At 43.6% G+C, this 144,179-nt stretch overlaps 1 protein-coding gene across 1 annotated transcript; it reads left to right on the top strand.

Annotated features, from left to right (window-relative positions):
• The first annotated feature begins 29,810 nt into the window (after nucleotides 1-29,810).
• PHLPP1 (PH domain and leucine rich repeat protein phosphatase 1) lies at nucleotides 29,811-129,974 on the top strand. Its single transcript, XM_044293365.1, has 17 exons — nucleotides 29,811-30,947; nucleotides 69,299-69,495; nucleotides 70,839-70,964; nucleotides 80,956-81,122; nucleotides 93,629-93,775; nucleotides 93,919-94,149; nucleotides 98,416-98,618; nucleotides 99,665-99,725; nucleotides 102,068-102,163; nucleotides 102,710-102,865; nucleotides 106,245-106,445; nucleotides 107,297-107,459; nucleotides 115,634-115,764; nucleotides 119,322-119,441; nucleotides 120,048-120,242; nucleotides 121,728-121,956; nucleotides 127,685-129,974. The coding sequence occupies exons 1-17, from the start codon at nucleotides 30,002-30,004 to the stop codon at nucleotides 128,825-128,827; spliced, it is 4,512 nt and encodes a 1,503-aa protein (XP_044149300.1). The 5' UTR covers nucleotides 29,811-30,001; the 3' UTR covers nucleotides 128,828-129,974.
• The last annotated feature ends 14,205 nt before the right edge of the window (nucleotides 129,975-144,179 follow it).

Here is a 144,179-nt window from a genome sequence, read left to right as displayed (position 1 = left end):
CCAACTTTGTATAAAAAAATGGGAACAGTTGTCTTTTGCCAAGATATTTCTCTCATCCAGCATGGTTATATGTAAAATGACACCCCAAAACACATTCCCCAACTTCTCCTGAGTACGGCGATACCACATGTGTGACACTTTTTTGCAGCCAAGGTGGGCAAAGGGGCACATATTCCAAAGTGCACCTTTTAGATTTTGCAGGCCATTTTTTACACATTTTGATTGCAAGGTACTTCTCACACATTTGGGCCCCTAAATTGCCAGGGCAGTATAACTACGCCACAAGTGACCCCATTTTGGAAAGAAGACACCCCAAGGTATTCCGTGAGGGGCATGGCGAGTTCCTAGAATTTTTTATTTTTTGTCACAAGTTAGCGGAAAATGATGATTTTTTTTTTTTCTCTTTTTTCCTTACAAAGTCTCATATTCCACTAACTTGCGACAAAAAATAAAAAATTCTAGGAACTCGCCATGCCCCTCACGGAATACCTTGGGGTGTCTTCTTTCCAAAATGGGGTCACTTGTGGCGTAGTTATACTGCCCTGGCAATTTAGGGGCCCATATGTGTGAGAAGTACTTTGCAATCAAAATCTGTAAAAAATGACCGGTGAAATCCGAAAGGTGCACTTTGGAATATGTGCCCCTTTGCCCACCTTGGCATCAAAAAAGTGTCACACATCTGGTATCGCCGTACTCAGGAGAAGTTGGGGAATGTGATTTGGGGTGTCATTTTACATATACCCATGCTGGGTGAGAGAAATATCTTGGCAAAAGACAACTTTTCCCATTTTTTTATACAAAGTTGGCATTTGACCAAGATATTTTTCTCACCCAGCATGGGTATATGTAAAATGACACCCCAAAACACATTGCCCAACTTCTCCTGAGTACGGCGATACCAGATGTGTCACACTTTTTTGCTGCCAAGGTGGGCAAAGGGGCACATATTCCAAAGTGCACCTTTCGGATTTTGCAGGGCATTTTTTACACATTTTGATTGCAAAGTTCTTCTCACACATTTGGGCCCCTAAATTGCCAGGGCAGTATAACTACCCCACAAGTGACCCCATTTTGGAAAGAAGACACCCCAAGGTATTCCGTGAGGGGCATGGCGAGTTCCTAGAATTTTTTATTTTTTGTCGCAAGTTAGTGGAATATGAGACTTTGTAAGGAAAAAAGAAAAAAAATGAAAAATCATCATTTTCCGCTAAATTGTGACAAAAAATAAAATATTCTAGGAACTCGCCGTGCCCCCCACGGAATACCTTGGGGTGTCTTCTTTCCAAAATGGGGTCACTTGTGGCGTAGTTATACTGCCCTGGCAATTTAGGGGCCCAAATGTGTAAGAAGTACCTTGCAATCAAAATGTGTAAAAAATGGCCTGCGAAATCCGAAAGGTGCCCCTTTGCCCACCTTGGCTGCAAAAAAGTGTCACACATGTGGTATCGCCGTACTCAGGAGAAGTTGGGCAATGTGTTTTGGGGGGTCATTTTACATATACCCATGCTGGGTGAGAGAAATATCTTGGCAAAAGACAACTTTTCCCATTTTTTTATACAAAGTTGGCATTTGACCAAGATATTTTTCTCACCCAGCATGGGTATATGTAAAATGACACCCCAAAACACATTCCCCAACTTCTCCTGAGTACGGCGATACCAGATGTGTCACACTTTTTTGCAGCCTAGATGCGCAAAGGGGCCCAAATTCCTTTTAGGAGGGCATTTTTAGACATTTGGATCCCAGACTTCTTCTCACACTTTCGGGCCCCTAAAAAGCCAGGGCAGTATAAATACCCCACATGTGACCCCACTTTGGAAAGAAGACACCCCAAGGTATTCAATGAGGGGCATGGCGAGTTCCTAGAATTTTTTTTTTTTTGCATAAGTTAGCGGATATTGATTTTTTTTTGTTTTTTTCTCACAAAGTCTCACTTTCCGCTAACTTAGGACAAAAATTTCAATCTTTCATGGACTCAATATGCCCCTCACGGAATACCTTGGGGTGTCTTCTTTCCGAAATGGGGTCACATGTGGGGTATTTATACTGCCCTGGCTTTTTAGGGGCCCTAAAGCGTGAGAAGAAGTCTGGAATATAAATGTCTAAAAATGTTTACGCATTTGGATTCCGTGAGGGGTATGGTGCGTCCATGTGAGATTTTATTTTTTGACACAAGTTAGTGGAATATGAGACTTTGTAAGAAAAAACAAAAACAAAAACAAACAAAAAATTTCCGCTAACTTGTGCCAAAAAAAATGTCTGAATGGAGCCTTACCAGGGGGGGGGTGATCAATGACAGGGGGGTGATCACCCATATAGACTCCCTGATCACCCCCCTGTCATTGATCACCCCCCCTGTAAGGCTCCATTCAGACATCCGCATGATTTTTTACGGATCCATGGATACATGGATCGGATCCACAGAACGCATGCGGACGTCTGAATGGAGCCTTACAGGGGGGTTATCAATGACAGGGGGTGATCAGGGTAATCAGGGTGATCACCCCCCTGTCACTGATCACCCCCCCTGTAAGGCTCCATTCAGACATCCGCATGATTTTTTACGGATCCATGGATAGGATCCACAGAACGCATGCGGACGTCTGAATGGAGCCTTACAGGGGGGTTATCAATGACAGGGGGTGATCAGGGTAATCAGGGTGATCACCCCCCTGTCACTGATCACCCCCCCTGTAAGGCTCCATTCAGACGTCCGCATGATTTTTACGGATCCAGGGATACATGGATCGGATCCGTAAAAATCATGCGGACGTCTGAATGGAGCCTTACAGGGGGGTGATCAATGACAGGGGGGTGATCAATGACAGGGGGTGATCAGGGAGTGTATATGGGTGATCACCCGCCTGTCATTGATCACCCCCCTGTAAGGCTCCATTCAGACGTCCGTATGCTTTTTGCGGATCCGATCCATGTATCCGTGGATCCGTAAAAATCATACGGACGTCTGAACGGAGCCTGACAGGGGGGTGATCAATGACAGGGGGGTGATCAGGGAGTTTATATGGGGTGATCATGGGTGATCATGGGTTTATAAGGGGTTAATAAGTGACCGGGGGGGGGGGGGGGTGTAGTGTAGTGTAGTGTGGTGTTTGGTGGGACTGTACTGACCTACCTGAGTCCTCTGGTGGTCGATCCTAACAAAAGGGACCACCAGAGGACCAGGTAGGAGGTATATTAGACGCTGTTATGAAAACAGAGTCTAATATACCTGTTAGGGGTTAAAAAATTCGGATCTCCAGCCTGCCAGCGAGCGATCGCCGCTGGCAGGCTGGAGATCCACTCGCTTACCTTCCGTTCCTGTGAGCGCGCGCGCCTGTGCGCGCGCGTTCACAGGAAATCTCGCGTCTCGCGAGAAGACGCGTATATGCGTCCAGGAGGAATAAAGCAACCACCTCCCGGACGCATATACGCGTACAGCGGTCAGGAGGTGGTTAAAGGGGTTCTGCACTTTCAATTAACTGATGATCTATCCTCTGGATAGATCATCAGCTTCTGATCGGCGGGGGTCCGACACCCGGGACCCCCGCCGATCAGCTGTTTGAGAAGGCAGCGGCGCTCCAGCAGCGCCGCGGCCTTCTCACTGTTTACCGCCGGGCCGCCCGCCCACTGACGTCATGACTTGTATCAACTACAGTGGGCGCGGCTAAGCTCCATTCAAGTGAACAGAGCTTAGCCGCGCCCACTGTAGTTGATACAAGTCGTGACGTCAGTGGGCGGGTGGCCCGGCAGTAAACAGTGAGAAGGCCGCGGCGCTGCTGGAGCGCCGCTGCCTTCTCAAACAGCTGATCGGCAGGGGTCCCGGGTGTCGGACCCCCGCCGATCAGAAGCTGATGATCTATCCAGAGGATAGATCATCAGTTAATTGAAAGTGCAGAACCCCTTTAAGATAAAGCGGTCTCTTTGCAAGTGAGTAACAATGTATAAGTAGTAAGCTCTATCCCTTAAAGTGACATGTGGATAATATATAATGAGAAGAGAGACAAAGGAAGGGGTAGGTGGCGGGGAGGGGGAAGGGGTGTATAATTTAGTCACTTAGGAGGTAGACGTCTTGTATCTAAAGTGATCAAAGCATTAGAGAGCAAACCGGGGAAGGCACCACGGGTTGCAAAACGTTGGCTCTGTTCTTCCACGGTTGCCATACTTCTACAAATTTATCATGTGTTCTGGAAATCCAACTGGATAGTTCTTCGTATTGACAAATCAAATCTACTTTCTTAACCCATTCCTGTATTGCGGGAGGGTTCTTGTCTAGCCAGTGTAGTGGGATCAATGATATAGCAGTTGCGAGTAGCTGCGTGATTAAATCTCTTTTAGAGGGTGTGAATGTTTTGTTGGGTCTTGCTAAAACTATCATCATATATAGGGAAATCTTGATCTCCCGGCCAGTGACTTTGCGTATGAAGCCCTGAATCTCATTCCAAAAGGGACGAATCTCCGGGCAATCCCACTACATATGTGACAATGAGCCCACTCCAACCCCACACCTCCAGCAGCTTGGAGACGGCAGCAGTCCCCTGTTGTGCAGGAACTCAGGAGTTTTGTACCAGCGGGATAATAGTTTAGGCTACTTTCACACTAGCGTTCGGGCGGATCCGTTCTGAACGGATCCGCTCATAATAATGCAGACGGAGGCTCCGTTCAGAACGGATCCGTCTGCATTATTTTTAGCATAGAACAGCTAAGTGTGAAAATAGCCTAGTACGGATCCGTCCAGACTTTCAATGTAAAGTCAATGGGGGACGGATCCGCTTGAAGATTGAGCCACATTGTGGCATCTTCAAACGGATCCGTCCCCATTGACTTACATTGAAAGTCTGGACGGATCCGCACGGATCCGCACGCCTCCGAACGGCCAGGCGGACACCCGAACGCTGCAAGCAGCGTTCAGCTGTCCGCCTGTCCGTGCGGAGGCGAGCGGAGCGGAGGCTGAACGCCGCCAGACTGATGCAGTCTGAGCGGATCCGCCTCCATTCAGACTGCATCAGGGCTGGACGGCTGCGTTCGGGTCCGCTCGTGAGCTCCTTCAAACGGAGCTCACGAGCGGACCAGCGAACGCTAGTGTGAAAGCAGCCTTATAGTGACTTTCCTGTATGCGAATACATGATGAAAAGCCATGGGAGGCGGATAATATCCTCTTCACCTCACCATCTGACAGCGATATAACAGCAGTATTTAACCGTTTTATTGGACCGCAAATGTACTATCTAGCACAAAAAGTTTAGTTTTTTTTCCAAACAATATAACAGCAGTATTTAATGGTTTTAGTGGACTTTCAGAAATGCAGCGCAGGCTGCAAATGTACTATCTAGCACATAAAGTTGTTTTTTTTTCAAACAACAATATAACAGCAGTATTTAGCAGTTTTAGTGCACTGTCAGAAATGCAGCGCAGGCCGGAAATGTACTATCTAGCACAAAAAGGTTGTTTTTTTGCAACCAACAGTATAACAGCAGTATTTAACAGTTTTAGTGGACTGTCAGAAATGCAGTGCAGGCTGCAAATGTACTATCTAGCACAGAAAGTCAGCTTTTTTCAACCAACAATGTAACAGCAGTATTAACTGGTTTTATTGGACTGTCAGAAATGCAGCGCAGGCCGCAAATGTACTATCTAGCACAAAAAGGGTGTTTTTTTAAAACAACAATATAACAGCCGTATTTAACGGTTTTAGAGGACTGTCAGAAATGCAGCGCAGGCCTCAAATGTACTATCTAACACTTAAAGTTTTTTGACCCACAATGTGCCAGTTGTATTCACTGATTAAAGATGATTTTTTTTTTTATCCACAATGTCCCAGTTGTATTCCCTGATTATATTTCACTATCAGATTTGCAGTGCAGGCTGCAAAGGTACTTTATGGGAAAAAAATTATGATTTTTTCACCCACAGTGAAACAGATGGATTTACAGATTATATTTTACTATCAGATTTGCAGTGCAGGCCGAAAAGGTACTTTAGGGCCAAAAAATAAGTGTTTTTTTGACCCACAATGTCCCAGTTGTATTCACTGATTATATTTCACTATCAGATTTGCAGTGCAGGCTGCAAAGGCACTTTATGGGAAAAAAAGATGATTTTAACTGACTTTCTTTCAGTATCTTTTACTAAATGCAGTGCACGGCGCAAATGTACTTTTTAGCAAAAAAAATGTATTTGTCCCCCCAGAATCTAACAGGTGGATTTACTGATTTGATTACACTTACATATGCAGCACAGGGATACTTTACAGAAAAAAATTTGAATATGTTACCCCCTGGGTCCCTGAACTTACAGACGGATTACCTATATTATTTTCCCTTCCCCTGGCACATATGCAGTGCAGGTGCACTTAAATAATGGGTATATGTTACCCACTGAACTAAAAGAACAGGATTAAATTATTGTCCCTGGCACATGAGCGGTGATTTTCACGTATCACTTGTGTGTTGCGTGAAAATCGCAGCATGTTCCTCTTTGTGCGTTTTTCACGTAACGCAGGCCCCATAGAAATGAATGGGGTTGCGAGAAAATCGCAAGCATCCGCAAGCAAGTGCGGATGCAGTGCAATGCTCACGCACGGTTGCTAGGTGACGATCGGGATGGGGACCCGATCATTATTATTTCCCTTATAACATGGTTATAAGGGAAAATAATAGCATTCTGAATACAGAATGCATAGTATAATAGGGCTGGAGGGGTTAAAAAAATTTAAAAAAATTTAACTCACCTTAATCCACTTGTTCGCGCAGCCGGCATGTCTTCTGTCTTCTTTTGTGAAGAATAGGACCGTTGATGACGTCACTACGTTCATCACATGATCCATCACTATAGTGATGGATCATGTGACAGACCATGTGATGAGCGTAGTGACGTCATCAAAGGTCCTATTCCTCACAGAACAAGACAGATTCCTGCGCGAACAAGTGGATTAAGGTGAGTTAAAATATATATATTTTTTTTAACCCCATCAGCCCTATTGTACTAAGCATTCTGTATTCAGAATGCTATTATTTTCCCTTATAACCATGTTATAAGGGGAAATAATACAATCTACACTACAACTAACTCAAACCTGAACTTCTGTGAAGAAGTTCGGGTCTGGGTACCACAGTCATATGTTCCTACTCGCATGGGTTTGCTGCAATGCACCGGGACGCATCCGGACCTAATCCGGACACGCTCGTCTGCAAGGGGCCTTATTCTCTCCCTCACAGCAGCAGCATCCTATCCCTACACTAGTAAGAGCTGAGTGACTTGCGGCGCTATGTGACTCCAGCTTATATAGAGACTGGGTCACATGCTGCACTGGCCAATCACAGCCATGCCATTACTAGGCATGGCTGTGATGGCTTCTAGGGGGACACGAGTTAAACGCTTGTTGATTGGCTGCCCTGCAGCCTTTCCACAAGAGCCAATAAATCACTGAACACCGAACTCGAACCTGCGGCTGCAGTGCAACCTCCTTCACTTGTGGGGCCCGTGTTCTAGCAAAATGCCCCCATTGTCCATGATGAGACAACTCCTTTAAGCGGCCTGTGGATTATGAGGGTGAACGGCTGGGCAGGGAGCCACTGCCTCAGTATCTATATGTGCTATTCAACTGTATCAGCGCCCAGAGGATGCCAATACAGGTGATTGTGATGCTAACCTATACTGGCATATGCCAAACACCACTGTCTTATATATTATTATTATTATTGGCGCAATTCCAATAATGATCCTTCAATTCAGATTAACATTAAAGCACTTCATGAATGGTGCCTGTATAGCTGGCCAGCTAAGACCTGTCCTAGGTTGCTAGTATAGCTTATATGTGTATACAGCTACACCTGCCAATAACCTTATTACAGCTCCTATGTTTGTGTGTTTGTGTGTTAAAAACAAAAAGCAGAATTATTTACTGTGACATCATGTTTTGGATGTCATAGAACTGTTATATTTTGTGTTCACAGAAGCAGAAAAAGATAATATGCCTTTAAGATTCATTTTGTAATGTAAGGTAAGATCAGTGACACAGCAGAAACAACAGAAAGCATAGTGTTAATCTGTTGGTGCTGGGCAGAAGTCTACACCAATCACAGGCAGCCTCACACACAGCCTGTTTGGGAATTCCCCCAGATGCTGCTGCTAGAATAATTATTCACCAGACAGAAGCTGAAGAGACATTCATTCCACTGAGAGCTGAGTTTTATGGAAACAAGAGGCCAAAATTGGTAGTTAAAAGTTATATAATGTTCATATTATTAGTATTGTGTTTAGAACTGTATACTGAACTAGAGATATATGTGTTTACTTACAGTTTCATCAATTGCAACCATGCAAATACAATACAAGTTATTCTACCTTCAGAGATATTTTGGTGGAGAAGCAAAGGAAGTTCTTGAAGGTAACTTCTATAGAAAAGACGAAGAAGCCTACAAACAAGCTTGGGAAAATTCAATGCAAGATATGGTCATCCTTTCTTAGTACAAAGATATTTTAGAGAGAAACTGAATAACTGGCCTAAAATAAGTCCTAAAGAACACTTCAGACTCCAAAAGTACGGTGACTTCCTGCAAGCATACAGCAATGCCATCCCAAATGTTCAAGGACTGGAAGTACTGAAAGATGGCTTCCAGATGGAATCGCTATGTGACTAAACAGTTAGATCTAGGTAAGAACTTCCCAAGTTTTAAAGAGTTTTCTGAGTTCATTAATGAGGAAAGCACGGATAGCATGCAATCCAGTAAGATCATCCTATGTTTTAACCCCTTAAGGACCGGGCTCATTTTCACCTTCAGGACCAGGCCATTTTTTGCAAATCTGACCAGTGTCACTTTATGTGGTGATAACTTATCCAGGCCATTCTGAGATAGTTTTTTCATCACATATTGTACTTCATGACATTGGTAATATGTAGTCAAAAAAAATCATTTTTATTTATTAAAAAATACCAAATTTGCCAAAAACTTTGGAAAAATTTGCAAATTTCCAAGTTTCTATTTCTCTACTTCTATAATACATATTAATAACTACAAAAATAGTTATTACTTTACATTTCCCATATGTCTACTTCATGTTTGGATCATTTTGGGAATAACATTTTATTTTTGTGGGACGTTACAAAGCTTAGAAATTTAGAAGTAAATCTTGAAATTTCTCTGAAATTTTCAAAAACCAACTTTTTTACTCCGTAAGGACCAGGCCATTTATTTTCAAATTTGACCAGTGTCACTTTAAGTGCTGATAACTTTAAAACGCTTTGACTTATCCAGGCCATTCTGAGACAGTTTTTTCGTCACATATTGTACAACATGACACTGGTTAAATGAAGTAAAAAATAATAATTTTTATTTATAAAAAAATACCAAATTTACCAAATATCTGTAAAAAATGGCAAATTTCCAAGTTTCAATTTCTCTACTTCTATAATACATAGTAATACCTCCAAAAATAGTTATAACTTACATTCCCCATATGTCTACTTCATGTTTGGATCATTTTGGGAATTATATTTTATTTTTTGGGGATGTTACAAGGCTTAGAAGTTTAGAAGCAAATCTTGAAATTTTTCAGAAATTTTCAAAAACCCAATTTTTAGGGACCAGTTCAGGTCTGAAGTCACTTTGCGAGGCTTACATAATAGACTCCACCCAAAAATGACCCCATTCTAGAAACTATACCCCTCAAGGTATTCAAAACTGATTTTAAAAACTTTGTTAACCCTTTAGGTGTTCCACAAGACTTAATGGAAAATAGAGATACAATTTCAAAATTGCACTTTTTTGGCAGATTTTCCATTTAAATATTTTTTTTCCAGTTACAAAGCAAGGGTTAACAGCCAAACAAAACTCAATATTTATGGCCCTTATTCTGTAGTTTACAGAAACACCCCATATGTGGTCGTAAACTGCTGTACGGGCACACGGCAGGGCACAGAAGGAAAGGAATGCCATACAGGGTTTTGGCAGGCAGATTTTGTTGGACAGTTTTTTTTTACACCATGTCCCATTTGAAGCCCCCCTGATGCACCCCTAGAGTAGAAACTCCAAAAAAAGTGACCCCATTTTAGAAACTACGGGATAGGGTGGAGGTTTTGTTGGTACTAATTTAGGGTACATATGATTTTTGGTTGCTCTATATTACACTTTTTGTGAGGCTAGGTAACAAGAATAAGCTGTTTTGGCACAGTTATTTGTATTGTTATTTACAACATTCATCTGACAGGTTAGATAATGTGGTATTTTTATAGAGCAGGTTGTCACGTACGCGGCGATAGCTAATATGTATAAAAAAAAATATTTATGTAAGTTTTACACAATGATTTCATTTAGTGTTTCTATAGTCTAAGAGCCATAGTTTTTTCATTTTTTGGCCGATTATCTTGGGTAGGGTATGATTTTTGCGGGATGAGATGACGGTTTGATTGGCACTATTTTGGGGTGCATATGACTTTTTGATCGTTTGCTATTACACTTTTTGTGATGTAAGGTGACATAAAATTGTTTATTTAACACAGTTTTTTTATTTTTTATGGTGTTCACCTACGGGGTTAGGTCATGTGATATTTCTTTAGAGCTGGTCAATGCGGACATGGCGATACCTAATATGTATACTTTTTATTTATTTATGTAAGTTTTACACAATAAGCTTTTTTTTTTTTAAATGATGTTTTAGTGTCTCCATATTCTGAGCCATAGTTTTTTTTTATTTTTTGGGAGATTGTCTCAGGTAGGGGCTCATTTTTTGCAGGATGAGGTGACAGTTAGATTGGTACTATTTTGGTGGGCGTACGCCTTTTTGATCGCTTGCTGTTGTACTTTTTGTGATGTAAGGTGACAAAAAAATTGTTTATTTAGCAGTTTTTATTTTTTACGGTGTTCATCTGATGGGTTAGGTCATATGATATGTTTAAAGAGCTGATCGATACGGACGCGACGATGCCTTATATGTCTTTTCCCTATTTTTTACAATTTTTTTTACTTTATTTTTGGAAAAGGACACTTTTTTTTTTCTTGAAACTGTTAATTTTTTTTGTAAAACTTTTATTTTATTAACTTTTTTTTTTTCACTTTATTATTTGTCCCACTCTGGGACTTCAATATTACAGGGTCTGATCCCTGTTTCAATGCAGCACGATACATCTGTATTGTGCTGTATTGAACTGTTGGTGTCTTACACTGTAAGACGCTAACAGTTGCCTAGGAGACCCAGCCTGGGTCTGGGCCTCTTAGGCCTCCGTACATGCCAGGCCCCAAGCCTTGGAATGACTTAGGGCTGCCATGGCAACCATCGAGTCCCCGCCACAGCAGCGCAGGGACCGCTGGATGAGGTGAGGGAGCGCAAACCTCCCATATGTCGCGGTCAGCGCTGACCGCGGCATATGAGGGGTTAATCCACCAGCATCGGCATCAAGTGCCGTAGATTTAGGACGAGCATTCTCGTCCTGGGTCATTAAGGTGTTAAAATCCTTAGAAGAAAGGCCTGCAAGAAAGATAAGATGTGCAAGATCAACTATCTTTGCAACTAACACAGCAGCTAAAGGTCCAAATACCTGTGAGAGCAAGTTCAAAGTCACTTCTGGGATCAGTAGAGAGACAGAACTGACAAATCTTCAGACTACCTTCAAGTGTATGTTCTATGGAGAGAACCACTCCATACATAAGTGCCAACAATTGAAGGCGAAGTCCTCAGAAGAAAAGAAAAAATTTGTACTGGATAACCAACTGTGTTTCGGATGCCTAAGAAAAGGCCATGTTACTAAGGAGTGTAACAAAAAGGCCACATGCAGCGTTTGCAAAGGACGCCATCCTACACCACTACATGAAGAACGTCCAAATAAAGATAAATCCTCAATACCTAAAGATACTGAGGAAGGAAAGAAAGTATAGGTATTCTCTTGCAGAGTCAGGGAAGGAGAAATGGTTGTACCAGTGTGCATATTAAATCCTAAAAGGAGGAACAAGAAGGTATACACCTATGCACTACTGGATGCCCAGAGTGATGTCACCTTTATTGATCAAGAAATCTGCAAGAAATTACAAATGGCTACAGAACTAGTGACGCTCAAACTCACCACAATGACGGGGAGAGACACATTAGTAAACAGTCAAATGGTCAAAGGACTGAGAGTTAGAGGACTTCATTAAAACTGCACATTAGATCTACCTCCAGCTTATACAAAAGACGATATACCTTTAGATTGAGATCGCATACCTACCTGTGAAACAGCCAATGAATGGGAGCACCTATCTGTTATATATCATAAAATGGCCACGCTGAAGGAGTTTGGTGTTGGATTGTTGATAGGCTACGATTGTCCCGACGCCTTGGTACCACGAAAGGTAATCACAGGAGAAAAGGGTTAACCCTATGCTGCTTAAACTGATCTAGGATGGGGTGTTGGAGGAAAACAGCAGATCGCAAACTCAAGACAGGTGATAGGATTGTTAGATACAAAGTCCAATCGGCACTGCTGGTTAGGTAGTTTGTGGTGCTCGTGTCCTAGGATTGGCATCCTATAAAGCAAGAATAGAAAGGACCGACACTCACTGAAGTCGTCTGCAAAACTCTGGTTTATTGTCACACAATCTTATATCCTGTGACGCATTTCGACACTCGCAGGTGTCTTTGTCAAACAGGTGATAGGATTGTGTCATCGAATATCTGTCCAAGAGTTACCAACTGTAAGTCCAGCAAAAGTAATCAAGATCCTTGAATCCGACTTTGCAGACATAAGTTCTAAAGAAAAGAGTGTATCCCAAGAACACATAAAGTTCGTACACAATCTAGAAGAAAATATTCAGCAGAATCAACAAGGTCATCTTGAAATGCCCTTACCTTTTAGAGAACGACCTCGTCTGACAAATAACAGAAATCTTGCCCTAGCAAGATTAAAATGTTTGAAGAAAAGGTTGGGAAGAGATCCCAAACTCAAGAATGATTATTTGAAATTCATGGAAGGTATCCTTGAAGAAGGACATGCAGAGAAAGTTAATCAGCCTAAAGAAGGAAAAGTATGGTACATCCCACATCAAGGTGTTTGCCACTCAAAGAAACCAGATAAGATTTGAGTAGTATTTCATTGCTCAGCAAAGTACAATGGTGTTGCATTGAATGATCATAGGACCAGATCTTACAAACACTCTGCCTGGAGTACTCTGTAGAATAAGAAAGTATCCCGTAGCAGTCATGTGTGACGTCGAAAAGATGTTCCACCAGTTTCATGTGAAAAATTGAGATAGAGACTTTCTGAGGTTTCTATGGTGGAAGGATGGAGATACAGATACAGAGCCAGCAAAATACAGAATGAAAGTACACTTGTTTGAAGCAGCATCATCTCCAGGTTGCGCCAATCATGGTATGAAGTACCTGCGCAATAAGAATGAAAAGGATTGCCCATCAGCAGCAAATTTTTAGAAGAATTTTTTTAATGTAGATGATGGTATAAGTCTAGAGTCTACAAAATCTGCGATCAAACTAGTGAAAGAAAGCCAAGAGTTATGCGCAAGAGGAAACCTGCTCCTTCACAAATTCATCTTAAACAACAGAGAGGTACTGGAATGTATCAGTGACTCTGAACGTGCAGCAACAATGAAGAATGTAGATCTCAATTATGATCATCTTCCAGTTCAGAACGTACTTGGATTGGGATGGAATGTAGAGAACGACAATTTCTTCTTTGAAGTATCTATGGAAGAGAAGGTTGCAACTAGACGAACCATTATTTCTGCAGTGGCTTCTATATTTGATCCATTGGGATTCTTGGCCCCAGTAATCCTCAGAGCAAAATAAATACTGCAACAATTATGCAGACAAATGTTGGGATGGGATGAGCCCATACCTGAAAATTTTAGGCCAAGGTGGGAGAGTTGAATAAGAGACTTGCAAAACTTGAGAGAAATTCGGATGTTTTGTACCTTATGATTTCGGAAAGTACAAGAAAATAGAACTTCATCACTTTTCAGATGCCAGTAGTTATGGTTATGGTCAGTGCTTCTACATCAGAGTAATAGGAGAAGAAAAGATACACTGTTCCCTGGTTATAGGGATGGCCAGAGTTTCACCTACCAGTATTCAGACAATACCAAGACTTGAACTGACAGCAGCTGTTGTTTTGGCATCAGTAAGCAAGTTTCTGAGAGAAGAATTGGAATTGGAAATAGATGAAGAATATTTTTGGACAGACTCACAAGTTGTCCTAGGATACAAAAACATCGAAGCACGAAGATTCCATATCTTTGTCGCCAACAGAGTTCAGAAAATTTGAGAAGTAACAAATCCAGAACATTGGCATCACTTTGAAACAAAGCATAACCTAGCAGATCATGCCTCAAGAGGCCTGAATGTAACAGAATAGAAAAATTCTAACTGGTTCACCGGTCCAGAGTTCCTTTGGGAAAAGGAAATCACGCCCAGTAAAGGTTACACAGAATTGTCTATAGGTGATCCAGAAGTAAAAGTTGTACAAACATTGAGCACTGCTGCCAAGTGTCAAGATGACATACTTGAAAGGCTAGCCAGATGTTCAAAATTACAGTCATAAACGTAGTAGCTCAAATTAAACGTTTGGCAAAGGGAATCAGAAAGAAGGAATAATTGAATGTAGAAGAAAGACTGAAAGCTGAAGAAACAGTCATAAGACTCATTCAACATAGATTCTACAGTGAAGAGTTAAAAAGACTTAGTCAAGAACCTAAAAGGCTTCCAAACAACCACCCATTGTACAAACTTTATCTTGTTCAGCAGGATGGTATACTGAAGGTGGGAGGGAGACTGGAAAATGCATTGTTACCTAGCAGAATGAAGCATCCAGCAATTCTACCCAAAAACTCTACCATCACAAGATTGATTATTGATCACTACCACAACATATCCTTGCATCAAGGAATAAGCTTTACCTAACGCTGTTTGAGAGAAGGTGGTTACTGGATTGTGAAAGGAAGCAAAGTTATAGCAAAGTATATAAGTAATAAATGTGTAGTCTGCAGAAAGTCACATAGACCTACAGAAGAACAAAGAATGGCAGATTTACCGGAAGATCGTGTAAACCCATCACCACCATTTCTTTATAGCGGAATAGATTGTTTTGGCCCATTCATCACCAAACAGAACCGCAAGGAGTACATGGGATATGGACTAATAACCTTAATACAGCTCCTATGTTTGTGTGTTAAAGACAAAAGCAGAGTTATTTACTGTGACATCATGTTTTGGATGTCATATAACTGTTATATTTTGTGTTCACAGAAGCATAAAAATATAATATGCCTTTAAGATTCATTTTGTAATGTAAGGTAAGCTCAGCCTCAGCGACACAGCAGAAACAACAGAAAGCATAGTGTTAATCTGTTGTTGCTGGGCAGAAGTCTAGACCAATCACAGCCAGCTTCTCACACAGCAAGAGTTTTCACCAATCACAGGCAGCCTCACACACAGCCTGTCTGGGAATTCCCCCAACTCCTGCTGCTAGAATCATTATTTACCAGAGACAGGAGCTGAAGAGACATTCTCTCCATTAAGAGCTGAGATTTATGGGAACAAGAGGCCAAAATAGGTAGTTAAAACAGTTATATAATGTTCATATCGTTAGTATTGTGTTTAGAACTGTATACTGAACTAGATATATATGTGTTTACTTACAGTTCCACCAATTGCAATCATACAAATACAAATTGCAAGCATGCAATTGCAAGCATTCAGATTCCATAGTGCAATCCAAATTGCATACAACCATACCAGATCATACTCAACCAATCTGCAAATAGTCACTGCTAACTGCGTACTGCAAGTAGAACTATTAGTTAGACCTCAGATATACCTCTCAGAGAGATCATAAAGTGCTTAAATAACATAAAATGAGAATATAGATACACAAGAGAGAAATATATCCACCATTTTATGTTGAATGACAAGATTGAACAGTTGAACCACCATCTTAACCCCTTAAGGACACATGACGTACCGGTACGGCATGTTTCCCGAGTCCTTAAGGACACATGACGTACCGGTACGTCATGGCTTTAAATAGCGATGCCGGCGCCGCGGGGGTTAATCTGAACGGGATGCCGGCTGAAATCATTCAGCCGGCATCCTGTAACAATGCAGGGGGGGGTCATTTGACCCCCCCGCATCGACGATCGCAGAAAACCGCAGGTCAATTCAGACCTGCGGTTTTCTGCGTTTCCGGTCCATTCGGGTGTCCTGTGACCCGATGAACCGGAAAAAGACTGCGATCGGTGGCGTAATTTTACACCACCAATCGCAGTCCGAGGATTTGCAGAGGCGGAGCTGGCCCTGGTGCTGAACGCCGCTGTCCAGGGTGCTGATTGGTGCAGGGGAGAGAGGCGCGAGATTCAAACTTCCTGCGCTCCTCTCTCCCCTCCTCTTCCTGTTCTGCACGAGCACCCGGCAGCATCGTCCAGCACCAGCTCCTGAGTCCCCCTAATCGCCATCCATCACCCTCCTGCACCCATCGCCACCCAGGTAGGTTAGGGTCAGTGAGGGAGAGGCACCTTTAGGCAGGGATAGAAGGGAAAAGTTAGAAAAAAAAAAAAAAAAATCACATTTATTCCAAACTTTTTTTTTTCAGCTACCAGACCCCAGACCCCCCTGCCACTTGCCCCCCCCCGCATCCCCCCCACCACCAGCCCCCCCCTCACCACCAGCCCCCCCCTCACCACCACTTTTTTTTTTCTGCGTGCGCTGACTGGCCGGCACTTTTTAGCGTCCGTCCACTGTTAGCGCATCGCCCGCCCCCCCCCCCCCCCACCCCACCGACCGCTGTTCAGCGTTGAACCGCTGATCAGCAAGTTTGAACTTTTTTTTTTTTTTTTTCTAACACTTGCCCATTTTTTTTGCCTGGACTTTTAGTACGTGAACACCCGTGCCCCCACACACACGCACATAGAATAAAGGTTTACACGCACGCACATACACACGCACACACACACACCCATGGCCCGCCGGGTGTTCTCGGCCGAGGAGGCATATGCCCAGATTGCCTCCGACTCTGAGAGCCCCAGTGAGGATGAGGATGACCCCACGTTCCTTTTGTCATCCGCATCCTCCTCATCATCATCGGATGACGATGAGCCACCAAGGCAGCGGAGACGCCGCCAGGCGGAGCCAGGGGCCACACATGCTAGGGATCCTGTGGCCCACCCTAGTACGAGCCGCCCTGGGGTTCGTACTGGTTTCCCGGCCCACCAAATAAGTTCACCGGAGCCCCCTGCCGATGAACTTAGCTGGTGTCCCCCAGTGGACTTTGAGCCTGAGATTCCGGATTTCGCTGGCAATCCTGGAATCCAGATTCCCACAGTGGGGTTTACTGAAATAGACTTTTTTAGTTTTTTTTTCAGTAACCCACTGGTGAATCTGATGGTGGAGCAGACGAATCTGTACGCCCAACAGTTCGTCGCTCAAAACCCGGGCTCATTTTTGGCTAGACCCGGTGGCTGGACGCCGGTCAGTGCAGCCGAGATGAGGACATTTTGGGGCCTCGTGCTGCATATGGGTCTAGTGCAAAAACCCAGTGTCAGGCTGTACTGGAGTGGGGACGTCCTATACCAGACCCCACTGTACCGTACGGCCATGACACGCTCCCGGTTTGAGGCCATCCGGAAATGTCTGCATTATTCCGATAATGCAGCATGTCCCCCCCGAAGTGATCCTGCCTATGACCGGCTGTACAAGATACGGCCGGTCATCGATCACTTTGGGGCCACATTTCAGCAGGCCTACGTACCTGGAAGGGAGGTCGCGGTTGATGAGTCTCTCGTTGCGTTCAAGGGGAGACTCAGTTTCCGCCAATACATTCCCACAAAGCGGGCGAGGTATGGCGTGAAGCTATACAAAATTTGTGAGAGTACCTCAGGGTACACTTACAAATTTCGTGTGTACGAGGGGCGAGATTCCCGGATTCAACCACCAGAATGTCCCCCCACTCTGGGTGTTACCGGGAAACTCGTGTGGGACCTTATGTACCCACTGCTGGATAAGGGTTACCACTTGTACGTGGACAACTTTTATACCAGCATTCCCTTGTTCAGGTCCCTTGCCGCCAGATCCACGTTCGCTTGTGGGACCGTGCGGAAAAATCAACGCGGCCTCCCTGCCCACCCCCTCCAGGTACCTATCCCCAGGGGTGAGACCCGTGCACTTACCAGTGGAAACCTGTTGCTGGTCAGGTATAAGGACAAGAGGGATGTCCTTATGCTGTCCACAATCCACGGTAACAGCACCACCCCAGTCTCTGTGCGAGGTACCACGGCAACGGTCCTCAAGCCCGATTGTATCGTCGCCTACAATCGGTATATGGGAGGAGTTGATCTCTCTGATCAAGTCCTCAAGCCATATAATGCCATGCGCAAAACCCGGGCATGGTACAAAAAAGTTGCGGTCTACATGGTGCAGGTTGCCATGTACAACTCTTTTGTACTATCCCGAAGCGCTGGCAGCACAGGGACATTCCTCCAATTCTATGAGGCAGTCCTCAAAGACCTGATCTTTTCGGACCGGGAAAGAGCAGGCCGGAGTACCTCGGGAACTGGAGGCGCCCGGATCGTCCCTGGCCAACACTTTCCAGGTGTGGTCCCCCATACTGGAAAGAAGGGACGAACCCAAAAAAGATGCAGAGTGTGTCACAAGAGGGGGATACGGAAGGACACCACTACTCAGTGTGACACTTGCCCCGATCATCCGGGCCTCTGCATTATCGATTGCTTCAGGGAGTATCACACTTCCATGGAGTACTAAATTTTTATAATCTCCAACAGTCCCCTAGAGAACATAAAACACTATGGCTCTCAGACTTTGGAGACACAGAAACAATTTTTTTTCCCCAAAAAAATATTAGTTTTAGTGCAGGCATCCTCAAACTGCGGCCCTCCAGATGTTGTAAAACTATAACTCCCAGCATGCCCAGACAACCTACAGCCATCAGCAGGGCATGGTGGGAATTGTAGTTTTACAACATCTGGAGGGCCGCAGTTTTAGGATGCCTGCTTAGTGTCTCCAAAGTCTGAGAGCCATACATATTGGGCATCGTCGCGTGCGTAAAAGTCGTCGCTATAAAAATAACATTTGACCAAACCCCTCGGATGAACGGTGTTAAAAATATAAAATAAAAACGGTGCCAAAACACCCATTTTTGGGCAAAATTTCCATTTGAATCCTTTTTTTCCAGTAATAAAGCAAGGGTTAACAGCCAAAAAAAACTCAATATTTATGGCCCTGATTCTGTAGTTTGCAGAAACACCCCATATGTGGTCGTAAATGGCTATATAGCCGCACGGCAGGGCATAGAACGAAGGGAACTCCATATGGTTTCTGGAAGGCAGATTTTGATGGACAGTTTTTTTTTTTGACACCACGTCCCATTAGAAGCCCCCCCTGATGTAGCCTAGACTAGAAACTCCAAAAAAGTGACCCCATCTAAGAAACTACACCCCTCAAGGTATTCAAAAGTTACTTTATAAACTTTGTTAACCCTTTAGGTGTTCCACAAAACTAAATAGCAAATGTAGAAAAATTTTAGAATTTAATTTTTTTGTTACCTTGCCTCAAAAAAGTGTAATATAGAGCAACCAAAAATCATATTTACCCCTAAAATAGTACCAAATCAACAACCACCTTATCCCGTAGTTTCCTAGATGGGGTCACTTTTATGGAGTTTCTACTCTAGGGGTGCATCAGGGGGCTTGAAAGGGTACATGGTGTAAATAAACCAGTCCAGCAAAATCTGCCTTCCAAAAACCGTATGGCGTTCCCCTTCTTCTATGTCCTGCCGTTTAGCCAAATAGTAGTTTACGACCACATTTGGGGTGTTTCTGCAAACTACAGAATCAGGGCAACCCATTTTGAGTTTTGTTTGGCTGTTAACCCATTTTTTTCAGTAATAAAGTAAGGGTTAAAATGGAAAATTTTCCAAAAAATAGAAATTTCTAAATTGTTTCTCCATCTGCCATTAACTCTTGTGGAACACCTAAAGGGTTAACAAAGTTTGTAAACCCAGTTTTGAATACCTTGAGGGGTGTACTTTCTTAGATGGAGTCACTTTTTTGAAATTTCTATTCTAGGGGTGCAACAGGGGGCTTCAAATGGGACATGGTATAAACAAAACCAGTCCTGCAAAATCTGCCTTCCAAAACCCATATGGCATTCCCCTCTTTCTACGTGCTCCCGTTTGGCCAAACAGTAGTTTACGACCACATATGGGGTGTTTTTGCAAACTACAGAATCAGGGCAACCCATATTGAGTTTTGTTTGGCTGTTAACCCTTACTTTATTGCTGGAAAAAATGGGTTAAAATGGAAAATTTTCCAAAAAATAGAAATTTCTAAATTGTTTCTCCATCTGCCATTAACTCTTGTGGAACACCTAAAGGGTTAACAAAGTTTGTAAACCCAGTTTTGAATACCTTGAGGGGTGTACTTTCTTAGATGGAGTCACTTTTTTTGAAATTTTTATTCTAGGGGTACAACAGGGGGCTTCAAATGGGACATGGTATAAACAAAACCAGTCCTGCAAAATCTGCCTTCCAAAACCCATATGGTGTTCCCCTCCTTCTATGTCCTCCCGTTCGGCCAAACAGTAGTTTACGACCACATATGGGGTGTTTTTGCAAACTACAGAATCAGGGCAACCCATTTTGAGTTTTGTTTGGCAGTTAACCCTTGTTTTACTCCTGGAAAAAATTTATTATATTGGAAAATTTTCCAAAAAATAGAAATTTCTAAATTGTTTCTCCATCTGCCAATAACTCTTGTGGAACACCTAAAGGGTTAACAAAGTTTGTTCAGTTATATAATGTTCATATCGTTAGTATTGTGTTTAGAACTGTATACTGAACTAGATATATATGTGTTTACTTACAGTTCCACCAATTGCAATCATACAAATACAAATTGCAAGCATGCAATTGCAAGCATTCAGATTTCATAGTGCAATCCAAATTGCATACAACCATACCAGATCATACTCAACCAATCTGCAAATAGTCACTGCTAACTGCGTACTGCAAGTAGAACTATTAGTTAGACCTCAGATATACCTCTCAGAGAGATCATAAAGTGCTTAAATAACATAAAATGAGAATATAGATACACAAGAGAGAAATATATCCACCATTTTATGTTGAATGACAAGATTGAACAGTTGAACCACCAGGTGTTTCCCTTCCAGGCCTACGTACCTGGAAGGGAGGTCGCGGTTGATGAGTCTCTCGTTGCGTTCAAGGGGAGACTCAGTTTCCGCCAATACATTCCCACAAAGCGGGCGAGGTATGGCGTGAAGCTATACAAAATTTGTGAGAGTACCTCAGGGTACACTTACAAATTTCGTGTGTACGAGGGGCGAGATTCCCGGATTCAACCACCAGAATGTCCCCCCACTCTGGGTGTTACCGGGAAACTCGTGTGGGACCTTATGTACCCACTGCTGGATAAGGGTTACCACTTGTACGTGGACAACTTTTATACCAGCATTCCCTTGTTCAGGTCCCTTGCCGCCAGATCCACGTTCGCTTGTGGGACCGTGCGGAAAAATCAACGCGGCCTCCCTGCCCACCCCCTCCAGGTACCTATCCCCAGGGGTGAGACCCGTGCACTTACCAGTGGAAACCTGTTGCTGGTCAGGTATAAGGACAAGAGGGATGTCCTTATGCTGTCCACAATCCACGGTAACAGCACCACCCCAGTCTCTGTGCGAGGTACCACGGCAACGGTCCTCAAGCCCGATTGTATCGTCGCCTACAATCGGTATATGGGAGGAGTTGATCTCTCTGATCAAGTCCTCAAGCCATATAATGCCATGCGCAAAACCCGGGCATGGTACAAAAAAGTTGCGGTCTACATGGTGCAGGTTGCCATGTACAACTCTTTTGTACTATCCCGAAGCGCTGGCAGCACAGGGACATTCCTCCAATTCTATGAGGCAGTCCTCAAAGACCTGATCTTTTCGGACCGGGAAAGAGCAGGCCGGAGTACCTCGGGAACTGGAGGCGCCCGGATCGTCCCTGGCCAACACTTTCCAGGTGTGGTCCCCCATACTGGAAAGAAGGGACGAACCCAAAAAAGATGCAGAGTGTGTCACAAGAGGGGGATACGGAAGGACACCACTACTCAGTGTGACACTTGCCCCGATCATCCGGGCCTCTGCATTATCGATTGCTTCAGGGAGTATCACACTTCCATGGAGTACTAAATTTTTATAATCTCCAACAGTCCCCTAGAGAACATAAAACACTATGGCTCTCAGACTTTGGAGACACAGAAACAATTTTTTTTCCCCAAAAAAATATTAGTTTTAGTGCAGGCATCCTCAAACTGCGGCCCTCCAGATGTTGTAAAACTATAACTCCCAGCATGCCCAGACAACCTACAGCCATCAGCAGGGCATGGTGGGAATTGTAGTTTTACAACATCTGGAGGGCCGCAGTTTTAGGATGCCTGCTTAGTGTCTCCAAAGTCTGAGAGCCATACATATTGGGCATCGTCGCGTGCGTAAAAGTCGTCGCTATAAAAATAACATTTGACCAAACCCCTCGGATGAACGGTGTTAAAAATATAAAATAAAAACGGTGCCAAAACACCCATTTTTGGGCAAAATTTCCATTTGAATCCTTTTTTTCCAGTAATAAAGCAAGGGTTAACAGCCAAAAAAAACTCAATATTTATGGCCCTGATTCTGTAGTTTGCAGAAACACCCCATATGTGGTCGTAAATGGCTATATAGCCGCACGGCAGGGCATAGAACGAAGGGAACTCCATATGGTTTCTGGAAGGCAGATTTTGATGGACAGTTTTTTTTTTTGACACCACGTCCCATTAGAAGCCCCCCCTGATGTAGCCTAGACTAGAAACTCCAAAAAAGTGACCCCATCTAAGAAACTACACCCCTCAAGGTATTCAAAAGTTACTTTATAAACTTTGTTAACCCTTTAGGTGTTCCACAAAACTAAATAGCAAATGTAGAAAAATTTTAGAATTTAATTTTTTTGTTACCTTGCCTCAAAAAAGTGTAATATAGAGCAACCAAAAATCATATTTACCCCTAAAATAGTACCAAATCAACAACCACCTTATCCCGTAGTTTCCTAGATGGGGTCACTTTTATGGAGTTTCTACTCTAGGGGTGCATCAGGGGGCTTGAAAGGGTACATGGTGTAAATAAACCAGTCCAGCAAAATCTGCCTTCCAAAAACCGTATGGCGTTCCCCTTCTTCTATGTCCTGCCGTTTAGCCAAATAGTAGTTTACGACCACATTTGGGGTGTTTCTGCAAACTACAGAATCAGGGCAACCCATTTTGAGTTTTGTTTGGCTGTTAACCCATTTTTTTCAGTAATAAAGTAAGGGTTAAAATGGAAAATTTTCCAAAAAATAGAAATTTCTAAATTGTTTCTCCATCTGCCATTAACTCTTGTGGAACACCTAAAGGGTTAACAAAGTTTGTAAACCCAGTTTTGAATACCTTGAGGGGTGTACTTTCTTAGATGGAGTCACTTTTTTGAAATTTCTATTCTAGGGGTGCAACAGGGGGCTTCAAATGGGACATGGTATAAACAAAACCAGTCCTGCAAAATCTGCCTTCCAAAACCCATATGGCATTCCCCTCTTTCTACGTGCTCCCGTTTGGCCAAACAGTAGTTTACGACCACATATGGGGTGTTTTTGCAAACTACAGAATCAGGGCAACCCATATTGAGTTTTGTTTGGCTGTTAACCCTTACTTTATTGCTGGAAAAAATGGGTTAAAATGGAAAATTTTCCAAAAAATAGAAATTTCTAAATTGTTTCTCCATCTGCCATTAACTCTTGTGGAACACCTAAAGGGTTAACAAAGTTTGTAAACCCAGTTTTGAATACCTTGAGGGGTGTACTTTCTTAGATGGAGTCACTTTTTTTGAAATTTTTATTCTAGGGGTACAACAGGGGGCTTCAAATGGGACATGGTATAAACAAAACCAGTCCTGCAAAATCTGCCTTCCAAAACCCATATGGTGTTCCCCTCCTTCTATGTCCTCCCGTTCGGCCAAACAGTAGTTTACGACCACATATGGGGTGTTTTTGCAAACTACAGAATCAGGGCAACCCATTTTGAGTTTTGTTTGGCAGTTAACCCTTGTTTTACTCCTGGAAAAAATTTATTATATTGGAAAATTTTCCAAAAAATAGAAATTTCTAAATTGTTTCTCCATCTGCCAATAACTCTTGTGGAACACCTAAAGGGTTAACAAAGTTTGTAAACCCAGTTTTGAATACCTTGAGGGGTGTACTTTCTTAGATGGAGTCACTTTTTTGAAATTTCTATTCTAGGGGTGCAACAGGGGGCTTCAAATGGGACATGGTATAAACAAAACCAGTCCTGCCAAATCTGCCTTCCAAAACCCATATGGTGTTCCCCTCCTTCTATGTCCTCCCGTTCGGCCAAACAGTAGTTTACGACCACATATGGGGTGTTTTTGCAAACTACAGAATCAGGGCAACCCATTTTGAGTTTTGTTTGGCAGTTAACCCTTGTTTTACTCCTGGAAAAAATTGATTATATTGGAAAATTTTCCAAAAAATAGAAATTTCTAAATTGTTTCTCCATCTGCCAATAACTCTTGTGGAACACCTAAAGGGTTAACAAAGTTTGTAAACCCAGTTTTGAATACCTTGAGGGGTGTACTTTCTTAGATGGAGTCACTTTTTTGAAATTTCTATTCTAGGGGTGCAACAGGGGGCTTCAAATGGGACATGGTATAAACAAAACCAGTCCTGCCAAATCTGCCTTCCAAAACCCATATGGTGTTCCCCTCCTTCTATGTCCTCCCGTTCGGCCAAACAGTAGTTTACGACCACATATGGGGTGTTTCTGCAAACTACAGAATCAGGGCAACCCATTTTGAGTTTTGTTTGGCAGTTAACCCTTGTTTTTTTCCAGGAAAAAATTGATTATATTGGAAAATTTTCCAAAAAATCTAAATTCTAAAAATGTATGTCCATTTGCCATGAAGTGTTGTGGAAGACCTAAAGGGTTAACAAAGTTTGTAAAAACAGTTTTGAATACCTTGAGGGGTGTAGTTTCTAGAATGGGGTCATTTTTGGGTGGTTTCTATTATGTAAGCCTCACAAAGTGACTTCAAACCTGAACTGGTCCATAAAAAGTGGGATTTTGAAGATTTCCGAAAATTTCAAAATTTGCTTCTAAACTTCTAAGCCTTGTAACATCCCCAAAAAATAAAATATCATTCCCAAAATGCTACAAACATGAAGTAGACATATGGGGAATGTAAAGTCATCACAATTTTTGGGGGTATTACTATGTATTGCAGAAGTAGAGAAACTGAAACTTTGAAATTTGCAAATTTTTCAAAATTTTGGGTAAATATGGTATTTTTTTATGCAAAAAAATTAACTTTTTTGACCCAATTTTAGCAGTGTCATGAAGTACAATATGCGACGAAAAAACAATCTCAGAACAGCCTGGGTAAGTCAAAGCGTTTTAAAGTTATCAGCACTTAAAGTGACAGTGGTCAGATTTGCAAAAAATGGCCTGGTCCTTAAGGTGAAATAGGGCTGTGTCCTTAAGGGGTTAATCATACCACCATTTTGTGATATCTTTTCAACACATGTTATGTACATGGAGTATCTGCTGCGGAGCCGGCAGTGTTTTTTTAAAGAAAAGTTGAAGTTAATAAAGAACTTATTTTCAAGCATTTGATGTGCTCTTTAAACCTACTGTTTCCATAGAGCGGCGCTAGAGGAATTACACAGTAATAGACAGTCTGGTTAGACTAAAAGTCAGAGATACCAAAATTCTTCTAATGCCACAGCGCAAAAGGCACTTCATAGTCCTGCACCTGACACAGCCTTCATTCTGCTGCTGGTACCTGCATAGAAACAACTGCAAATCTAACTCTTTAGTCCCCTACATGAGCTGCTTGTATAGAGAGTGACTCTCCTAATCATGTTAGTTTTGCTATTTTTATTTTATTTTATTTAGCTTTAAAAATCTTATATGCTTATGGTGTAAAAAAAAAAAAAAAAAAAATTATTATTTAGCCATCAGAAGTACTGCTGTGCCACATGGAAAAGAATTCAGAAAACTATCACAGAAGTGACCCTTTTATTGGCTAGGGTGGAAAGTCACTATGGTGGACTTGACAAGACCATGGTCAGTCAACAGCCCCAATTCCCTATTTCTATCAATGCAGAAGAAGTTACATTGTCAAATATGGGATTTTGAGCTGTGGATGCACAAGCGCACAAAATGTTATTGACTGCGTCCAGGAAAAACAGCAGTGAACCTGAGATGAGAGACCATCATTTTTCCATACTGTCATGTTGGTTGTTTTTACTACAGAATGTGCCCAATTAATGGCTGACAACTGTCAAGATCACATTTATATACAACACTATAAATGGCAGACTGCAGGGGATACAGATGTAATTATCTAATCATACCTCCCAAAGAGGGACAATATGTGATGGCAATTTTTTTTGTACTAGGCCACGAGTCTAACTCCGCCCAACGCATAACGAAACACACCCAATGCCATTAATGCCCCAACATAGTAATTATTCCTGTTTTATGGCAGCACACAGTAGTAATGCCCATATTGTGCCCCCTTCACAGTAGCCATGCCCATATATGCCCCTTCATAGTAGTTATGCCCATATGCACCCCTTCACAGTAGTAATGCCTACATTGTGCCCATCACTGTAGTTATGCCCATATGTCCCCCTTCACAGTAGTAATGCCCGCATTGTGCCCCCTTCACAGTAGTATTGCTCACATGTGCTCTCTTCACAGTAGGTATGCCCAGATATGTGCCCCCTCACAGTAGTTATACCAAGATATGTGCCAATTTACAGTAGTTATACCCAGGTGTGCCCCATCACAGTAGCTATGCCAAGATATGTGCCCTCTCAAAAGTTATGCCCAGCTATGTGCCCAATCACAGTAGTTATGCCTAGATATGTGCCCCCATCATAGTAGTTATGCCCAGATATTTGCCCCCCACACAATAGTTATGCCCAGATACGTGCCCTCTCACAGTAGTTATGCCCAGATATGTGTCCCCTTCACACGAAGTTAAAAAAAAAAACAAAAAAACTGTAAATACTCACCTTGTTCCTCCGATGATCACAGCTTAGCAGCAGGCAGAATACTGTCACACATTGTGCTGCTGCCCCACTCCTCCTACACAGTGCAATGCAATGTATGGGGAGCACCGGCTGCTGAGATGAATGTTGAAGCTGGGAGCGGATGGCTCTCTACTTCACCATTACAATCAGCTGAGAACGGGACTTACCGCAGCTGTTCCGGACCGCGGGACAGCCATCAAAATCCTGGGACAGTTGGAAGGTATGTCTAATGGTGATGGCCACTGTTCTGAGTGATGGCCACTGTCTGAAAGCAGACCTCACAAGTGTCCCTTATTTGGAGGGACAGTCCTTACTTTTGACCCAAGTCCCTCTTTGCTCCTTAAATGTCCCTCTTTTTGATCTGAGGTATAGATTTGCGTTATTACATTTATAACATTAATCCAGAATGCGTTTGTCTGCTTCCTAATGCAATTTGGATTTTAGACATTTCTACATTCAGCTCATTTTTGCACTACTGTGTAAAAGAAAACTATTGAAGTCTATAACTATGCAGGAAAAATGGATCTTTCACACAATGAACCATATGCAGTGTCGGACTGGGATGCCTAGGGCCCACCAGTAAAATTCATTCTGGGGGCCCACTGTAAAGCGACATGCAATTATTACCTGCCCACACAGAGACAGACAGCAACAAGACGCTAACAGATTATTGATTTGGGGATTCTCTGCAACAACTTCAAAGGTGGATCCCCGGGAAGAGAAGATACTTTCTGGCCTGCCTCTATTCCTAGAGGACATCTTAACCTTCCGATGTGTTTCTAATAATAAACTGGATAGTTTTCCCAGTTTTTTTTATATTGATATAGGTTATTTTAGATGCTGTGCTGGTGGATGAAGGGCCCACCTTTCTCAGGGGCCCACCGGGGAATTCCCCTGTGGGCCAGTCCAAGCCTGACCATATGCATACCTCCCAAATGTTGAAAATCACAAAGAGGGACAATATGTGCAGCATGCATAGCCACCATTTTATTTCATACTAGGCCACGAATCTAACTCCGCTCAAAACATAATTACCGACTCTGTCAGAACTGCAGCAGCTGGGGATCGGTTAGGTGAGAATAAGTTCCCTTACTTTTTCAACATGTGGAGCCCCTGGGAGAATTTTTTTTTCTTGCCCTTGAATATCCATTTAAATATTAGCACATAAATGATCGGATTCTAGATATTTTAAGCTTCAGATTGCACCAAATAATGGAGTTATGGTCTAATATACAGGTAGAAACCATACAGTTTACTAAGGAGCAATTTAGTACATTTATTAATGCACATTTATTAATGATTTTCCCAGGTCAAAAAGAAGGACATTTAAAGGGAACCTGTCACCGGGATTTTGTGTATAGAGCTGAGGACATGGGTTGCTAGATGGCCACTAGCACATCCGCAATATCCAGTCCCCATAGCTCTGTGTGCTTTTATTGTGTAAAAAAACCTGATTTGATACATATGCAAATTAACCTGAGATGAGTCACACAAGATATGACTCTATTATGTTAATTTGCATATGTATCAAATCGTTTTTTTTTTACACAATAAAAGCACACAGAGCTATGGGGACTGGGTATTGCGGATATGCTAACGGCCATCTAGCAACCCATGTCTTCAGCTCTATACCCAAAATCCCGGTGACAGGTTCCCTTTAAAGAGGACCTTTCATGGGATTATTTGTTCCAAACCGGTATGCTTACCAGATAGGATGGCCCCTACAGATGCCAGCATATTTTTATTTTTTTTCTAAAATACCCCCACTATTTTTGTCGCCTCATATGTCAATTTAGAGCATCGGTACAGGGAGGAGGAGACAGCCGGGTTTCTCAATGGGCGTCTCCTTCTCCCTGGCTGTAGCGCAGAGAGCGTCACAGCCAGGGAGAAGGTGAGCTGTTTGAGAAAGCCGGCCGTCTCCTCCTCCCTGTACCGATGCTCTTAATTGACATATGAGGCGACAAAAATAGTGGGGGTATTTTAGGAAAAAAAAAAAAATGTGCTGGCATCTGTAGGGGCCATCCTATCTGGTAAGCATACCAGTTTGGAACAAATAATCCCATGGATGCCCCTCTTTGACTATCCAAAAAGTTGGGAGGTATGGTGGGCTACAGGGACGTAGCTAAAGGTTCAGCTTGAAACAGCATCCCCCCTCAATCCAAATTCTTGACCTAACCCCTTCCTTCCAGCCAGAGGTGTAACTTGACCAGCATACACTTTCTATAATACCAGTGTCCTCTTATATGGCACAAGGGTCTTTGGGCCCCCTCAGGCTCCTGGGCCCGGTAGTGACTGCTACCTCTGCACCCCCTATAGCTTACCACCTTGGTCACTGGCTCAGCATTGTATATCAGAGCATCCTGGGGACAGACCCCCAGTGAAGGAGACGTAAACTCCCCCTGGTCAGACAGTGGTTTCATCTGTTAGGCTATGTAAAAAAAGGGAGCAGCTTCATGACATGGACTTGTCTATTATCTCTTAAGGGGTGGCGCACGTGAAGAAGTTCTTTGCTGCGAGCCACTTTGTGAGGAGACTCGCTGAGGGCCACACCCCGCACATTCCCGATAGGCTAGGAGTAGGACACATGAACTACATGTCCCGAGCTGCCTAGCGCGGTGACGTAGCGGACGTCAGAGTGACAGGCTTGGCGCTCTTGTGGCTGGTCTAGTGACAGACCGCGTCCTCCTGATGGTGCTGCTGCTGCTTAATATGTATGAGACTGGCAGGCAAGTCACACCCCTCAGTGTGTGGAGCGGCGGGGCTGCCTATCTCCAGCAATTAACGACGGAGCGCTAGATGATCCTCATCTACTCCATGATGGCGCACTCAGGAGCCGGGGCTGCTTAGTAGTGGCCCCGTGGAATGCTCGGGATTCATCTGTAGAAGCCAATGCTCGCGCCGGAAGGTTCCGCGTCAAAGTCCATGGAGCAGCAGGCGGCGGCGGCAGATGGGATCGTACCGCTGGGGGAGAAGAAGCGGCCGGGGATGGAGGGAGGCGCGGCACTTGTGCTGCCCCCGGCTGCGAACTGCCAGAGCGCCAACTCCGTGCTGCTGCTGAGGAGGAGACGGCGGCTGAAGAGGAATCTGTCAGCGAACCCGCTGGGCACGGCCGCCGCCCCCGGCTCTGCCTCCACCCTGGGGCCCGGCACCCGCAGTCTGGACAGGAAGACCCTGCTGAAGTACCGGCAGTGGGTGCAGCTGCAGCCGCAGGAGAGGGAATGGGTGCGCGGGGAGCTGCGGAGGGGCTGCCTGCAGATCTACGAGCGCCACTCGTCCCCCGGCCTCAGGCCGCTGCTCTGCACCCTGGACACCACTGCCGGCGAGGTGGCCGCGCGGCTGCTCCGGCCGGGAGGCGGCTCATCCGGGGTGCTCCGGGTGCTGGGCCAGGCCCCTGAGGCGGGCACCAGCGACGAGCGGGCTCAAGTGTTCTCGGGCTCTGGGACCTGGGTGGGCACACCTCACAAGCTGAGCCGCCCGGGCACGGACTGCTGGGACACCGAGGAGGCGAATGGGCTGCACCCGGAGAGCCCTGCTGTGTGCCAGGGACTGGAGCTCTTTCACTGCGGGGCCGCGTCTTCCTCCTCCTCCTCCTCTGTGGAAGAGCTGAGCGCGGAGCCGCCGCCTGCCGTCACCGTCCCTGCCCGGAGCCATGGCCAGCCGCAGGGCGCCCTGTACGTGCAGCTCCACGGGGAGAGCAGCCGCCGGCTGGAGCCGCACGAGAAGCCGCTGCTGGTGCAGAACGATTACCTCTTCCAGCTGGGCTTCCGAGACTTGTGCCGGGTGCAGGAGGAGGGCATGGAGCCCGAGATCGGCTGCCTCATCCGCTTCTACGCAGGTAGGTTGGAGTGGCAGATGCCATAGGTCCTCACACCTAGAGCTGTGGTGGCACAATGGCTCCTGGGGTATTGGAAAGGATGCACGCCTTGGCATGACATGAATATGACTCCTAGAATATGGAGCCTGGTTTTAGGGACCTGGCATGAGATGACGTTGAGGGCAGTTCTACAATGAAGAAAGGGCCTTGCTTCTCTAAGTGACTGGCATCAAGTGACACTAACATTGGAGTTTAGAGAAGGAGACTTAGTGACCAGTTGGCATTGCTTGGAGTCCTACAGTCAGGAAAGCTAGTGGGCACCTTCTGTTGATTATGTTGTGCCATTGACTTCTGGAGGACGGGGTTACTCTAGTGACTGGCATGTTACCACTCTGTGGTCTAGAGAAGGCCTCCTGATGACTATCATGTTGTGCCATTGACTTCTGGAGGACGGGGTTACTCTATTGACTGGCATGATGCCACTCTGTGGTCTAGAGAAGGCCTGACTATCATTTTGTGGCAGATACAGAAATCTCAGTGGCTGGTAATGAATGGGCCTACCCTACGTTTCATGTTTAGCCGCTGCTTTCCTTATACCCAGGTGCCAGTAGTGACTGGGCGCTGGTGGTAAGTACAGCAGCTGTCAGTGGTCGGATCTTGTGTGCTCCTTGGTAGTAATACATGTGCTCAGCAGATGAGTTGTGTTCCTCTCCAGGTGACTCACTGGTATTCGTGGTTGTCACTATGACATTTTAGCCAGTGTAGCAGTATACTAGCGGGAAACCCAAGGAAAATGATGGAAAAGTTGTGGTTACTTGTTAACAGCACATTCCCCAGGTTTGGTAGATTAATTATTAATCATATGCAAATATTTGGATGTGGTTTGGCCTTGTGTAATGTGCCTGGGTGCCCTGAAGATGATGGCATGGGCACTTAGCACATAAAGAGAAGAAAAGCAGCACTTTGGACAAATCCCAGGGGCCAGAGGTCTCCGATCCCTTCTCATGGCTCCGGGAGCCACAATATTCTGCCCATACCAGGACATGCAGGCCAAGGGCATTTATCCTGCTGGAATCCTCTTCTTTCCTCCTCAGATAAGTAGCAGACAATGCTTGTTTTCATGCATGCTGCTTGTCTGAACAGCAGAGGAATGCAGGCACTTGAGGAACGTCCCAGTCCAGCTTTATGTTGGTTGCCTGATTTAGACAATCCGGTTGGTACTAGTAGTGCCCCATTAGCTGAGGAACATGACCCTTGTGATGGCTGCATTTCCTGGACTGAGCACTGCTCCTCTAACCCAGAACTGTGATGCTCTGAGTTCCTGTCCGATTGTGGGTTTATTGTACTGTACTCACATAGCCATGGGTTCAGTACAATGGGCAGGAACTCGGTATCCTAGGTTCTTATGATGCTGAGAGTTGTGGTCAAGAGGTTCAGGGCCTAGGCTGGGTAATGCGCCTAACACACGGATTGTGTTTCCCAGGCCGAACACTCTTGAGTTAATCCAGGGGGATTCAGGACTTTCTTTTTAGAGAGCAGCGACAAAGCGAGTTAGGATCCATCAGGTCGGCACATTGATTTCAATGGGAAGGTTGTAATGCCTCATTTTGCCTGTGGTGGTGCTGCGTGGAAACGGAGAGCCTGCTGCCAGGTCCCTCTAGATTACAGCTGATCATTGAAGAACCCAGGACTCCTATAAGGCTACGTTTGCACGACCATTTTTAACAGCCGTTTTTTACGGCTACCTTTCTGAAGAGTGTTAGACAATGCAAGGGGACAATTTTGTCTGTGAAAATAGACAGAATAGGACATGTCTTACCTTTTGATGAAAAAATAAATAAATCAAAAAGTTGTGTGAATAGCACCATTGACTGCAATTGGTCAGCACATGTACCTATTGACTTTAATGGTTTTCCATGGAAGCATGCCCTGTTTTGGTCTGTGATTACGGGTACCTCATGCACATTAAAATAATCTTTTTATGCAGCGCCAACATATTCCGCAGCGCTTTACAGTCAGGGGGTTCATGTAGAAAGAGTCCTAAATAACATGGCAACAGACAGGTTAGCATAAGGCTCCATTCACACGTCCGTGATTTGTTGCGGACCCGCAAATTGCGGGTCCGCAACACACCAGCCCGGCACCCCCATAGAAATGCCTATTCTTGTCCGCACGCTGCGGACCAGAATAGGACATGTTCTATCTTTTGCGGAGCTGCGGACCCGAAGATCGGGGCCGTGCTCCGCAATTGCGGATGTAGACAGCACACTGTCACACTGTGTGTAAAAATAAATGGGTCCGCACCCGTTCCGCAAAATTGTGGAACGGATGCGGAACTATTTTGCGGACGTGTGAATGGAGCCTTAAGGGCCCTGCTCGCAAGAGCTTACAATCTACGAGATTGTAATTGTAGTCTATGGGTTTGTGAAAACCATGGACACAAACCAATGGTCCATGCTTCATACTTACTGATCATTGGTAGAAGATGCTCTGAAAACCAGTTTTCAGCCCGGCAGTGTCCGTGGAATACGGATGACACATGATGTCATCACGGGCACAGGCGTGTGAACGAGGCCCAACGCAGAGGCTACACCTAGTTGTTTTTGTAGCACTTTTAATTGATTTTAACTGTGGAGTGACAGCTGCAGAACGCAAGGTTTCCTACAATCTGTTTCTGGACTATAGCTTAGTAATTAAAGTCAATTAAAAGTGCAACAAATTGTCTAGAGGGATAATCCAAAGTGTCTCATCGCTTCATGTCATCACATTTTATGCAGTTGATGTAATTCATCGCTGCTGCCATGTATTTTTGCCAGCTGGTTGGACAGTGTATAAAATGCCACATCTTCTACCCTCTGTGAACCTTATTTGCCAGCTAGCAGTGCGTCAGTACTTTGAAACTTTCTGCTTAAAGGGTTTGACCAGTTTCAAGGGAAACCAGACAATGCAGGAGATCCACCTGTAATAATGAAGCGATCATTTCTTACTTGGCTTTGGTGCACCACTGAGGCCACAGACTGGCTGCAGTAGTTACATGTTGTTGATGTGACATCACTGCTGTGGAGAACTGGAATGGCAGTGCGGAATCTGCCAGGTAGGTAATGATCACTTCTTTGTTGCAGGCAGATCTCCTTTGTTGTCAGGTGACTACTGCACTTGCAGCCAATCCTCCGACCTCATTGGTGCAGCGAACCTGGATCTGCCAGGTAAGAAATGATCGTTTCATTAGTTATATAAAAACTCTGGCAACCCTTGTAAACGGCCTAAAATAAATGAATGGCTATTCCCTTGTTTTCGCCTCTGCTTCTTCCTGCGCCGTACTCCAGTCCTTACCACTGCTATTATTATTTTTTTAGCTTAAGTGGTGACGTTCTGTGCACACAGGTCACCGCTGCAGCCAATCACTGGACTCGGCAGAGACATCCTGTGTACGGCTGAGGGCAGCGATTTACTGTAGTGGTGACTTGTGCATAGAACGTTATTGCTGCAGCCAAAGTGATGACAGCAGGAGAGGAAACAGAGGAGAAAAGGTGAGTATCAATTCATTTTTTTTTCTTTTAGGCCATTTACAGGGGTTGCCCTATAAATTATCAGCCTTGTAGGCTAGTCTGCACTGAGAGCGTCATATCCAGGGAGAAGGTGAGCTGTTTTCTCTCCCTGGCTGTGATGCTCTCCGCTGTGATTGGACCGTGCTACAGCCAGGGAGAAGGAGGCGCCTATTGAGAAACAGGGCAGTCTCCTCCTCCCTGTACCAATGCTATTCATTAGCATATCAGGCGGGCAAAGTGAACGGTGCCACAGCGGGGGAACGGAGCACCGGATATTACATCCATGGACTATGCCCTACACAACCCCCTACTTATTTCATAATGTCTGGACTAGGGATGAGCGAATCGACTTCGGATGAAAGCCATCGCATAAAACTTCATTCTAATGCTGTACAGAGCATGAGCTCCGTACAGTATTAGAATGTATTGGCTCTGATGAGCCGAAGTTATTGCTTTGCAAAGTCTTGCGAGACTTTGCGCAATAACTTCATAAATTAATTTGTACTGTAAAAAAAAAAAAAAAACATTTCCCGAACTCGGGATCGGTTCCAAGTAGTGCCTTGTAACCGAACCAGAGTTCGGGAAATGTTTTTTTACAGTACAAATTAATTTATGAAGCGAGACTTCGCGAAGCAAAAACTTCGGCTCATCGGAGCCAATACATTCTAAGGCTGCTTTCACACTAGCGTTCGCTGGTCCGTTCGTGAGCTCCGTTTGAAGGGGCTCACGAGCGGACCCGAACGCAGCCGTCCAGCCCTGATGCAGTCTGAATGGAGCGGATCCGCTCAGACTGCATCAGTCTGGCGGCGTTCAGCCTCCGCTCCGCTCGCCTCCGCACGGACAGGCGGACAGCTGAACGCTGCTTGCAGCGTTCGGGTGTCCGCCTGGCCGTGCGGAGGCGTGCGGATCCGCCCAGACTTACAATGTAAGTCAATGGGGACGGATCCGTTTGAAGATGTCACCCTGTGGCTCAATCTTCAGGCGGATCCGTCCCCCATTGACTTTACATTGAAAGTCTGGACGGATCCGTCCGAGGCTATTTTCACACTTAGCTTTTTTTAGCTAATATAATGCAGACGGATCCGTTCTGAACGGAGCCTCCGTCTGCATTATTATGAGCGGATCCGTTCAGAACGGATCCGCCCGAACGCTAGTGTGAAAGTAGCCTAATACTGTATGGCGCTCCTGCCCCGTACAGTATTAGAACAAAGTTTTATGCGAATTGACTTCAGATGTTTCATCCAAAGTCGATTCGCTCGTCCCTAGTGTGGACCCATGAAAGGTCCTCTTTAAGGTGCCCTGACGTGGCAGGATTTTCCACCCAAAAATCTGCAGGTGTGAATTTTAGAAAGTTGTCATTTTTTTGCAGTTTATGCTGCAGATTTTGTTGTGGACTTTCCCGTGCAGCTTCATGAAATCCACAACAAAAGGTTTTTTGCATTCTGTTCTGCTGTGGAAATTTTCGTCCCCATAGGCTAACATAGGAGATGTATTTATGTGGCGGATTTCATTGTAGAAAATTCCAGTGTGTGAGGGCTTAGGGTTATCACGATACCAAACTTTTGATTCTATTTCGATACCATAAAAAAGTATTGCGATACTCAATACCATGCGAAAAAAATAAAACGCCAAAAAAGCTGCTTGCATTACGCATGTTATGAAATGTCCGGCCCATAATCGAACAGTCCTAGCCTTTTTTTTGGGGGACAAGGTGATAAAAAAAAAAAAAAAAATGGCGAGTCACGCATTTTTTATTTTATTCATTTATTTATCTATTTATTTATTTCTGTTATGGCGTTCACCGCATAGGAGATTTCTTTTTTTTTTTTTATATTTTTAAAAGTTTGGACTTTTCGGACATGGTGATATGTAATATATTTATTGTTTTATATATTTTATATGTAAAATTGGGGAAGGGGGTGATTTATAATTAATATTTTTATTTTTATTTATTTTTTAAACTTTTTTTAATAACTATTTCCCCCTTAGGGGCTAAAACCTGGGATCCTTTCATCCCTTGTCCTATGATAGCTCTATTAGGGTAAATAGGACTTCACACTCTCCCTGCTGCCCTGTGCATAGTACACACAGCAGCAGGGAGCTGACCATGGCAGCCAGGCCTTCAGCAGCGTCTTGGCTGCCATGGTAACCGATCAGAGCCCTGCGATTACACTGCTGGGGCTCCAATCGGAACTGTCACTGCCACCAATGAAGAGGGAGGAGGGGACCCTGTGGCCACTGCCACCAATGATTTAATACTGAGGGGGGCGCACTGCGTCACCAATGTTTTTAATACTGGGGTTGGGGGAAGGGAGGGCGCACTGCACCACCAATGAAGATTACTAACTTTTAATACAAATAGATGTGGCACCTGAGGGGTTAACTGCAGCTGATCGCAGCTCCCTGTCACAGAAGCCGGATGCCGGCTTCTGTGACATTATTGGTGGCCGCAGCAGCACTGGGCGGAGGGACAGACTGCTTCCTTCTCCCTGTGCTGCTAAAGGAACATGGCGCCTGCTGAGAGCAGTGCGTGCCATGTTCTGTGATACTAGGCTGCGCAGTTTCGGTAAAAGGCAAATCCCAGTATCGAATCAATACCATTACAAAAGTATTGATAATTCGATACCCGGTGCAACCCTAGTGAGGGCACCCTTACAATTCTTAACGTTGAAATTGCAATACCAAGAAGAACAAGCTGTAAGGTTATGCAAATCAATTAAGTAGCAGTTGTCTCTAAGATCTGCAGATGATCAAATTTTAAAGCACCTAGCTCCAATCTGTGGCACGTGGGAGCGGCACAAAACCCAACCTGAGTAAAGTGTTTTTTGTTTTGTTTTTTTAGCTCCATGAAACCTCAAAAGTTGGTCATGTGGGATGATTGTGCGATGTCTCCTGTTTGTCACTTGTCACAAACTGAGAGGAACAGAATCCTTGAACTGAGACCTTGGTTTCACTCCAGCAGATTACTAAGTGCCCAGACTGAGATGTCAGCACTGTTCAATGTTGTATGTCTCAGTGGTTGGGAGAACAATGATGAATTGCAATGACAGCAGGAGGTGCACAGGCGAATCATCTGATTAGAAGAATGAAGTGTAGTGAGCCTTTTTGTACTGCAAGTGAAATTGGACATAACATCCCAAGCCTAGGGTGGCAAACAGTGTCTACTCAAACCATCAGAAGGTGTTTGCACGATATTGGGCTATGAGCCAGAGGTCCAGCTACAAGTGTAACATTGACCTCACACTCCTGCTCTCAAAGGCTATCATGGTGCACAGTAACATGACAGTGGAGGTCTTTTGTATCCCAGTTTTGTCTTGAATGCAAGGGCTTCAGACCATGTGGGCAACGGCATTAAGGGGCTTTCACAAGGGAACTTCACACTGGTACTATTCCCAGGATTATGGTGTGGGGTGCTATAATGTATGTTGGATAGCTGGACCCCTCCAGTCTTCTAGCAGTACATTGCTTTGCTGTTGGAACCAATGGTACGGCCATTTTTCCAAAGTGTTCCAGGAGCTGTTTTTCAACAGGTCAGCGCCAGGCCACATTATGCTTGTGATACTGTGAGGAGCCTGCATGGCCTAAACGTGCCACCGTGGCCTGCATCGTCTCCGGACTTATGAACTATTAAGCACATCTGGGACGTCATTGCAAAGGTTGCTGCCTGCAGCGGATCTTGATGATTTGGGTGCCCAAGTTCATTCATTGTGGCAGAACATTCCTCAGACAGCCATTAACCTTACTGATTGCATGAGGCGCGTAAGCGCGGGTTTTTCTGCATGGGGAGCTCATACTTGATATTGAATAAATTGAGATGTTTTGGATATTTTGTTTCCATTTTTTATCAATTGCTTATAATTAACATGTTCCTCCATTCTGTGATTTGCATAATTCCACGACTTTTCCTTTTTGGTGTTGCAATTTCAATGCCGAGTTGTGTATTTTGGCCTAGTTACATGCTGTAGCTCGGTGTCAATGAATGAAGACGCCCTTTGTTCAGCCTGGTTCCTCTTGCCTGTCTCAATACATTCTGGAAGCTTGAGACGGTAATTTGTAGCAGGCTGTATGATGCTCATAACGTAGCGGAGATGAGCTGCGCTCCTTTCATTTCCCTGTGAGCTAGAAATCCTAATAAAGTGTGAGTCATTTCTGTTTATACATGGCGTGCGGGTGATGTAAGTGATCTGTAAACTCTTATATAATCGCCGCTGCGTGTTATACACTAACTGAAGCGAGGCCTTTTCTGTGTTGTATTTGCTTTGCACATATTCATAGAACATTAAGGGTCTATTCAGATAGAGGACTTTGATAAAATCTGCCACTTGTCCCATGGCGAAACCACTGCAATTTCTGCCTTTTGGTTTTCATTTTGTATGACATGGACCCTCTTTCGGTTTAGCTCCATTTCCGTGCTTCCGCTGCGGTGTGGGGTCAGTGCGGTAACCGCACCAAGAATGAACCTGTCTATTCTTGGCGCGATCTGGAGAACTGCGCAGCTAAACTCCTCGGCCATATGAACTGTGGCGCGGCCCATTTTAAACAATCAGAAGCTGTTTCAGAGCAGAGACCTGGTTTATGGTGAATTTGAGCTGAAACCCAGGCCCAGCTCCATTTTAACATACCCTAAAACGTGGGTCGGCAACCTTCAACACTCCCGGCATGCAAACTTACTCGGCTGTTCTTGTAACTCCCACAGAAGCGAAAGGAGAATTCTGGGAGTTGTAATTTTGGAGTGCTGGAGGTTGCTGATCCATGCTCTAAAAGAATGAAATCTAGACTTGGGGCTCATGCACACAAATGTATTCTTTCTGTGTCAGTTTAACGTTTTTTTTGCGGAACCATTCATTTCAGTGGGTCTGCAAAAAACGGAAGTTACTCCTCGTGCATTCCATTTCCGTATGTCCGTTCCACACAAAAAATAGAACATGTCCTATTATTGTCAGCAATTGCGGACAAGAATAAGTATTTCAATGGGGTTGCCGGCCGGGTGTATTGGGGATCCGCAATACACTACGGACGTGTGAATCTGGACTCCCTTTATACACGTGCTCACTCAGGGGAGTGTACATTTGTTTTCAATAGGGTGAGCAAAGAGTGCTGCTGCCAGAAACCCTCTGTCTGTGACTAATATCGTGTGACACCTTTCTAACAAATCTAGAACCAGCCCTGTACCTCGCATTGAACCAAAGATCTCCCCATTCATTGCTCCAGTTGATCTGCTAGTTATTTCAGTCTGGCAGCTAAGGGGTGTGTCCTTCCTGCTGTAGCGCTTTCGCTGTAACTAACAGAAGATATGGCTGGTGGCAGTGGAAGATTTAAACTGAGCATGTGTGACCAACTCAGGTGGACAGAGAAATAAGAAAAAGAACAAACAGCAGGTGGCGCTATACAGATGCATTTTATCAAATAACTCAGTGGCTATACTAAATGTTTCATTACATGTGATTACAAAAGTATTCAGATCCAGGTGCTGGTTTTAAGGAGCGTATACCAGGGTTGCCAACTGTTACCGGTGTGTTTTTTTTTATTTTTTTTTAAGGCAGGTGGTATTGACTAGACTATTTTGGTGGTAATTATCATTTTACAGCAGGCTGCATGTTAAAGAGCAGGAAGAGCTGAGCAGATTGATGCACCGTCTTGTGGGAAAAGATTCAGTAAAGCCTGTAATTTATCCATTTAAGTCTCTGCACATCACATTGTGCCAACAGTGCCCCCCACAATGTGCCATCATAAGTGAGGTGGCTGTGCACCCTCTGGCATTGTCATTAGTGTCCTCCATGCAGAAGATTGGCAGACGGAAGTAAACCTGTTGACATATGTCATGTGCTCATACCGTTGTAAATTGCCCCTGGCTTGTGTTCATTCAGTGGAGATGACGGCCGTACTCGTGTTGTCATGTTCTCTTGCCAGGAACCGTATCTTCCATGCCACAGGTTAGATTTTCCCATTTGTGAAGGTTAATGCAGCTCACGTCCCAGGAATGGAAATGTAGGCCTGGATCATGATGTCTTCTGGGCCACCCTCACCTGCTTCCTTCTAAATCTGGCTCCCTGTCTAATGATGATTCAGTGGCCATGTATAGAACCAGTTGCTGAAAGCATTGAGAATATTTGAGGAATGCTACCCGATCAGCACAAGATTCTTTTAGTGACAGCCTCCCCCCCTCTTCCTCTCTTGGAATGCATGGAATATTTTCAAGTACACTTCCACGCAATAGTACTTTTACACTTGCAGGAACTGCCTGCAGTATCCGTTAATCCAGACGCAAACTGATGGCATTTGTCAGACGGATCCGGATGCGGAACCATTCACTTCAAAACAGAAGTTACTCCGTGTGCATTCCGTTTCGGTTTGCCCGCATGGCCGTTCCGCAAAAAAGTAGCGCATGTCCTATTATTGTCCACAAATCACAGTCCGAGGCCCCATTCAAGTCAATGGGTCCGCAAAACATAGACTGCACACAAAACGCCTCCGTATTTCATCCATTTTTTGCTGATCCATACTATAAAAATGCTATGCCCAGCACATATTGCTCATGTGTTTGGTGATTAATACGTTACTGTTTCTGTATATGATCCACAAAAAAAACTGATCAAATACGGAAACAATACGGATATGTTTTGTGCAATAACGGAACGGAAGAGGACTTAAATCAGAGAAAAAAAACCATCAGATACAGAACGGATCCGTGAAAAACGGACCTCAAAACCACAACGGTCGTGTGTATGGGCCCTTAGTTTGTGTGCACCCTCATGACCCCAAGTGCCGTATCAAGCACCTCGCCAGCGATTATTTTACAGTGTATTTGTGAAAACTTCCCAGCAATCTCTCCCCCTCTTTTATCTTTTATGATTTCTTGTAGGAGGTTTGTTTTCCTGATGATAGGAAGAATGCACTAGGTGACATAAGTTGTCCTTCATCCCAAGGCCGCTTTCACACATCAGTGTTTGGTCAGATTGTAAGCCAAAACTCGTAGTGGAGGCTACCCAGAGGTAAGGTAAGGTATAAGGGAAAGGTCTGCAACTGTTCTGTTATAGACCATCACCCTGTTTTGACTCTTAAGGCCCTATTACACAGGCAGATTATTGTTAAGATGTTCGCTTGTTAGCGATCATCTGGCAGTGTAATACTGCTGCCGATAAACGAGCATGTCCGTGCAGCGCTTTCCTGTAATGTTATATCCATGGGCATATCAAAGAAGCAACAGCGAGAGAACCATGACTAGTAGCCCCACGTTCTCCTATAAAAACCAGACACATCAGCAGGGGCACATCTAGAAAGGTAGGTACCAATGCTGACAGGTTCCCTTTAAGGGTTGTAAAGAATTAGAAAAACAAGGCTCCATAGTCAAACACCGCACTACCCTTGTCCATTGCTTGTGTATGGGATTGCAGCTCATTCCCATTCACTTCTGTGGGGCTCAGACACAACCTATGAACAGAGGTGGCAGGCTGGGAGACTGGACCCTAAACAAGCCTGCATCCAGAGAAAAGAGCAGAGCGCCGCTAGCATGGGTTCTTGTCATTCTGACTTGGTCCAGGCCATGACTCCTCACATATTTAGGGACGCGGAGGGGTTTGGGCAGCATTCCAGTGTTGTCACCTGCACTTCTGCGGCGGTCACACAGCTGCTGTGTCAGTGAAGGCATGTCCCGTGTGCTCAGTAACATGGAGCATGCTGCTTCCAACAGACAGGTGCAATATGTAGCCGTCACGGTTGCATTTTGACATTTCTGAAAAAGTGGCCTATGAATATTAATACTCTTGTTTCACGAGTGGCACGTCACCACGACAGGGCATTTTATGGGGACAAATGGTTTTCGTTTTCTTAACTTGAACACAAATTTTTCTTACAGTAATTGTCATTTCAATTCTATTTATTTATGTTTTTTTTTTTTTTTCAAGTCGGTGAAGAAACTTTGTGCTATATCCTTCTCTCCTTCTGTACCAATTTGTAACTCATCTTGTTTATGATTAGTGCAATTGTCTGTATTATGTATGTGCACCCCTTATTACATGTACAGAGCTATGGAATGAATGGCGCTATAATAATAATAATAATAATAATAATAATAATAATCCTGTTACAGAAAAATGCTCCTTTTTCCACTTATCAGACCCCTCTCCTCCTCTTCCTTCCTTTTTGCACTGATCATTCACCCAAATCACTGCTAAAATTAATCTCCATGAATAGCCATAGAGGTCAATGAGGAGGGGAGGGGGAGGAGAAGTGAGACATGGTCCGAGAGACCCAGACATGCTGCCGGTTGTCTGTAGTAGCACTCCAGTGCTGGATTTAAGACTACACTGCCCACTATTGCTGTATAATGTCCTCCATGCTGCTGCTGCTGCTGCTTCTGAGGGTGTGCTACAGAGACCGGGGAGAAGGATATCCTCTTCTTTTGTGATTGATTCCAGTCCTGCGTTTGCACTGGTTCCTGACTAGTCGGGTTTATAGAATACCAGTTTCATTTTTTTATTAACCTTTATTAAATAAAGTAAAAATAATTAATACAGCAATCTTATGACATTCAGTTTCATTTTGATAAAGGTTTCTCTGCTCTGTTTTGTATGTAACCCACTTGGGAGCATTTATCAAGGCATTTACGTCACTAGAAGAAGTCGCAAATTATGGCGCCCATCATATATGAACCATCATTTGCTACCTTTCCGAAATACCGTGAAAAGGTGGCAGGGTTTAGCGCCGCCCACCGCATTTACCATACCTTTTGCCAAAAAGTGGCGGCAGTTATAGTTGAAGTCTACGCCAACCTGTATCTGGCATAGACTTCAGTATCTAGTACAGGGCAGAGAGGCGCCTGATTTATCATAAGGCATCTCCCGCCAGTGCAGGGAGATCAAGACTGGCATATGAACGTGCCAGTCTTGATAATTGTCCCTCATTGTCCAGCTGCATCTTTGTGCCAGTTTCAGCCATCTCATGTCCTTGCCAGTGTAATTGTGGCAAAATGTTTTTAAAATGTGATCAGGTGGTGAGGGGCACACTGTTTTAAAGATTTGGTCTAGTGAGGGCAGTCCCAACTAAACTGTTCTGACTAGTAATCCTAAGACCTTGCACGTGGTTACTGCTCCATGCAACCTCAGAGCTGTAATGGGGCACTCAGACTTCCCTGGGCACTTTAGATCTCTGTATACCTCCTATTTCATATGGAGGTTTGTCAGATTCTGTATGGCTATGGCAAGAAAAAGTGCACTGTTCCATTAGGCACTGTATTACATATGACATCACATGTGCTGCGTACGACCACCTGCATAATCTTAAAGGGGTTGTCCTCTTTCAGGATGAAACCAGACAAATCCTAGAATCAACCTGCAATAAAGAGGTTAGTGCTTAGCTGCCGGATCTGTGACCGCTGGCCCATTCAGGTGCTTTGCTGAGGCCAGTGACTGGCTGCCAGGTTCATGTGTTGTTGACGTGACGTCACAGCCAGAAGAACCAGAGTGGCAGCGTGCGATCCGGCTGGTAAGTGCTTACCCATTCTTTATTGCAGGTTGTTCTGGAGGGTTGTCCAGTTTCAGGATGAAATGTTTAACAGACCTAAAGGGGTATTCTTATCTTAGAAATTGATGGCATATATATTTACAGGGGATGCCATAAATGTCTGATGTCAGACGGAATATCCCCTAACCCTGACGAGGTGGCCACTGCCTCCAGGCTGTGATTGAATGAGGAGGTGATTGGCATTGCAAAGACAGCTGAGTTTGCAGTGCTATCCGGCTGTAGAAGTGAGTGAGAGCACAGCGAGCAACGGTTTTCCTGTAAGACCAAGTTCACATCTCCGTTAAGGATATCCAGCTGCCTGATCCGACACGTGCTGGCTGTTGACCGGACAATACAACATTGCATGCAACAGTTCTTTTCCAGCTGGAACCCGGCATTTACTGTATGCTGGAAAGTCGCTAGATCACCTCCGGGCCTCATTTCAGTCAATGAGGATCTGGCAGCCTGCTCTGTGCCGGAACAGCCTGCAGGGCCTCCTTGACTAAGATGTGAACAAGGCCTAAGGCTACTTTCACACTTGTGGCAAGCAGCTCTGTCTCCTAAACTGCCGGATCAGGCAGTCTGCATGCAAACAGACAGCATTTGTAGACTGATCCGTCTCACAAATGCATTGCAAGAACGGATCCGTCTCTCCGTTTGTCGTTTTTCACATTTTTGCCGGTCTGCGCATGGACGGATCCGGCATTGAGCTACATTTCAATGTAAATGAATGCCGGATCTGGGATTCCGGAAACTGATCCAGAATTTTGTACTGAGATAATGCCGCAGCATGCTGCAGTATTTCCTCCGTCCACAATGCCGTTCATTGACTGAACTGAAGACATCCTGAACGGAATGCTCTATATTCAGAATGCATGGGGATATGCCTGAACAGTTCTTTTCCGGTATTGAGCCCCTACGACGAACTCGGCGCCGGAAAGTACCTTAAGTTGGAATGCCTTCAAGTGCAGCCTTGATGCTGTAGCCAGTGGCCACATCGGGTGGAATTTCTGTTCTTGTGAGGTGGGATCGGCATGTGACAGATATAGCATATGCTGGTGATGTCTAACCTTTAACCTCTTTACGCTGCTGGTCTGCGTTCACTATGTATTGGTGGATAGGATTTAGGGTTAGGAATTGCAATGTTTTGTTCCGTTGAAGCAAAGGTACTTGGTTGAGGTGGTGTTTCATACGCTTTAGTTGAAATGCAAGCATCCTAGGCAGGAGGGTAGCTGTGCTCTTCTGGGGGTCTTTTAGTGCTTTGATATTTAGCTGGCATTCACAGGCTTGCATGAAATCTGACTCATTGCCAATTCTATTCATCTCCTGTGAACGCGGGAAGCTCTCTGAATTCATTGAGAGGTGCAGGAAACAAGAGTGCAGTGTTTATTTTTTTTTTTGTTTTGTTTTTTTATACTTTTTCGTAGCCTGGGATCTGTGACATTTTAGAAAATGATTTTTGTCCACATAAATTGGAAGGATTTCTATCTCCAGTAAAAGAACTTCTGCGTTTCCAGTATGGATTTTCTTGTCAGAATGAACCAAAGTCCACAATGGTATGGTTCACTCCCTAAAAATCAAATAATCACTTAAAGCAGAAACGATTTCTCAAACAGCAGCCCAATATTCATTGTTGTGAGAGTTGCTGCCGCGTCTCGGCTTGTGCATACAGCAGCCATCAGTCACCGCTGAAAAGGACAGGAAGCATTGTATTTGATAGCTACTAATAGCCAAGCTTCAAAGGTTTTATTCCGTCAGATTACTGTACGGTGGGTTTTCGTTCTACATAAAGGGGTACACCCACCTTAGAGATTATATGGCGTATCCACAGGATTTGCCGGAAGGCTATCTACACACGTAGTCGAATTGTTCCGTAAAATGTCCTCGGCTATTCTACAAGACTCAGCGGGCAAATATCCACAAACTGGCAGATTTCACTACAAAAAACATGCCAAGGGGTAGTCTCATGTAACCGGTGCGTCCTGTGGTTGGCTGCAGCTGTCACATGGGACGAGATGCCACCACAGTAGGGCCGGGTTGTATAGAGACTGGCATGGGACCAGGCACGGAAAATTTCAGATGAGATTTTTAGGTCCGCTTCTTCTTAGCTGGCAGATTCGCACATAATACGAAACATGTAAATGTAGTCTAAATGTCTGATAGCTGTGGATAGCACCTCTGGGACCCTCATCCGTCTCCAGAACTGGGGCTTCTCATCGCCTGTCCTGTTGACGATGACTGTAGAGATATCTGTGGCTTTCCCCATTCTATGGGAGGCCATGCTGACCGAGCTTGCTGTATTCCCTGTAACTCCCATAGAAATGAATGATGGAAGATGTGCACATGCGTCACTACCTGTACCCATACTGTCTGGATGCAGCGGCCGCCTCCCCGAATGGAGCAGATTGGCAGCCCGCATCTGTCAGACATTTATTTCCATTCCAGACCATCCAGCTTTATCGGAAGATAGAGCTGTAATGCATTGAATTGTCATTGTATTGGCTGATGGGAGTTTTCTATAGAATAACTTGCATGAGATTTGTTCTGGATGCATTCACACGACTATTTATTTGTGGTCCGTGTGGGGTCTGTTTTTCCTGCTCCATTGAAGAGAATGCGGCTGAGCTGCAATACCACACGCAACCTGTGGAAAGGTGTGGTGCTGTTTTTGGAAGAAAGCAGCTGTATTTTTCTGGTCTTGGAACACCCCCTTTAAGCTAATTAGGGCTACTTTCACACTGGCGTGTTGGCTTTCCATTTGCGAGATCCGTTCAGGGCTCTCACAAGCGGTCCAAAACGGATCAGTTTGCATTCTGAATGGAAAAGGATCTGCTCAGAATGCATCGGTTCAGTCTCCAAGCAGCGTTTTGGTGTCCGTCTGATGAAACTGAGCCATCCGTCCTGGTACACAATGTAAGTCAACCGGGACGGATCCGTTTTCACTGACACTGACTTTCAATGGTGTTCAAGTCGGATCCGTCTTGGCTATGTTAAAGATAATACAAACTGATCCGTTCTGAACGGATGCAGATGGCTGTATTATCTGAACGGACCCGTCCATGATGGATCCGCCCAAAACGCAAGTGTGAAAGTAGCCTAATCCTCCAAGATGCTCTAGGTATCTGTTGTGTCTGACTGAACAGTTGTGCCGTCTGGTTTAGGCCTCTTGCACACAAACGTTGTGCATCCGTTCCGTGCATTGGGGACCACAATTTGTGGTCCCCAATGCACGGGCAATGTCTGTGCGGCGGCTGGGACAGATCGAGACCCATTCACCACAAAAAAATATAGAACAAGTTCTATTTTTTTTGTGGTGCGGAGGCACGGACAGAAACACCACGGAAGCACTCCGTAGTGCTTCTGTGGGGGTTCCGATCCGTGCGTCCGTTCCGCATCTCCACGATTGCAGACCCATTCAAGCCGGTGCCCATGTATTGCAGATCCACGATATTTGTTGGAAGGAACGGGACCCGGCCCTGTCACTGCTGGCGTGTTTTCCATTAAGAACCTGTCGGACCGCACATCTCTCTGGAATTCAGTGTTTGTTTTTTCTGGTGCAGCTCAGGAAGTGATGGAGATCATCCATTCTATGGGGGGTTGTAGCTGAAGTAATTGTGCATGAAGCTGCTGAACTTCCTGTGATGGTGCAGTTCTTCTAATCTTATTTACTTCCGTGATTATCGGGGAGGTAGAGAGAGGTGTCATCAGAATACCGGGCTCCTCTTCCATGTCCGTGTGCTCACCTGGGGGTCCTGAGGGGTTCTTGGTATGTTGCTCCTGGCTTGTAACCCTGGTAAATTCCAACTTTGCCCTGTTTCAAAAACCTTAGGGCACCATGGTTACAAAATGTTATAAAATACCTCTGCAATCTGTCGCCCTCTCCCTGGTTTACTAGCAGTTGGCACTGCTCCAAAGGAGACAAGGGGACAAGGACTGACCAATAGGCTTAAAAAAAAAAAAAAAAAAAAAATGTATTTAAAGAGATTGCCTGACAAACAAAAAAATTACAGTGAACAAAAGGCTGGGAACTGAAAATAAGTAAAAAAAAAACAAAACGCATCTTTTTGAGTCCTGACCTTTCAGCGCTGCAGCTCCCATTCCAGTTTATCACCCGGGCACTCAGCCATGTACTGTTCTTGCACATTAACCACTGAGGCAAGTGATTGGCTTCAGCAGTCATGTGAATGGGAACGGACGGTTGTTTCTTTTGGTTGGGCGTGGATGGGACACAGAGCTAGAACTGTCAGAAATCAAAAGGTAAATGTTCTTTTATTTTAAATTTTCCATGCAAAACCCCATCTCTGAGCTGCAATGAAGAACAGTTTTGTAGGACCCCAGCTGCATGGTTGGCCCTTTAGTTGTATACCATGTCATACATACATTGAGTACTACATTTGCCATACAGTGACTGAATTGTACAATAGGCTGATTACCAGGGGTGCCCGCAGCAGGACGCAGTGCGATCAGCTGGTTGTCCTTGGCCCTGCTGCTGTTTGATGGAATGACCCATTTAAATGCTTCATTTGTTCAAATCTCTGGTTCAGAGTCAGGTTATTAGATGAGGGAATTCTCCAGTTTCCTGCTGTAATATAGTGGTCATGCTGTATGGTATGTACCGGTATTTGGGTGGCGGGTCTGTGTGTGTGCGCTGTCTGTTACTGGTAGTGCTTCCATTTGTCCTGTATAACGTGTGTGCATTAGCCTGTGCATCATGCGGTCGTTATCCAAACCACTTCCATAAGCTAACTTGGAAAACCCAACAGACAAGACTCTAGGGGGATGAATGTGTGTCTCCGTTTTGTTAAGCGATCTATACAAACAAGCAGAAACGATATATACATTTACCTTCTGCACAGTCCCCATGCCTTCAGCTGGACTCTACGGTTAATTGATTTTACTTTTCATTACACTTCTCAGAACTCAATTAGCATGCGTCTCAAGAGGCTGGTTAGCGTTAATGAGATCTGCTGGGAAGGCCGCCAAGGGTTGATGTCATGACTGTGTACGGCAGTCCTGAAGTATGTGGATGTGTTATGCCCTTCATATTTACATTTACACGGTGGCTCAGTGGCTAGCACTGGTGCCTTGCAGCGCTGGGGTCCTAGGTTTGAATCCGACCAAGGGCAACATCTGCATGGCGTTGTACGTATGTTCTCCCCGTGTTTGTGTGCGGAATACACTAGCGCTATATAAGTGCATAAAATAAAAATAAAGCTGGATTTATTATAGTAAGGCCTCATGCACGCGAACGTATTTTGTTTCCTTGTACGTTCCATTTTTTTTTTTTTTGTTTGCGGATCCATTCATTTCAATGGGTCTGCAAAAAAAATGCGGACAGCACACAGTGTGCTTTCCACATCCGTATGTCCGTTCCGTAGCCCCGCAAAAATTTGAACGTGTCCTAATCTTGTCAGTTTTAGGCATTGTTGCAATCTGCAAAAAAAAAAACGGATGGCATATGGACTTTTTTTTTTTTTTTGCGGACCGCAAAGCGCATACGGTCGTGTGCTTGTAGCCTTAAGGCCTCATGCACATGGACATATCTATTTTTGCAGTCCGCAAAACACAGATGCCAGCCGTGTGAGTTCTGCATTTTGCACCACGGAACGTTCTGCACTTCGGTAAAACTGACAAGAATAGGACATATGAACACACGAGCGCTGTCGGCATCTTTTGCTGTCCCATTTGAAATTACTGGGTCTGCATCCGAGCCACATAAAATGCAGATCGGATGCGGACCCAAACCATGGTCGTGTGCATGAGCCCTAAGGTAGATCTAGTGGGAACATAAAGTTCCTTTCCTGATGGATTGGATGTTACCAAAAACAAATCCTTCCTATGTTCCAGGGAAATCCTGTACATCTCACCAAATTCCCTACATACATAATAGGCTGGGGTTACAGAGCGATCTTGTCCACTACACTCATCGCGTGACCAAGGATTGCTGTGTATCAGTGCAGCCATAGAAATGAATGGGGTCGCATCGTGAACGCTACCCCAGAATTTCAAAATGAAATCGAGCAGGGTTGGATAATTTTATTCATTTATTTATTTGATTCTGGGGTTGTGGAAGCTTGCAAGTTGTATTGAGACCCCATTCATTTCTGTGGCTGCACTAATAGCCATCCTTGGACCTGCACTGGGTGTAGATCACCTAACCTAAAGATCTTTCCTGCTGCTGGGAAAACCCCCCAAAATATTCAGTATTGAATTTGAAACTCCATGTTTGTAGTTTATAGGCTGTAGTTCGATGACCTGTGACATGCAGATGGATAGCAGTAGCCATGTAGGATTTCATATTCATAAACCAGACATGCTGTATTACCAGACTGTTACCTTGGCTAATAGGAGGGATTCCTTTAATTGCATTATAATATTCAATTGCTTTGTGAGACTTTATCTACTTCAAAAGTGAGAGTACTGTACTGCATTCTGGTGATGATTTACGCACAGCGCGTATATGTAATATAGGTTTTCTGGCTATGTGCAAACTTGGCTGCATAAATTGATTGAGGAATCTGCTGCCTTCATTGAGCATAATATAGCTATAATACATATGAATAATAAACGGTAGTATATACCCAAATACAGGCAAATAAGCTGTATATACCTGAAATATAGATAATAAGCAGATAAATACAGATAAATAATAAACAGTATACAGCCACAATACAGATCAATAATCAGTATATACCTGAAATATAAATAAGCTGTATATAGGTAAAATACAGATCAATAGTACAGTATATAGCCACAATGCAGGTAAATAATGAACAGTATATACGGTACCTGAAATACAGATAAATAGGCTGTATATAGCTACAATACAGATCAATAATAAGCTGTATATAGCTACAATACAGATCAATAATAGGCTGTATATAGCTACAATACAGATCAATAATAAGCTGTATATAGCTACAATACAGATCAATAATAGGCTGTATATAGCTAGTACAATACAGATAAATAAGCTGTATATAGCTACAATACAGATCAATATGACTGGTAAAATATAAAAATAAACAATACAGCTAAATTGCAGATAAATAATACAGTATAGGTACCAGTTAAAATCTACATAAAAACTAGAATTCATATGACTAAGTAAAATATACAGAAACTAAAATACAGCTAGCAAACATAAATATGCCTACAATACAGATACAGTATTATAGCAAACATACATATAAATAGCAATATACATAATATAGCTAAAATGCAGATAATGAGCAATATTGATATATAGCCATATACATGACATACAGACGCTTACAGTAGGAAACGTCCTCATGTTACTATCAGTGTAGTACAACACACCACAGTCTTGTATTTTCGGTGTTTGTCCAGAAGGGTAGGTTTACGCCAGATTTTGGCTGATTTGATTAGTTTGCTGGTATGACTGCATGAAAACATCATTTGAAAGAATGGCTGAAGTACACAAGACTTGAGCGCTGTACAAATCATTTTGGAATTCTTTCACATAGACAGCGTGGGAATATATATTTTTCCTAATCCAGAAAGGAACCAACGCTCCTGCACTTCACTTCTGTTTACATGACCTTGTACAAATACGAGGTGATAGTGTCACTCTACGTCCAACACTTCTGCACCGATCTGTTCAAGGCTGCTTTGCATCCACAAAAACAATGGCTCTTCATTAGGTATTACTTTTGGAGACTTTGCTCCCCTGTTGTACCCCACAGTGCTGCTTGTGACTAGATAGATGTGAATGGTGCGGTGTATGATTGCTGACCTACTTCATGCATAGAACTTTATCCCATATACTGACTATCCAGAAGCCGGTTCTTCGGTCTGCTCTGCCGGCTATTAGTGGTTAGTATGTTTGGGGACCACGGTACAGCTGGACAAACACAGTTGGGATTGCTGGACCTTTTTCTGCTCAGCATTTCTTAGTTCTGGAATGTCACTAGGCGGATGCCTGGGATTAGTGCATTCATCTTCAGTGTGACTCTGTACGGCCCTTTATTGTTAACATGGTGGCTAAATGCAAAGAACAATGTTTATAGAGAGCCTAGTTTACTATGAAGAATAGCAGGTTATTATCCCTTTAATTACCTGTGGTATTTGCTGCTGACTACCTCTTTTTAGTTGGGTTCCGAAGGGCCTTTGTGGGCAAGACTATGTTCATAGGCGATGTTGCATTTCCAGAAATGAAAGTTCTCATAGTTTGTTTGTCCACCAGTAAAGTTTATAGATGTAGTTTGGGAGGAAAAACTCAGTAACTGTGTAAATACATTGACAAATGCCAGGTAGCTAATACATCTAGAAATTTACAACTGACACCTAATGTTTTTATTTTTCCTCTTTACTGAAAATGTCAAGTTGGCTTCTGGAATGGTTCAGCTTGCTCCTATAATTTACAATATTTTGTCCACCCCTCTTGAATTTATCCTGAATTACAACCTGTTTGTTCTACAGAAGTGCATTTACTATCCTGCCAGCTTCAGATCTGAATTTTGCCAGCATTTCCCAATGGCTTAAATATCACTATACTTTCATACACACATTGCATAAACCAATAGTAAAGGCGAATATAAAAAACAACTTTGTAATATGTCTTATCAGAGAATAATATGTTGTTTTCAAGTTAGAATCTCTCCCCTTCCTCATCATCCGATGAGGCCTTCACACTTGCTTTGTGGCATGTTGAGATTTGGCAGAGGATCTCAAGACCGGGCCAAAACATAACATAACGTTTTGTCCACATTTATTGTCAGTGGGGAGTGGGGACAAAACTGATAAGGATGCATTCCGTTCCATTTTGATTTTTTTTTTTGACCAGGCCCAAAACCGATGCAAGCTGTGGTTTTGTGTCCGGTCTGCGAAACTGAACATGCCATATCCAGCATTAAAATCAATTCAGTGGTGCTGGATCCTTTTTTTTTCTTTTCTTTTTTGTTAGCAAAGAAAACTGATCCGGCTCACATTGCCTTACAATGATTTTCATACCGGTTCAGTTTTGATTTAATACAACCAGATCCGATGGAAACAGATGCACCCGGATATATTAAATGGCAAAAAAGACACAGGCATAATTCAGCAGCTAATAATGTTACATCTCATGCCGGGTGCTTTATTCACATCTATACTGCTCTGAATGTTTCTATACTGTCTTATATGGTGCTTCTGAGTGCGAGTGAGTATAGAATCTCTTGTCTTTGTGTAGTCTATGGGCAGACATCATTACAGCTAGTTTCCCGTTAACTCGGGGACAACTGAGCATGGTAGATGTAGCCTGTAGAGGAAAAAACAGCTAAAAATGCAGACACAAATCATATCATGGTCACACATGGTGCTATCATTCATATATACACACGGCAGCATCTGAAAAGACAGGTACTTTAATGTATGGTTTAATAGTACACAATGTAGAGTAATCTGATGTATGAAAAGGCTACTGGCAAAGGTGTCTTCTCCATTCGAAAACCCCTATTCATCTGTTCGGAACCCCCTTTATTAGCCAGAGTAAGAGCTGCTGCAAGGAGCATCTTTCCTTCCTCCTCATCAGTGGAGGCTGGAGGTGTCTGATTCCTTAACAACCACCATCACTGTCGGTGTGGTTCCAGACAGGTTGTAGTGACAGATGTATTAAAAGTACCGTAAGTAATTCAATGTACTTACTAAGGCTAGTTTCACACCTGCGGATACCTGTTCCCGCATAGAGTAGCCTGCCAGAGTTCTCCGGATCCGCCCGCCAGAGCTCATTGAATATAATGGGGTCTGGCAGAGATGAGATGGGTACCTGGCAAATATGCCGAGATTCACACTGACAAAAACCAGGGCAGCAGTGGTTTATGCCCAGCTAATTCACATCATTTTTTCCCGGACAGCCGGCTGCAGATGTGAACTTAGCCTAGTTTTTCAGCACTTTCTGTTGCTTAGTGTAACCTAGTGTTCAAAGGTGGTCTTAGACTTTTTAATTTTGCTGATTCAAAGCCAATGTAGTAATTGTCAAATAAAAAATTACCCTCTGTTGACCTGACTGATTATGTAAGCTGCACCTTCTGAACATTTTGTTTCCGTATCTGAAGGGAACTGTCACGAATTGGAGAGGCCGTCGGCACAGTAGGCTCATTTACAATATTTCTGAATATTTTTCTGTTTTTATTCCGTTCACTGTCGATATGCAAACTTTCCACTTGACAGATTTTGTTTAGCATGTTTTCCCTTCACCCTGTTGTGTCAAACTAGGTCATGAGTATTGCAGGGCTAGGAGTAGCATTTCTTGTTTTTTGTTGGCACACAAAGACTTCAGTGCCAGGGTGCTGAAATGATGGCGGCTGTATCGGCAGAGTTCAGCAGCAGGGCAAGACAGCATTATTTATATCTAGCTTGGCTAGTAGCAGCCAGGGTGGTAGAAGTCATCTCTTTCCTTACAATGTGTGACTTCCTTTATTCATGTGGCCCCAATACAGTGTGCTTTACTGTAGGAGAAGCAGCAATGCATTAATGTGATAATGCTGTGAACAAATACCACGTGTCCCTGTCCGAGGCAGGTATGCTCTTGTTAAAAGAATAGATGGATACCTTGGAGAGTTGACTACAGACACATTTGAGTTTTTTTTTTTCTTTATTTGCTTCCTAACTAGTTTTCATTAAAACTGTTCTGCTATTTTGCTGTTGTATAATAGGTGCAACTGCTGTGCGTAACTGGCTGTCCTGTTGCTTCCGGCAAAGCCACACAGCCCACTGCTCCTGCTGTTTATTCTTCCTCTGTTCTTCCTTTCCCTAATGTTAGGCTAGCAGCAAATAGAGGAAAAAATCGAACACAGGTAGTATCAGTGTTAGGCCTCTTTCACACGACCGTATGGCTTTTTCAGTGTTTTGCGGTCTGTTTTTTTTTTTTTTACAGAACCTTTTGTTTAGTTTTTTTTTGTTTCTGTTCCGTTTTTCCCGTATGGCATATTAAGTATACAGTAATTACATAGAGTAAATTGGTCTGGGCATAAAATTTATGATAGATGGTTCCGCAAAAATGGAACTGATACGGAAGACATATGGATGCATTTCCGTTTGTGTCAAGTTTTTTTTGTTTTGTTTTTTTGCGGACCCATTGACTTGAATGGAACCACTGAACGTGATTTGCAGGCAATAATAGGACATGTTCTATCTTCCTACGGAACGGAAATACAGAAACAGAATGCATACGGAGTACATTACGTTTTTTTTTTTCCCCCCCCCGGAACCATTGAAATGAATGGTTCCGTATACGGAACACAAAAAACGGCCCAAAAACGGTTGTGTGAAAGAGGCCTTAGAGATGTCAGCAGGGAGGGGGCAGAGGTTGTACACAGCAGACATGTGGAGGAGGGCAGCTCACACAGGCTGTAGATGTGTAGGAGCAGTGTGTGGTCACTGATAGTAACGGTTGGGAGAAGGGGGCATCAGAACATCTAGAAAGGCGACAAGAGTAAATGTGCCACAGCAGGTTACAAAGTATGTTATTCAATTACACATATGGTTTTGCGAGTTGAAGTAAAGTTTTTAGTTCATTTTAGACCCATACTTGATTCATTTTTTCATTTTTCTCATTCTAAAGATATAAATTGAAAACTTTAATTAATATATATATATATATATATATATATATATATATATATATATAGATAGTACAGACCAAAAGTTTGGACACACCTTCTCATTCAAAGTTTTCTTTATTTTCATGACTATGAAAATTGTAGAATTGTAGATTCACACTGAAGGCATCAAAACTATGAATTAACACTAATATGTCATATTCTAGGTTCTTCAAAGTAGCCACCTTTTGCTTTGAATACTGCTTTGCACACTCTTGGCATTCTCTTGATGAGCTTCAAGAGGTAGTCACCTGAAATGGTCTTACAACAGTCTTGAAGGAGTTCCCAGAGATGCTTAGCACTTGTTGGCCCTTTTGCCTTCACTCTGCGGTCCATCTCACCCCAAACCATCTCGATTGGGTTCAGGTCCGGTGACTGTGGAGGCCAGGTCATCTGGTGCAGCACGCCATCACTCTCCTTCATGGTCAAATAGCCCTTACACAGCCTGGAGGTGTGTTTGGGGTCATTGTCCTGTTGAAAAATAAATGATGGTCCAACTAAACGCAAACCGGATGAAATAACATGCTGCTGCAAGATGCTGTGGTAGCCATGCTGGTTCAGTATGCCTTCAATTTTGAATAAATTCCCCAGCAGTGTCACCAGCAAAGCACCCCCACACCATCACACCTCCTCCTCCATGCTTCACGGTGGGAACCAGGCATGTAGAGTCCATCCATTCACCTTTTCTGCGTTGCACAAAGACACGGTGGTTGGAACCAAAGATCTCAAATTCCACTGGTCTAATGTCCATTCCTTGTGTTCTTTAGCCCAAACAAGTCTCTTCTGCTTGTTGCCGATCCTTAGCAGTGGTTTCCTAGCAGATATTCTACCATGAAGACCTGATTCACACAGTCTCCTCTTAACAGTTGTTCTAGAGATGTGTCTGCTGCTAGAACTCTGTGTGGCATTGACCTGGTCTCTAATCTGAGCAGCTGTTAACCTGGGATTTCTGAGGCTGGTGACTCGGATGAACTTATCCTCCGCAGCAGAGGTGACTCTTGGTCTTCCTTTCCTGGGACTGTCCGTATGTGAACCAGTTTCTTTGTAGCGCTTGATGGTTTTTGTGACTGCACTTGGGGACACTTTTAAAGTTTTCCCAATTTTTCGGACTGACTGACCTTCATTTCTTAAAGTAATGTTGGCCACTTGTTTTTCTTTACTTAGAATTTGTATTATGGCAAGAAAAAAGTAGCTAAGTCTTTTCAGTTGGACTATGAGCTGCGTATTAGGGATCGATCGATTATCGGATTTACCGATATTATCGGCCGATATTCAGGATTTTGAACGCTATCGGTATCGGCATTTATTTTCCCGATATTCCGATAGCGTATGGGGAACACAGATCGCGCTGCTGACAGCGCTCTCCGCGTTCCCCTTAGCAGCACAGGGGAGAAGGAGCAGTGTCTCCTCCCCCTGTGCTGCTGCTGCTGCCGCCAATGAAAGGACAGGGGACAAGAGGAGGGGAGGAGCTTTGGCCACTGCGCCACCAATGAAGCTTAATCTCTAATTTATTCATATACAGGAGGCGGGAGCTGGCAGAATCACATAGCCGGCTCCCGACCTCTATGAGCTGTAGCTGCGATCTGCAGTAGTTAACTCCTCAGATGCCGCGGATCGCAGCTACAGCTCATAGAGGTCGGGAGCCGGCTATGTGATCCTGCAGCCAGCTCCCGCCTCCTGTATATGAATAAATTAGAGATTAAGCTTCATTGGTGGCGCAGTGCGCTCCCCCCCAGTATTAAGCAGTGGTGGCGCATAGGGCCCCCCCACCCCAGTCGCAGTGCGCCCCCCCACAGGATCCCCTCTCCCCTGCTCCTCCGATCGGAGCCCCAGCAGTGTAATGCTGGGGCTCCGATCGGTTACCATGGCAGCCAGGACGCTATTGAAGCCCTGGCTGCCATGATGAGCTCCATGCTGCTGTGTGCACAAAGCACACAGCAGCAGGGACAGTGTGAGCTCCTATTCACCCTGACAGATCTCTATCAGGGTGAATAGGACAAGGGTTCTGGTCCCTAAGGGGGCTAAAAGTTATAAAAATAAAAACACCAAAATATTAAATATAAATGAAAGAAAGATTTACAAAAAAAAAAAAATATACACATTAACAATAAACATTAATTTTCAGCAGATTTGTGGGAATTTTAAATTATTTTTTTTTTTCAAAAATGAAAATTCCCAGAATATCTGTATAAATTATCGGTATCTGCCCTAAAAAATCAATATCGGTCGATCCCTACTGCGTATCCACCTGACTTCTCCACTACGCAACTGATGGTCCCAACCCCATTTATAAGGCAAGAAATCCCACTTATTAAACCTGACAGGGCACACCTGTGAAGTGAAAACCATTTCAGGTGACTACCTCTTGAAGCTCATCAAGAGAATGCCAAGAGTGTGCAAAGCAGTAATCAAAGCAAAAGGTGGCTACTTTGAAGAACCTAGAATATGACATTTTCTGTTTAACACTTTTGTTTTATGTATATAATTCCACATGTGCCAATTCATAGTTTTGATGCCTTCAGTGTGAATCTACAATTTTCATAGTCATGAAAATAAAGAAAACTCTTTGAATGAGAAGGTGTGTCCAAACTTTTGGTCTGTATTGTGTGTGTGTGTGTGTGTATATATATAATCTTTTGGTCTGTACTGTGTGTGTGTGTATATATATAATCTTTTGGTCTGTACTGTGTGTGTGTGTGTGTGTGTGTGTGTGTATATATATATATATATATATATATATATTATAAAATATTAGGCCTCTTTCACATGAACGATATGGATTGGCTCCGGATGCGTTCAGTGAAACTCTCACCATTTTCCAAGTTCAGTCAGTTTTTTGTCTGCGATTGCGTAAAAAAAATTTCCGCGCGGGTACAATGCGTTCTGGGATACCACTAGTGCTCACTATGGACCTAGGAAAGCCACATGGGTGTTTTTGCAGTCCACATTAAAGCTTCTGTTTCCAATACTGGAGCAGAGTGATATGTGCTGGCTCCACCATGTATCTCCTGGTAGCGAACATGGAAAAACCCCAAAAGCTTAAATTAAATGGGTCATCAGAAAATTGCCTATATGTTCAACATATTTTTAAAGAATCTTAAATGAGTTTTTAAATCATTTTTTTTCCATGTCGATATCCATATTTAAATAAAAACCATAAATTCCTGCAGTTTTCACACTGGCCACTAAAGGCTAGTTTCACACTAGTGGCAAGGAACTCCTGCAGGCTGTTCCGGTGGGTGAACATCCTGTCGGATCCGTGCTTCTGCTAATGCACGTGTGCCCCCGGACTACCGCTCCAGCCCTGTTTACTATAATGGGGTCGGGCTGGAGTTCTGGTGACAGCACGGCAAACATGCCGAGAGGCGGCCGGAATAAAAGTATGACATGTCGATGGGCCCGGAGAGGTAGTCCGGGGGCACCCATGCACTAGCGGCAGCAGAGATCCGACAGGCTGTTTACTGTCTGGAACAGCCTGCCGGAGTTCTTTGCCGCTAGTGTGAAACTAGCCTAAGCCTAATAATCGGCGCCACTTCTTGGTCTCTACAGATCACTTTACTGCAGTTATCTGTTTATCTATACATAGATAATCATTACAAGGCAGGATTAGAATGGCAGATAAGACCAGATCCACGTTTCACAATAGGTGATTGTCCAAGCTTATCTATTCTGTACACAGAACATGCCTAGAAAACTCCCGTGGGGAGTCCCCTCCAGACCATTATCTCTATGGGTGCATTTACACCAACAGATTATCTGACAGATTTTCTAACCAATGATTGGTCAGACGGCCGTTCACACACACAGATCTTTTATTATACGCACCAACTGTTGGTCTGATTGGGCAGAAATTAGTCATATAATCTGTTGGGTGTATGCACGCTATGAACCGTAAAGCAATTTTCTTAATGCTTTCTAAATGCTGTTAAGAACAAGATGGCCGCCCCCATAATCATGTCCAGGAAATAGAATTTAAAAAAATCTGTAATCAGAAAAGAAAGAGATTAGAAAAAAGGATGTTTGTCCCTATCAGGTTTTAAATGGCAGAAAAAGGTTTGGCGACACATTTCCTACACTACCTCGAAGACGAGGACATGTTCAGAACGGTTTCCCTAATCGGAACTAAAGCCATTGTAAAACCAACTTCTGTCAGAGGAAACCTATGAAGATTGTCACAAATGCCTGACAGTTGTTAGGTCTGTGTCCAGTATACGGCTTGGTTCAAACGTAACTTAGTTCACATTCGATAATTGGAATTTTATCTAAACTGAACATTGGATATTTTGCTAGGACGCGTCACTAATTTAGTTTTTATTGCACCACTTGTAGAATCAAATAGATAATTGTCATTAGTTCCATGATGAGGATGCTGGCGTGTTGTCATTCAGCCCTGTGCTGGGGGATGCACGCTGCGTTTCCGTGTATAACTGTGTCTTGGTGCTCAGCGGGGGTGTTGGCTGCGGATTTGTCATTTGTGTAGCATGACAGCTGTGGCACTGCTCCGTATTCTCCTTGTCACTTGCAATGTGAGCTATAAAAAAGTTCTGACAGATCGACCCACCCCCCCCCCCCCCCTTCCTTTCATTGAACTTCCACTTCCTCGTGATTTCTGGAGTCGAATCAGCCCTTCCGAAGTGGTCTTCCTTATTTTGACGTGTTTATAATTAGGCTGCCTTACGCCTCCCTTTTCCTTCCATTTCCTGCTGTCATTTTCCTTGGCAGCGAGCCACATGCTGTGCCAAAGGGGAATTTTCCAACTCGCTGGCAAGAAGTTTGTACTTGATGTTTCTACAGTCTGAAACCCAGATGTTCCCTTTACAAGGTGGCACTAGATGCAAGCTGAGGGCTCAACATGCTGCCATGCTGTGTGAAGGTGCGCCAGGAGTCTTGTATATTTTTGCCATTACAAGTGTGCAGTGCCGTTATGTGAAGATTTACAAGTCTTTTGTATGTTTTTCCACTTTAGCCCAATAAACAATGCAGTGATAGTTGCATGTAACACATTTCTCCTTCATAGACACTTGTCTCTATTTTTAACTAAATGATGCAATCTGAATCCTGTGAATTCCTCCGCCAATGCACCAGGCGATATGTATTCTCAGGGAGCGAAGTGCCAAACAAATGTGCATTGGCGCCTTCTCAAAGCTCAGGAGGAGATGACAGCAGCTGCAGCAGAAACTGACAAATGTTGGCAATTGAGCCTTTCGTTGTAGCATCTCTGGCTTTAGCAAGTGTTTCTTTGGCTAGAAGAGCTTTCTGTACTAAGAATACACCAGTCTGCACGGTAAGAAATTAAAGAAATCATCATCTATTGAGAAGAGAAGGATAAGGGGTTCTGGCTGTAATGCTGCCCATTGTTTTCTTCCATATTGAAGTTTAACAGTAACGCTCATCAGTCTCATTGAAATATATGTATATGGGAATAAATATGTCTGTGCATTAAGCAACTTTCACTAGACCGTGTTTTGCAATTCGCAAAACACATTTGCCAGCCGTGTGCGTTCTGCATTTTGCCAACCTGCGGCTCTCCAGCTGTTGTAAAACTACAACTCCCACCATGCCTTCCTGTAGGCTGATGGCTGTAGGCAGTCTTGGCATGCTGGGAGTTGTAGTTCTTCAACAGCTGGAGAGCCGCAGGTTGGCCATCCCTGATCTATCCTTTTGGGTACGGGGTCTGACACCCAGGACCCCGACTATCACCTTTTTGAGAAGGCAGCGGTGCTCACAGTAGTGTTGTGGCCTTTTTGCTGCTTCCCGCAGGTCAGTGATGTCACGACTGTGTCCTTCAAAAAACAAGCCCTCGTATAGCTACAACGACGAAAAAATAAGTTATAGCTCTTATGGGAAGATGAAAAAAAGGTGCCTTGTCACTAAGGGGTTCATTCACCTGTATTGAGTGGATGTGCCCCCTCCCCCCTCCACAAATATTTTTATCCAGCGAATTATGGCAGAGTATCTAGTTAGACGTACAAAGGTTGGATAGTGTTTTCTGCACTATATTAACACCCAATAAAATATTTAGTCCTGAAATAAACATAAAGGGAGATTGCAGCCCTGAGATTCCTGTTGTTTTGTAGTTAACACGTTTCAGATCAAAGTCTTGAATTATAACATAGTCACTGGCCACAAAAGGAGGCCTTCAATGTCTCTTCACTCTCGTTCATAGAGACAGCTGTGCAAACAATAAAAGGCAAAATAAAACACACAAACGTTGATAAAACAGAGATCAAAGACCACGTTCAGAACTATACATTGTGGTTGTAAAACATAGTATATGGCTAGTATTGGCAACTAAGACATAACTGCAAGTAACAGCAAACAAAAATAAAAAATCTGACAAGGCATTTGACAATTTTCAGAGAAAGTCAAACTAGCGTTAAAGGGGTTGTCTGAAAAACTGATGAAAGGCAGGGACAGTGTTAAAAGAAGTTACATATTCCCATTCAAACCCCTTTTCCTCCGCTGCAGCCATGTAAATTATGCCCAACTGGGAAGACCAGAGTGGCAGTGCTGGAGCGTAAAGGGTTTGAACCTGTAAGTAATTATTTTAAAGAGGACCTGTCACCAGAAAATGCACCACGTTGAAGAGCAAGAGAAGCTGAGCAGATTGATGTATATTTTGGTGGGAAAAGATCCTGTAATTTATACATTTTATATCTTCGCCTTTTCCACGTCCTGTGAACAACTATCGGTACAGGAGGGAGGGGTGAGCATCAGAGATAGCTGTCAGTCACTGTACCAATAGGTATTTACAGGAAGTGGGGGGAAAAAAGTAAATATATAAATGGATAAATTACAGGTTTTACTGAATCCTTTCCCATAAAACTATATATTAATCTGCTCAGCTCCTCCTGCTCTATAACATGATTCTTTCAGATTGCATTTGTGGTGACAGGTCCTAAGCCTTGTAAGTGGAATTGACAATTAACTCCAATGTCTGTCGAAAGCAAAGAAAGGAAACTTCCTGACTGACCCATCCGCTCCTTATTACTAAATAGGGTTGCTTCAGCAGCATGTACACAGATTTCTGCAAGCCCCATTCAGGTAGGTGGAACAGTCGCAGCTGATTCTTCTACCGCATGTGTTTTTATCCCTATATCTTGGGTAAACGTAAAACTGTACGAGGAAGGTGGAAGCGCTCCAGTCTCCAAGAGCTTCCTGGTCTATACGTGGTGAAAGGAATGCTTTGTTTATCTAGGCTTCACCTTCAGTAATCCAGCCAAATCGCACATCACCAAATTAACAGAAAGGACCCTGGGGCTGAAGATGAACAACCCCTTTTAAAGTGTTTTAAACTTAACTGAAAAAAACTAAAAGAAGAAAATTTTTAGCAACTGTAAGTGGCCCTCCAGCTGTTGTAAAACTACAACTCCCACAATGCCCTGCTGTAGACTGATACCTGTAGGCTGTTTGGGCATGCTGGGAGTTGTAGTTTTGCAACAGCTGGAGGGGCCGCAGTTTGAGGATACCTGCAGTGTAAGGCTGGGTTCACACGGGCGTCACGTTTTGGCTCAGGATGCGTCCCGGGTGCATTGCGGCAAACCCGCGTGAGTAGGTACGCAATTTCAGTCAGTTTTGACTGCAATTGCATTCCGTTCAGTTTTTATCACGCGGGTGCAATGCGGATGCTCGCAATTTTCACGCAGCCCCATTTACTTCTATGGGGCCTGCGTTGCGTGAAAAACGCACAGTTTAGAGTATGCTGCAATTTTCTCGCAACGCACAAGTGATGCGTGAAAATCACCGCTCATGTGCACAGCCCCATAGAAGTGAATGGGTCTGGATTCAGTGCGGGTGCAATGCGTTTACCTCGCGCATTGCACCCGCGCGGAAATCTCGCCCGTGTGAACCCAGCCTAAGATAAGAAAATGAGGTTGTCTGCCCTCCCCTGCTCCCTTACTTTTCTCTTCATGTGAAGACATTTAAAAATGTTACTGTTTTCAAATGTCATGGGGTTGGAGAACCCTTTTAAATAACCAGTGCTTTTCATTCTACAGGTCAGTAATTCCACCTGTTGAATTATCTTCTGCAGTAATGAATTGATAGCGCGATAACAAGCATGTATGCTAGGGGTACTGTCTAAAATCTGAGCAGGTTCTGTACCCGGAGCTTAGCAGAATTTTCTGCCTACAGCCATAGTTTCCCATTTGCAGGCCACTAAGTAGGTACTTTATGGTAAACTGTGCCACTCCCGATCACATGATGAAATGATTATAGCAGAAATGCAGTATATGACATTACAAAGTGTACGTCATGGCTTTGTAGCCCATTATCCGTTTTTCTTTCATGAATATGAGCTTCACTAAATTCATTAGGAAGTGGTTTGCTGTCCTGGAAAGTCTGTGGGCATGGATTTTCTTTTTCTATGCAGTTTGTGGATTTAGAGACTTCTTCCTTTACATAGAGCATGCACTTGGGTGGATCTCTGTTTACTGTCTTCAGCTTGCAGGTCGTAGCTGCCCAAGTCACCACTCCCTTTCCTATTTAATACAAGGGTTTATATGAACAGTAAACAGTCGGTACTAATGGCAATTTGCATGATCTGTCTTGTTAACTCATTACTTGACAAGTGTTTTAATGCCTTTTTTTCTCTAGATCTGTGTCTTGTGTTTTATGTAAAGAACTTTCCTTACACAATGTAATATAATTTAGCTTTTACGACAACTCTAAACATTTGTAAGGATAATTTATTTCCATCACCTCAAGCTACTACTTTATTTAGCATTTATTTATATATATATATATATATATATATATATATATATATATATATATATATATATATATATACACAGTAGTTAATCTAGTTTCTGGGAAACCTGGATTCTCAGTTTTGGGGACAGTACAGCCACATATTTTCTACATATGAAGTCGACATGCTGTACATGTCTGATCAGTAGGGGTATGGCAGCTGGGATTCTAGCCACTATGGATGCCTAGTCCTGGCTTAATACTGTCTGTAAGTGCACAATTACACTCTTGGGCGACAATGAAACAGAGGGAGAGATCAAAGTTAGTGGGGAAAAAAATCGCAACCAGTTTTGGAAAACCACTACATGCCTCTTTGTACTAGAAACCAGGAGTCTTGGCAAAGCTGTAACTGAGCGTTGCTAAGAAGCATCGGTCTTCAGTGTTCAGTTCTACTGAGCGCAGAAGATGCCTGTGTGTAACAGGTCCGATAGGCAGGGTGATGAGCAGGGCACATCATATGTCTTCAGTAGTGTTGAGCGAACTTGTGTTTTCAAGTTCGGGGTACCAGGTCGGGTTATCTAAGAATTCCTTTATGAATTCCGCTACCACGGACCATAAGTCTGTGGCGCCAATTCATAACTAGTCTTCAGCACTCAGCAGAACTGAAGACAGACTCAATTACACCTAGCGATCATACAGGCCATTGTTGGCAGGGAAGCGCCCCCCCCCCCCCCCCCCCCCCAGCAATCGCCTGCTCGCTAGCGAAGGAGACCATAGCTATTACATGCATAGATCTCCTTTACAGCATGGGGAGGAGCGATCGCTATGCCATTGCTCGTCCCCATGCAGTATAGTTGTTTGCCGGCAGCAGATTGTGATTAGACACCATAATCAGCCTGTGGCAGATTCCGGTCTTTTAGCATGCTGAAAGATCACGATTGCCCAATGAGCGAGCATCATTGGGTAGTTAGCCGCAGTGTTGCACTGCCAAATGATCGCTAACGAGCGTTACAATGAAAATTCGTTAGCGATCATCTGGCAGAAAATCTGCTACTGTAAACCAGCCTGTATGGTGTTGTCTTCTTTCAGACCCATTCACTTGAATAGGTGAGTTTAGCGCATTCTTTGATGTTCTGTGCATGGACCTATGGTCCAAGAGGAAAATCGGAAATGTGAGACTTGGCCCATTAACTATAACGTGGCAGTGTTTGGTCTTTATGCTATCCGTTCTACACTCGCACAGATATGAATAAGATTGTCTTCTCTAGCAATGTATTTTCTTCACGTTGTTTAATGATGGACTGTAGTCCAGGGCTAATGTTCTTGTATTGACTGGTATTACTAGTGTGGTCAAATTCCATTAAACTTTGCCTTGGCTGTAGGAGCTTTCAAGACTCTCCTTCTTACCTTCCTAATTGTTCTAGCACCTCAAAACAGTGTCGCAGTGTCTTACATGAATTTCAGATTAACAGAGCCCAAAAAAACAAAGGGCCCCCACCTTTTACTTCTGCTCTTATGCTGAAGTGCCTTGTTTTCATCTGATCTCAGGCTAATGACGCACATTACAATGAAGCCTGCTCTGCAGAAGCCTCGGCTCTTTTGCTAACTTGACTGATCCATTCAGACACGTAGTATTGAACTCCTGAATAGCTTATTAGAGGATGCTTGAGTAAATTTGGTAGTCAAAAACAACACCCTTTGTACCGCTATTCCATTGGCCTCACTGCAGATGAACAAGCGGCTGGATTGTCCTGTATGGGCAAAAGGGAGGGGGAGATGATGTTTTATCACAGTGATGGGAAACAGAAAGGGATGAGTGGAATTGGAAGCATTTAGTGAATATGCATAAAATTTGTCCTTGTATGAAGAGCCTGCTGATAATAGTTCGTAGGGAGGGACATGTTTTGGAGAGTATAACAAATTTTTGAAGGTTTTTCCCACATTTAAATTTCTTAACTTGAGTTTTTAAAGAAATTGTATCATGCATGGATGTGTCAAACTCTGCTTATACCCTTTCCAAAATATATCAATGGTACCCCTAAAAACATGGCCACTGACCTTCGCTGGTCAGTATATTTGCCCCATGTTCTCAGCATATCTTTACCCCAGGGATCAGCAATCTTCGGCACTCCAACTGTAAAACTATATCTCCCAGCGTGCTCTGTTCTCTTCTATGGGATTTCCGAGAACATCTGAGCAAGTAGGCATACTGGGAGTTGTAGTTTAACAGTTGGAGTGCTGAAGGTTGATCACTCCTGCTCTACTCTTTTACCAGAACTTTATATATAAAATGTCATTATTCTAGCTCCCACAGATATTCAGGAGCGTCAAACATCTATGTATTCATACAAACACAAGCAGTGCCTGTGGCAGCTTCAAAGGCAAGCAAACATTGGATTATGTGACCTGAATGTAAATTGTGACTACCTGTTTTTTGTATTTGCCAAAGATTGTCAAGGAGCCTCACATACTCTCAACGGGGCAGCCGAGTGTCCTGTATCAGTTTGATAGGAGTTCAGATACTCTGGCAGAGACTGTTTATGTGGGGCACACTCTAGCAGAGACTGTTTATGTGGGGGGAGGGCACTCTAGCGGAGACTGTTTATGGGGTTGAGGGCACACTCTAGCTGAGACTGTTTATGGGGTTGAGGGCACACTCTAGCTGAGACTGTTTATGGGGTTGAGGGGACACTCTAGCTGAGACTGTTTATGGGGTTGAGGGCACACTCTAGCTGAGACTGTTTATGGGGTTGAGGGCACACTCTAGCTGAGACTGTTTATGGGGTTGAGGGCACACTCTAGCTGAGACTGTTTATGGGGTTGAGGGCACACTCTTCTAGAATCATTCAAAGTTTCCAATGCTCTAACCTTTTTTTTTTTTTTTTTTTTTTTTTCCTATCCAATGACACTCCCTGGATTATAAGAGATTTCTGTAAAATATTTGGCTTAAGTATTTTATATACAGCAATTGTTTTAGTTAAAATGTACTTTTTTATAATTTTGTTTTCTTTCTGATTGTGTACATGACTGACTTTTCTTAAGCATACCATGTAGAAACTTGGGTAGTTCTATGTACATTGAACAGTTAAACTTGAACTCAGTAGGAACAGAAGTGGTGAGCTGTGTTGGTGCCAGCTGACCTGTCTCGGTGCCCATCTACAGGTCGTTGGTTTTGTGTTCAGTAACACCTCCCTCCGGAGGTTGGCTTGTAGAGCACATATCTACATCAGATAGGCTTTTCTCTAGCGGTGCACTTTACAACTGCATGGGAACACCTTTCTTCTGCGTTATTTTTACAGTATTTATACTTTGCATAACTCGTAATTTGCCTATTTCCTCACCACAAATTATTGTTCAGTTTGTTATGGTTTAGTTTCATGACAGTATTATCTGGTACAATAAAAATAATAATTAGCTTCTGTTAATGCAAGAAATGATGTATGAATGATAATTAGAATACCCACATAGTGACATTTTGATCTTCTCTCATTGGGGAGTCTAAGATTAGGAAACTAGGTCTGCCACACCCATCCTTACAAACCGAACACTATTGTCAGTGTGCTCTGGGGTTAGTTTTGTATTTAAACTCCATTTACATGTATAGGACTAAGCTGATACCAGACACCAAGCAAGAGTGGCAATTTTTCCCTGAACAATAGTGTTGGTGTACTTTTATTTTTTAATCATGTAGATTGCCTGAAGATAGACAATTGTCTATCTCTTTTGGCTTTCCCTTATCGGTGGGTAGTGGGTCTATTGTAGACTGTTATGGACTGTAAGTTTTTAATTAAAAAGAAATAATAATAAAAAAAAGGGTTCCATACCATCCAGACTTTTTATTTTATTTTTTGTCACGTATCAGTACACACATTTTACCCACTCGGACTGAAAACCATGTACTGAATATCTTATTGTAGTAGCTAAATTGCCGTGTTTTATCACTAGTGCTTCTTCTGTGTCAGAAATGTGCAACTCATGAATGTCAGATTCCAGCTTTGAACAGTATTGTCATTCATCCCTTTCACATTATTTACGGAAGACACTGATCTGAATACAGGTACACCCAACTTTAGATCTGAACTTATGCCCTTCCAATACCTCGCCATGCGTATCAGAATCCTGTTTCTTCTAAAGATATAATCAGAGGTTCCTTGTCTAGATGGAAATACGGAAACCAAGTAATTTTCTAATGTGATGCTGGGCAGAGCTAGGAAGACTATGGTACAACTGTTATCCGTTGAAGTTCCACGTTAGGCCTATACTCCCTTTATCTTGTGGTCATGGGGGGCATTTCATCACTGCTTGTTGGTTGCATCACTTATCTAAGGCTTCATTCACATCACCGTTCAGCCTGGGGCAGGAAAACAGAGGATGGATTTGTCACATAACTGAACCGAACAAAATCCACGGTCCCCATAGACTATAATGGGGTCAGTTAGGTTTTCGCTCAGAAGATGATTTTGGAGTGGAGACAAAAGTTGTGCATGCAGGACTTTTGTCTCCGCTTCAAAAATCTTCTGAGCGGAAACCTAACTGACCCCATTATAGTCTATGGGGCCCGTGGACTCCATTCGGCTCCGTTATGTGCCGAATCCGTCCTTTCCGTTTTCCAGCCCCTAAACAGGGCAGGAGAACGGAAAGGCTGAACGGTGATGTGAACGAAGCCTTAATTAGTTATTAGTCCAAAAGTTAATCATCAGTTAAACCATAGTTATGAAGCGAGACTGTGATGGGACTGTGGGTGAATTGAGAAGATCAGAAAGTCTGCTAGTAACTTGGTGGGAACTGATGAGGGTAAAATGACTGTTTTGGTGATATTGTAAGAAGTTGGGAGGCCTGGTGAAGACTGGATCAGTAACCTTTCTTAATTTAGTGAAAAATTGTTAAAATGCTAAAATACCATTTATGGAAACTGATTATGTGTTTTTCTTTCCAGTGAATGTTCTAGTAGTACTCCACCTCAGAATGGCTCTTAACTGCAAGTGAACTGGGGGAAAAAAAATCTTGACTGCCTTGTCAATTTTTGTTTCAGGAGAGCCTAATGGAACCAGCATGTCTGATAGGACTCAACTTTCTGGAACATACAACGTACGGAAAGGAAAGATGCAGTTACCTGTAAACCGATGGACAAGACGGCAAGTTATCCTTTGTGGAACCTGTCTAATTGTGTCGTCGGTCAAGGAAAGCCAGGCTGGAAAGATGCACGTTCTACCTCTGATAGGCGGAAAGGTACGTATATATCTTACTGTATTAAGAACCTGCCAAGATGGAAACTGCTTTGTATTCAGTAACATACATCTACAGAATTTATAATCCCACTGGTTATGTACTCACCCGAGCGCCTTGGCTTCCTCACGTTATACTAAGCATTGCTATGAACATTGTATATGCAGCTATACTAGGTATTACAGATCAATCCAATTGACTTCAATTGCACTGGGCTTTGGAAAGGCCTTGTGACCATTGGACATGTCACAGGCAGAGGAAGAAGCTGTAATGAGTTCTGCAGTCCCTTTCTGCAGTTGACTGGCGGGGGTGACGGAAGTCAGGTCATCAATGTTTAACCTAGGAAAACCCCTTTAAGACTCCTGTACTTAATGTGACAAAAAATGTTCATTGGGTAACCCACTGGAATTCCAGAAAAATATCTGCCCCCCATGAACATTACTTGCATGCTGGACAACCCCCAGAAATATTTACATGTACAGTTGTAAAATATATTGGTAATTTTGTTATACATTTAGACATGTGAACATACCCTTGCAGTTATACATTTAGAGGACCTTTTAAACAGGAGAAGTGGACAGGGGTGTAGCTAAAGGCTCATGGGCCCCGTTGCAAGAGTTCAGCTTGGGGGGCCCCCCTTCCCTCACTGCTTTGTGGCTAGGGGCAGGGAAGCACATAGCCTTCGTGCTGGCTGAGGAAAAATGGAAACTGCTTCCCCCCCCCCCCCCCCCCCATGCAAAATTCTTGACCAAAACCCTTCCCTCCAGCCAGAGGTGTAAATTGACAGTCATGCACTTTCTAGAATACTGTTGCCTTATGTGGCACAAGGGACTTTGGGCCCCCTCAGGCTCCTGGGCCCAGTAGTGACTGCTACCTCTGCACCCTCTACAGCTACGCCCCTGTTTCATGTCTAACCCCAAATTGTGGGGGAACATTTATCAAGACTGGTGGTTCCTATGCCAATCGTGATCTTCTGTGCGCTGTAATGAGATGAGCCTAATTTATTAGGAGGCAATAAATTGGACACATCTCTTCCATGCGCTGGAAACTGAAATAAACAGTAGCAATGGGCTGGCGTAGACTTCAGCTATAATTTACGCTAGTTTCTGGTGTAACTTACAGCAAAATTGGGCTGCTGGAGGCCCATCCCCTTTTTCTTGGCTCTCTTGAAATGTGCTGAGAAGTGTAACAATTCACAAATAATGCTATGTGCCATAATTTAATGCTTTTTATCGCCACTTTCGTGTTGTAATGGCCTTAATAAATGTTCCCCGACGTGTTCCCTTGTTCGCTTTCCTTATCGGCTTCTGTTTAGAATGGCTTTATAACTATATATTGTTTCATAGGTTGAAGAAGTTAAGAAACACCAGCACTGTTTGGCATTCAGTTCATCTGGTCCTCAGAGTCAGACGTACTATGTTTGTTTTGATACATTCACAGACTACTTGAGGTGGCTTCGGCAAGGGTCCAAGGTAAGACTATAAGTTGATGGGTCACAAAAACTCTTAAGTCTATTGGGGTCATTTATCAAACTGGTGTAAAGTAGAACTGGCTGCCGATGGCAACGAATCAGATTCCACCTTTCATTTTTGACAGCTCCTTTGGAAAATAAAAGGTGAAATCTGATTGGTTGCTATGGGCAATATAACCATTTCTAATTTACCCCAGTTTGATGAATGACCCCATTTGTGTTTGAGTTACACATGTATTCTAAATGAAAGGGGATTTTCCCTATCGGAGGGCAGCATAAACCAGTGACAGAGACCCTGAGTAATAATCCTCTGAAAAGAGCAGCGCAGCCATATGGAAGTGGGGGTACCCCATATCTATCATGTGATAGAAAAAAAGACAATGATTTGTGCACCCTACCAATATAGTTCTTAATGTAACACTCAAAAAAGGACAGTATGTAAAAGCAATTAAAAACACAAGGGACTGAAAAGTAATGAGACCCCATAGAATTGCCCTCCTGTAATAAGTTAATTGTACTACGCAAAGGCTGCCAAGTATGATCCATTGTTACCAAAAATACTACATGCAAAGGATCCAAGTAGGGCTACTTTCACACTAGCGTTGTTCGGATCCGCAAAAAATGCTTCAGTTACAATAATACAACCGCATGCATCCCTCGTGAACGGATCCGGTTGTATTATGTCTTATATAGCTAAGATGGATCCGTCATGAACACCATTGAAAGTCAATGGGGGATGCATCCATTTTCTATTGTCAGAGAAAACGGATCCGTCCCCAATGACTTACATTGTGTGTCAGGACTGATCCGTCTTGCTCCGCACCACATCAAGACAGAAAAACGCGGCTTGCAGCGTCATTCTGTTCGCGATGGGAGCGCAACCAAATGGAACGGATTACATTCTGATGCATTCTGTTTCATTCAGTTCGGTTTTGTCCCTATTGACAATTAATGAGGCCAAAACTGTAGCGTTTTCATCCGCTATTTAGACCCTATGACTGATCACAATAGCGGAATTGAAAACGCTAGTGTGAAATTAGCCTAACCTATACATTGTGCAGTATGGAAATACAATCAGTAAAGTATGTAATACACTATAAAGTACCTAATGCAAGTAAAAAGATCATAAAATGAAACCTAAATGCAATGCAAAATTATACATGGCCATGCAAATGGCTAATTGTGAAGCAGACCTTACCAAAAACAGAAAAACGGCAGCTATCCCTAGAAAAACTAGGAGAAAAACAGTGATGGCATGTGCAAGAGCAGCAAAAAAATGTCTTATCCAGGAGGCACCACTGGTGGAACCTCACATGTATCAATGCCAAACCTGCAGATTCTTCAGAAATTCCTTCCTCACTTACTTGGATGGACCCAGCTGTTTTCTTAAAATCCCTATTTAGCAGCTTTATCATGAGCCAAGCACTAGATTCTGTTGGAGAGCTTGGGAGTCCCAATGTTCACAAAACTCCTGGCTCTTCTCCCCCTTCCCTTGCTGATTAGTATGATTGGTAACTTTTTCTTTGGGAAATGAGCTATCAGTCATCGGTGCGGGCAGCCAGGAGCTCACAAATAACAAATATTAGGGCTCCTACAGTTCAGCAGAATTATCCAAGCGCTATGCCCCCATTGTTTGTGATGGGAGTACCCCTTTAAAAAGGACCTTTTACTTTACGTTACAATATTAGTACCTGGCAGTGTAGGGCATGAGATAGAGAGAGATAGAGAGATAGATAGATAGATATATATATATATATATATATCTATCTCTCTAATATATAGCATCGTTACAGGGAGGAGGAGATGGCCATGGTTCTCAAGGGGGGTCTCCTTCACCCTGGATGTCGCGCTTCTGAGACTGGGCAGCTCACAGCCAGGGAGAAGGAGACGCCCCTTGAGAAACGCAGCAGTCTCCTCCTCCCTGTACCGATCCCCCCCTTACACCGCCAGGTACTAAAATTGTAAAGTCAGGACCAGTGAAAGATCCTCCTTAGGCCTCTTGCACACAAATGCTTGTTTTATTTTTATTTTTTGTTTACTTTCAGTTTTTTTGCGGTTCGTATATGGACTATATAAGGAACCATTCATTTCAATAGATCCGCAAAAAAATAAAATAAAAATGAAGGTACTCCGTATGCCTTCCGTTTTCCGTTTTTCCGTTCCGTTCAAAGATAGAACATGTCCTATTATTGTCCGCATAACGGACAAGGATAGTACTGTTTTATCAGGGGCCAGCTGTTCCGTTCCACAAAAAACGGAATGCACACGACGTTATCCGTATCTTTTGCAGATCCGTTTTTTGCGGACCGCAAAATACTGGAATAGCCATACGGTCGTGTGCAAGAGGCCTTAAAAGCATAGAAAGAGGAGAATGCCAGACCTTTTGTGTGACCCCTGCGGTAAATGTACTATAGGTTGGGGATCTAGTCTCTAAATTATGTTGTGTAATGTAATTTGATTTGCTATGTGTGTGAAAATGAGTGCATCGATTAATTAACGTATAATATGCAGATACATGGCAGCCAAGACCTCAAAACACATAGTAGAACGTGTACTTTTTAAGGAGAGCGCTGGTAACTCCTCTTTCAGCAATCACATTAGTCATTCTGGCACAGTTATAATTAATCCGCCAGCCAACAGTTTATGTGCGATCACTGAAATTTTTACGCCAGTGTGTTAGAAGTGGGCAGAACACGTGACTCATTGTAAAATCCTGTTTAATCTTGCTTTGGAAGACTAGTTGCATATTTTATACAGTAGAAGCGCTACTAAAACAGTTTACACCTAGTTCACACATGGTGATTTTCACTACAATCCTCCTGAAAGTGTAGGACGTCATAAAGGCTGCCATATGTGTATATGTCCATAATTATTCAGACGATCCAGGGTTTGTCTCACTTCAGCAAGTGTAGAGGAAGTTAATGCAAGGCACTTACTAATGTATTGTGGTTGACCATATTGCCTCCTTTGCTGACTTTATTCATGTTTCCATCACTTTATACACTGATCCTAGCCAGGGGTTATGGCCACCCTGCAATCCAGCAGCAGTGGCCGTGCTTGCACACTGTAGGAAAAGGCGGCGGACTCTCCATTGGCTGGGACTAGGGCTGCAGCTATCGATTTTTTATTTTTGTAAGCAAGTACTCCTAATAAGAAAAAACGAATTGAAAAACATTTTTCTTTATAAAAACTCATCAGCCCTCCCAGTGCCATCAGCGCCCCCCACCCCCCCCCCCCCTCCCCCAAGTGCAATCAGGTTCGCTTTCCCTCCTAGTCATAAGTCCCCAGCACCAGTGAAATAAAATACTTGCCTCTACTGTAGGGATATTGCCAATCTTCTATCTTCACTTTCACACACTGCACTGTCCCAACGCCACAGAGTCGGATCATAGTGCACATAAGCGCGCACTATGTCCTGACGATGTAAGTAAGTCAGGATCCAGTGCAACGTGGTGCCAGCCGGCGGGTGACCACGAAGCGGTGAGTAATAGCGAGCGATTCACTCGTGCTTTGTGGTCACATGACCCAAACGAATCCTCGATGCAAAAAATTAGCATCAAGGATTATTTTTTTTTTGTCGAGGTTACTCAATTTAATCGTGTAATTGTTTCAGCCCTAGCTGGGACTGTGCACATGGGCACGCATGCGCAGCAGCTCCCATCCTGGCCATCTTGTATCTGCGTTGCAGTGGAGGCCACAACCCCTGTATACGTGCAGTGTATATAATGTGATGGAAAAAAGCCAGCAAAGGAGGCAATACGGACAATCGCAAGTGCCTTGTATTCAGTTTGTCACTTGCCTAAGCGAGGCAACTCCTTGAAGATGCTCATTCACTTAGATGTTTGACCAAAGATCCCCCCCCCCCCCCCCCCCCCCCTAATTCCGTACACACTTTTTTCAGTGTGGAGAAGAAGACTAAGCTGAAGCCAAGCTCCTCTGGTGGCAACCAAAGAATAAAGTATATTAAATTCCAACATGCCTGTTCTTTCCTTTCCCCCATCAGAGCAGAGTTTGTCATCTTTTATCTGAGCACCTGTAGTAGCTCTTTGTTAGCATGTATGTTTTCAAAAAAAAAAGTTTCAGGTAAGGAGACCTAAATGTCATCCGTTTTATCAATGCAAGCTCCCTACGCCATTCTGCCTGTCCTACAGGGGTTTTCCCAGATTGTAAACTTGTGTGAGAACTGGTTAAACTTCCTCTCCACGTCCTTTCATTCCAAGGGGAATGTTTTATGTAAATATGACCTGTTCCTGGCTTGTCGTTTGCTTTGCTTATATTGTCATTTATGCAAAAAGAAGCAGTCCTAGCGCCATGATGAGTTATTCTAATACTAAAAATGGATTCTAACTGTCCCTTTATCGGAGAACTTCCTTATATCAAAAGAGTGTTTGTCTTTATTTCAGTAGAGGTCCAGAAAGGAGGCCAGGATATAGTAAGTATACAGTGCAGCCGGAAAAGAAGGTCCCTTGGCCCCTCAGGTGGAACAAAGCTCAAGGACCAAACTGAAAGGAGGTGCGGGGGGTTTCTAAGAAGGTCATTACGGTATTGACGCTGGAGAGTAGGGTAGCATCACACTCTGGACATCCCGTCCAGTTATTTCTGCCGTGATTATTGATCCTTGGCTTGTTCACATAGCCCAGTATGAACTTGTCTCCCACGGTTGTCTCTATGACACACCATTGATGAAGACCTAGAAATAGCAGTAATGCAGTTCATTGCATTATACAACATGTTTTAAGCGACAGCGTTTGCCTATTTCTGCGTGTCCCTGTGGTGTGCCCATTCCAGAGCGAAGAGGGCTCCGTGCTGAACACAGTATAAATAGAACAAAAAATGGATGCCATCCCTGATGCTCCGACCAGATCTAATGAAAGCATATCTTATATTGTTTTGTGTGACTATAATGTATTGGAAGGAATGGCTGGGTTTCCAGAAGACTGGCATACTGTGGGTGATTGTGTGAAGCTTGAGTAATGCCTATATGATTTGCCTTTCAGACTGAACGTGTCAGCACACCGCTAATGTTCCTCCTGCTGAGTTATACAGGGATTTGTCTGCAGCCTTTGCTAGAGATTGGCTTATTTATAGCCCATTATTCCAAGCCGTATGGATGGAGAATGAGTTTGTCTGCATTAGAAGCTTGGGACTCCCCAGTCCGTGCCATGAGAGTGCAGGATTTTATGTTGGCGCTAGATTTTGCAGTATAATTAGGATGGTATAGCGGGTATCTCAATTGCACTAATTTGCCAGCCTCTTCAGCGCTGCAGGGATTCTGTGTTTCTTCCCTCTCAGCAGCTCATCTACGGGAGAGCATGTGTGCTAGGCTGCCATATTATCATTTAGAAATGTAATTCCAATTATGCTAATGCCGCCTGAATAATGGAAGATGCCAGGGTAAAGTGGTGATTATTAGAGTGCTTCAGATTGCCAGTTGTGCTCTATTATCGGATTAAAACAACCAGGGGTTATCGGAATCGAATAAATACTGGCAATTTCCTTCTCCTTGCTGTCTGATTTTGGCAGATACTGTAGTTTTTATACGTCGTATGAATGCGCTTTGTATGTGCCAATTCACCAAACTGACAGTTTTAATCTAGCCATTCATTTATTTTTTACAGCTCCTATTTCTTTTATTATTTTGCCTTTTTGTATATTTAATAGGCTTTCTATCGAAGTCTTTTTTTTAAATAAAGAAAACCTATGGAAAGAGGATAAAAGGATAAGAAAACTGAGATGGTTACAGAAAGAGAGGGATAGGCAAACTGAGATCGGTAACAGAAAAAGGGCAGAAGAATAAGAACTCGCAGGATTGTCCGTTTTTGCGTTTCCGTTTTTTTTACTCTCGGCCTTCCCGGATGCTTAACTTTTTCTTATTTTTCTGTTCACATAGCCGTATGAGGGCTTGTTTTTTTAGAGGGACAAGTTGTACTTTCTAATGATACAATTTATGTTACTAAATTTATGCACATTGACATTTTGCATCCTTGATAGAAATTGATAGAACCCATCAATGGATCCTTCACAATTTATGGTTTAACAGAATGCCTGTGATCTAGGGACGGTTTGGCAAAAACTGTGGTCATATAGATATTTGTATGAAGGTTTAAAGAGGACCTGTCACCACTCATGACATGACTGTATTAATAGCTACATGCATTCCCCATGTAATAACAATTCTGGAACATCTATTCTTATGTCTCTATGTTGTGCCATTCCTTTATTATTCCTGCTAGAAGTTAGGAATCAATTGCCAGCAGTCTGCAGTAAGAGTATAGAGGGGTGGTAACAAGTTAGGGGAAGGGGGTGCACCTGCACAGTCAAAAAATGGCAGCACTGATTGGATAGAGTGAGACTGTGCAGGGAGACACCCCCAACTGGTTACCACCCCTCTGTACCCTTACTGCAGACTGCTAGCAATTCATTCATAACTTCTAGTGGAAATAATAGAGGAATAGCACAACATAGAGACATAAGAATAGATGCTCCAGAATTATTACATGGGGAATGCATGGAGCTATTAAAACAGGCATGTCAGGAGTGGTGAAAGGTCCTCTTTAATCATTGATAAATGACCTCCTGCGGGTACAGTTGTGTACTTGGCTTTTCTGCCTTTTAAATACTGTAGAAATAGGGTTTTAGTATAACAATGCTTTGGAATTTGGGTAAACCTCTGAGTTCTGTATAATCAGAAATGACATTCTTGTGGAATGTATGGATTGCAGGCCTGTGATGAACTAGATATTTTGGGCAAATCTAAAAATGACAGCCCAAAGTAAACATCTAACTTGAACTGAAAACTACACATGGAGGGATTCTTATTAATTTTGGAACATTAAAAAATGTATAGGTATATTTGATTTTATTGGTTTTAAATCTTAGTATACTGAAAAAGCATATATCTCTGTGAGACCTATTATAAAAACCAACCTGACTGATATTGTGTAAGTCACCTTTGCACCTCCCAAACCATTTGGCCCATCAAGGTAATGGAATCCACAAGACTTCTGAAGGTGTCATTTGGTATCTGGCAGCAGGTCCTGTAAAAGGGAAACTTTCACCAGTTTTCTGCTGCCCTATGTGATACCTTTCTCTTATAGCTAGCATGAACTCTTCAGCAATTTGTGTTACAGTAGCTCTTCTGTGGGATGGGACCTAACCTAGCCTGTGCTCCTCTCATGCATCAGTGAACGTTGGTCTCCTGTGATCCAGTAACTGGTTGTCCCTCCTTTGGCTATTTTTGATAGGTAGTAACCACTGAATACTGGGAACACCCCCCAAGACCTGTTCTTGACATTCTCCTATCCAATCATTATGATGATTCGGCCCTTGTCAGATTCTCTCTGATCCTTAAACTTGCCCTTTTTCCAACTTCCAACACATATTCAATAACTGACTGTTCATTTGCTGCTTGATATATCGCACCGCGAGTCATTCTGATGAGATAATCAATGTTATCCACTTTACCTGTTAGTGGTTTTGATGTGATTGCTGAACAGTTTAGAAATCCACATAATTGCAATTTTATTTGCCCAGAACATCTTTCCAGCATTACCATGGCAAAACTGCTGGCTTCGTCAATGTGAGAGGGCCGTGGTCCTGCAGTGATGGAGCCAGCGGCACTGCACATGCGCAGTACAAGCAACGTCACTGACAGATGGGGAGGGCGTTGGTGATGTTGCAGGGAGGTAGGAGCACACAGAGGAGTTAGCCAGCTCTCTGAAGAGGTGGGCTTCGGCTCTTTGAACAGTTGGAAACGCCCTGCTGGGCACTTTGTTGCTCATTTGCATATCGATCAAACTTCATTTTCTTGCGACACCGAAGAACACCAATGGTGTGTTTTAAACCATGTTTGGGTGCCCAGAAGCATGTTAAGCAGTAGTTATATAGGCAAAATATTGCTGACATATTTCCTCATTTTCATATGGATTAGGCTACATGCACACGACCGTGCTGTTTTTTGCGGTCCGAAAATCGCAGATCCGCAAAAACCGGAAGCCGTCAGTGTGCCTTCCGCAATTTATGGAACGGGCGGCCCACTGTAGAGATGCCCATTCTTGTCCGCAAAACGGACAAGAATAGGACATGCTATATATTTTTTTTGCGGGACCACGGAACGGTGTAACGGATGTGGACAGCACACGGAGTGCTGTCCGCATCTTTTGCGGCCCCATTGAAGTGAATGGGTCCGCATCCGAGCCGCAAAAAAAAAAAAAACGGTTGTGTGCATGAGGCCTTAAAAGTACTTTCTCTTCAGAAGGAAGCAAATGGATCGCTAACTAAGAGATCTCATTACATTCAGCTGATCTAGCCCTACAAGGCATTGTTCCTTGTTTAGCATTGGAGTTCCTGGTGACGAACTCCCTTTACGAAAATAGGATTAAGAGATGATTCCATATCCCATGCTTGCCTCTAAATTGTCCAGACTATTTGATATTTAACAGTTCTCAGCGATGGTTCTAAACTAGCCTTACATCCGTTTGGCATAGATGAAGTGGTGTTGAATTCCTTCCAATAAGGGTCCATTCATACATCCGTATGTGTTTTGCGGATCCGCAAAACACTGGCAATGTGCATTCCACATTTTGCGGACTGCACATCGCCGGCACTATAATAGAAAATGCCTAATCTTGTCCGCGGGCAAGAATAGGACATGTTCTATTTTTTTCGGCAACGGAATTGCAGACCCGGAAGTGAGTATCTGCATTTCCGCATCCGGGCAGTACATAGTGTGGCTCCATAGAAATGAATGGGTCCGCAATTCCGTTCCGGAACAAAATTGGAGCCCAAGTTTGTTTTCGGCCCTTTATTGTTATATATTTTTTTTTTTCTGCAACTGTGCTGAACTGTGTGCTATTTTTTGCTTGTTTGGCAGTGGGATTTGTGTTTCCATTATCTATCATTTGACCATAAAAGCAAAGAAAATATTGTAGAAATCCAAAGAAATCCAAAGGCGTTCTTCAGGATATTTGGGCCTCTCAGCTTCTTGTCTAGGAGAGGATCCATGTTTCGTAATTATCACAAATGAGCAGTAATAACATTTGTTTAGCGGTTCTTCTGGATGAGCCTCCTCTCGGTGAGATGCCGTCACGAGGCACTGCTGTAGAGGCATGAGGACTGAAAATGCAGTTTACCTTTACCCCGGTGCTAATTGTTTGTTCATGAGAAAATAATAACTGGGTTGATTAGTTTCTGGCCAAGGTCCACTTTTTTGTTGACTACGCGTTATTCCTGGCAAATCCTGTTAGGAATTAGACTGTGGTAGAAAACAGAAATAATCTTTCATATTGGAATCACAATACTTAAAATTCTTTGGACTAATAATGAGCAGCACAGAGAAGAGCTTCTAATTTAATGTCACTATAACGATTATTAGAAAAATTCCTAGTAGCAACAGGGACATTACCATTACTCCTAGAAGCTCTGCTCTCTCTGTAACTGCCGTGCCCTCTGCAAAGCATGACGATGGTCCTGTCATTCAATGCAGAGGGCGCGGCAGTTGCAGAGAGAGCCAAGCCCCTAGGTGTAACAGCAATGACCCCATTGCTCCTAGAGGCTCATTTGCAGCTATTAAAACTTTATTTTTCTGAGCAATGCGATAACATATGAACATGGGATTGAACACATGCATTCAGCTGACAAGTGAAAATGAAACGGGTCAACCAGTTATATAGGTACAAATCTGCTGACAGATGCAATTTAAAATATTTAGAAAACGTCTTCTGAACATTGTAAAATAATTAACCCTACTTAATGGAGTGATTGGCTGAGCAATCATTTCCTGCATGTTGAGAGGGACCAGAAAGTAGAGACTGACGGGGGCCAGGAAACATTGCACGCAACACTCTTCTCAGACTTTTATTTAAAAAATTAATATATATATATTTATTTATTTCTAAACTGGCAAGACAACCCCTTAAACGATGATAGATGAGATAACATTTTAGAAGCACAGAGTTGAAGATCTAAACAACATTGTTGTGTTTCATCCACAGATTGCATCTCAGCGTATCAGCTCTGTAGACCTGTCGTGTTGCAACTTGGAGCACCTCCCTGAGAATCTTTTCTACAGTCAAGATCTTACACATCTCAACCTGAAGCAGAATGCGCTCAGACTTAATCCTGACCCTGCCATTGAAGGAACACTTGATGACCTTCACAGGTAAAACTTGTAGGTTACCTTATTCTCTTGCAGGGTTTCCATCAAAACACCTTTATACCACGTCAGGCAGATATGACATAAATGTGTGATCCACCAAGAACCTGGAGTTTCTGGATGCTCCCTATGTGTTTGTTTTAGAAACGTTTTTGTACCCTCGAGAGCAGACTTTTGTAGTTTTCATTATTTTTCATGCTGACTGAAAGAAGATCAATCCTATTTTTGTATGTGGCATGGGTTAACTGCAAGAGACATTTCCATTAAATATTTTTATAACCCTATATTTGAATATTCTGTGTAATAAAAAAAAAGTGGATAGTATTCTGGAGATAATTTGTCACTCCATTTATTCTAAGCTCGGCAAATAGTGTTGCTTATTTTGCCAGCTAGACCATCACTTTGACCAGAGAGAGAGCCCCCCCCCCCCCCCCCCCCCTCCGTAGTTACTCAATTAGAAGATCACACTTTACACTAATCAGTGCCAATGCTCTTCTGTGGACATCTATACCTAGGCTTATCAGGAGAGCAATGGAGCTCTTTTTCTGTTATCTCAGTTCTACACCTAAGGTCCCTTTAGATGGGACAATTTTGTAGGCGATTGTCTGGAGAGAAACTTTTACATGCAGAGATCTCCTCCACAGTATGGGGAGGAGCCATTACTAATGCCATCACTGTTCTCTATAACCTTGTTTGCCAGGAGCAGAGCGTGTTTAGACCGCACGATCTGCTGCCAACAAACTGTTTCAGGTGCCTACACAAACTATTCAGTTACCTGACGAACATGCGTTTCACTTGGTCATCGGGTGGCTCCTTTACATTGCCAGTTAATCACTAACGAGCCTTCCTATGAACGCTTATTAGCAAATATCTGGCGGATTCTCTGCCCATGTAAAGTGCCCTCTATTCTTATGATTATTACCCTTCAGATAACATCTTTACCTCGCATAAGCAGTAAACTGATGACTAATAAGAGGTCTTATCGGTTCTGTTAACTGCTACAGAAGAACAGTGATTAGTATTTAATTTTAAATTGCACAGTACTGCTGAATTGAAAAGAACAAATGACCAAAAATTCTAAGTATAAAAAAAAAGTATGTGCATATTGAGTTAAAAAAATTAACCCTTTCTGATTTGAATCGTCCTTTTTAAGTTTGTTTCATTGTATAGAGAGTATCTGTATCCAGTGTCATGGGAAGGTCCAGCTTATGTTTTGCGGGACGATGCATTTTTTTGTGGCACCATTTGATTATGGTTCTTATTCTGTGGCTCAATACGATTGCATTGTTTTATTGCCTCGTGCGGAGCTTAGCAGGAAGCTTACCATGGCCACCCTGGGAACCTCCAGCAGGGCCATGGTAACCGATCAGAGCCCCACGATTTCACTGCGGGGCTCCGTTCGAAAGGCAAAAGGAGTCTTATCCCTAACCTTACAGATACCATGATTGCTTTTAAACATGGGATCTGAGGGGTTAAATGACAGGGAATGGTAATCACACCGAACCCCGTCATTGCGGATGGGTGCCTACCCATTACCCACCGCGTATGGAGCGGGCTCACCTCAGCAGTCCGCACCATACAGTTGCGTGCGCATAATGCCGTGCATGTACAGCATTATGCATTATGGGGTTAAACACAAATTATCATTGCATACAGTTATCGCCATATTAGGGGTATTCCGGTAGGAAAAAAGAAATATATGAGATGGCCATAAAATAATGATTAAAAAAAACTAGATTATACTCGCTTCACTGATCCCCTGTGCTGCCTTTCTGATGGTGCCCGCCGTCTCAACATAGCAGAAAATGGCTGATATCACTGGCTGAGGTAGGTCATCTTTGCAATCGCTGATTAACTGGGTGCCTTTCCCAGCCAGCACTTTCCCGAGCAAGAAAGTGGAGCGCAGTTAGGACTCAAACACCATTGTAACAGCAGCGCAAGGGGATCGGTCAGTATAAGGTGGGCGCTTGGGGGGGGTTTAACCATTCCATGGTTATCCCGCTTATTTCTTCTATGCGCAAGCTGTTGAATCCACCTTGCTTGAAAACTACTTGAATGGGATAACTTGCCACAAACCATCCTGTCACTGACTAATGACCCGATATATCTAGGGGGCAGTTTATGGATGTCGACCGGATAAAAAAACGTATCTACATCCACCTGGTCACATTGTGCAATTGAGCCGTGTTAGAAAACGGGAGATAAAGTGCTGTCACTTTAAGGGTCCATTCACAAGTCAGTATTTTTCTATATCCCGAATTTCGGTCAGTTTATTTTTTTGCGGATCCGTTGTTCCTGAAAATGTTTCCGTATGTCATCCGTTTTTTGCGGATCCATTGACTTTGTATTGTACCAGGATCCGATTTTGCGGATAATAATACGGCAAGTTTTATATTTTTTCGGACATGCGGAACGGAACAGCGGAAACTGACAGCAAACGATTTTCTTTTTCAGGACCCATTGAAAATGAATGGGTACGCAAGTGGTCCAGATCTGTTCCACAAAAAACGGAACAGATCAGGAAAGAAACAACGGACGTGTGAATTGACCCTAAAAGTACATTACCATCTCCCATAAAATAGTTACATAACCCCCTGGGCACTTTTCTGGTAACATAGTACATAAGGCCGAAAAAGGACATTTGTCCATCCAGTTCGGCCTGTCATCCTGCAAGTTGATCCAGAGGACGGCAAAAAACCCCTGTGAGGAAGAAGCCAATTTTCCTCACTTTAGGGGAATAAAAATTCCTTCCCGACTCCAATCAGGCAATCGGAATAAATCCCTGGATCAACGATATCTCTCTAGTACAGGGGTGGCCAACCTGTGGCTCTTGAGCCACATGCGGCTCTTTGCTTCTTCAAGTGCGGCTCTAGCTGTGGAGCCGGGAAGCAGTCAGGCGGCTCACTCTCCACCCCATGCTCAGATCTCTTTTCCTGATCGGGCACTGTTGCTACTTTGCAGTTTCAGCTCACTCTCCACTACGTCCTGATGCACACAGTGTGAGAACGTAGTATGTGGAGACGCACTATGACCTGACGTTGTGCTCATCGGGTCACTGTGGAGAGAGTGTCAGACCTGCAGAGTAGCAGGAGTCCAGTGCCTGATCAGAAGAGGGAAGAGATTTTTTTTAAATTATAGAACTGAGCATGGTAGGTTCTTGTCTGAGCATGGTAGGTTCTTGTCTGAGCATGGGGGGGTCCTGATCTGAGCAATGGGGGCCTGATCTGAGCATGAGTGGGAGGATCTGAGCATGAGGGTTCAGATTTGAGCATGGGGCAGATCTGATCATGGGGGTCTTGTTTGAGTATGGGTTGGTCAGGTCTGAGCATGGGGGGTCAGATCTGAGAAGGGGGGAGATCTGAGCATGGGGGGAATCTGAGCACTGAGGGTCTGACACTGGGAGTCTGATTTGTGTTGTCTGATCCGAGCATTGGGGGTCTGATTTGGAGGTCTGATGAGGTTAGGGGATCTTATTGTAGGTCAGATTAGGATTGGGGATCTGATTTAGCAGTCTGATCTGTGGTCTGATGAAAAATATATATATTTTTTTTCTCTGCTAATGAAAAATAAGAAAAATATATTTTTTGCAGACCTCAGATCGGTTGAAAAATATTTTTTTTAATCTTATTTTTCTTTGTTAAACCCTAGGTGCATCTTGTACGGCAAAAAATACGGTGACTTGTGTGTAAATGTATAGCTTGTGGCTCCTGGTAGTCATACGTTTTTTGGGGGGGCTCTTTGTGTATGTAAGGTTGGCCACCCCTGCTCTAGTAGCTATAGCCTGTAATATTATTACGCTCCAGAAATACATCCAGGCCCCTCTTGAATTCCTTTATTGTACTCACCATCACCACCTCCTCAGGCAGAGAGTTCCATAGTCTCACTGCTCTTACCGTAAAGAATCCTCTTCTATGTTTGTGTACAAACCTTCTTTCCTCCAGACGCAGAGGATGTCCCCTCGTCACAGTCACAGTCCTGGGGATAAATAGCTGATGGGATAGATCTCTGTACTGTCCCCTGATATATTTATACATATTAATTCTCCTCTCAGTCGTCTTTTTTCTAAAGTGAATAACCCAAATTTTGATCATCTTTCAGGGTACTGTAGTTGCCCCATTCCAGTTATTACTTTAGTTGCCCTCCTCTGAACCCTCTCCAGCGCTGCTATGTCTGCCTTGTTGACAGGAGCCCAGAACTGTACACAGTACTCCATGTGTGGTCTGACTAATGATTTGTAAAGTGGTAGGACTATGTTCTCATCACGGGCATCTATGCCCCTTTTGATGCAACCCATTATCTTATTGGCCTTGGCAGCAGCTGCCTGACACTGTTTTTTGCAACTTAGTTTGCTGTTTATTAAAATTCCTAGATCCTTTTCCATGTCAGTATTACCGAGTGTTTTACCATTTAGTATGTACGGGTGACTTGCATTATTCCTTCCCATGTGCATAACTTTACATTTGTCAGTCCCTCTGCCACTTATCTGCCCAAACCTGTGTGAAGTTGGCACCCCATGTTCTTAAATTTCAAAAAGAAATACACCGTTCGTTTGTGCTGGTTTGTGCCGCAAAAATGAACGTTTGTGCCGGTTCGGTTCCTGAGATATTGCGCGTTAGATTTTTATGAAGCCCCGCCCATTTTCCACCCCATGTTCTTAAATTTCAAAAAGAAATACACCATTTGTTTGTGCTGCGTTTGTGCTGGTTTGTGCTGCAAAAATGAACGTTTGCGCTGCTTTGGTTTCCGAGACATTGCGCGCTTGATTTGCTGAAACCCCGCCCACTTTCCACCCCATGTTTTTAAATTTCAAAAATAAATACACCATTCGTTTGTGCTGCGTTTGTGCTGGTTTGTGCCGCAAAAATGAATGTTTCTGCCGGTTCAGTTCCTGAGATATTGCGCGTTAGATTTTTATGAAGCCCCGCCCATTTTCCACCCCATGTTCTTAAATTTCAAAAAGAAATACACCGTTCGTTTGTGCTGCGTTTGTGCTGGTTTGTGCTGCAAAAATTTACGTTTGCGCCGCTTTGGTTTCCGAGATATTGCGCTCGATTTGCTGAAACCCCGCCCACTTTCCACCCCATGTTCTTAAATTTCAAAAAGAAATACACCGTTCGTTTGTGCTGCGTTTGTGCTGGTTTGTGCTGCAAAAATTAACGTTTGCGCCGCTTTCGTTACCGAGATATTGCGCGCTTGATTTGCTGAAACCCCACCCACTTTCCACCCCATGTTTTTAAATTTCAAAAAGAAATACACCATTCGTTTGTGCTGCGTTTGTGCTGGTTTGTGCTGCAAAAATTAACGTTTGCGCCGCTTTGGTTTCCGAGATATTGCGTGCTTGATTTGATGAAACCCCGCCCACTTTCCACCCCATGTTTTTAACCCTGACTCTAGACCCCCCAGGTGTGCTGCAGCTTGCCCCCCTCCCGCCCCCTTTCACAACTTTTTTTGGGGGCACAAGCATATTATATATTTTTTTTCTGCGTACTCTGACTGTGGCCGGGACTCTTAGCGTCACTGTTAGCGCATCGCACGCCCCACCGCTGATCAACTTCGGACGGTTGATCAGCGAGTTTGAATAAAATAAAAAAATCACATTTTTGGGCCTTTTTTTTTTTTTTTTTGTCTGTAAGGTTTAGGGTAAGTTCCCGAACACCCGTCCCCCCACACACACGCACACCAAATAAAGTTTATCACACACACACACACTCCCCTATGGCCTGCCGGATGTTCTAGGCGGCATATGCCCAGCTTGCCTCCGAGTCCGAGAGCCCCAGTGAGGATGAGGATAACCCCACTTTCCTTTTGTCATCCGCGTCCTCCTCATCATCTAGCAATGATGATGAGACCCCAAGGCGGCGGAGACGCCGCCAGGTGGAGCAAGGAGACCGCCATGCTAGGGACCCTGTGGCCCACACTAGTACGAGAAGCTCTGGGGCTCGTACTAGTTTTCCGGCCCACCAGTTAAGACCACCGGAGCCCCCTACCGGTGAACTTGTCTGGTATACCCCAGAGCGTTTTGAGCCCGTGATTCCTGATTTTGTAGGCCAACCAGGAATCCAGATTTCCACAGTGGGCTTCACTGAATGAGACTACTTTAGTCTTTTTTTCAGTGACCCCTTTGTGAATCTGATGTTGGAGCAGACGAACCTGTACGCCCCACAGTTCATTGCTCAACATCCGGGCTCCTTTTTGGCTAGGCCCGGTGGCTGGACTCTGGTCTGTGCAGCCAAGATGAGGACGTTTTGGGGCCTCGTGCTGCATATGGGCCTAGTCAAGAAACCTAGTGTCAGGCATTACTGGAGTGGGGACGTCCTCTACCAGACCCCACTTTACAATTATGCAGATAATGCAGCATGTAACCCCCAAGGTGATCCTGCCTATGACCGCCTGTACAAAATCAGGTCGGTCATCGATCACTTTGGGGCCAAATTTGTGCAGGTCTATGTACCTGAAAGGGAAGTCGCGGTTGATGAGTCTCTCATTGCTTTCAAGGGGAGACTCATTATCCGCCAGTATGTTCCCTCTAAGCGGGCGAGGTATGGCGTGAAGCTGTACAAACTTTGTGGGAGTACCTCAGGGTGCACTTACAAGTTTCGTGCGTACGAGGGGCGAGATTCCCGTATTCAACCCCCAGAATGTCCCCCCACTCTGGGTGTTAGCGGGAAACTTGTGTGGGACCTTATGCACCCACTGCTAAATAAGGGTTACCACCTTTGCGTGGATAACTTTTATACTAGTATCCCCATAGTTTTATATCCGATTGTCAGGGGCTAAAATGGGGAAGGGGAACATAAATGTAGTACTCCATGGAAGTGTGGTACTCCTTGAATCCTTGAATTTGTACAAATTTGGCCCCAAAGTGATCGATGACCGACCTGATTTTGTACAGGCGGTCATAGGCAGGATCACCTTGGGGGTTACATGCTGCATTATCTGCATAATTGTAAAGTGGGGTCTGGTAGAGGACGTCCCCACTCCAGTAATGCCTGACACTAGGTTTCTTGACTAGGCCCATATGCAGCACGAGGCCCCAAAACGTCCTCATCTTGGCTGCACAGACCAGAGTCCAGCCACCGGGCCTAGCCAAAAAGGAGCCCGGATGTTGAGCAATGAACTGTGGGGCGTACAGGTTCGTCTGCTCCAACATCAGATTCACAAAGGGGTCACTGAAAAAAAGACTAAAGTAGTCTCATTCAGTGAAGCCCACTGTGGAAATCTGGATTCCTGGTTGGCCTACAAAATCAGGAATCACGGGCTCAAAACGCTCTGGGGTATACCAGACAAGTTCACCGGTAGGGGGCTCCGGTGGTCTTAACTGGTGGGCCGGAAAACTAGTACGAGCCCCAGAGCTTCTCGTACTAGTGTGGGCCACAGGGTCCCTAGCATGGCGGTCTCCTTGCTCCACCTGGCGGCGTCTCCGCCGCCTTGGGGTCTCATCATCATTGCTAGATGATGAGGAGGACGCGGATGACAAAAGGAAAGTGGGGTTATCCTCGTCCTCACTGGGGATCTCTGAGTCGGAGGCAAGCTGGGTGTATGCCGCCTAGAACATCCGGCAGGCCATAGGGGAGTGTGTGTGTGTGATAAACTTTATTTGGTGTGCGTGTGTGTGGGGGGACGGGTGTTCGGGAACTTACCCTAAACCTTACAAACAAAAAAAAAAAAAAAAAAGGCCCAAAAATGTGATTTTTTTATTTTATTCAAACTCGCTGATCAACCGTCCGAAGTTGATCAGCGGTGGGGCGTGCAATGCGCTAACAGTGACCCTAAGAGTCCCGGCCACAGTCAGAGTACGCAGAAAAAAATATATAATATGCTTGTGCCCCAAAAAAAGTTGTGAAGGGGGGCAAGCTGCAGCACACCTGGGGGGTCTAGAGTCAGGGTTAAAAACATGGGGTGGAAAGTGGGCGGGGTTTCATCAAATCAAGCACGCAATATCTCGGAAACCAAAGCGGCGCAAACGTTCATTTTTGCTGCACAAACCAGCACAAACGCAGCACAAACGAACGGTGTATTTCTTTTTGAAATTTAAAAACATGGGGTGGAAAGTGGGCGGGGTTTCAGCAAATCGAGCGCAATATCTCGGAAACCAAAGCGGCGCAAACGTTAATTTTTTCAGCACAAACCAGCACAAACGCAGCACAAATGAACGGTGTATTTCTTTTTGAAATTTAAGAACATGGGGTGGAAAGTGGGCGGGGTTTCAGCAAATCAAGCGCGCAATATCTCGGAAACCAAATCGGCCCAAACGTTCATTTTTGCAGCACAAACCAGCACAAACGAATGGTGTATTTATTTTTGAAATTTAAGAACATGGGGTGGAAAATGGGCGGTGCTTCATAAAAATCTAACGCGCAATATCTCAGGAACCGAACCGGCACAAACGTTCATTTTTGCGGCACAAACCAGCACAAACGCAGCACAAACGAATGGTGTATTTCTTTTTGAAATTTAAGAACATGGGGTGCCAACTTCACACAGGTTCTGCCCAAGCCTCCAATGGTAGCTTTATATAGTATTTATATTGTAAATTTCACTCTAGATGTGACTATCATTATCATTGATTTATTACAGTCGTTCCTCAGCAATCGCACCGACTTTCGACCAGTGTAAATGCACAAAAGATCAGCAACAATTATGATGAAACGAATAGTAAAAAAAGTGATAAAACTAATTATGTTTAATGATTGACCAAAAGTGATAGCAGCATTGTTAATTATTGCTTGTCCTATATCTACAGCAGATATGCCTCTATTTTAACTGAGATGGTACCTCTCCTTCAGTGTCTCTGGAAAAGTGTTCTAGTTGTAGCAGAAAGTCTCCGCAGTCAGCTTAATTCATGAGGTAGAGCAATGTGGAAACCCACCAGCGAGCATTCACAAATGGGTACAGTAGGTCCATAGCCCCAGGTCCCTGGCTGATAAGGGGCTTCATAATAACGGTGGTTTAGATGTAGCGGCAGAACAATACAGTCATAGAGGAATTGATGCTCCCATCGTCCCATTACTTGTTCATGACCCCCATTTGAACCACTAATTGAAGCCATTAACTCCACCTTTTTGATTTAGTTGTCATGTCCAATTTTATGACCTGGCCACTAGATTTAACGGTGACCACTTTGCAGGCATTGTCTTGATTTCAAATCTAGGTCACGTTTAAATACTTGCCTCTGGATAAATCTCACAAATAAGTGGAGGACCCTTTCCAGATGATTAATAATATATCTTGTGCACCAAAGATTGTAACGTCCTGTGCATGAGCTTTTACGTTTTTATTGTTTTAGAAGCATAAAATTGGAGAGTGTGCAAAATTTTGTTAACTTTGTGACTTGTTATATGCCACGTTTAGTCACTGAAAGAGAAAGCTTTCTGTAAAGATCCGAGCAAGCGGCTGGACAATTTCTACAATCCAGTTTTCTTCTTTCTACCGTGTGTATGGGGATCTACCTCCCGTTTTATGAAATTGGGAAGATCCTCCTCACTGTTAGTCACATACTGTATATCATTTGTGTTTGACCAGTTGTCTTGACGCTTGACTTTCTTGACCCAGACACATCTGATTACAGTTTGATCATCTGGCACACAATAGAATTGTGGGGCACCGACCTGGACTTGTCATAACTCCAGATCGAAAAACAAAGATGAAAGAGCCGGGACAGGAACTAGAATACATGGAGTGACCTTAAAAAAATGATATCCAGAAACCCATGCACCCATTTTTTGTAAAAGATAAAAAATTACATCGTATTTTCACAGATGGTTATTATGTGATAAAAAAAAATTGATGGAACTATCTCTTTAAAGAAATTGGCGGGGATCACTTTCTGCTCCTTAGCCGGTTTTGTCTAGAACAGCTTTTCCATAGATGGCTCTGTATATTAAGCAATTTGCTCTTTCCGTCCAGTGTTCTAGGCTAAATCATGAGCGGTTTGAAATAAACTTGTTCTTTGAAAGGCCGCTTCCTTCCATCCATCCATCGGATAGTGACAAAGAACCCTTTCATGAAATGTCAGCGTTCCCTTCATTGTGCTCATGTGGCTTCCAGACACCGCCTTCCTCCTTAGCCCCCTTCTCTTTACTATTCCTTCTAGTTGTTAGGCAACAGCGAATGAGCTGGCTACACACGCAGCTAAAGAGGGTCTTATCCGCCGTCTTTTCATTTGCTTCCTCTTGGATTGTCTTGATGTTCTGATAATCGCTGAAGTAAAGCCCATTTACTTCATCTGTGTGCCGAAGTCTTCAGACGCGGCTTCTAAGCACTGAGACGTACCTCGTTGTTTCTGTCGAACATGCCAAGCTAACCGATGTCTACCGATGATTGGACCTTAAACGAATATCAGTTACAGCAATGTCAAGAGGTTGTCCTGTAAATGGACAGGATTTTAAATGTTATATATGAGTTTGTACATTCGTTTATTACAAAAAAATATATATTGTATACCTTGTTATAACGATGGTCAAAATTTTCAAAGGGACCTTTTGTTCCGATCAGAGGGGGCTTGACACCTTGCACCCCCTTGATCAACTGATCCCTGCACCAGGGCTGGTACTAGCAATTTGAATGGAGAAGGAGGCACCGCTCCATCAAAGTGCAGCTCAGCTCCCATTCACTTCAATAGGCCCAAAGCTGCAGTAACCTAACATGGCCACTATACTTAGAACAGAACTGTGTTTGAGCTCCATTCAGGAGCAAGTTCCAGTGTCAGAGGCTGCAGTGGTGGTGCCGGAGCTCGAGCGAGCGCTAATTCCTCTTCAAGATTACACTGCACGTTGTCTCAGAGGTGCAGTGTAATTGCAAGTGCTTGTTCCTTTCACTCACAGTGTAATCTTGAAGAGGAAACGGTGCTCGTACAAGTGCCACCTTCTCTTCAAACAGCTGATTGGTGGAGGTGTCGGGAGTCGAACCCCCACCCATCAGATGTTGTTGACCTATTCTAAGGATAGCTCAATATGTACCGGCTGCACAACCCCTTTAAGTCTATCCTTGCTGCTAGAAACCATAATTGCTGGTAGTATGACAAGTGGAATTGCTGGGGTTTAGTTATTAAACTTAGGATGCTGGCATTACAGGGATAGTTTAAAGAAATTCCCCACTTTAAAGGTGTGTGGATAAACCTGGCAGTAAGTGGTCAATTTCCCTGCAGCACCACCACAGGGGGAAGTAAGCATTACAGAGTGCCCATTTAAATCAGTACGTTGTGTCTGCCGTACTGGACTAGACAAGTCTCTCCACAGCCAGGGAGTCTTAGGCCCCTTTCACACGGGTGTCGTGTGTGAGGCCCGGATAGGGTGCATCGTGGGAAAATCGTGCGAGTAGGTATGTTCATTTGTTCAGTTTTTATCGCACTGGTGCAATGCGTTTTGCACGCGCGTGATAAAAAACCGTATAACATGGTTATAAAGGAAAATAATTGCATTCTTAATACAGAATGCTTACTAAAGGGGTTAAATTTTTTTTAAAAAAAAATGAACTTGCCTGTTTCAATTGATCACGCAGCCGGCATCCTCTTCTTGCTTCTTCTTTCAGGACCTGCAAAAGGACCTTTGGTGACGTAATCGCTCTCACCACGTGAGCGCAGGTCCTGCTGACCGAGGATAGAAGATTTTATCTTCATTTAGCAGGACCTGCGCCGATATCACCGCGCTCACCACGATTACGTCACCAAAGGTCCTTTTGCAGGTCCTGAAAGAAGAAGCAAGAAGACTATGCCGGCTGCGCGATCAATTGGAACAGGTAAGTTTTTTTTTTTTTTTTTTTTTTTTTTTTTTTTTTAACCGCTCAATCTAAATTTTACTAACCATTCTGTATTAAGAATGCGATTATTTTTCCTTATAACCATGTTATAATGGAAAATAATACAGGGAACACACTTTAATGCTTGCTGATGCTTGCGATTTTCACGCATACCCATTAATTTCTATGGGGCCTGCGTTGCGTGAAAAACACAGAATATAGAACACGCTGTGATTTTCACGCAATGCACAAGTGATGTGTGAAAATCACTGCTCGTGTGCACAGCCCCATTGGAGTGAATGGGTCCGGATTCAGTGCGGGTGCAGTGCGTTCACCTCACGCATTGCACCCGTGCGGAGTTCTCGCCCGTGTGAAAGGGGCCTAACTAGACTTAGACCAGAAGATAAGGATCCTGAACACGGGGTTCCCCTTCTATTAACTCAGAATTTTGTAATAGAGAATATGAAACTTTGTTTTCCAATGAAGTTGCCTGCCGAAAATTCAGCTGAATCCTGTTTGGTGGATTTTATGGCCGATGCTATAGCCCAGATATTGGTATCGCATTTTCAATTTTCTTTTCTTTGACCTATTACAAACTTTTTCCACTAGGACATATAGACACAACCGTGCAGGTATGAGATGGTATGATCCAGTAGCTTGAACGAGTGATGGATTCTTTTTTTTTTTATTGCCATCTAATTTATCTTTAACTTTCATTTCTCCTTATATATGAGGAAGGCAATAAATGGGTTGCTTTTTATTTTGTTTGCTTACAGGTTTTCAAAGTTAAAGAGCCTCAATCTTTCCAACAATAATTTAGGTGACTTTCCCCTGGCTGTTTGTGACATCCCCACTCTGATGGAACTAAACCTTTCCTGCAATGGTCTTCGGGCCATACCTCCAGCAGTGAGAGAGATGAAAAAGTAAGTCATGGTAGAATACATCTATGTACTATTTCCTTCCAGAAATTAAATGGCCAGTGTACTTTATCTAGCTCCTTGTAGCCTAGAACCAGCTTGTACAGATAATTGTAATGACCAGTCCACTTTGATGCTTTTTTTTAAAGCCTGCAAACCTTTCTTCTGGATGGTAACTACCTCCAAACGCTGCCTACTGAACTGGGAAACTTGAGTCAGCTCAGCTACTTGGGTCTCTCCTTCAACGAGTTCACAGAAATCCCTGAGGTGCTGGAGAAGATGGCTGCCATGGATAAACTGTGCATGCCAGGAAATTCTCTGCGTGTGTTAAATTTGAAGTCTCTCAGAAGAATGCCTCAGGTCAAACATGTGGATCTGAGGTATGGAAAAATGTACAATTTGATTCAAAGAAACCTGATATACTTAGTTTTTATTGCATTGTGGAATTTTCTTATCATTTGCGGTGAAGTTACTACAGTTTGTGTTAACAGTGGTCAGTGCCATTGCTTTATTTAGTATGTGTGTTAGTCATGGCTTTGATTTCACAGTTTATCTGCACCATTCAAAATGGCACCTCTAAGATAGGGCAGCATGAAACTGGTGCAGATTCCTTTTTTATAGTAGAAGCAGATTAATTGAGCCATTTTGGATTAAGGGAACACATTAGGCAAAGCTGATACTGGTGGGGTTGGTGCATTACAGGGTTTCCATCTTCGAGTGGTCTGCACCTTCAAGTAATAGACAGGGCATAAGACAGTTGGGATGAAACGATCTTAAAAAACAAAAAACTGTTTGTTGCCCATAGCAATCAATAACAGCCCAGCTTTAATTTCACAAACTAGAATATGGAATTCAAGCTGTGCTGCAATTGGTTGCTATGGGCGACCAACGCAGTTTTTCTGTTGCTATTCCCAGCATGCTCTATTAACTTATATGGATGTTTTGAGGACAGCTGAGTGAGTGTGCATGCTGGGAATTGTAGTTTCACTACAGCTGGTATGTTGGCAGTTGCTGACCCTTGTGTTAAGGCTGTATTACACAGCTCGATGTGGCAGACAATTGTCGGGAAGAAAGCGTTCCCTCAACTCACCTTATCCAATTGATTGCGCAGCTGGCATAGTCTTCTTGCTTCTTCTTTCAGGACCTGCAAAAGGACCTTTTGATGACCACGTGGTGAGCGCGGTGACGTCAGCGCAGGGTCCTGCTGACCGAGGATAGAAGATTTCTATCTTCATTCAGCAGGACCTGCTATGACATCACCACACTCAGATTACGTCATCAAAGGTCCTTTTTTTAGGTCCTAAAAGAAGAAGAAAGAAGATGCCAGCTGAGTGAACAAGTGGATAAGGTGAGTTAATTTTATATTTTTTAACCCCTCAATCCAGATTTTAGTAAGCATTCTGTATTAAGAATACTATTATTTTCCATTATAACTATGTTATAAGGGAAAATAATAAAATATTTAGAACACCTGACCCAAACCCGAACTTCAGTGAAGAAGTCCAGGTTCGGGTCTAGGTACCACATTCAGTTTTTTCTCGCGCGCGTGCAAAATGCATTGCACTCACATGAAAAAAACTGAACATCGGAATGCAATCGCAGTCAAAACTGACTACAATTGCGTGCCTACTTGCGCTGTTTTCCCGCAATGCACGCGCAACGCATCCGGAACAAATCTGGGACGCCTGTGTGAAAGAGGCCTTAGACCTGCTGATCAGCATTTCTCGCCTCCTCGTTAGCGGAGGAGACCGCTGCTAATGCATGCCGCGATCTCCTCCACAGTATGGGGAGGCAAAATCACTGCCATCTGTCGCCCCCATACAAAATCATTGTTTGTTGGCAGCTGACCGTGATCCGTTAATCGATGGTGCTTTTACAGCGGCAGATAATCGCTAAAGAGTGTTCCTATGAATGTTTGTTAGCGATGATCTGGCCGACTATCTACAGGTCTAATGCAGCCCTTACACATGTTCTGTGTTTAGACCAGCACCTTGTTGAGGCTCACAATCACTGATGGAAATCACTGACGGTGTGAATAAGGCCTTACACTGCCCGATGTTCAGGCAGAGCCAGTGCCAATGGAGGATAACACATCCGTTAGAGCTCATTTACAATACAGAGTGAATGTGGAAGGAATGATTGCTACCTGATTACACAGGGAGATGAGCTGCCGATAACCGGGCATCTTTCCTCCAGTTAAAAGGAGCTCATCAGCCAACAAATGAGCGTATGCTCGGCTGCTCGATTATATGGGCCAGTTATCGGGAACAAGCTGCCTGGATCTCTTGTTGCTGCAACTAGTACGTTACAATTACAAAAAATGCTATGGGGTTCAAAAATCCCGCTGCACTAAAATCTTTCAAATTTCATCTGAATTTGCAGTGTGAGAATAGAATGGGAGAGATTTAACAAAACTGGTGCAAAGAAACTTGGTTGCCCATAGCAATTAATCAGATTCCACCTTACATTTTTCAGAGCTCCTTTGGAAAATGAAAAGATCAATCTGATTGGTTGCTATGGGCAACTAAGCCAGTTTTCATTTGCACCAATTTTGATACATTTCCCCCAAAATTGTATTTTCTTATTCAGTTCTATATACTGTAATTCTTTCTTGAAAAACTTCATGTATGGGAAGGGGGGTGGGGGACATTTTCCCCTTGCTTTTCTCTGAATTGTTTTTGGCCAAACTAGACTTGGAAGACCAGTTTTAGTGGCATTTCTTCCATTCTGCACATGGCACAGAGGCTGTAATCTTCCTCTCCTGGATGAGCTTTTTCATCGGCACTAGCACTTGCAGTGTTGCATGGTATATGTGACTCGAGGGAAATTAAATTGTCTGCTATTCTCAGATACACAGACAGCAATGTTTCCTCTGGTTATAGCTGTGCATAATTTGTAATGCTATCAGCGGCACACAAAATGTGAACTCATTAGTTCAGCGCTTCATTTGCTATTTCTGCTTTTAGTGTTTGAGTTGGTTTAGACTTGATTCCCCCGCCCCCAGCCAGCACCGTTCTCCAAAGTCATCCTATATGGACTCGGAGTATTTTACGTTCCTAGCCGTCTTTTACTTTTGGTCATAGAGAAGTGCCAGCATTTGCGTTTTTGTCTCAATTGGCATTGGACTGTCTGTTGGGTGATTGTGCCAGCCTTTCTAGCTAGTCCCTGGCTTCTGATCAAATACCAGATTGCTAATATAAAACCTTGGAAGCCAATTGTGGTAAATAGATGGTATACATTTCAGTTTCCAAGAGTGATTTTTTATTTTTATTTATTATTATGACAGCCTTCATTCTGCTTGGTTTGGATATATTAAAGTAGCACTCCCACACAAATATTTATTCTGTGACTGTAGTTGTAAGGTATAACCTCCCTTCTGATCCTCAGCTGTGTCATGTGACCAACACTCTTATCTCCAACTGACACAGGACAGGAAGTCAGTTACTTCTCAGTTCATTCCTATGAGAAATAATACATAGAGAAACAGACTTAAGATGAAGTGTTATTTGTAGAGTCAGCGTGCTGGTCACATGACACAGCTGAGGATCAGAAGGGAGGTTATAACTCACAAATACAGTCACTAGTAAGAAAATTACATTCCCTACTGGTTATATCATGTACCTTTCTAACAGGTCAGAGAATGGAAAATTTGGTGGGAGCGCTACTTTAAGGCTCTTTTTCCCCATTTTACAATGACAGTATTTTCATTGTATGAATAAAACCACAAATTCTACAGCTTTCCAATACACCGTGTGTTTCAGTTCCAAACCATTTTAAGATCCCTGCTTGCTGACGGTCAATGGGACATTTTTGCTGACAACTTATCGCAGTCATGTCCAACTAACTGTGCACCGTTCATTACAAAAGATTGTTCAGATTTGGTTACTAAGGTCTGTATCTGTTTAAGCGTGACAGGGGTGATTTATCAAAACTGGTGTAAAGGAAAAATTGGTTAGTTACCCATAGCAACCAATCAGATTTCACCTTTCATTTTCCAAAGAAGCTCTGGGCAGCTAAGCCAGTTTTCCTTTTCACATTAGTTTTGATAAATCTCCCCCGATTTATATTAAGTAGTTCCATCCGCTGCATGGAACATGGAATGTTTTCATTCAGTGACAGCAAGGGGAGCTCTTGAAACTCACAAATTGAAACATAGATTATGTATTAGAAAGAAAGTCCCTCTTCACACCTATGTTGTGGTTTTCATTTATAACCTCAGCCATAACATTTTGCAGGATCCATGGTACAACAGATACCAACAGCACCTGTCACGTCCCCGCAGTGAATAGTGCTACTTGTTGTGCCATCCTGGTCTGCAACTCTGATGGCATTGCTCACAAATGTGAACAGTGTTTTATATGATTTTTTTTACTGTACTGCGATTGACCTTTCACGGTATTGGATAAGTTTCTTATGCCAGCCTAGTCCATTGCTGTTCTCCTAGAAAATGAAAATATCAGACTCCGCTGCATTGGAGTTCTGAGGATGGGACTCTCACCAGCTGTAGGGGTCCATGACACCCACTCTCTGTATGACCAGCTTAGCCAGAAAACATGGCGGTTCAGTTGTGTGGTACTACATTACCCAGATTTCCATTTTCCAATCTGACTTTTTTTTTTTTTCTTCTTTTTTTTTTGTGTGGTTAGGTTGAATAAGATCAAACACTTGTCGATAGATGAAATCGACTTTGTGCCTCATGTGACACAGCTGGATATTCGCGATAACAAGATGACAGATCTTGATGTGACTTCTCTAAGCAACCTAGAAGTGCTGCACTGTGAGAGAAACCATTTGACCTCCCTTAAAATGAGTGGTTATTATCTGAAGGCTCTGTACACATCATCTAATGGTAAGCAATATAATTATCCCAATGATTTAACATGGTTGTCTCACTAGGATATTCCATCAAAGTCAGATAGGTGCTGGTCCTAGAGGTGAGACCCGCAACTATCTCCAGTACAGACCTCCAATTCATGCACTGTGAGAGAGCACAGTGCATGAATTGGTGCCCTCCATTCACTTCTAAGGGAGTTCCAAAAATAGTGGATGAGCGCGCCTGGCTATTTTCGAGAGTCCCATAGAAGTGAATGGAGAGTGCACTGCCCATGCATGGCCACCCCTCCATTCATCTCTATGGGACAGCAGGAAATGGCTGGCTATTTTTAGAACTCCCATAGTGGTGGATGGCGGGTGACCATGTGTGCGCTGTGCGCTATCCTTCGCTTCAGGGGACCCATTTTGGAGATAGGTGCAGGTCTCACCTGCTAACAGATCCGTTTTGACTTGCATTGAAAGTCAATGGGAGGCGGATCCATTTTCAATTGCACCATATTGCGTCAGTGAAAACGGATCCGTCCCCATTGACTTACATTGTAAGTCAGGACGGATCCGTTTGGCTCCGCATCGTCAGGCGGACACCAAAACGCTGCAAGCAGCGTTTTGGTGTCCGCCTCCAGAGCGGAATAGAGGTGGAACTGAGCCAAACTGATGCATTCTGAGCGGCTCCTTTTCCATTCAGAATGCACTGGGGCTTAACTGATCCGTTTTGGGCTGCTTGTGAGAGCCCTGAAACGGCTCTCGCAAGCGGACCCAGAAACGCCAGTGTGAAAGTAGCCTTAACACCATCTTTAGGGACTGGCTTTAAAAATAAAAAACAAAAATAATCAGCAGCACTCTGTAGGATGCCGGGTGCAAATCCACAAATGCGCCTGGACAGGGAACAGTACTAGTAGAAACAACGAAAAATGGGCAGCACTCCGGTCTTGTGGAAATTCAGTGATGTTTTATTCAACGCAATGCAGCATTTCAGCCCTCTCAATGGAGCCTTTGTCATATGCCTTTGTATATTTATTTCAAGAATATACTTTCTCATCATATTCCTTTGCGTTTTTCTAGCACTTGCACATCTAGATGTTTATCCGGACCCTTGTAACCTATCATTCATGGATGTTTCCAGGTAAGATGACCTGAAATAATCAGTACATGTAATGAAAGTCCAGCTTCTTATTCAAGATAAAATCAGTCTTTAAATAAGGCCTTATGCACACGGCCGTGGCCGTATTGCGGCCCACAAACTGTGGGTCCACAATCTGCGGGCACCGGCCATGTGCTTCCCGCAGCATGGATGCGGACCCATTCACTTGACTACGGAGTGCTTCCGTGGTGTTTCTCTCCATGCCTCCGCACCGCAAAAAAATAGAACATATTCTATTTTTTTTTTACGGTGCGGACAGATCACAGACCCATTCAAGTTGAATGGGTCTCGATCCGTCCTGGCCGCCACTCAGACGTTGCCCATGCATTGGAGACCGCAAATTGCATGATGCCTTAAGGAGTTGTGCAGGCCATACATGTTAATGTCCTATCTGACACCCCCACTGATCAGCTGTTTAAAGAGGACACCGAGCTCCATGCGAGTGCTGCCTCCTCTTCATTACACTGCGTGTCTTCACCGTAGTAGTGTAGTGTAATGACACGTGCTCGCTCCATTCACTTGAATTGACAGTACTCGTCATTACACTGTACCACCGAAACTTCCGAGACAACGGGCATTGTAATGAACAGGAAGCACCGCCTCCTCTGCAAACAGCTGATCGGCAGGGGGTACCGGGTGTCTGATATTGATTACCTGTCATGACGATAGGTCATCAATATGTGTGTATGTAACCCCTTTAAGTAATGATTAAAAGTCGCTGAACTACAACCACTCAAGTGTTACTGCTGTAACTCATAGCGAAACGTGAAGACATTATGAAGTATATAAAAAGTACTGAATAACATTCCTGTTCATTATGGAAAGTGCTGAGACTCGTGCGTCGATATAACTTGGTTAGCTTATTGGCATAATTTTGAGGGTTTACATGCTGTTTATCAGTGTAAGAAGTTTGTGGTCTTCATCTCATAAAAGGATAGCATATTTCTAGGATATGTCATCACTTTATGGTTGGTGGGGGTCCAAACTCTGGGACTCCCACCAGCCTTTTGATTGCAAAGACCACACCTCTGATTCAGCAGAGCAGCTGTGCAGGGAAACTGCAACACAACACCATTAAATTGAATGGGGCTGACTGCAGATCTCTGCACAGGCGAGAGCGCTGCTGCGCAGGGATAGACAGTGACTGGAGAAGAGCACTGATCAGCACTGTGGCCACGGTGTTCTCAGGATCAGTGAGCTTCTCACCAATACTAGGGATATCCCACTTTATGAAATGGAAATTTCCCTTTTTAACAGTTGGTTACCGGTAAATTTTCTGGCCGTAGAATGCATTGCCTCGTCAGCAGCAAAAGTCAGGTTAAGTGCATTATGTAAGATTAGAGCTAGGCTGCATCAGCGGAGAAGTATGTTTGATTTCTTTTTCAAGGAATTTGATTACTGTAAGTTAATCTTTAGCTTGGAACAAGAAGAAAATGTGTATAAAGGCCAAGAGCCACTTAGCAAACTGTTATCCTTGTGCAGGAATATTTGTATGGATTTACAACACTTGTCTTATGATTGACAGACTTAATGACTGTGTAACATGATTGGAATGATCCTAGAGTTCTCTCTTCTAAATGGGCTAGGTGATTTTTGGGACTACTTTCATGCTGAAATACCAAACAATACTATAGGGACCCCTGCCGATCAGTTGTTTGAGAAGGCACCGGAGCTCCTTTAAGCCTTTTTGCAGCTTTTCCTTAGACCAGTGACATCATGTACATCGGTCACATGGCCTAGGCGCAGCTCAGCCACATTCAAGTCAATGGGGCAGAGCTGTGTTACCAAGCACTGCCACTATCCAATGTAGAGCACTGTGCTTGGTAAGCTGCGAGAAGTCCACAGCGCTTGTAGGAGCGCCGGTGCCTATTCAAACAACTGATCAGCGGGGGTCTCCACAGGTCCGATACTATTTGCAAAAGTTTCAGAAGACCCCTTAAAAACATTATGTGCATACACAGCTAGGGTCCAGATTCTGCCTGTATCAAAAACCTGTCCATTGCTACATTAGCTTAAAAAACATACAAATTGCTGGAGATGAGCCCGAGACCTATGTCCATATTTCCAGGGAAGGCATGAGCGGTGCAGTAAAGGGAGTTGTACTGTCCTCTGGTTGATCAGTGCAATGCGTATGTCCCAGGAGCCGCTGGAGATGAGTCCCAGATTCCCCTCCGGTACTTTCAAACCTTCCCATGGATCAGCAGTTTTGCTAGTTTTAGCACTGACCGTTGGGAGAGGAATGCTTGCAGTTCTGTTCACATTCAGCCATTAAGGTGTAGTCCCAGTTCTTTACTGTTTCCAATTTGCCATCATGTTTTCTACAGGAATTGCCTGGATTGCCTACCTGATTGGGTTTGTGAGAGCAAAAACCTTGAGGTCCTGGATGTCGGTCACAATCACCTGACTGCGCTTCCTGCCCGGTGAGTGGTTTTGTGTCTTGGCTAATAAGTCTTTTGTTCTTGCTTATTTTCCAGGCTTAAATGTAAATCTTCATGGGTATGTTGTAAGGGAGAGTTTAATGGGACTGGTCGACACAAAGGCCATGGCCTAGGGAGAGACCTGGGCTCTCATGGAGGGCTTCAGCGGGATGATGACCTCATGTTGATGACTTATCCTGAGCATAGGTCATCAAGATAACATTTTCACATAACCCCTTTAATTCCTGGAAAACCTTTTTGAAGACATTGTATGTTTTAACATGAATCCTGGAAGGCTATGTGTAGAATAAGCTCCCTACGCTATATGCTAGATTGAACAGTCTTGATGAAGTGATTTGTGCTTAGGAGCGCTCCTACAGCTGTATCTGCCTCCTATGAGGTTATATCCTCTTACCTGTGCACCCGGGATTTTGCTATTTTTTGTGACTGGTAACAATGCAGTCGTACTGGAATAAGTCTCAACCCCCTGCTGTTGTTTTATTACTCTCTTGTTGAACTTTTGTTTTGTTTTTTGTTTTTTTTTTGTAGGTTATTCTGTGCTAAAGGTCTGCGGAAGTTGCTTGCCGGGTATAATAGACTGAATCGTCTTCCTGAGTGTATTGAACGCACCCAACTTGAGGTACTGGACGTGCAGCATAATCTGCTCCTTGAGCTCCCAGTCAACTTACTGTTGAAGTCAGACAGGTAACAAACCCTAGAGGTATACAAGTAGTATACATCATTAATATAAATATTATGTGCAGTCATTTATGTGATATTCGGCAAATTACCTGCCCCAGGTCATGTGGCCTGTATAACAGGCATGCTCAACCTGTGGCCCTCCAGCGGTTCCAAAACTACAACTCCCAGCATGCCCGAACAGCATACAGCAGGGCATTGTGGTAGTTGTAGTTTTACAACAGCTGAAGGGCCACAGGTTGGGCATGCATGCTATATAAGCTTGTGTACGCTTCTGTATTGCCCTGCCTCATTGTGTTTTCTGTAGGAAATGGGATCAGGTGATCTTTAACTCCTATCATTGCCGTAGACTTCTTTTTTTTTTTTTTTTTTTTTTCTGTGAACCTAATGACTAGAGAAGCATGTGATCTATGCTTCTTTGCTTGTCCTTGTCAGGCGCTGCTAGGGTATGCCGGCAGTCTATGATTATATCAGTCAATGCCTCCATTCATTCCTAGTATAATTGTTATCTTAACTATACATTTATTATTAGCAGACAGGGTTAGAACTTGATAGATTTTTCCACTGGGCAGAGTAATAAGTCTGACTCGGTGTTGCCATCACCACAATAAGGACAAACCCTGGGTCATCCATAAGCGGTAATGCCGCAGTGCACAGAAGTGCCGCTGTGTTGTCGTACCATTATTCAGTTTCTTTTACCTTAGGCTCTATTCACACGTCTGCAATTGTGCGGAACGGGTACGGACCCATTCATTCTCTATGGGGACTGAATAGATGCGGAGAGCACACTATGTGGTCTCTGCATCCGCATTTCCGGAGCATGGCCCCGATCTTCCGGTCCGCAGCTCCGGAAAAAAATAGAGCATGTCCTATTGCGGACAAGAATAGGCATTTCTATGGGGGTGCCGGCCGGGTGTATTGCGTATCCGCAATGCACTACAGACGTGTGAAGAGACCCTTAATCTGTGTCGTATCCTTTCTATCTTCCACTTTTTCAGGGTTATAAAGTCTGACTAGAAGATGAGTGTGGGGGAAAAAAAAAATCATAAGGCCATGGTGATATGATGTCCTTTTGACATATGTCTGGCCTGTATGATTGATTGACATGAAAATTCAAGCCAATACAGTTGGCTTTTCATCAGTAACAATTTAACCATTCTAACTGATGAGAATTTGCACAGTTGGAAGGGAGTATCAGACATGCTTAAAGGGGTTGTCCAGCAGTTTTAGGCTCCATTCACACGTCCGTTGTTTCTTTCCAGCACAATGTCAGATTTTTTATTTATTATTTTTTTTTTCAGGACCCATTGAAAATGAATGGGTACAGAACTGGTCCAGATCTGTTTGGCAAAAAACGGAACAGATCAGGAAAGAAATAACGGACGTGTGAATGGACCCTTAATATTTTATTTTTTTTTACAGGCTAGGAATGGTTTAAAGTAATAAAATAAGTCATACCTTACCAATCCCCCACTGCTCCTGTTCCAGAGCTTCACAGTACCTCTTGGGACTCTACTTCTTGTTCCCACTGGATGCACAGGAAATGACTGCTCCATATCCTGAATAGCAGTTGATGTGCTGTGTTACAATGGCTATATTGATTGATAGCCAGGAACAGATAAAATGAAAGAGGTTATCCAAGAGTAACACAGACCTGCCGGAGTGGTCAACCTGAGATGGAGATCATACTTGGCTGGTCCCCGCCACCAGGTTCAGTGTTTACCGCTTCCGGACCAGCTGTTGCTATCCCTGCCGCACTGAGATCAATAGCAGTCACCTGTGGGAAACCTGACCGCTGAAGCCAATCACAGGCTGCAATGGTGACATGCTCCCCTTGTGTCACGACAACTGGTCACATGGCCTGTGATTGGCTGCAGCAGTCACATGTCCCCCTTCCCCCATTTAAAGATGTTGATCTCAGCGAAGCAGGGAGCGGAAGAGTAATCCTGGGAGAGTTAGGCACCGAACCCCAGCAGCAAGGACCTGGTAAGGCTACTTTCACACTAGCGTTCGGGTGTCCGCTTGTGAGCTCCGTTTGAAGGGGCTCACAAGCGGCCCCGAACGCATCCGTCTAGCCCTAATGCATTCTGAGTGGACGGGGATCCGCTCAGAATGCATCAGTCTGGCAGCGTTCAGCCTCCGCTCCGCTCAGCAGGCGGACACCTGAACGCTGCTTGCAGCGTTCGGGTGTCCGTCTGGCCGTGCGGAGGCAAGCGGATCCGTCCAGACTTACAATGTAAGTCAATGGGGACGGATCCGTTTGAAGATGACACAATATGGCTCAATCTTCAAACGGATCCGTCCCCCTTTGACTTTCAATGTAAAAGTCTGTACGGATCCGTTCAGGCTACTTTCACACTTTGGGGCTCTGAACGCAAGTGTGAACGGCCAACCACGGCAGGTTGGCCACACTGGGAATTCTGTCTTCGTTTTGTATATCCCCTTTAAGCACAGATAACAATGGACGGCTCAGTGCTCACAGGTTGTTGGTGCAGATGGTTTAAAAAACAACAACTCACTTTTCCTCTGTGCACTAAAGTTCCAGCATTCACATACACTGTCCTAGAATTTGGCCAGACCTTTACTTTATGCTCTTGTGCTACTGTCTGCAAAGTAAGTTTTTAACAAGGAATTAATTTATCTTGAAGTGCTCTTATGTTTAGGTATTGGCTTTGGGGATGTCTGGGCTTTTTATTCTTTATTTTTTTTTTTTTTTAACCTAGTAACCAATTGGCACACACTCACATTTTAAGCCTCCAGGACACTCTGTTCCTTTACCCTGCTTGAGGCAATTAAATGTTCAGTGTTACTTTGTGGATTTGATAATTAGATGTTCCTGTGTGCCGTTCAGACCCTGTACACACCATTGAGAGACATACAACCTGACTTTGCCTAGCTTACCCCCCTTCACGGTAGCAGCAGGCATCCATAATTGCTTGGCACTAGTCCTCCTCTTTTGGAAAACTCCAGAACTTGCTTGTGCAAACTGGCCAGCCTAGATTTCTTCTTTCAGTGCACTCATTGACTTAGCTGTTCAGAGCCCCACGTGATCATTCTTGTATACAGCAAGTTCCAACAAGCTGTAGAGAAGTCCTGCTGAAAAATAATTGCTTTACATCTTTAACCCGTGCTTAGCTGAATAGTTTTCTCATATTGCCAGGGCATTTCTCAATTGCAGTAGTTGCATGTCTAAAGTTCTGTGGTGTGCGTACCTTCTCACTACTACCCAGTGGGTAACTGGGTACACTGATGGGTTTTCTACAATTACTCGTGATAGTAGCTCAACTGTTTCTAGCTGTTTTGTTGTATCAGGTCTTTAAATATGGCTCTTCCTCAACTCAACGTTCTGTCCTTAACATACAACATTTTTATGCTCCTTGAACAGTTTGAGATGCCTGAATGCTTCGGCCAACAATCTTGAAGTGCTTCCTGCTGCTTGTCTTTCTGAGGAATCCCAGAGCTCACTGCAAGAGTTATATGTGACCAATAATAACCTTACTGATAAATGTGTGCCTCTGTTAACGGGACATCCCCACCTGAAGATCCTGCACATGGCCTTCAATCATCTACAGACCTTTCCAGCAAGGTATGTCCCACTAGTAAAATATACCGTAGCTTTCTGTGAGGGTGGTTACTGTGTACTGTTTCTCCTTGCTGGAGGCTTTCAGCTTGTGTAGGGAGTCTTACAGGCAGTGCTGTCATGGGGAAAGAAAGTATGCCAAGTAGCTGTCCTCCAAAAAACGGTCACTCGAAGGCCACCAAAAGTAGCTGCCCCTGTAAGTCAATGTCCAACCCGTTAAAGAGCTTTGAAACATGATTAGGGATTTTAGACAAGTGTAGAAGTCTTCAAAAGGAAGAGACACCCATCTGTAGACAGCAGTTTTGAGTTCCTTGCTTCTCGTCAATACAACAAAGGCTTCCCTTCTTATGGAAGAGAGCTAATATGCTTGTGAAATGTATTACATTAGATCTAAAACTCTGTATGCCTTTACAATATCAAGTACAGATGTAAAATTCTATACTGGTATTTACCTTAAAATCAGTTCGGTGAACTTGAGGTTTGTTGTATTTTTCTGTAATATTTGAATGTACCAATGTACTTAGAAGTCAGTGAATCCATAAGGCACGTATCATAGTGATTGGACCTCGCTGCTTTGACGACTAGACTGCACTAGTGGTTCCATAGCTAAACCATGAGGATGTATATGATTATCGACTTTATAGCAGTTGCATTGTTTGATGTCCTGCTCCGTTTTAGAATGGGCAACAATTAGTTTTGAGGTACGAAGCAGTTTACTATAAAAGAATATTTTTACTGGGTTTTAATAGCAATTCGGTGCCTATTTTGGGGGCAGTTTGAAAATGCATGTCTCACCATTTTTACTATTCCTAGTTACAGGCTAGATATGTCATGTTTTTACTATTATTGTTGTACAGTAAAATGGCCAAACTGGAAGAGCTGGAAGAGATAGATATCAGTGGGAATAAGCTGAAAGCCATTCCAACCACTATCATGAACTGCAGACGTATGCATACAGTCATTGCCCACTCCAATTGCTTGGAAGTCTTCCCTGAAGTTATGCAACTCTCTGAGATCAAGGTCAGTAATGTTAGTCAGTGCGTTACCAAGCCCAAACTTGATGACGTAGGTTTTCTAGCTGTGCTGCTCACTATCATTCAGTATTTCTTACTAGTCAATGTGATCTGATCTCGACATCCCTGCTAGAGTGATACTTAATGGTATGTGGAGGCCATTTTTACCTCGTATGCTTGATCTTGTCTCAGTTTGGATAACCCTTTTAGAACCTTTTGAGAGTCTGTCTTCAGTTTTGTTGATTCAAAACTGCTGACGGACATAGGTAAAAACAGTAGACAATACTGTCCCTGCACATCGTAGTACTGAATAAAATATCCCTAAATGCTGTTTCTGCAAATGCGTCAGAAGTGGACTGGGGGGCAGGCCTGCAGGCTGAATATGACCCGCTACACATCTACTCCGCTCTGTTGTGAGTGAAGGCTGTAGCATCCAACCAGGAGTCCACATCAGTCCCTCACAGCAGAATGGAGAGGCTGTAAAGAGGCTCATGCACTGAAGTCTGTGGACCCGCCAACATTGCACTTTAAAGTTCTTTTTAGAGCATATCAACAGAAGACACAGGTGAAAGTATACCTCCTGTCCCCAGCTACCTGGATCTGTATGCAGTTTTGTATCAACTAAATCCCTTTAAGTAGCAAGTCCCTCAGAATTAGAAAAATTGATTGAATAGTGAATGCGCACCGGTTATCTTTGCTACATTTACATTTTCAGAGAATTTGTCACCAGAACAAACGCCTTTATTTAGGAGCTATTGCCCTTGCTGAGTGGCATCCCGGAGAAATGTACACTGAAAGTGAAAGATAAAGTTAGTCTGCATATCTTATAAAATGAAGTGAATGTGCAGGAGCGTGTCGCCATGGCTGAAAATACCAAACCAAACAAAGTGCAACAGCACTCTGCCAGGGAGGCCAGTTGGCACAAGGAGAGGTATCATGACATTTGGATAAGTGGCTCTCTCTCTTTTGGTTGTGCACTCCTAACAAATCTATCTTTCCCACAGGCTGATTCTTTTTAGTGCAGTAATATAGCTGTAGTCTTCTCTCCCTGAAATTCATTTGAGGTCAGTTGGCACAAGAAGAGGTATCATATAGAGTAAGTTACTACCCAAAAGAGGTCACCTTGCCATGGTGGATGGGCACCTATGATTTTGCTCAAAATATATTTGCAGAGTACTTAATATTCGGTTATAGTGAGCATAGCATTAGTTCATCTAATATGTTTGCAGGCTGCTGTTGCATTGTGTTTGGTTTTGTACATTGAAAGTGAAGCTGACCAAGTGACCGCTTCCACAGCTTTTCCTTTGTGAGTTACAGTTGCCATAACATGGTGTCTCATCCAATTTTATAACATGTGTTTTAGGGTACGGCCACACCGTTGGGTTTCCTTAAGTGGTTTTAGAAATCTATATTAAGAGTAGATACTAAAAGCAGAGAAAGTATGCAGGACAGATATGGCTTCTCCCCTTTTATGAATTTACTGCTGGTCTTGATTTCCAAAACTATATCAGGAAACCTGAACATTTGGTCGTGCCCTTACACAGTTGCCCGAAATGAGCCATTTTCCCTGCTGAGCTGTTACTCCCCAATAATTTTCCATGCAATCTTCACAGACGGTCTTAAATTGCAGTATGTGTCATCTGATAGATTCTCGGAGAAAGGAAGAATGAGACCACTGCTAGTGCTATTGTTTTAAATTACCAGTATTTGGATGTCTTGTACTAGTTTCCATTTCTGCAAGACTTTGCGTTAAGGCCCCAGTATTTAACAGAGATCAGTGCTCCCTTAGTTTGACTAAGGTCAGTCATCAAAGCTGCTTTCCTCGTGTTTGCTTCCTTTCACATAATGTAAGCAACAGCTGCAGGCTACAAGCTCGAATATTTTGAAGCAGAGTACTTTAATGTACCCATCTGGTTCTTCCACTGAGAAGAAAGGTCACTTCTGTTAAGTTTCGTTTTTTGCCAAATAGAAAACCTGCAGGGGTTGTGTAGATTCGACTCTCCTGTATCAGGCTGAAAATCCACCACTGTTTTGCGTAAAAATTATAATTGATTTCTTTGTGTGTTCATTGAAAATGTTCATGCACCAAGGGTGGCCATAATTATTTACAAAGCTGGAGTCAAATTTACTTTCCCAGCTCAGATGAGTTGTGCCCCAGTGAATCTCTCAAAGTGAGGAATGGTAGAGGAAAAATAAGCCATATAGGTTTTGTTTTTATATACATAAGCTGTACAATCATGTATATCTTATGGTTATTCTCCACCATATCAGTGAGCACTAGATGCAGAAATAGTTTTCAATTAGATCTTAAAGGGTTTCTGTCACCAGAATAAAATCTCGCACCTGCGCAGTGCCATTTACCCAGTACACAGGGCCGGCAGGTAATTTCATTATAACAATAGCGTAAACCTTCAAAGCGTTTAGTCTTGCAAAGGTTGAGTTACTTTGCAAAAACTAATATTAGTATTTAATCTTGTTTTTCATAATTTTATGTCTTTTTGCTTTCACATTTCTCTGGGTTGCTATTCGAAACTGACAATAGTAATCTCCATTCCACTGTCAGATGTGTAAGCTAACTGCTTGGGCTTCATTCACATCTGCTTTATTTCCAGTTCTCTGTTGCATCATAGGAGCTGAAAACTGAAAATCATGGGTTGCCAGATCTGTCATATGAGAGACACCAATGGTTCCTGACGGACCCCGTAGACTTATATTTAGAAGGAGGCTCTGAATGAAGCCTCAGATGCAGATATGAAGTTTTAGCTCAAACTATGTAATTGATGTGTTAGTCCCCACAACTCACGGGGGCAGATACACTAATGCCTCTTTCACACGTCACCTTTTTGGCCCGGATAAGAGGCGGGTGCGTTACGGGAACACGCGCGATTGTCATGCGTTTTACACTCGCGTGAGAAAATTCGCGCATGTTTGGTACCCAAACCTGAACTTCTTCACAGAAGTTCAGGCTTGGGATCGTTATTCTGTAGATTGTATTATTTTCCCTTATAACATGGTTATAAGGGAAAATAATAGCATTCTGAATACAGAATGCTTAGTAGGTGAACAATTGAAGGTTAAAAAAAATATTAAAAAATTAACTCACCTTCTCCTCTTGATCGCGTAGTTGCCGGTCTCTTTACTTCTTTAATGAACTACCGGCTAGGACCTGTGGTGACGTCAGTTCACATGTTCCGATCACATGGTCCATCACCGTGGTGATGGACCATGTGATTGGAGCATGTGATCTGACGTCACCACAGGTCCTTTAGCCCACAGCTCATCATTAAAGAAGTAAAGAAGAGACCGGCAACTACGCGATCAAGAGGAGAAGGTGAGTTAATTTTTTTTTAACCCTCAATTGATCACCTACTAAGCATTCTGTATTCAGAATGCTATTATTTTCCCTTATAACCATGTTATAAGGGAAAATAATACAGTGAATAGACTGTCACCTAGCAACCATGCGTGAAAATCGCACCGCATCCGCACTTGCTTGCAACGCATAAGTGATGCGTGAAAATCACAGCTCATGTGAACAGCCCCATAGAAATGTTCAACTCGCGCATCGCACCCACGCGGAATACTCGCCCGTGTGAAAGGGGCCTAAGTCTGGCATCCTGAGATGCAAAATGCACCAAATTTATTAAGAAGCACTAAATAAATGTGGTGCTTTTCCAGGCTATCCATGCTCCACTTTCAAATCTACACCAGCTATGAGATCATGTGGATTTGAACTATCATTTATAATGCCAGCTTCCAATCTAGAATAAATTATAGTAAGTCGGTCTGGGTATAGACTACCGCCCTCTTATTAATTCTCTACCCACTTTTCTCGCTGGGGGACACAGGGCCGTGGGTATAGCTGTTGCTGCCACTAGGAGGCGACACTACGCGGAAAAGTAAGAACTCCTCCCCTGTCGTCTATACCCCCTCCAGCCTGGAGAGAGCATATCAGTTTTTAGCTTAGTATCGTAGGAGGCAGACCTCCCTGCTTGCAGGGCGGCTTCCTTTTGTTATTTTTTTTTCTTTTCCCTTTTAGGTATGGGAAACAGTCACCTAGCGCCTCTGTCTACCCGGGGAGCAAGACCTCCCCACAGAAGAAAAGGTGGACCAGGGCAGCCTTGCTCCCCTGCTTCCCGCCAGCCAAAGAGTCACCTGGATCTGTGAAGACCCTCCCGCCATTCCAGACTCCTGCCACTTCACTGCCAGCTGCTGAGGTGGTGACCCTGCTGGTCCATTAAGGGAGGGTGACGAGAAGAGGATGAAGATGGGGTGAGTATTGGGGACTGGGTGAGTATTTTACCTCCCCCTTCTCCCTTCTGGTCTCATCCTCTCAACTGGACCACAGGGGGGTACTTAATGCGCCATGGGGAAGCGCTTAGGGAGGCTCTCGCTCTTCACTGGAGCCACCGTTATGCAGGCTGGCAACCTCAGACCACGGCCTCCTTTCGGGCCTACCGCGATTTGGGTCGCGCCCGCCTCTGGCTCGTTTTTCGGGCCGAGGTGGGCGAAGCGGCCGTTCACACCACACCGGGTCCCTCCATTCCCTGTCCAACCGGAACTGCATCGCTGTCGGCCGCAGGTAGCTAATTAAGGCCGCTGCTTCCCGGAAATGCAGACTGCATGTCGCCGCCTACCTCTATGAATCTTTTGATTTCCCCGTGCTAATTCAGGCTCCCTCACCCGACTCACGCTGCTACTGGGACCAAGGAACCTGTAGTTCCCTGCAAGCTGGTTGGACGGTTGTACCCCTCTCCAGCCTGGAGTCCTGTATGGGGTTTGGTTGGTTGTCATGTCCGAGCCCCTAGCATGCCACCAGCCATTACTTATTATGCATGCACTAAATGCAAGATTAAGTCCCTCGCGGCCAGCCTGACTCCGTATGCTGACACCGCAGGCTGTGCGCCAGACAGGGTCTGCCCCCTGAGCCTACGCAGCCGCATGTCCACCCTGACCAAGTGCCGAGTGGAACCGGACTGGGCACATGCCTTATCCCGGGCAGCGGAAGACCTCTCCAAAATATCCCAATCCACCCTCTCTGCATAGGTCGTTTGGTTGATAATTCCCCACCTGCGCATTCTGCACCTTCCTCATGCGTTCAACTTGGGGGCAGACCTTCGCACAAGTGGCCCAAGGCAGGACATCATTCCTCCTCTGGCACCTTAGCATCTCCACCCCCACCGGGGTAGTACTCGGACGCATCCTTCCTTCCAGGGGAAGTTCTGTCCGAAGGGGAGATTGGGGACTCTGACACGGATATGGATCCAGAGCAATCTTCCAAGATTGCTTCCATGGTGGACAGCCTAGTAACTGCTGTCCATGACGCCTTCCAGATGCGGGATGACTCCCTCTCCACAAGCCCCCAGAAAGTGTCTTTTCTCCACTCGAGGTAGTCGCCTAAAGTCTTACATGACGGCTTTTCGATGGTCATTGCAAAGGCGTTGGACCATCCAGATCATCGCTTTACCACATCCAAGTGACTTGATCTACTTTATCCCTTTCCGGCGGAGAGTGTGGCTAAGTGGTCCTCTCCTCCTAAGGTGAATCTTCCGGTCGCACGTCTCGCCAAACATACCGCCATTCCTGTGGCCGATGGCTCATCCCTCCAGGGCCCTGTGGATCGCCGTATGGAGTCCTTTTCTAAGTCCGGTTTCCCTCACAAGGTCATCCACACCATGATTAAGGCCAGGAAACCAGTTTTATCCAAGATTATTATAGAACTTGGGGCCCTTTCTGCGTTTCTGTGAGGAACGTGACCTTCCTCCACTGCGCTTCTCACTTCCTCCATCCTTTCTGTTCTACAATCGGGTCTGGATTTGGGTCTTGCTCTTAGTTCCTTAAAGGGACAGGTGTCGGCGCTGTAAAAAACAGGCATCTTTTAGCAGAACAGGCCCCGGTCAAGACCTTTCGACAAGGGGTGGCTCACACTGTTCCTCCGTATCGCAGCCCTACCTCCCCCCCCCCCCGCTTACCCTTTGGGGACTTGAACCTTATCTTTGGTTCCCTCCAATCGGCTCCTTTTGGAGGCAGTTTCCCTCCATATCCTCTTCTGGAAGGAAGCGTTCCTGGTGGTGATCACATCCATCGGGCGTGTTTTTCGATTTGGCGGCGCTTTCTTGTAAGGAGCCTCTTCTTATTCTGCACTGAGATAAGGCAGTGCTCCGCCCGTTACCTTCTTTTCAGCCGAAGGTAGTCTCTGCCTTTCATGTCAACGAAAACATTGTTCTCCCTTCGTTCTGTCCCTCACATCCTAGGGAGCAAGCTCTCCATCAGTAGGATGTGGTTCGGGCTCTGTGGATTTACTTATCCATTTCTAGTTTGTTCCGCTGTACGGACTGGATTCGTTTGACAATTGCTGAGGCATACCGCTCCCTGGGCAAGGCACCACCCCTCGGTATTACGGCCTACTCGACTAGGGCGGTGTGCACTTCTTGGGCTCGTTTCTACCATGCATCGGCTTCACAGTTGTGTAAGGCAGCGACTTTGTCTTCCTTGCGCACGTTTGCCAGGATCTACTAGGTGCATACTCTTGCATCAGCAGATGCTGCTATGGGCCGCAAAGTTTTGCAGGCAGCAGTGTCTTAAGCTTCCGCAAGAATGTTTTCCAGGGGCCTGTGGTTCTTCCCTCCCCGTGGACTGCTTTGGAACGTCCCACGGTCCTGTGTCCCCAATGATACAAGCGAGAAAATGAGATGATTATTTTTTTATTTTTTTTTGTGAACTCGTCTGTAAAATCTTTCTTGCTTAATTCATTGGGGGACACAGCTCCCACCCATTGATTTCTATGTTACCACAAGTAATAGTGGTTGATTTGCCAGTATGGTCCTCACTTCTGGTTCAGTCCGCATTTGTTTGGTTATTGGTGGTTTTCCATATGTTTTTTTTTCCTCCTACCTCTTGGGCACAAACTGATATGCTCTCTCCAGGCTGGAGGAGGTATAGCCGGCAGGGGAGGAGTGATCACTTTTCAGCCTAGTGTCGCCTCCTAGTGGCAACAGCTATACCCACGGTCCTATGTCCCCCCCAAAAAAAATCTTGTTTTCTCATCACTTTTGAAAAGTGGCAGGAAAAATGAAAAGTCACATATTATTGTGCAAAAATGGTATGCGCCATAATTTGCAACTTTTTTACACCTGTGCCTTAAATACTTGACCTCAGACATAGTCCTCTTTCACACGACCATATGGCTTTTTCTGTGTTTTGCGGGCCGTTTTTTCCAGATCCGTTGTTCCGTTTTTTGTTTCCGTTTTTCCGTATGGCATATACAGTAATTACATAGACAAAATTGGGCTGGGCATAACATTTTCAATAGATGGTTCTGCAAAAACGGAACGGATACGGAAGACATACGGATGCATTTCCGTATGTGTTCCGTTTTTTTTCTGGACCCATTGACTTGAATGGAGCCATGGAACGTGATTTGCGGGCAATAATCGGACATGTTCTATCTTTTAACGCAGTGATGCCCAACCAGTGGCCCTCCAGCTGTTGCAAAACTACAACTCCCAGTATGCCCGGACAGCCTACAGCTATCAGCCAACAGGAGGGCATGATGGGAGTTGTAGTTTTACAACAGCTGGAAGGCCGCAGTTTGAGCATCCCTATTTTAACGGAAAAATGGAAATACGGAAACGGAATGCATGCGGAACACATTTAGTGTTCTTTGCTTTTTGTTTTTTTGCGGAACCATTGAAATGAATGGTTCCGTATATGGACCATATACAGAACAGAAAAAATGGCCCGTAAACATAAAAAAATGTAAACGTCGTGTGAGAGGCCATAAATGAAGAGTAAAAACAAAATGCAACCCAAACTCCATTCCTGATGCATAAACATAAGTTTTGTTCAAAGTTCAGCATATTTTATGTAGATTTTAACTGGAAAATGTTGCAAAATGTCACTTAAATGCTGAGTTGTCTTTTAGTTGACCCGTTATTCTAGGTCCTTGCATATCCTTATATAACGAGGGAATCGGTGCGCTAAATTACTGGGTGTATGGCTACAAGTTGGTCACTTGCCCAGACTATCAGATAATTTGATAGACTACATAAATTACAGAGTTCAGAATGAAGGCGTTTCTGCTACTGAGCAACCAGCTCTGAAATGATTTCATAAGGCCCTGACAGCGCTGTGTGTTTGTCGTAACATGCTTCACTGTAGTCATCTCCTCTTTTTCTACAGTGCGTGGACTTGAGTTGTAATGAACTGACTGAAATTACTTTACCTGAGAACCTCCCTCCCAAATTGCATGAACTGGACCTGACTGGCAACGCACGGCTGCTGCTGGACCACAAAACCCTGGAGCTGCTCAAGTGAGTGGCCTCTTAATGCAATTTTCCATTTTCCCAGTCCACCAACAAATGTCTTGTAAGGATGTCATGTGCAGATCTAGCACTCTGTTTTATGGTCGGGGGGGGGGGGGGGGGGGTTGACATACAACTACATGCTCTGATTACATGTAAATTGGGTCACGATATACATCAGTCATCCAGATACAATGTACTTGGAGGTTTGCAGCCTGTCTTTACCACTATTCAGTAAATAGATGTGTTTATAGCTCAAACTGAATGATCTAGAGCAGGGATGCTCACCCTTTGGCCCTCCAGCTGTTGTTAAACTACAACTCCCACTATGCTCTTCTGTAGGATGATGGCTGTAGGCTGTCAGGGAATGATTGGAGTTGTAGTTTTGCAGCAGCTGGAGGGCTGCAGGTTGAGCATGCCTGATCTAGAGAATGGCGTCACTCACATCAGTCTGTATTTTCTCTATCTTGGACATACACACACTAGACCCAGGTTGAGGTGTCCCATTAAGACAACTTATCCCTGCCACACCATAGGGGATGAGTGTCTAATCGGCAGAAATCGAACTGCTTAGGCACAGGCTGCCCGTTTGTATGGAGCAGCAGAAATGTATTTGTGTTTGCTGCTCTGTCCAACTCTATAGGACCGCCAGAGCTGAATAAAACGGCAGTGTTCATGCATGACCACCACTCTATTCAAACTGGGGAGCACAGGCCCTAGTTCTTGTGATTGACTATAACCCCCGCTGATCAAACACTTTATTAACTATCCACATAAGTTATCTTAATGGGAAAACCCATTTAAGAAGCTGAGAGAAAACCCAGAGTACATGAAGGAACACCGCACAATCACGGGAAGAACATACCACCACCTCCATGCAGTAGTTCTTGGCCAGAACATTTTTCTGAGAAAAATTAATGCCATCCATCATGACGGCTCTCAGAAGGGATCTCGCCAAGCTTTGAATAGAGATTTGCCTATTGGAAATCCGAGGTGTGTTTGCCAGAAGATCAGTGGCAGAAATCTGAGGCTGACAGAGTAGATTTTCCTCACGGAATCTGCTCGAAGAATGGACATGCTCATTCTTCTCACTGAGGTGGTTTTCTATTCTGTGGACCAAAATTGGTGCAGATTTTTTCTAAGGCAGGTGAAAGGGGTTACATAAACTATCTACTTGCCTTAGAGACTATTTCTGAGATGTAGTATTCCACACATTTGCCTTTCAGTAGTATGGGCAAGTTGTGTGGGAACTGTAATGACCGTGATTCTTGGTTCCCAGAAACTGCACTATAGTATATAGACAAAGATGAAACTGAACAAATCACAGGCATAGATAGCTCCAGGAAATTTTAGGGAATAGTCACACTGAGTATTTTCTGTGCTGAAAAAACAATGATGCTGCTTATTTATTTTAATTCAATTTTTTTGGCATGTGGTGTTTCACACTTAATGCGGTTTTGAGGTGGATTTTCAATCCTGCCCATTTCAATGGGAATTCTGGGCATGAATTCAGCATGGAGTCTGTGTTGAGAACTGACAGTACACTTTTGTTTTTTTCACTGTGCGTTTTAAAAAAAAAACTAAAAATGGGGAAAAAAGCTTAGTAAAAATTCACATGAAATCATTGGGGGAAATCTGCATGCGTTTTTGGCACAGGATCTGTAACATAAACCTACGCTAGCCTTAAGAGATTCTTATAGAAGCCTTTTTTATGACACCACCTGCCAAAACAGAGGTTACCTCCTTGTGTAGAAAACTTTCCAGCTTCCTTGTTCTTCCAGTGATTTTCCTTTGAGCTTATTCATAGGTGAAGGAGTTGCGTAAGAGTGTGACATGTATAGACGTTTATATAATTGCTGAAACAGCCGGGCACACAGTGGCTCATAGCTGGCTGCTTTGGAAACATTAAAGGTCACCTTTGTGGAATGTGCAGTGGTCACGGGACTTCTCTCTCTGTCATACTATTTCATGCTGTGTCTGATGCAGTAAAGTCAAGCTGAGTTCTCTACAAGTGGTATGTGTTTCATTACGCCCTTGTAGTTTAGGAGCCAATGAGACCAGTAGCAGCTCCGTTGTCTTGGGCAGATTTATAATGTTCTTCTAGTAAGTGAGCATTCAGGTGAAACTTCACCTGTATGGTCTGCTATGTGATGCTCTAGACTGGAGTTACATGGAAGATTCAAATTTCTATAAAATGTTCATGTTAAGGCTAACTGCGCACACAAATGTGTTTGATGCGGATTTCATTGCGTTTCAGGCTGCATGTTACATGTGACTTTTGTCACAGATTTGCCATAGGTTTGCACTGCAAAGAATGAAATCCACAATCCATTGACATGCTTTGAATTTCAAAATGCGCCCCACCAGTTAAAGTGGTTGTGCAGGCAATGTATAGATGATCTTAGGTCATCAATATCTGATCGGCACAGGTCTGACACCCGGCACTCCCACCGATCAGCTGTTTCAAGAGGAGGTGGCACTCTATGCGAGCGCTGCTTGTTGTTTATTACCCATCGCCTCCCTTGCAGCTGTGGCGTAGTCTAATTACAAGTACTCACTGTTCAAACAGCTGATTGATAGGGGTGCCGGGTGTCAGACCACCACTGATCAGATATTGATGACCTATCCTCAGGATATATATTGCTGCACAATTTCTACTCAGCAATTTTTAAAAAAAATATAATCTACTTACCTCAGTGGTGGCTAACCTCCGGCACTCCAGCTGTGGAGAAGCTACGACTCCCAACATGCTCCATTCATTTCTGAGAACAGCCAAGCATCTTGGGAGTTGTAGTTTTACCACAGCTGGAGTGCCGCAGGTTAGCCATCACAGGCTTAGCTGGTACTGTATTAGTTCACACTGAGCCTAAATTACAGCTGGAGATCCGGGGCTGCAAAACCCACATGCATTACTTGCAAGTTGTGCTGCAGATATCACCCACTCTGTTGCAGAGGGTGAAATTCACACAGTGGAAATCCGCAGCATGAGAGATGCTGAGGATTTCAAAACGGCACTGCAGTCAATTTATGCTGCAGATTTTTCTGCACAGCGTGTGGATGAGAGCTCTTAAAATCTCATTCACTTTGCTGGTACTGTGTAATGCTGCACAATGCCACGTGTCGACATACCCTTTTGCTGTGGATTTTCTGCACAAAAATCCAAGCATCATCTGCACCACGTGCAGGGCTTGTTTACTTTGTAACGGATTTGCGGAAGATTTTGCTTACAATAAAATCTACACTGATTACAGTGCACGCAAAGGGACATTTTCCATGCAGAAACTAACCTGCAGTGTGTATCCATTTCTGTTGCAGAATTAGCGCAGATTTTCTGCATTGATTGGAAAATCCACAGTAAAACCAACCTGACTGTGGACTATAAGACGCAGGCCCTTTTTTGCAAGATTTCTTTTCTTATAAAAAATGGTGACTTCTAGTCCAAAAATGCATTAGACGGGTCCGCATAGTTATGCTGTAATGTAACATGGTCAACTGCACGTTCAGCTGTGTTACGGCCAGATATTACGTGGGATGCATTACCGTCTGAATTGCTTTCTTTTCTATAGCAGTAACATTCGATGTTTTAAAGTGGACCAGCCGTCTTGTGGATTCTCTGCCAGTGAAGCCTCTGGAGCGCCTGCTGTATGGAGTCATGGATACACAGAAGCTTCCGGAACCAAGAATAAGTATGTTGTGGTCTTATTAAAATATATATCCATATAAATATATCAGTGTGTTTATGCCTTTTAAATCAATGAGCAACTTTGTCATTCACTGTGCATGTCCGGAATAGTTTCTCACGTGAAACTTGAGCTGAGGACTTTAAAAGCGGACACAGCCGCTACGTCACACTGTATCCTGTCCTTTACCCTCAGCCTTTGTTTGGTGCGGTTGCTATGCGACATCTGTAAGTGATGCGGATTGCCTTCACAACGCAGCATTGAACACAACTTCTGCAAGTAGAGTCCCACATTTCATCTGCATTCATTGGTGGCTGAAAGGTTTTGCTTTCAAGTGTCTGCATGGCATGATGTCATCTGTGGGGAATTTAACTGCTTGTCTGCCACCTGCTTGACGTTTACACAGCTCTGTTCCCACAGGACCTGTCCATGCAACTTTTCTCCCTGAGATATCTGCATCCTTTAAGACTAATACTTTGTCTGGAAGGATATGTCTTTGGCATAGGCAATCCCCCATTTTCCCCCCTCATTAATTGTCTTTTGCTTGGTAGCTGCTTTGCTGCTAAGTTATATTACGTCTAGGCTGATAACCTCATCTTCCCCGCTCTCCAGGCTGTGTGTAGCTTCCCTCTTGGTCAACAACTTCTGTGACAACCGAGAAGCAGTATATGGGGTTTTTGATGGAGAACGCAATGTGGAAGTACCCAGTTTGCTTCAGTGCACCATGTGCGATATCTTAGCTGATGAACTGCAAAAAACCAAGAGCGAGGAGGAGTACATGGGGAACACCTTCCTCGTAATGCAGAGGTAAATCTGATTATTATAGAAACATAGCAATAAATGCGCAGATTACGAGCCACCATTCTCATAGCAGTATTCTATGCTTATCTATCCATAATACTACTAGGTAATATAAAAAAAAAAAATATATATATATATATATATATATATATATATATATATATATATATATATATATATATATATATATATATTATAGTACAGACCAAAAGTTTGGACACCTTCTCATTCAAAGAGTTTTCTTTATTTTCATGACTATGAAAATTGTAGATTCACACTGAAGGCATCAAAACTATGGATTAACACATGTGGAATTATATACATAACAAAAAAGTGTGAAACAACTGAAAATATGTCATATTCCAGGTTCTTCAATGTAGCCACCTTTTGCTTTGATTACTGCTTTGCACACTCTTGGCATTCTCTTGATGAGCTTCAAGAGGTAGTCACCTGAAATGGTCTTCCAACAGTCTTGAAGGAGTTCCCAGAGATGCTTAGCACTTGTTGGCCCTTTTGCCTTCATTCTGCGGTCCATCTCACCCCAAACCATCTCGATTGGGTTCAGGTCCGGTGACTGTGGAGGCCAGGTCATCTGGCGCAGCACCCAATCACTCTCCTTCATGGTCAAATAGCCCTTACTTTCAAAGTATCCCCAATTTTTCGGACTGACTGACCTTCATTTCTTAAAGTAATGATGGACACTCGTTTTTCTTTACTTAGCTGCTTTTTTTCTTGCCATAATACAAATTCTAACAGTCTATTCAGTAGGACTATTAGCTGTGTATCCTCCTGACTTCTCCTCAACGCAACTGATGGTCCCAACCCCATTTATAAGGCAAGAAATCCCACTTATTAAACCTGACAGGGCACACCTGTGAAGTGAAAACCATTTCAGGTGACTACCTCTTGAAGCTCATCAAGAGAATGCCAAGAGTGTGCAAAGACGTAATAAAGCAAAGGGTGGCTACTTTGAAGAACCTAGAATGACATATTTTCAGTTGTTTCACAGTTTTTTGTTATGTATATAATTCCACATGTGTTAATTTATAGTTTTGATGCCTTCAGTGTGAATCTATAATTTTCATAGTCATGAAAATAAAGAAAACTCTTTGAATGAGAAGGTGTGTCCAAAGTTTTGGTCTGTACTGTATATAACAATAATAGTGTATTAGAAATAAGACTTCTGTTGAAGGGTATCATATACACGACATTGCCTGTATATTCCGACTAGGGGCAAAAAGGCATTTATTGGTTAGATACATTTTCTGTCAGGTGTCTGATGGCTACTTATTTCCTTCTCTCCTATTGAAGAGCCATTTTTGGCCGAGCAAAACCTGCACGTCATAAATCAATCACTTATGCTGACCACTGCCGAATGTCGGTGTCTTTCTCTTCTCTTTATGACCGCAGCATGTAATATCGCCAGTAATCCATCTTTACATTCTTATTCGGATACAATTTGTATAAACCCTAAACTCCTTTTGATTGTAGGAAGCTGGGTACTGCTGGCCAGAAGCTTGGAGGCTCTGCTGTTCTATGCCACATAAAGCATGATCCCATGGACCCAGGGGGTTGTTTTACACTGACCTCTGCCAATGTGGGCAAATGCCAAACTGTGCTTTGCAGAAACGGGGAGCCACTCAACCTTTCCAAGGTGTACACTGCTAGCTGCGATGAAGAACTGATGCGCTTGAAGCAGCATAAGGCAATTATCACAGAGGTAAGGAAAATCTAATTATGAGATCCATGACATTAAAATAGTCTTATTCCCCAAATAACCCTTATAAAAGTCCCCTTCAATATCAGTTCATGTTATTGGATAGATATTTACTATCTCTTACTCCAGGGATGCTCAACCTGTGGCCCTCCAGCTGTTGTAAAACTACAACTCCCACTGATAGTTGGAGGCTGTCCGGGCTTGTTGGGAGTTGTAGATTTGCATCAGCCGGCGAGCTGCCGGTTGGGCATCCCTGTCTTACGCCATTTATTATACAGAGTTTTTTGAGAACATTCATAAATCCAAGAATATTAACTACAGTACATTGCGAGTAAATGGGATTTTACAAAAAGCTATTTGCATGCTGCAGTACAATAATAACCAGCTTGGATCTCTGAGCATGCTGCAGATTTTCCAGTTTGTCACAGTCCACAGAAACATCTGCAACACGATCTTTATATTGCACAGGCAGATTTTCTGCTGAGATCAAGGCTATTTGCACCACAAATCTTTCACTACCTTTAAACGTGACCTAGAAGATTATTGTCCCGTATACTATTATAACTTCATATGACATCCCACAGATGCTGAGAGGAATGCCAGGAATGTTTTTTCCTTTTTATTTGTCAAAAATCTTTTCCCAACTGAAGAAATGTAAATGTTAACGTGTTTCATCTAAAACTAGTAAAAGAATATCTACATTTAACATTACCCATGTACGTGAGCTGAATCCCTGTTGAATGAGATTTTTGATTCTTCCAATGTAACAGTAATAAACCCTCAAACATTAGGATGGAAAGAGAATGCGTCCTCGTCAGGGCCGAATGAGAGGCAGGGCACCAGGGCCCACTAAACAGGAAGTAGGGGCCTCCGCCACATCTGCAGATTCAGACTGGTGCTCCTTTCGAATGTGCAGATATCTGCAGGAGCAGTAAGGCACTACAATCTAAACTAGACCCTGAATAGGCGTGAGCGGCTACTATACCTGCAGTCCTATACTGGGGCTCAATAAATGAGATCCACAGTGCATGCCGGCTAAAGCTTTCTCCCTTCTGTTTCAGCAAAGATATATTTTTTTTGTGGCCAGTAGGTGGCAGCATTACAAATCCATGTTGTCTCCTACTGCTACTGAAATAGCATGGCAGACTCCTATGTTTGGTGAGTGATTGTGGGAGGGGCTCCTTCTGAAGCTGCTGTCTGTATGTATTTAGTACAGGCAGCAGATCCAGTGTAATATTATTTTTTTATGTTCCCGTAACCCCTCTAGAGCCATTGACACCCACTGTTTCCCCCTTACCAACCAGGGGTGATATTCCTTTGCACCTGCCCCTCCCCCACAGAGCCCCTGGAATGCTGTCTTTCTCCAGTGCCCATTTCTATTGCTTATTTCCCATCCCCCAGATCCTGGACTCTTTGTGTACCCACTACCCCTCTGACACAGTCAGAGTCTCTTCTTCACCCACAGATCCCCTGACAAGTACTGTCACTTCTCTGCAGTGCCTCTATTGCCTGTGCCACTTTCCGTTCCACTGTTCCTACTTCCCCAAGAGGTAAGTAGGGTCCCCTCTTGCCCCATACAGCCATGCCATATAGTGCTATCCCCTGCAGGATGACCTCACCTGTCTGCAGGCTAAAGCTTTTGGTTCCTAAGTAAAATACATTAAAGATAAAAATTATTTTTAAATTAAAAATCATAATAAGTGAAATACAGACAGCATTTACACTAGACCATAGACTGACTGGGACATTCAGCATGGTCGTGTTTTAACAACGGTCCCTTGTTAATAGTTCTGACCTACCGTATTTTTCGCCGTATAAGACGCACCGGCGTATAAGACGCACCTAGGTTTTTGGGGAGGAAAATAAGAAAAAAAATATTTTTAACCAAAAAGGTGTGCTGTGGGTTTGGAACTAGGTGGTCTGTGGATGGCACTATTACTGGGGATCTGTGGATGACGGACACTTATGGGGGGATCTGTGGATGACGGACACTTATGGGGGGATCTGTGGATGACGGACACTTATGGGGGGAACTGTGGATGACGGACACTTATGGGGGGAACTGTGGATGACGGACACTTATGGGGGGATCTGTGGCTTTCACTGTTACAGGGGGATCTGTGGCTGGCACTGTTACAGGGGGGGGGGGGGGGGATCTGTGGATGGCACTGTTATACATGTGTCATCCACAGACCTTCCCAGCCCATAACTGTGCCATCCACATATCCCCCGCCACTCCAGTATACTAATATAATATGTCTTATTCAATTAATAGTTATTAAATATGCCTCTTTATTCCTAAAAGTACCTTAAATCCTAAGCGCTTCAGTAAAATGCCGGCAGGCCGGGCAGCCGGCGCGGCGCGTCACTCACTGACGTCACTTGCCTGCGCCGCCTGCTTCATTCATAAAGTAGGCGGCGCAGGCACGTGACATCAGGAAGTTACGCTGCCGCCCGCCCGGCCTGCATTGTACGGATGCGCTTAGGATTTAAGGTACTATTAGGCATAAAGGGGCATATTTAATAACCATTAATTGAATATGACATATTTTATTAGTGCGGCGGGGCGGGCCTTTAGTACAGTGACTGCACCGCCCCGCCGCTATTGCCGGCCCCAGCTCCTCCTCCCAGTCCCTCCCCGAGTCCTCGCTCGCTTTACATCGCTGCCAGCGATGTAAAACTGACTGCATTCGCCGTATAAGACGCAGGGGCATTTCTCCCCCATTTTGGGGGAAGAAAAAGTGCGTCTTATACGGCGAAAAATACGGTATATTGTTGCCATCTCTGCTCTTATAAGGATCACAGGCAAAGGGTGGCCAGATATTTTCATGTCTAGAAGTCTAAGGCTACTTTCACACTTGCGTTCAGGGCTCCGCTTGTGAGTTCCGTTTAAAGGCTCTCGCAAGCGGCCCCGAACGCATCCATCCAGCCCTAATGCATTCTGAGTGGATGCGGATCCGCTCAGAATGCATCAGTCTGGCGGCGTCTGTCCTCCGCTCTGCTCAGCAGGCGGACACACATACGCTGCTTGCAGCGTTCGGGTGTCCGCCTAGCCGTGCGGAGGCAAACGGATCCGTCCAGCCCTAATGCATTCTGAGTGGATGCGGATCCGCTCAGAATGCATCAGTCTGGCACAGTCTGTCCTCCGGTCCGCTCAGCAGGCTGTCCTCCGGTCCGCTCACCATTTAAATTTGACACTATATGGCTCAATTTTCAAACTGATCCGTCCCCCATTGACTTTCAATGTAAAGTCTGGTCGGATCCGTCTGAAGCTACTTTCACACTTAGAATTTTTTCTACAATATAATGCAGACTGATCCGTTCTGAACGAATCCCATCGTCTGCATTATATGAGCAGATCCGTCTGAACGCAAGTGTGGAAGTAGCCTAAGGCGCTAACATAAGCTCTGTAAGGTTTTGAACTGCACACTGCTAGCACTATCCCTTACTGCCCTGGAGCTCTGCTATGCTATTCCTCAGGGCTTCTACACATCATCTATTGCCTTGCTTCTGCGAATCTGTGAACAAGATCCATATCCTGGACTGAAACGTCAGAATACAGTCAATTCAGCCTAGAACAAGTGAAATGGCGGAATAACACATGTTTAAGTTTAAAATGAAAAAAAAAAAAGACTGTGTGGCCTGACCGGCTGCAGCGTTTACACTAGACTGTGTGGCCTGACCGGCTGCAGCGTTTACACTAGACCGTGTGGCCTGACCGGCTGCAGCGTTTACACTAGACCGTGTGGCCTGACCGGCTGCAGCGTTTACACTAGACCGTGTGGCCTGACCGGCTGCAGCGTTTACACTAGACCGTGTGGCCTGACCGGCTGCAGCGTTTACACTAGACCGTGTGGCCTGACCGGCTGCAGCGTTTACACTAGACCGTGTGGCCTGACCGGCTGCAGCGTTTACACTAGACCGTGTGGCCTGACCGGCTGCAGCGTTTACACTAGACTAGGGATGGCCAACCTTAAGGCTCGCCAGATGTTGCAAAACTACAACTCCCAGCATGCCCAGACTGCCTACAGCTATCAGCCTACAGTAGGGCATGGTGGGAGTTGTAGTTTTACAACAGCTGGAGAGCCGCACGTTGGCCATTCCTACACTAGACTGTGGACTGACTGGCTGGCTGCAGCGCTTACTCCAGACTGTGGACGGACTACGTGGTCCCCACCAGATTATTTGCCCAGAGGTCTCCACCAAGCTTAATCCAGTCTTGGTCCTTGCACACACACAAACAAAACTTGACAACCCCTTACAATAGACTATCAATTTGCTACATTAACATTGAAGTACAGTGTGTGGCTTGTTTCAGGGCTCATTACATAATAGCCATTTGTACCTCTTGATTCTCCTTAAATGTCACTTTGCTTTATATTTCTCTGCAGAATACGTGGTTTTATAGTTATTTGCCAGCATGGTGTGAGGTGTAAGCTGAGAGCTCTGCTGACATTTCTATGACCCTTGAAATAGGAAGGTTTTCACGAGATGTAAATGAAATGTCAAAGCTGTAGGGATTTGTTGTCGCAGGCCTGGGATCTTAGATATTCCGCATTATTTGAATAAGTGGCTCATCCTGTGCTCATGTCCCAGCATCACAGAACAGTTCTCATTCATTAATTCCCTCTTTGTGAAGCTATTTTCTTCTCTCTTGCCATCTTAAAAAAAAAAAAAAAAAAAGAATCTCCCCCCTCCGTCCCGTGCAAAAAGTAATTGGAGCATAAATAACCCTGAACTGCAGATGGCTGGATAAAGCCGCTTTCTAAAGTGGCACCCACTACTTGCTTTAATGCTACTGTTTAACCCTTACATTGCTGAAATAAAGACATGGATTTCATGCCAGAGCCCTGTGAAATGACTAATGCAGAGAATAACATGGCTGTCTTTAATAGCATTACTGAGCCCTAAGGCTGGGTTCACACCTGAGCGTTTTACAGCGCGTTCCTACGCGCTGTAAAACGCTCAACGGGCAAGAACCAATGATTCCCTATGGGCATGGTTCTCACCTGGGCGTTTTACAGCTCGTACGAACGCGCTGTAAAATGCCCTATGCCCCAAGAACTACAGGGGGCTTCTTTGGGGCGTAATGTTGCGCGTTCCCGCACATAGACTTCCGGGAACGCGCGACAGTGAGCGTTTTCTTGTTTCCGGAGCCGCGTATGTAAACGCCCGATAAAATCCCGCATACTGAGTACGCTCAGGTGTGAACCCAGCGTTAGTTGCTTCAGCTGTCCCTAAAGCACATGCAGAAATTCACAAGCTATACGATGAAGAATTGATGGGTGAAAATCTGGTGCAATGTACGGTGTTGTGCTAGTTAGTTTAATTGGTGTACAATATGTTAATGTTGAGAGTTGTTTAAAAGAAAGGGAAGGTGTGGACAAAATATATAAAACCAGGTATACTCACCGGGTTCAAACCCCTTCTGTTCAGGGCCGTCTCTGCAGTCAGTTGCTGGAGTAGCATAATCCTAAAGACCGCTGAGGTCAGGGATTGGCTGCAGCAGTATATGGGGCATGTCACCACTTCAGTTATGTAAAGAGTCTGGCCAGGAGGATTGAAGTGGTGGCGCTAGGCCGAGAGGATTTGAAGCACTGAGCAATTTATTTTAACACCTTCACTGCCTTTGTCTGGGGCATGTTACTAAAGAGTAATAATCCTTTGAAAATGTCCTCCCAATATTGTCTTTTTTATTAATGGCTTATAATTGTACATATTTATTTTTCAGGATGGTAAAGTTAATGGAGTGACTGACTGCACACGCATCTTGGGGTATACTTTCCTCCATCCTAGTGCTACTCCACGACCCCATGTACAATCTGTTGCCCTCACACCTCAAGATGAGTTCTTCATACTTGGAAGCAAAGGTTTATGGGATAGCATTTCAGAGGAAGAGGCTGTTGAGACCATACGGAATGTGCCAGATGCTTTGGCAGCTTCTAAGAAGTTGTGCAGTCTAGCTCAAAGTTATGGATGCAGTGGGAGCTTGTGTGCAGTAGTTGTACAGCTGAATGTCACCGAAGATTGCTTCTGCTGTTGTGAACTCAATGGTGGCATTCCTCCCCCTAGTCCTGGCATCTTTACACCTTCTGTCAATGTTGTTATTAAGGACAGAGCTCCAGAAAGTTTAGGCATGCCATCTTCTAGCAGTGGCCTAGCCTCAGAAATAAGCAGTGAAATCTCAACCTCAGAGATGAGCAGTGAAGTGGGGTCTACAGCCTCTGATGAACCTCCTGCAGTTTCTCTTCATGAGAATGGAGTTGGCACTGGAGGTTGCCCCAGTGAGCAGCGATGTACACTACATCCTGTTTGCCTTTCTAGTTCCTTCCAACGTCAGCTGTCTAGTGCCACTTTCTCCAGTGCCTTCTCCGACAATGGTCTTGACAGTGAAGATGAGGAACCCATTGAAGGTGTCTTCTCTAATGGCAGTAGAGTTGAGGTGGAAGTAGATATTCACTGCTCCCGTTCCAAGAATGGTGGATTACCTGCACCTATACCTGTACAAGAACCTAGCGATGAGGGCATTGTTATAAGCGCCAATGAAGATGACCTTGTTACATTAAATAAGAAACAAGACTTTTCCTCCAATACACTTGGTCGTCAAAGAAGAGCAAATGGGTCAGTGGCACCTTCTGAAAAGAGTCACAACTTGATTGAAATTGCTGCAGATGCACCATTGCGAAAGACAGGTGGTTATTTTGCAGCACCTGCCCAGCCAGATCCAGATGATCAGTTTATTATACCTCCTGAACTTGAGGAGGAAGTTAAGGAGATTATGAAGCAACATCAGGAGCAGCAGCAGCTGCAGCTTCAGCAACACAGGCAGTATCAAATGGACCAGTTACCAGACTACTATGACACACCACTATGACACTTTCATTCCTCATTGAAAACGTTTTAATTGGACTCCTTGAGCTTCCCTTGCTGTCCCAGTGATCTGGGGGAAAAAGCAGATTTTTAGGTACTACTTATTTTCCTCCAAGCATCTTTGCCCAACTTTCTTTTAAACCTTAGTAACCACCCAATTCTCACTCCTCCACCATTTCATCACGTACTTACAGTGCACCCCTTTTCTTTATACTAACCACCAGCTTTCCTCTCCAGACGCTTTAACAACCATCTTTTAATCACGGTTTTCCACAACATATCATGTTTAAGGAAATTAGTTTGAAGATGATGATTTTGATGAAAAAAATTTAATATATTGCAGAGAAACAAATAATACAGATTTGTAATATTTTTAATAAAAGAATTAGTTTTGTTTATTTCAAAAGAAAAAAAGAAAAAAACAAGACTTATAACACAAATTTCCTTTTGGAAGTGAAGATATGAACTGACTGCTGTTGGGATGAGAGGGACCGTGGGAAGTGCTAGACGTTTGTAGATCAATATGACTTTAACTCTTAGGAGTTGCTTACTCTTTCCGGTGACCTTAAATCACGGAGTTTCACTAATTTTCTCTGAGAGAACAGTTGATTAGGAAATTGGCTTTTTCAGTGCTGGAAGAACCTGTCCGGTAAAACATGGCAGCTTCTCCTAGTAGTTGAAGGGTCAGTGTATATAGCGTATGTATTGTATAGTATTCATAATGATACACCGTGTGGTGCCGCAGCCATCAGAAGGGTGTTTTTGCTAGATTTCTGCACCAGGAGTATCTTTCTCAGCTGATGTGTGCATTATTGGGGAAATTAATATATTTTTTAGCTTTGAGAAGACACAACCAGCATAAAATTGCTACAAATTGAAGGTGTTTTTATATCGATCAAGCTCACAGTTCAGTTTAGTGGCTGTGGGGAAAAATAATGTGATTTCTTTTTTTTTCTGGAGAAAAAAAATAAAATGAACAATATCCGCCAGACCATATTTTCCCTCCTGTGTTCTGTATTGCTGCAACCACAATCCAGCATGATTGTACAAAGCTCATGTAGATTCAGCTTACCAAGAGTTATATCAATGCTGAATGCACAAATGCAAATGTCATCATTTTTGGTATAATAAACATCAGACTTTGCAAGTAATAGCGCATGTTGTCCCTTTTCTCAATTGGTTGGGTGCCATACCTGACTATGGATACATGTAAACCATATGCCAATCAAATTAGTTGCCACAAAGTCTACCAGTCAAAGTTTATTTCATCCAAGAATTGTAGTTATGCGATACCTCTGTATTGGCTAACACAGTAGATTAGATGCAAGGTTTGGAGGAGGCTTTAGCCTCTTCCTCAGGCATTGTGTGGTACAGAAACTTGTTATATTACCATAGTTTATACTTGTAAATGAACATTCCTGTTTCTATGCCACTGCCTGAGAAAGAGTCCATAGCGATCTTTTAAATCTTGCAGCTGTAATCTACTCTGCCAATAAAAAGGTGTCCTACAGCTACAGTTCGTGTCTGTTGATGGTTAACATGGTATAACACTTGACTACCAAACATTATTACATTTTGTGTACGGTATATGATTTAAAGCAGATGTCCTGTCAGTCTATTTCTATATTCAAAAACGTGTAGCTTGATTTTATATAGCTAGATGGAGATTATAATATATACACACTACTAACAAAAAGTGAGGGATATTTGGCTTTCGGGTGAAATTTATGGAAAACGTAAAAAATTCATGCTACAGTGATTATTATATCATGAAAGTAGGACATTTTAGTAGAAGCAGCAATGGTGATTTCTTCATCTCAAACTATTTATTGAAACAAAAGCAAACAGTGGTGTGTATACCCCCTCAAAAAATGTCAGTCTCAATAACTTGTCCTGTTGCCTTGAGCATCAATTATAGCTTGACAATAACGTATCATGCTGTTCACAAGTTGATTTATTGTCTGCTGAGGCATGGCATCCCACTCTTCTTGAAGGGCCGCCCTCAGGTTATTGAGGTTCTGGGGTACAGAATTACAAGCCTCTACATAGTGACTTAGCTGATCCCATAGGTTTTCAATGGGACTCGGGTCTGGAGAAAGTGCAGGCCTCTCCATTTGAGGTACCCCAGTCTCCAGCAGCTGTTCCCAAATGATGCGACAACAATGAGCTGGTGCATTGTTGTCCATGAAGATAAATGTAGGCCTGTGTTGGTCATATAGAGGCACTATGACTGGAAAAATTATGTTCAAGTATTATGGGCTTGTCACTGTAACATTCAAAAAGTGTAGGGCAAGTTTTGTATTGAGTAGACACACCTGCCCATACTGTAACACCACCACAGGCTCGTCTGGTGACAACAGTGGCTGATGCACAGCACTCCTTGACGTCTCCAACAATGTCGTCGGCCATCATTTCTGCTCAGCGTGAATCGACTTTCATCAGTGAACAGCACTGAAGCCCACTGGTCCCTCGTCCAGTGTAGATGCTCCCTGGCCCATGCAAGACGATGATGCCTATGCCTGATGGTGTGGTCAGGTACCCTTGCAAGTCGTCTAGCACACAGACCACACTGATGTAAATGGTTTAGAATGGACTGACATGACACTTGGGTGCCTCTAACCTTCCTTAAATGTGCCTGGAGTTGTGTGGCATTCATCATCCGGTTTCGCAGGGAATTGTTCACAATGAAGCAGTCATCAGTGTGGGATTTGGCCAAAGGACGTCCACTTCTATGCTTTTGTTACACTCCAAGTTAAGTGGTCACTTCCATCTGAGAACATCTTGCTTGAAGCTTCGCAATGGCGAGGTACTGTTGATCAATTGTTAGGTGTCATCTTGGTCTCATGATGTCAAAATATAAACAAATCACTGATGAAAAAAGTAAATGTATTTGCCGTCACATACAAAAACTGAATCGCTGAATATAAATGGACTGCTTAAAATGAAAATAACAAAACTTTATTAGCGTATCAAACAAAAAATTATGCCCTTATAAACTTAAAAAAGGCTACTTGGGGTGAGTAACATGTGGGGGTGAATCTGACATCGTCACTCACCATCTGTGCTGCGGACCTACAGTATACAGTTGCAAGTATGTGAACCCTTTGTAATTATGGATTTCTGCACAAATTGTTCATAAAATGTGATCTGATGATCATCTAAGTCACAACAATAGACAATCACAGTCTGCTTAAACTAATAACACACAAAGAATTAAATGTTACCATGTTTTTATTGAACACACCATGTAAATATTCACAGTGCAGGTGGAAAAAGTATGTGAACCCTTGGATTGAATAACTGGTTGAACCTCCTTTGGCAGCAATGACTTCAACCAAACGTTTCCTGTAGTTGCAGATCAGACATGCACAACAGTCTGGAGTAATTGTTGACCATTCCTTTTTACAGAACTGTTTCAGTTCGGCAATATTCTTGGGATGTCTGGTGTGAATTGCTTTCTTGAGGTCAGGACTCTGACTGGGCCACTCCAGAAGGCATATATCCTTCTGTTTAAGCCATTCTGTTGTTGATTTACTTCTATGCTTTGGGTCGTTGTCCTGTTGCAACATCCATCTTCTGTTGAGCTTCAGCTGGTGGACAGATGGCCTTAAGTTCTCTTGCAAAATGTCTTGATAAACTTGGGAATTCATTTTTCCTATGATAGCACTCCGTCCAGGCCCTGACGCAGCAAAGCAGCCCCAAACCATGATGCCCCCACAACTATACTTTTACAGTTGGGATGAGGTTTTGATGTTGGTGTGCTGTGCCTTTTTTCTTCACACGGTGTTGTGTGTTTCTGTATTCTGTCCACAGAATATTTTGCCAGTACTGCTGTGGAACATCCAGGTGCTCTTGTGCAAACTGTAAACGCCTCAGCAATGTTTTTTTTTTTTTACAGCAGTGGCTTCCTCTGTGGTATCCTCCCATGAAATCCATTCTTGTTTAGTGTTTTACGTATTTTAGATTCGCTAGCAGGGATGTTAGCATATGCCAGAGACTTTTGTAAGTCTTTAGCTACACTCGAGGATTCTTCTTCACCTCATGGAACAGTCTGCTCTGTGCTCTTGCAGTCATCTTTGCAGGACGGCCACTCCTAGGGGAGAGTAGCAGCAGTGCTGAACTTTCTCCATTTATAGACAATTTGTCTTACCGTGGACTAATGCACAGCAAGGCTTTTGGAGATACTTTTATAACCCTTTCCAGCTTTACAATTCTTAATCGTAGGTCTTCTGAGAGCTCTTTTGTGCAAGGCATCATTCACATCGGGCAATGCTTCTTGCGAAAAGCAAACCCAGAACTGGTGTGTGTTTTTTATACGGCAGTGCAGCTGTAACCAACACCTCCAATCTCATCTCGTTGATTGGACTCCAGTTGGCTGACGCCTCACTCCAATTAGCTCTTGGAGATGTCATTAGTATAGGGGTTCACATACTTTTTCCACCTGCACTGTGAATGTTTACATGTTATGTTCAATAAAAACATGGTAACATTTAATTATTTGTGTTTATTAGTTTAAGCAGACTGTGATTGTCTATTGTTGTGACTTAGATGATCAGATCACATTTTATCACCAATCTGTGCAGAAATCCATATCATTCCAAAGGGTTCACATACTTTTTCTTGCAACTGTATTTAAATAGTGTCAGTGATCTACAATGAACACCATGTGGTCCACTGAACAGTAGTACCACCCCCCAGATGTGATGCAAATCAATGAACTCTGAGTCTAGTATTGTATAATCTCAGTAACTTCACCACATTCAGATTAGTGTGGGGTCCCTATCCACAAATGGGCTAATCTATGGTATCTAGATCTCCCAGGACTTCGCCCCCGCCCCCCCCCCCCCACACACACACACACACAACTCAAATTCTCTCTGCATGTTATGCGCCTCTGTATCTATGCCCATATATGCTCCTGCTGACAAACTCGCTACAGATAGTTTAGAAACGCGTCGAGCAAGGCCAGTTGTACTATGAGATCGCAGTCTAGTAGAGGGGGGGGGGGGAGGTCCTGGGAGATCTAGATACCATAGATTAGCCCTTTTGTGGATAGGGACCCCCCACTAATCTGGATGTGGTGAAGGTACTGGAATTATACAATGCCAGAATCCCAGTCCTTTGATTTGCATCACATCTGGGGTGGTACTACTGTTTTGTAGACCACATGGTTTTCATTGTATATCACCGACACTATTTAAATATAGATCCGCAGCACAGGTGAGGAGTGACTGTGTCAAAATGTAAACTGCATAATGAGAACTGTTTAAATACCATTAAACCAGGAAATTTATTAGGAGTTTCATGGATCAAACACATGTTGTGAATTTTGTCGTTAAGCTCCTTGTTAGAGAACAGCAAGTTGTGCAAAAAGTACTGAAACATTGAACAGTTGGACATACAAAGATAAGAAAAGGTCACATTAAGTACACCTGTAAAGGTTAGAATGCATTTTATGTTCCTCCTGAAATTTCACCCACAAGCCAAATATCCCTAACTTTTTGTGAGTAGTGTATGTGTATATACATATTCAAGCTTTAATAGAGAAACTGCTGAGAAAATCCGATTTGTACGTTTTCAGACAGCATGAAGTTAAAACATAATTTTTATTAAATATAAAAATAAGAGACCACACTGTTATTGAAATAACATGGGAGCCCACAAAAATGGTGACAAAAAGAAAAGAGGAGCGCAATAGGATACAAGGTGAATGGGGAAGATAATACTCTCCCTATATCACCCTAGCTACCCATAACCATAGGGAATCACCCTGTTGGTAGGTGAACCCTGCACAGGAGCCTACTCTCAATTGCCCTAACACACCCTACAGTGTTCCAACGCGTTTCTCCCTGTTGGTTTAATCAGGGGACCTATAGAGGGTATCAGGGATTATAAACCACAAGATAAAGTAAAATAAACAACCAAGAGATGATATACACTGGACCAATAACCCTATAGTAGGGAATTAAATCCTGATGGAGCTGTCAGGATGCGTGACATCAGCTGTATGCATCCTCACAGCTCCATCAAGCTAAGCTGATCACACACCTGCCACCACTGGACTTTTGATACTGGGCTTACTTCCATATCACTGGATCACGAGTGGCCCCAATGTGGGCTAATTTATGGCTGTTGCCCTACTTTTCTCACTGTGGCTGCTGTACCCAAGTCATACTATTTTATCTCCTGCTCACTTGCAATTTGTTTTGGGCAGTGGTGACTTGGGCAGTTGTTTGTTAGTCCTATTTAACATAAATTGATTGGTGTTAGAAATGCATTGGAACAGTGTAAAATGTGTGAGGGTAATTGAGGTTCCTTTGCAGGGTTCACCCACCATCAGGGTGATTTCCTTTTGGTTAGAGGTAACTAGGGTAATATAGCCCCTTCTAGCCTATTTCCCTCCTTTTTGTTTTTATCCCAATTTGTTTGTGGTTTGTGTTTAGACCACATTATTGTCTTTTTTGATTTTTATATTTAATAAAAGTTATGTTTCAACTCCATGCAGTCTGTGAAAACATACTTTGTTAGCATGGTATAGCTTTACATTGGCACATCAGTCTAATATATGATGCTGTGTAGATGTGTATGTCCGCTAAAGGAATCCGCACCGCTGCATTTACAATCACGAAATTTGCCACACAGGTACATCAGGTGTCTGGAATGTTTTAGACTGGGTCTCAGCTCTCTAGCACGTACCATTGCTGAGATATTCCCCAAAAATGCATTAGCCAATAGAAGCCTGGTCACATGATCCTTATCCGCCAATATCTGCTTGCACACTATAGGAGAAGGCGCTGATCGTTCTTGATTGCCCGGACCACGGGAGTACACATAGGCTGGCACTTTTTCCTATAGTGTGCAAGCATGACCACCTCTGCTGGATTGAAGGGTGGTCATAACCATGGAAACGAGCAGTGTATAATATGATGGAAAAATTAATCCAGCCAGCAAAGGAGACAATATGGACAATTGCAATACGTTAGTGCCTTGTATTAACCTTGTCTACATGATAAATGTCATTTGCTGAAGTGAGACAACCCCTTTAATCTCAATGTCAATGTCATTCATTGACACTGCCTGCTTCAGGATACCCACCTGAGGAATATGCTTACATTAAGAGTATTGGATAAAATTAATCGCAAGTTGTGGGTGAACATAGGTTGCTTGTCTTCTGGTGTCCAGGGACACAAGGGTGAAAGGAGATTTGCCACGTGGAAAATTTGTAAAGTCAGTTTTGCAGCAGTCTGCATTTCTGTAATTTGTCCTAAATTTATCATATTGTCATCCAGTAAATTTAAAGGACATTTTGGCATATTGATGGGATATGCCATAAATGTGAGAGAGGTTCGGTTTCAATAATGGGGCTGCAGCGTGAATAGAGAAGATGCCAAGCATGTGTTTTTTTTTTTGTTTGTTTTTAAGTTTTTAGTTTATTTTATTAATTTTTTTTTTTGGGGGGGGGGGGGGGGGGGTTCCATTCACTGCTATGGGATTCTGAAAATAATTGTGCTATTGACATACTTATAGATCCGCTATATTAGAGAGCCTTTTTTTTAAATTAATTTTGTTGGCTTTCTATCAAAAATCTAGGAACAAAAATTCTCAATCATCCCTTTTCTCTGTTTTATTGAACAAATGCAAAAAAACAACTGTGAAAATAGCAATTACCTATTCAGGGTATATTCTGCAGGTTTGTTTGTTTTTTTGCAGAATTTTCTGTGACTGTCATCCATCAATTCCAGATGAATGCAACCATTTTGCTGTGTGTAATATTGTTACGCTTCGGTGTGGGAGGGAAATGCCACACTGAGCATAGGACGGAAGGGGAAATCAGGCCTGAGAACTAGATAGATGGACACCTCCTAGTGAAGTCCCTGGCTACCAGTATGAACAGACCCCAAAGGTAGGTGAGTTCATACGCAGGAATACCTAGAGTCCTACCTAGCCTTATAGGACCCTGGTACTAATGGCAGGGACGAGACTACCTGTTCCTCCAAAAGGAAGGACGAACAGGAGTCTACTTCAGGCCTAATACAAACAATAGGGAAATGCAACACACAGAACCCAAACAAAAGGGAAAGGAAAGACTTAACTTCAAAGAGGCTATGGAAGCACCAGGAACTCAGCCGAGATCCATCCAGAAACAATCCACAGAAGCTATAAACCGCACAGCATAGTGGGAGAAGCAACTATAAATATGAAAGGTTAAATGACCACAATAGCAACACCTGGCGGTTAAGGGTGTGGCCAGTACCAGAAACCACACAGACGCCTATTGATCTACAAGGCAAACCTGTAAGATCAAACCACGTGTTGCCAGTCTCACAGATCTCCTGCCACTCACTGTTCCTGCCACTATGCTGGGACGTCCATATGTCTCGGTACGTCAGTGACAAATATACCCTAAGGAGCTATTCACACTGATGTATTATGACTTAATATTCACCCTCTACCATGGGTTTAACTGATTTGAAATCGCAGCATCATAGATTTCTATGATGCTTTGAGTTCCGGTCAATTAAATCCACAGTCGGGGCTTGGCACTCACAAGTAAGCATCTGTTCATACATAGCGGATTTGCATGAGACAAATCTGCAGCATTTTATAGTACCAGCAAAGTGGAGGTTTCTTAAATCTCATCCAATTTGCTGGTACTATAAAATGCTGCAAAAAAAATAAAATTCCATTGTGTAATTTAACTTGTGATGCAGATTTTAAATTTCTCCTGGATTAGCAATGCGTAGGGTGAAATCCACTGGAAACACAGCACAATCCTCAGATCTGCTATGTGCGGCTGTACCAAAATATAGACGTATACTACCTTTGGAAAAGTTCCTGAAAAGCCCCTTGGTGGAATAAACAATGTGCATGGTTGGTCATTTTACATTTCTGCATTTTCTAGGTAGAATAAAGATTGATTACTTTGAGTTCTGTTGCTTATGCCTCTCCTCAACCGAAGAGTAAATTTACGTTAGAAACTTGAAAAATGCTGAAAAAAAGAATAGAAGTGTGTTGATTTGACTTTGCTTTCACTTTAGATTAGTCCTTTCTTACAAGCGTTGTCTCATCCATGTTAATCAAACCTCCATTCATTTCTAAGGGACCGCCTAAAATAGCAGAGAGCTGCCTCTGCAACCCTGGCAGTCCTGTAGAAGTAAATGGAGCGGTGGCTGTACATGCGTGGTTGCTCTCCGCTCACTTCGGTGGTGCGCTCAGCTATTTCTAGAACTTCCATAGAAATTAATGTAGAGCACACTGTACATGCGCGGTCTGGTCTCCATAACTTTCAGGGGCCTGTTCTGGAAATAGGTGTAGGTCTCAGAGGTGGGACCTGCACTTTATCTGACATATCCTAATGATATGCCATCAAAGCCTGAGATGACTCAGATGACACCCTTTAATGTCTGCTGTAAAAAAAAAATTATTGGGGCATAATTATTAGGTTTAACATATATACATTTTTTTTTTTTCCTACTGTACAATATTTTTCTTCCATTTCTGTTCTCTTTTTCTGTTTTGTCATCTAATATACCTGAAACCTGGTATAGAGACAGAAAAACAAAACCAAATTAAATGGAAACACTGGATCCAGCTTATGCCAGACACCAACAGCTCCTGGTGTACTCTACTGGCGATAAAGGGTTCTGTCGGGTTTCCGTGATAATACCTCTGCACGCATTGGTATTTTTGTTCTGTTTTTTTTTTTTACTTCAGTCTGCAATGTAGGCCCCTAATGGAACTTCTGTTGCAGAAGTGAATCTAGCCTAAAAAGCACATAGGAGGCACTTTAAAAACGTGTGTTCCTTAATTAATTATTTGCTGTTTGTAAACAAAAAAAAAAAAAAAAAAAGTTTGTCGTAAATCTCTAATTTCCAAGAGACATCCAGGTTTTGTCCCCCTATGCACAATCTACACAGGCTATGGTGATGTTTAAATGAGTTCTCATTGTGCTATTGTATGGTCATCCTTCAGATATTTTAAAATCTTGGAGCACCCCTTTTCTTTTCAAATTTATTTTTATTATTCAGCAACATTAAGCAAGTACATACATGACCCTTAAGTATAGTCACATACCATGGGCCTAGTAAAAGTATAAGTATACAAAAAGAATGAAAAATACAGGTTTGAATATGTGGTCGCATATCAACCAATACACATAAAGCATATTCTATAATTACCCGTAGTATGCATTTCCTTGAATAACTGCATTTCCTTGAATAACATGTGGGAGAAATAAAAGTGGGAAGGGGATGGGGGGGGGGGTAAAGAGTGTATGGGTGAGCCCGTAGGGCCACCCAAATGTTCCCTAGCCATTTCCTTGGCACTTGTCATTGCTGTGATATTTTTAATAGAATCTCAGGTAGTTTGCGTCAAGGCCTTATCGGAATTCTGTGTGTTTGGACTGGAGTTGTTGGTTTGGCAATATCTCTTCCAGGGACCCCACATCGGTAGAAACTTATCGTGGTTTCTTTCTCCCCAGCTTACAAGCGCCTCCATTCTATATAATTGGTCCACCTTCTCTTTCCACTGACATATCGTTGGAGGATCCCTACTTAGCCACTTCAGAGGTATTAAAAGTCTAGCAGCTTGAATCAGATGTGTAGCTAGATCTTTTTTGGAAGGATGCCAGTTACCAGAGGGGAGCCATAGTAGTACATTCTCTGGGGCTAGATCCAGAGCCCTGGCCGTTATTGCCTTAGTATGAATAACTTCTGCCCAGAATTCTGTCAGACGTGGGCAGGATCAGAAGATGTGGCTTAAAGAACCTTCTCCAGCTCCACATCTCCAGCATGCATCAGAATCACACAAGCCCCTCAAGTACTGCTGTCTGTGTCACTTTTTTTAAGGGGGGTAAGTAGATATATGTATAAGTGCAAAATTAGTTTGTTTGGGATCATCTCCTTACCCATTAGTTTCTCAAATAACGTCCTCACTCTAACCTCCCCTAGTTGGCTAGACAATCTTTTTCCGGCTGAGTGGATTTCAGATTTATCTAGGAAGTTTGTGCTTTTAAAGTTGTGATAGCTTGGATATGTTCTCTTTTCCTTAGTGTGCGCGGGACTAAGAAAATCTTCTACAGTACAATCTCAAAATTTATCCCATACCAAAGTAACAGTCATTATTCTACGTCTTATAGAAAAGGTTAATAAGGTCTGCTGGCATGTCTAGGGACGGTTTACCCAACAATTCCCTTACACTATTTACTTTCCTTACTACAGAAACTGTTCCTCTTAGTAGTGAATTATCTCCTATTGTTGCATCTGTCAGGCACCACAGCCCTGCCCTTTGCTCCTTAGTCAGGTAGTCTAGTTCTGTTTCGTTGCCTAATGACCTGTAGTTAGGAACATGAATCTGGAGTCATCTTTTTAGGTGAATCGCTTGATAGTAAGGGCATCGGGAAGGCCCAAACCCCCATTTTCCTTCCTCAATACCAGCTTGTGATAGGCTACTCTTGGTTTCTTACCGTTCCAGAGGAAGGCAGAAAAGGCTCTTTGTATTTGAGTAAAGTAAGTTTTTGGTTAAAAAAAAATGGGGAGCATCTTTAGTGTGTATAGCAACTTTGGCATTATGAAGGTCTTTAGTAAGTTTTTTTTCTCCCCATCCAAGAAACATATGGGATTTTCAGGGATGCTAACTGTGTCTGGATGTCTGAGTAAAGGAGTATAGTTTAGGTGGTATAGTTTACCCAAATGGGGGGATATCTTAACACCTAGGTAGGTGATATGAGACTACTGCCATCTAAAGGGAGTTGAGGATTTGAGAGTTCACCATCCCTTTTGGGGCTGAGATGTTCATAACTTCTGTTTTTAGAGTGATTGGACTTGAAATTAGACATCCTACCATAATAGTAAAACAATTCCAAAAGACGGGCGAAGGCCTCGACCGGGTTAGTGATCATAACAAGCAAATCGCCAGCGAAGGCTATGTTAGTATACTCCTGATCCTTGGTCCCAACTTTGACACCCTTTATATTGGGGTTATCCCTAATGGCTTGTAGGAGAGTCTCCATAACTAGGATATAAAGGGTGGGGGACAAAGGGCACCCTTGTCTTGTGCCATTATATATTTGAAAAGCTTCAGACAATACTCCATTTACTCTAACTCTTGCACTCTGTTTATTATATCGGGTCAATATCGCTTGTTGGAATTGTAGCGGTATTCCAAATCGTAATAATACCCATTTTAGATAATCCCAATTTACCCGGTCAAATGCCTTCTCCGCGTCAACTCCCAGCAAGACTAGGGACTGGTTAGTCTGTCTGGCTAATGTCATTGTCGTGAGGAGCCTGCACGAGTTTTGATTCCCCTCCCTGCAAGTGACAAATCCCGCTTGGTCCGGATGGATTAATTTAGGCAAAAAGGGTTTCAATCTCAAGGCCAGAAGTTTTGCCCATATCTTAATATCCACATTGAGCAACGCAATTGGCCTATAACTCCCGCATAATAATGGATCTTTTCCTTCCTTTGGAAGAACCGTTACCACTGCTTCAAGAGACTGAGAATGGAGATGGGAGCCCCCCATCAGGGAGTTGCATCAATCTGAGAAGAGGAAGGAGATCTGTCAGGATTTTTTTTTATAGTATCCGACTGGAAACCCATCTGGGCCAGGACTTTTACCGAGTGGCATTGAGCAAATGACCTTCCTGACCTCTTCTTCAGTGATAAGATTAAGCAGAGAGCCTGCCTCCTCCCTTGTCAAGCCTGGCAGCTGTAGTTTGTTTAGAAATGCGTCTATCTCAGGTATTGACAGTGGTTCAGGTACCTCCCTGGCCTGCCTAAGCCCATATGGGGCACTATAAAATTCTTTAAAATCCTCCGCTATGTCTTTAGTTTTAGAGGAAGTAACTCCTTTTCTTGACTTGATAGCCGTGATAAATGTGGCTTCATTTCTTTGTTTGAGTCTAGTCATAAGTTTTGTCCCTTTATCCCCATGGGCATAGAATTGGAACTTTGAATACTGATATGCTTTAGCATGGCAAACATTAAGGTAGTCCCTTAACTCCCCTCACAAACACAAGAGTTCAGACTGTTCTTTCAAGGCAGCTGATTTTTTGTGTAGGGATTCTAGGGTGGAAATTTGGGAAAGTAGGGAATTGATCTGTTTTTGCCTATCTTTTTTTAATTTTTACTCCCTAGAGCTATATGTCCCCTCTCATTACTGCTTGTGTCCCCTCTCATAACCGAATGTGTTTCCCAAGTAGTCGCATGTGACATCAACCGGGTTGTTTTTCCTGAAAAATAACCGCAGCTTCTGTTGGAGAGATTGGAAGTGTTCACCTTTGTCTAATATAGTTTCGTTTAATCTCCATGCACTATTGTCTTAAAGGTAGATTAGATAAATTAATGGAGATCAAGACTGGGGCGTGGTCCGATATTGTGATGGGGTCTATGCGTGCCTGCTGAGGTAGCTCAATGTGCCTATCTGATATAAACATATAATCTAATTGTTGGTAAAATTTGTGTGGGGCTGAATAGAACGTGTAGTCTCGTGTGGTAAGGTTTAGTAGTCGCCACACATCAACCAGGCCCGCTCCTGACAATAGCTTATTAATACTACCTAAGAAGGCTTGTGAGTGTACAGTGGAGCCTCTCGACGTATCTATCAAAGGAGACCACGCTACATTGAGATTACCCCCAACCAGTTGGACCTGTTTGCAGAGGGTATCAAAGAGCTTCAATGTGCTTCCCAACCACTACTTTTGACCTCTGTTAGGGCCATATAAGCTAGCTAACATTACAATTTCGCCTCCAATTCTCCCTTTTACAAAAATGTAGCGCCCTTCAGAATCTATCTGGGAGAGTATATGTGTGAAAGGGATGTGTCTAGCAATCCCGATTCCTACTCCTCTAGATGCCTTCTCATAGGGCTATGATACCAGTGTTGGAAATAGTTTTGGGCTATCTTGGGTATCCTACCTTTCCTGAAGTGGGTTTCTTGCAGGAAGCAGATGTCCACTCTGACCTTTTTTGAGGAGTCGCAGTACACATGACCTTTTTTGCGGGGAATTCAAACCTTGGACATTGAACGTAGCACAATTAACAGTCGTCATCTAGGTAAGAGTTGTACCTAGTCACTCATACTCATATCCTGAGACACCACTACTGAGAAAATGGCGGTAGACATTAAGGAAAGGGAATGGGTTAAGTATTAACAAAATAAATGAAGTGTTGGATGACACTTTATGGAATATTCTTCTGTCATGCTGTATGACATAACAATCTCTAGCCACCTAAACAGGGCCAACAGTGCCAAAAAATGCTTCCTGTTCTCCCTATTCCAGTGGAGGAGAGGGGGGTGGGGTGAGCGTGCTCTTCCTACTAAGAGAAAGAAACATGCCTAACATGTAACTGCAGATCCTACAGACTTAAGACATAACATTATTAGCATAATGATGGTGTGGCATTGCATATAACTTATCTCTTAATACAGAAAGGCATAAGAGAGCCTCCCTAAAAACCAGGTACAATGAAAAGAACTATCTACCTGAACAGTTAACCAATAAAGATCGTAGTTACGAACCGATCAGCAACCCATGCTGGTAAACTGACTCATGTGCCCCCGTGTCAGTGGTTTGCCGGTTTAAGGCAATCTTACATAAAGAACACACTTGGTCAACCATGTGACAATCAGGATGGGAGCCAATACTTTAGAGCTGTGAAGCTGTCCAAAGATGGTATCCAGAAGAGGTTAGACCGCAACACTGAACTGGTCAGGTGTTCCTATTCATGGTGTTCATTTTCCTCTTCTGCAATACTCTTTCCCAGCGTTCTTGGTCTGGGAGCTCTGGCAACGGCATATGAAGGACTGGAATTGGCATCCAGGAAGAGATCTCAAGTGGTGGAACCCTCAGAAGCGACCATGCTGCTGGTAGATCTTCTGGTGTACGGACTGTGCACCTTTTGCTGTTATAGACAAAGGTAAGACCAAACGGGAACAGCCATTTGAAAGGAGTTTGGATTGATTTCAGAAGATCCGTCACTGGTCTTAGTATTCTCCTTTTGTTAAGTGTCGAGGGTGCCGGGTCTTGAAAAAGCAATATCTTGTTCCCCTCGAAGGACACCTCTTTTAGATCTCTGGCTGCTTTCAAGAGGGCAGCGGTGTCTATATATCTCAACAGTCCACACACCACATCCCTAGGCAATTCACCTTTCTTGGGTTTCGGTTTTAGAGACCGGTGTATTCGTTCAATTGTGATCTGGGATGCCTTCTCCTTTCCCAGGAGGTTTGTAAAGATGGTGTTGGCAGCTTCCGGTAGCTTTTCGTGCAAGGTGCTCTCAGGGTTCCCGCTTATCCTGATGTTTTTGCGCCTGCTACGATTCTCCTGGTCCTCTGCAGCCATGGCTGCATTTATGGA

The sequence above is a fragment of the Bufo gargarizans genome, chromosome 5 (assembly GCF_014858855.1).
Source record: "Bufo gargarizans isolate SCDJY-AF-19 chromosome 5, ASM1485885v1, whole genome shotgun sequence".
NCBI classification, from domain to species: Eukaryota; Metazoa; Chordata; class Amphibia; order Anura; family Bufonidae; genus Bufo; species Bufo gargarizans.
The sequence above is the reverse complement of the archived record's forward strand: the minus strand, read 5'-3'. Positions and strand labels throughout refer to the sequence as shown.

Coding starts and splice junctions, on each gene's coding strand:
- PHLPP1 (XM_044293365.1), top strand. CDS start 30,002: ATGCTCGCGCCGGAAGGTTCCGCGTCAAAGTCCATGGAGCAGCAGGCG. Junction 30,948..69,298: donor CCTCATCCGCTTCTACGCAG/GTAGGTTGGAGT, acceptor TTTTTGTTTCAG/GAGAGCCTAATGGAACCAGC. Junction 119,442..120,047: donor GCTTCCGGAACCAAGAATAA/GTATGTTGTGGT, acceptor CCCGCTCTCCAG/GCTGTGTGTAGCTTCCCTCT.